We start from the raw sequence: 110,178 nt of genomic DNA on the forward strand, positions 1-110,178 counted from the left end.
TTTTCTATTGGGTTCAGGTCTGGAGACTGGCTAGGCCACTCCAGGACCTTGAGATGCTTCTTACGGAGCAACTCCTTAGTTGCCCTGGCTGTGTGTTTCGGGTCGTTGTCATGCTGGAAGACCCAGCCATGACCCATCTTCAATACTCTTACTGAGGGAAGGAGGTTGTTGGTCAAGATCTCGCGATACATGGCCCCATCCATCCTCCCCTCAATACGGTGCAGTCGTCCTGTCCCCTTTGCAGAAAAGCATCCCCAAAGAATGATGTTTCCACCTTCATGCTTCACGGTTGGGATGGTGTTCTTGGGGTTGTACTCATCCTTCTTCTTCCTCCAAACACGGTGAGTGGAGTTTATACCAAAAAGCTCTATTTTTGTTTCATCAGACCAATTGACCTTCTCCCATTCCTCCTCTGGATCATCCAGATGGTCATTGGCAAACTTCAGACGGGCCTGGACATGCACTGGCTTGAGCAGGGGGACCTTGCGTGCGCTGCAGGATTTTAATCCATGACGGCGTAGTGTGTTACTAATGGTTTTCTTTGAGACTGTGGTCCCAGCTCTCTTCAGGTCATTGACCAGGTCCTGCCGTGTAGTTCTGGGCTGATCCCTCACCTTCTTCATGATCATTGATGCCCCACGAGGTGAGATCTTGCATGGAGCCCCAGACCGAGGGTGATTGACTGTCATCTTGAACTTCTTCCATTTTCTAATAATTGCGCCAACAGTTGTTGCCTTCTCACCAAGCTGCTTGCCTATTGTCCTGTAGCCCATCCCAGCCTTGTGCAGGTCTACAATTTTATCCCTGATGTCCTTACACAGCTCTCTGGTCTTAGCCATTGTGGAGAGGTTGGAGTCTGTTTGATTGAGTGTGTGGACAGGTGTCTTTTATACAGGTAACGAGTTCAAACAGGTGCAGTAAATACAGGTAATGAGTGGAGAACAGGAGGGCTTCTTAAAGAAAAACTAACAGGTCTGTGAGTGCCGGAATTCTTACTGGTTGGTAGGTGATCAAATACTTATGTCATGCAATAAAATGCAAATGAATTACTTAAAAATCATACAAATGTGATTTTCTGGATTTTTGTTTTAGATTCCGTCTCTCACAGTTGAAGTGTACCTATGATAAAAATTACAGACCTCTACATGCTTTGTAAGTAGGAAAACCTGCAAAATCAGCAGTGTATCAAATACTTGTTCTCCCCACTGTATGTAAAACTGTGACTCCCTGTCAAAGTATATGTTATAGAGCACTTGTGTAGCATACTGTGTGCTTTTTCCCTTTGTTCCAATACAAACAGCCTGGCAAGACTGTGAATATGTAAGTTACCATTGTTCTGTGGAGGGAGCATTGACAATAATTATGACAGTGGATACATTTTTAAATGTCAAACTGCAAAACTGCCATGAGTGTGAGACAGACAGCGTGACAATGGCAATCAGTGACATCACTCAAGCAAATCATTGGGCAAACTACACACAAAAGCCTCGATCTCATTCTCTATCGAGCAGGACATTACTGTGCCATTACGTGCTGGGAATTCTGTCACGTACCACTGACCTGACTCCCTCCCAAATATGAGGAAGGGGCTCCAATTTTAATCTATTCTGGCATTTCCCAAAATCCCTCGGCCTAAGATCAGCCCCATTTTTTAGATTCCTTTCACCAGGTTCCAGCTCATATGTTGACACAAAAAGGCTCCAGAACTGCATTTAGACACTTTCTATACCAGAAATGGGTCAGCTGGGCAAAACTAAGAGACGTTTTTTGTTTCCTTAATTAGCTTACTGATAAATGCTGCAGTAAAAACAACAATGTATTTGTGGCTTTCCCTTTTGACTTGTACAATTATACTTTCCTCTCCTGTGCACTGTGTATAGGTCTAAGTATCTACAGTCTACTGTATTTAACAGTTCAAAAGCAGTTCCTGCACGCAGAGCCAAGCATACTGTACTGAACATGACACTTGTTAATTTGTCCTAGCGCAGCTTTTGTGACAGACTCCTAATAGGGAAGCATTTAAATGTTTATCTTCGGGTTAATTATTCATTACTTACTGGTATTTGCATGTAAAAAGCCACCATACTGATGCATAAATATTAAGTAGAAGTGCATGGTGACATTTAAACTAGCTTTTATCTATCCTTTAACAGTACCTTTATAGTGGGCGAGATCAAATAGTCTAGGCTACACACACCCACACACAGCTTACGTTTCTTATTAGCCCAAGCAGTTGTCATTAACCAACTTGATGGATGGCAAATAAAAAAGGTTGAATTCACCCTGTGAAATTAAGGAATTACGTTGTTGCTTAAAAATACTTTTGGCCTCTGATGTACATTACTGCAGTGCTTCTACTTCAGTTTGTTTAAGATGCCGAAGATATGCCCCACTGCGTTGTTGTTGGATATCTTTCAAGTAAATGTTTAAATGAAGCGTCAAAAGGATCATGCCCTAAAATCTGCCCAGATATTTATTTCATTTCCTTCACTGCAGCCTTTTAAGATGTCAAACCTAAGCCAGTTATGTGAAACCTTATTTTAAATCTGTAAATTTGAGCCAGAAGGAAAATAATTTATGTTATTCAGAAGGCTAAACTTGCAATTCTAGCGTTTCCATTCTTCTACAGCAACTGGAGAGAGAAATATTGGATCTCCATATCTCACTGTTGATAAAGTATGTTTGCTGTACCTTAATCATGCTTTGTACTTCTGTGACAGATTCATATACAAGATTCAACGATATGTCTCTGGAGGTTTGGCCAGAAACTGAGTCTGAGCGACAATGACTTAACCCTTTAACTGTGGAATGGGGGACTGGACAGTGAGAAACATCACCTTGGGCAAATCTGAACAGGCTCACTATTCCCAATATAGTGCACTATTTTTAGCCAGTTTTTTGGGCAGAGGTACTGCACTACATACGGAATAGTGTTCCATTTCGGACACATCCCTGGGCAAAAACAAAGAGCCAATGGAACCCAATCGATCTTCTCGAAACGATGGATGTCTGTAAACCTTTGTTAAATCTCTTAAACTGAACCCAAAAGTGCAAGTTGCTACCATTGTCTGTCCCATCTCATGTCTGTGTCAACCCCGTCAGTAGTGCTTCTCCTGCAGGTAGTCTTTCATCTTGTTGGGCAAAGGCAAGTTCTGAATCAGGTCAATCCTGGTGTACTGTCTGATCACGAACCGACATAGGTACTGCAGGGAGCGCACTTGCATAAACCGAGACACGGGATTGGTCAGCCTGACGGGGTAGGTGGCGGACCCTGGTAAGCGAGATCTAGAATAACAGAAGGCTCCGTTCTCCGAATCTTTGATGGAGTATTCAATCAGGTCCACGATGGACGTGTGTCCCTCCACGTCGGGCTGCTCGTAGAAGCTGAAGCGTCCGTTGGAGTGTTCGATGCGGGTGTGGAGGGTCTTGGTCTGGGAGCGGAAACTAAGGCTGAGGAGGTACCTATCGTCCGAGCTGTCCCTGACCAGGAATGAACCGTCGGGCAGGTTGACCAGCTTCTCCTCAGCCTCCCAGCGTGTGATGGGCCCCCAGTACCAACCCTGCCTGGCTAGCTTCTTCAGCTCCTCAGTCAGGCTGGTCACCACCATGGGCCCGCTGCTCTGGACTGAGTCATACACCCGGCTCACGCCCGGAGCAGAGTTAGGGTCAAAGTTCAAGTGGTGCCTCACCCGCTCCGCCACGTGGATGTCCACCCCACTGAACCCGGAGCAAGTCCTGGGGATCTCGTTGCTGGATAGCAGGGGCAGGAGGGGAGAGAGGGGGGGGGGAGGGGGGTGTTGTTGGGCATCGACCCTGTCCCTGGAGCTCTGGAGCATCACCCCATTAGAGCCGATGAGGAGGCCATTCACAGACTCCATGAAGAGGTCCGCCGACAGGTTCAGGTTCATACTCACCAGATCCTGGTCTTCCTGACTCTGGTGGTCAGCGTGGAGGTGGAGAGAGCTACTGTCCGCCTCAGTCACCACCTCCATGGGCAAGGACCCCTCTAGGCAGAAGGAGTGGGAGACAGAGTGGGACCCCTCTGGGTACATTCCCTCCTCTAAAGGCATGGTGTACTGGATGTAGTCCTGCGGCGTGAGGCCCAGGACTACAGGCACGTGTTCGTCAATGTTCAGGTGCAGCTGGTCTCCATTCTGGGGCTGCTGGAGGTTCTTCAGGGACTCGGCCTGCTCCTGGAGGTTCTTCACGGCCTGCTCATGGAAGATGCCCTCCATCTGGAAACCCTGGTGGTGGAAATCCTTCCGCACGCCATTCAGGTTTGGGCTGGGGCTCGGGGAGTGGACCATGGCTTTAGCTTTCACCTCCATCTTGATGCAGGCCTCGTCTGAGTTTACAGGCCGCAGGGGCCAGGGAGAAGGGCTGTAATGGTGGCTGCGGAGGGATGCCGATCGTAACGGCCGCTGGGCCTTGACCTCGTTGAAGCTGATGGGCACAGAGGAGGAGGAAAAGGTATCGTCGTCATCAGCTGACCCCATGGCTGTGGAGCCCCCTTTGACTTTGGCCTTCTGCTTGGCCGACAGCCTCCTCTTCAGAGAACCCATCAGGCTCTCGCTCTTAGAACGGCCCTTGTTGTGTCCCGCCTTATCCTCTTCTTCCACTCCTCCACCACCACCTCCCAGGTCGCAGCCCGCCAGGTCTTTGTTGTAGCAGCCCCCGAAAAGAGCGTCCTCCTTGGAGAAGTCGGCCGCTAGCGAGGGCTGCTGGAGCATGACAAAATCCCCCCCTCCTTCTTCCTTGCCTTTGTTGATGTTGAGGGACTTGCGGATGGTCTTAAGGCTGATTTTCTTCATTCTGAACGGCCCTCCTTGGCAGGGGAGGGGCGTGGGGCATGAGACTTGGACGGGATGGCTGCTCTCCTCCTGGGGTCCTGATGAAGGTGCTGCTATCCACAGAGTCCTCCCATCAGGCTGGAGACAGCTGGTCATATACACTGCACAGCACTCATCCCCTGGGAGGAAACACACATTTAAAAAAAACATTACTGAACAGTTCAACACTTATTTTTTCACAATCTGTTTTTAATAAATAGTCCGTTAGGTACGAGTTTACCTTATCAAATAACTGTGTTTCTATCATTCTTGGATGGGACATTAGGACTACATCTCCTGTACCTAGATTGCATTGGTAAACAATATGCTAATTTGATGCGATGCAGATAATCCTTGTACAACATATGCATGCCTCTACAGACGTTTCAAGACACCCCGATTTACTGATAAGCTTATTCTTATTATTAGAAATGGCAAACAAATCAACTGTACAAAGTGATTACCATTGTATGACTAGAATTGGTGACTCAGTTGGACTAATGTTCCAACAGTTTTCCCTTGCTGTAGAAATAATGTTGAATATGATAGCAATATTATTTGTATTTAAAAATAGACCTACATTTCAATTGAAATACATTCATTTGTACGTAAAACAATGTCTCATAATTGCACCAAACATTAGTGTCTTTAGCAGTAACTTTTTCAGAAAAGTATTTACATCACGTGTAGTGTTCAAACTATTATTGGCAGATTATTATGAGCAGACTGTTAAAAAATGAAATGGTGTTAAGCAAGCTAGAATATTAACAGAACTGATGTTCATAGCTAGTTAGCTAATTTATAGGCCCTTGTCATTGGAAGAAAAAAAACTAGCCAATTGATTACTAAGTTTCTAGCTAACCTTAAAATGTCATGTTTTGACAATAAATATTTGTCATCCGAACAACCACACCTGATAAATCATACGTATTTTCATTGCTAATGACCACTTTGCCAAGTTGGTTGTCTTGCTAAACTGCATGGTCTTGTCTTGCCAGCTGCCAAATTACGAATGCTAGCCAGTTAGTTAACTAGCTAGCTAACTCGTTAGCTACAAAGCTAATAGACCTGGCCAGCTGGGCCTACACTACAGTCTTTGGTTTTGCTGGCCATCTAACGTTAGATTGCTCTTTTTCCATGTTAAGAAAGTAACTATACCGGTCTAATTAATCATAGATCTCCCAAATACTATGACAGTTTCACATTGACAGCTAAATATCAATGTAGTAATGGGTAGTCGAAAATGTTACTGTGTTGACACAGAAACTGAATGTAGATAGCTGTCTGGTCAACTAAGTTAGCTAGCTGGCTAACCTAGCCAGCTAGCTAACTTGGCTGCCTAGATACATGCATTAGCTATTTGAGTCAACGAAACAATCTGTAATATTGTATAGTTGGGTACTTACTTCGTTAGATTGCCATCTGCATTCGTGGTAATGTACACTTTAATTGGGTTTTACCGAAATTTGAAAATTTTAGAAGACAGAACTGAGCTAGCTAGCTAGCTACTTAGCTTAGCCAGTCGGCAAGCTAGCTTAGCAGTCAAAAGCATCTCGTGGAAGGAGCTACCGTATCTAGCTAGCTAGCAAAACAAAATAAAAGTGCGTTGCAATGGTTCCCCCTTTTATCTACGGCTGTTTATATGCTGCATCGTAATTTTTCAACAACAATCTATTTATTTCATTTTTTTCTAATACTTTGTGACGGACTCTTCCTCTCTCCCTTGCCTTTGTTGCTTGTTGAATTGTGGGAGAGCAGGCTGAGAAATACAACGAATCACATCCAAGTTTGAATCCATTCTAAAATTCCCTCAGGACATAGCTGTTGGAGAAATCGTCACAGAATGGTGTGTGTCTGTAATAAAAAAATTATGTCATTCTGTAGGCTTACAGACCAATGAATACAGAATAATGCCGAGATAATGTTATAATGAATGTTATAATTAATTCATTCACTATCTTGGTTAAGCTTTTGGTTGCATCTCTCTCAAGTATCAAGTTCTGTATCTTCTGCATACTTTATCATCTGCCTGGTGGTAGTTTTATTAATTATATATTTTAATTGATAACTGCTGCAGAATTTAGAAGCACTCATAACTTGACCCCATAGTTGTCCGGGGGGCACATTTTGAATAACAGACACTCACAAAGAAGAACTTGGGCAAGTAACCCAATATTGCTAATGCAGTTACCATCTTTTTACAGAGAAATCAGAATCTCAGACAATGTGCAGCCAGCCACCTTTAGCAAGTATCTCATCAATATTCAGAGCAGTGTAAGGCTTGGAAATGGAAATTGAGAGAATGTGAATAAAATATGAATGCTCTTTAGGACAGAAAGGAGGGAAGAAAATTATGTTTTGAGCACAGTGTTATTTTTGGACAGCGTGAAATCAAACAGTAAACTTTAGAAATACACAGTTGTTTTAGGCACAAAGTTGCCCCTTTCACACACACACAATGACATCACTGTCCTCTGAGGGGAGCAGAGGCTCTAGGCTCAGCTTGGCGCGCCATATGAACTCAGCAGTCAAGCTTTCACTGAATTCAGTTTGTGTTTGTACACAGGGGTTGGACATTATTTTTCTGGAGGTGTTGTTCAATATTTAAACTGAAAGGCATCATCCAAGTTTGGTGGACTTTTCGAAAGTACTGTAGTGCATTAATGTGAACTCTCTCTCACACGCGCACACACACACACATCCTTGTTTTACTATCCTTGTGGGGACCAAACAATTTATTCCCATTCAAAATCCTATTTTCCCTAAAGTTAACCCTAACCCTTAACCTTAACCCTAACCTTATCCCCATACCCCTAAGTCCTAACTCTAAACCTAACCCCTAACCCTCAAATCAAATCAAATTGTATTTATCAACTGGCAAGTGTCTTCACTGACATTTTCAACCTGTCCCTGACTGAGTCTGCAATACCAACATGTTTCAAGCAGACAACCATAGTCCCTGTGCCCAAGAACACTAAGGTAACCTGCCTAAATGACCACCGACCCGTAGCACTCACGTCTGTAGCCATGAAGTGCTTTGAAAGGCTGGTCATGGCTCACATCAACACCGTTTTCCCAGAAATCCTAGACCCACTCCAATTTGCATACCGCCCCAATAGATCCATAGATGATGCAATCTCTATTGCACTCCACACTGCCCTTTCCCACCTGGACAAAAGGAACACCTATGTGAGAATGCTATTCAATGACTACAGCTCAGCGTTTACATTTTAGTCATTTATCAGACGCTCTTATCCAGAGAGACTTACAGTTAGTGAGTTCATACATTTTTCATACTGGCCCCCCGTGGGAATCGAACCCACAACCCTGGCGTTGCAAGCACCATGCTCTACCAACTGAGCTACAAGAGGCCCTCAAAGCTCATCACTGGGACTAACACCTCCCTCTGCAACTGGATCCTGTACTTCCTGACAGGCCGCCCCCAGGTGGTAAGGGTAGGTAACAACACATCTGCCACGCTGATCCTCAACACAGGGGCCCCTCGGGGGTACATGCTCAGTCCCCTTCTGTGCTCCCTGTTCACCCATGACTGCATGGCCAGACACGACTCCAACACCATCATTAAGTTTGCTGACAACACAACAGTGGTAGGCCTGATCACCGACAACGATGAGACAGCCTATGGGGAGGAGGTCAGAGACCTGGCAGTGTGGTCCCAGGACAACATTTACATTTTCGTCATTTAGCAGACGCTCTTATGCAGAGCGACTTACAAATTGGTGCATTCACCTTATGATAGCCAGTGGGACAACCACTTTACAATATTTTTTAAATTCTTTTTTTATATATATTTTTTGGGGTGGAGTAAGGGGGGTAGAAGGATTACTTTATCCTATCCCAGGTATTTCTTAAAGAGGTGGGGTTTCAAGTGTCTCCGGAAGGTGGTGAGTGACTCCGCTGTCCTGGCGTCGTGAGGGAGCATGTTCCACCATTGGGGTGCCAGAGCAGCGAACAGTTTTGACTGGGCTGAGCGGGAACTGTGCTTCCGCAGAGGTAGGGGGGCCAGCAGGCCAGAGGTGGATGAACGCAACGCCCTCGTTTGGGTGTAGGGACTGATCAGAGCCTGAAGGTACGGAGGTGCCGTTCCCCTCACAGCTCCGTAGGCAAGCACGATGGTCTTGTAGCGATGCGAGCTTCAACTGGAAGCCAGTGGAGTGTGCGGAGGAGCGGGGTGACGTGAGAGAACTTGGGAAGGTGGAACACCAGACGGTGGACTACAGGGAAAGAAAGAGGACTGAGCACGCCCCCATTCTCATCGACGGGCTGTAGTGGAGCAGTTTGAGAGCTTCAAGTTCCTTGGTGTCCACATCGCCAACAAACTATCATGGTCCAAACACACTAATACAGTCGTGAAGAGGGCACGACAAAGCCTATTCCCCCTCAGGAGACTGAAAATATTTGGCATGGGTCCTCAGATCCTCAAAAAGTTCTACAGCTGCACCATCAGGAGCATCCTGACTGGTTACATCACTGCCTGGTACGGCAACTGCTTGGCCTCCGACCGCAAGGCACTATAGAGGGTAGTGCGTATGGCCCAGTATATCACTGGGGCCAAGCTTCCTGCCATCCAGGACCTCTATACCAGGCGGTGTCAGAGGAAGGCCCTAAAAATTGTCAAATACTCCAGCCACCCTAGTCATAGACTGTTCTCTCTGCTACCGCACAGCAAGCGGTACCGGAGCGCCAAGTCTAGGTCCAAAAGGCTTCTTAACAGCTTCTACCCCCAAGCCATAAGACTCCTGAACAGCTAATCAAATGGCTACCTGGACTATTTGCACCCCCCCCTCTCTTTTACGCTGCTGCTACTCTCTGTTTATTATCTATGCATAGTCACTTTAACTCTACCTACATGTACACTGCCTAGAAGGTCAGCATCCCGGAGTCACCTCTTCACTGTTGACGTTGAGACTGTTTGCGGGTACTTTTTAATGAAGCTGCCAGTTGAGGACCTGTGATGCGCCTGTTTCTCAAACTAGACACGAATGTATTTGTCCTCTTGCTCAGTTGTGCACCGGAGTCTCCCACTCCTCTTTCTATTCTGGTTAGAGCCAGTTTGCGCTGTTCTGTGAAGGGAGTAGTAGACAGCGTTGTACGAGATCTTCAGTTTCTTGGCAATTTCTCGCCTTAATTTCTCAGAACAAGAATAGACTGACGAGTTTCTGAAGAAAGTTATTTGTTTCTGGCCATTTTGAGCCTGTAATCGAACCCACAATTGCTGATGCTCCGGATACTCAAGTAGTCTCAAGAAGTCCAGTTTTATTGCTTCTTTAATCAGCACAACAGTTTTCAGCTGTGCTAACATACTTGCAAAAGGGTTTTCTAATGATCAATTAGCCTTTTAAAATGATAAACTTGGATTAGCAAACACAATGTGCCATTGGAACCCAGGACTGATGGTTGCTGATAATGGGCCTCTGTACGCCTATGTAGATATTCCATTAAAAATCAGCCGTTTCAGCTACAATAGCCATTTATAACATTAACAATGTCTACACTGTATTTCTGATCAATTTGATGTTATTTTAATGGACAAAAAAATTGCTTTTCTTTCGAAAGCAAGGACATTTCTAAGTGACCCCAAACTTTTGAACGGTAGTGTACATATTACCTCAATTACCTCGACTAACCTGAGCCCCCGCACATTGACTCTGTACCGGTACCCCCAGTATATAGCCTCGCTACAGTTAGTTTATTGCTGCTCTTTAATTATTTGTAATTTTTTTACTTATCAATTTTTTACTCAACACTTATTTTTCTTAAAACTGCATTGTTGATTAAGGGCTTGTAAGTAAGCATTTCACTGTAAGGTCAATACCTGTTGTATTCGGCGCATGTGACAAATAACAATCAAATTGTATTTATCACATGCAGTGAATACAACTGGTGTAGACTTTAAAGTGAAATGCTTGATTACGATCCTTTCCCAATGATGCAGAGAAAAAAAAAATCATTTTTTTAGTAACTAACACAAGAGGAATAAAAGAAAATACACAAGAAGAGTACCAGTACCAGATCAATGTGCAGAGGTACGAGGTACATTATATATACAAAAGTATGTGGACATCCCTTCAAATGAGTGGATTCGGCTATTTCAGCCACACCCGTTGCTGACAGGTATATAGTATCGAGCACGCAGCTATGCAATCTCCATACACCAACATTAGCAGTAGGATGGCCTTACTGAAGAGCTCAGTGACTTTCAACATGGCACCTTTCCAACAAGTCAGTTCGTCAAATTCCTGCCCTGCTAGAGCTGCCCCGGTCAACTGTAAGTGCTGTTATTGTGAAGTGGAAACGTCTAGGAGCAACAACGGCTAAGCCGCGAAGTGGTAGGCCACATAAGCTCACAGAACGGGACCGGCGAGTGCTGAAGCGCGTAGCGCGTAAAAACTGGAGTGGTGTAAAGCTTGCCGCCAATGGACTCTGGGGCAGTGGAAACGCCTTCTCTGGAGTGATGAATCACGCTTCACCATCTGGCAGTCCGGCGGACGAATCTGGGTTTGCGGGATGCCAGGAGAATACCTGCCCGAATGCATAGTGCCAACTATAAAGTTTGGTGGAGGAGGAATAATGGTCTGGGGCTGTTTTTATTGTTCTGGCTAGGCCCCTTAGTTCCAGTGAAGGAAAATCTTAACGCTACAGCATACAATGACATTCTAGACGACTCTGTGCTTCCAACTTTGTGGCAACAGTTTGGGAAAGGCCCTTTCCTGTTTCAGCATGACAATGCGCCCGCCCACAAAGCGAGGTCCATACAGAAATGGTTTGTCGAGATCAGTGTGGAAGAACTTGACTGGCCTGCACAGAGCCCTGACCTCAACCCCATCGACACCTTTGGGATGAATTGGAACGCCGACTGAGAGCCAGGCCTAATCACCCAACATCAGTGCCCGACCTCACTAATGCTCTTGTGGCTGAATGGAAGCAAGTCCCGCAGCAATGTTCTAACATCTAGTGGAAAGCCTTCCCAGAAGAGTGGAGGCTGTTATAGCAGCAAAGGGAGGAATGCCCATGATTCTGGAATGAGACGTTCGACGAGCAGGTGTCCACATACCTTTGGTCATGTAGTGTATTTACATGAAGGCAAGTGACTAGGCATACGGATAGATAGGGATGGCAGGTAGCCTAGTGGTTAAGAGCATTGGGCCTGTAACTGAAATATTGTTGGTTTGAATCCCCAAGCTGACTAGGTGAAAATTCTGTCAATGTGCTCTTGAGCAAGGCACTTAACCCTAATTGCTCCTGTAAGTCGCTCTGGATAAGAGCGTTGAGTAAAAATGTAATAAGAGTAAAATAAAGAACAGTGTTTGAATGTGTGAGGGATTTGTGTGCGTAGGGTCAGTGCAGATAGTTTGGGTACCATTAATTGGCTGTCTAGCTATTTAGCAGTCTTATGGCTTGGGGGTAGAAGCCGATGCGCCGGTACTGTTTACCGGATGGCAGCAGAGTGAACAGTCTATGGCCCTAATTGTAACCATAAACGTAAGCCTAAAATAGTATATTTCCTTGTGGGGACTGGCGAAATGTCCCCACAAGGACGGTAAAACCAAAATCACACACACACACACACTGGGGAAAATAAAGCATTGAAAATGTCATATTATATATTTTTTTGTTAGGGTTGACTGTTCGGTTCTATTGCCTGTTGCGTTCACCTCTACCATTCTGTTTGGTCTTTTCAGGCTCTCAGAAGGCACATCATAAGCCCATTCAAATGCCAAGTCCTAAAGGATGTTACAACTTGTCATAATAATTTCCATGCCAATATTATGATTCAATTTTCTCTTACCCGCCAAACTGAATATTGCTTTTCCTTAAAGCATTGTTACTTGGCAAATTATGCTAGTAAGAGCATCCTAATTTGTATTCTGAAAAACACATAATATTGGACTGTCCAATTTTTCCAAACTGTGTTTCTGAGTTACTTTGTATCGGAGGTACCAGCTAAAATTTGAACACTGAAATGATTAATTGGTGGCCTAATTAGTGTCAGTATTGTTTTAAAGTGGCTCTAATTGTGTTTACTGCTGCTGGCCTAATTTGGACCATACACTGTGTGTTAAATTGTGTTTTTTTCAGCACTGTTAAACTGTCAAGCTCATAGAAGGCATGCCATGGCAGACCTGCTTAGGGGGCTGCTGTGTGCAGACAGGCCCTATGCAAACACATTAATTATTGAACCTTATTAGGGCTGATCAAACTGCCTAAGCTTTATATGGGCAGAGAGGGAGGTGGTGTGTGTGTGTGTCTGTGTCTGTCTGTGTGTGTGTGTGTGTGTGTGTGTGTGTGTGTGTGTGGGTGTGTGTGTGTGTGGTAGGAAGGGGAGAGTTTATGCGGTTTCATAGAGAGCAAACACCAAGGACACTGGCAGTAGCAGACGAGAGTGCAATGTTTTTACAAGCCAAATTAGACCTGACAAACAAAGTTTTTCTCTAGTGATGGGCTATTTACTTCATGGCAGAATAAGTAAACATGTTGCTATGAGTGTTCAATTTATTCCAGAGAAATCAATCATTTTTTATAAATGATTTATGTTATAACTGGGTCAAAAGGTAGTCTTTTGTATCAAATAAATTCTGAAGATATCAATAAATAATGTTACCACTATCATAATTTGATGAGAAATTAAATATCAACAAGATTATTGGCTTAATAGCACTGCAGGGTACCAGGTAAAGGGGCGTAGGGATCATTTTCATGTCTACTACAAACGATACAAGATCAATATTTCAGAAGGGTTTGAATTTATTTATAGGCACAAGAAGTGAAAAAGAAAATCAAGTCGAAACATTCGACAACCAGGGAAACCTGTCTTTTAATGAGATACCTCTACACAGGGGGAACATTCTTCTTCCTTTTCTCCTCTTAATTCCAAAATGTATCAGCCATAAATTATTTGCTCAATATGTCTGCGGCATCCTTCAGCTTGACTCAGTCCTTCGATTTGACTGCTCCACCGAGGGGGTTTGTTGGAGGTCCCAAGGTGCCCACCTTCATATCCTTGACACTTTGCAGCAGAGCGGAAGACGGGTACAGCAGGAATGTCAAGCAGTGACAGAGCCGCTGGGACTACTTGGGTTTTTGTTTCAGAAATTACTGAGGAATAACACAGGGGTTTGACCGTGCGCAATGCCCTCTCTCTCTCTCTCTCTCTCTCTCTCTCTCTCTCTCTCTCTCTGTCTCTCTCTCTCTCTCTCTCTCTCTCTCTCTCTCTCTCTCTCTCTCTCTCTCTCTCTCTCTCTCTCTCTCTCTCTCTCTCTCTCTCTCTCTCTCTCTCTCTCTCTCTCTCTCTCTCTCTCTCTCTCTCTCTCTCTCTCTCTCTCTCTCTCTCTCTCTCTCTCTCTCTCTCTCTCTCTCTCTCTCTCTCTCTCTCTCTCTCTCTCTCTCTCTCTCTCTCTCGGCAGCTAGTGACATTTATGGAATGGATTATGTTTACCTTTTTAGGCTTACCCTCTTGGTCTTGGTCTATAGAACCGTTTATGTTTTTCTAGCCGATGAGAGCAGTTCTGCTGGTTGTTTAGGATTCAGAGGGTGATCCTGGGCTAAATCAGTCCTTCAAGTCGCCCCAGCTCTCCTCCGGGAGAAGGTGTAAGAGGTCTTGGTGGATTGTGCATTAATTACACTTTCAACAGCTGTATCCACACTGCATGTAATGAGTCAGCTATAGTAAGACAGGGGTGAATGTAAATATGGTCAGTGAAGAAAAAGGGGAGGGAAATATCATACATGTTTCCTTATAAGCTTGTAACACTAGTCAGAGTGAGATATCTCTTGAACCATGACTTTCACAGCATATTATGAATTCTAGACATAACACTTGGTTTCCTATTGCCATATGTTTAATTACAATTATGATATTCAGATTAATGTGCTGAATTAATACAGGCCCAAGCATTAAACAATTGGCCTTCATTCTCAAAACAGAATATTTTCCCAACATTATACTATATTGGCTTTAGCATGTGTACAGTATGTGTAGGCCTACGTGTTACTGTATGTGTTTATACTATTTGAATATCCCCAAGAGTTTGTGTACATAGCTCTATCAGCAAGACAATATTGTAACCACCAACAAGTCAACATGACTATAGCTGGAGGCTATAACTTGTGCAAAGCAAACACATCAAAGCTAGCACATTTGGTTCCTTTGAAGTTGTGGGAATGTACGTTTTTGGTTTCTCATTGGTTCTGGGAACGAAGCCATAAGTGTCCTGACCGGTAAAACGGAATGTTTTTTAAACGTTCGGAGAACGGAAGTGAACATTTAGCCTGTTCTGGGAACAAACATTTTTAGGTTGCAGTGAGGTTATGAGAATGTTTTACTATAGTTCCCAGAATGTTTTCCTGGGAGGTTTTATTAACGTTCTGAGAACGGAAATAATTATTTGAAGGTAATTAAATAACATTCTGAGACCATCCTCTAAATGTTGTGAATGTATTCACTAAGTTGATGGGTTATATTTAGGGTAATGTTTTACAGCTTTGTCATTCTATTTTGTATATTAAAATCATCATATTGTATTATTTTATATATTTTACATGTTATGAAAATTCCATGAAATACTTGAATATTTCCCACATTTCAGTAGTTTACTGTAATATACCCTTCCTTTGCAACCCTATACACTACACTTCGATGAGCCTACACTTCAAAAGCAGGTCTGCTCAGTGCTACATGTGAACACAAAACAAACATGTCTACCTTTTCATCACACAGACTGTCAACTGTCAACTGCTGGAGGGGGTTCTAGAGCTGCTGCAGTATCTCTTGTTGTTGGATTCTGAAGAGTGTAGCCTATACATTAGAGGCAACCATATGTTTCTTAGAGCTTGGTGAGATCGTGGTTGTCCTATGGTTATTTTGCAAACAACCTTCCAACAATATTCTGGAAATGGTGCAGGATAGTTGCTTGGCTTTGAAACATTCTCAGCACATTTAAGCAACTTTTATTTTCATGGTATTTCATTACTTTAAATGAATTCTTCCTAAAAGTTCAAACATGTTTACATTTAATTTAAATTTTGGTAATGTTCTAAGAATGTTCTCCAACTGGTTTGGCATTGGGAACGTTCTCAAATAGTTCAGAGAACATTAAGAAAACTATCCTTTATCTTGTTAAGTGTGTTCCGGTATGTTGGCCACACCTGATCTTAATGAGTGCTTGTTTCCTTTGAATAGACTAAAATGAACAGCTTTGTATGAGTTAAAAAAAATCATGGCATGCTAGCTTCATCCTGGTGGCGCAGTGGACTAATTCCATGGATAAATAACAGAAGATCATAAGTTTGAATCTCACTGACGCCATGCCACAATAAAAAGGAAATGTGTTTCCTTGATTAATGCCTAAGCAAATTAATTTCCATGTGTCTTATCTGTGCTTGGAGTTAAAAACAGTTAACCCAAACTAAGCTAGCAGTGTTAAAAGTCTTATTGAAACATGTTCTCAGAACATTATTTAATTACCTTCAAATAACCTATCATTTCCATTCTCAGAACGTTAATAAAACCTCCCAGTAAAACTTTTAGGGAACACATTAAAACGTTCTCAGAACCTCCCTGCAACCAAAAATGTAAGTTCCCAGAACATTTAAAAACCTTTCCATTTTACCGGCCAGGAAATGTATGGCTTTCTTCCCAGAACCAATGGGAAGCCAAAAATGTACGTTCCCACAACTTCCAAGAAACCAAATGTGCTAGCTGGGTCCGTTCCCATAACAAATGTGAAACCAAAAACTATGTTCCCAAAACTTCCAAGGAACCAAATGTGTTAGCTCGGAAGATTCAAATTACACATTTACTCTGAGGGATGACCTGATATGGACCAATGCTGATACCAACCATGCCACAGTAATTGTACGGTAGCCTAAATGCGAAGGAAATATACCTGCAATGGGGTAATGTAAAAAGTACAGTAAAAAGTCAGACCGACAACCATTGGAAAACTGAACACACAAATCACTGTACATGTCTCAATCTGTTAAGAGCCAAATGCGACTGATTGTACATCGGGCTGTGGGGGAATGAGTCAGCAGACTTTAACATTAAGAACCAAAAGGGGGGTGATCACAACCACGATGAGACACAGCGAGAGACAGGGCAGATGACTCACACAACAGCACTGTTCTCATTTATTTGAAGTGAAGTTTTGCTCCCTGCACTACTGATGTGAATGACTGATCTAAGAGACACACAGACAGGCTGCAAAACAGGGGAATGTGCGCAAGGTGAAACACCAGCCTCAGTCATCACAGACCACACACAGTCTGGCTATTTTACATCCAGATAAAGGGAAACCCCTCTCTTCTGGGTGAAGAAACTCTCCCTCAAAATGCTTTCACCATCATGTCTTTTGAAATCTGTCAGGGCTGATGTTGTTGGACATCAGTTAAGTGTAAACATTTTGTATGTTTGATGCTACTGCAGCATCTACTCTCAACAGTCTCTGTGCTGATGGGTTGGATGTTTTCTTTCAACAATTTGACATGGACTGAAGAGACTGTTGAGAGTGTCTAGGTTTCAAGGATCCCCAGTAGAATGTGGATTGTTAGAACGGTTTTTCACAACAACAACTATTATATAGCGAAGGCTTGGAAAACAAAATTGGAGAGACTTCAGCCAAGTCAAAAAGAGAAAGTAGGGCCTAGATCTTCTGTTCTGTGTAAGAAGATCACATAAAAACTCAAATGCACTTTCAAAACCACTCAGAACCATGCAGGTTTCTCAAGTACTGTGTGATTATATTATTATCACATCAAATGATCATTATGCTAAGTTTTTAATTATCACCCTCCCAATTGATCAAATATCTGCATCATCTCTCAAGTGTGAGATCTCAAGCAATTGGATTAGTACAGACAGCACAGCTAAGAAATTAGTTCTACACTTGTTTGGAGAGGCAGCGCACATCCACTTTGATTCTTTGGCAAACGGATTATGTTTGATATGAGATTAATTGAATGACAAGATAATTTGGGCGGTCTTAAAACTTCACTCAATGTGCCATAAATGAAAAAGTGTTTCTATGATTTTTAAATGCTGCTTTAAATATTGACCATTAAATATTGACCAAATATTGGTCAGAGGACTATCTTTACATTTCAAGACTGTGTTTACATTTCTAAAGCCCATGAGAGTAAAGGTATGACCCTCATTAAGATGTCAAAGGAGTATTGATGAAATTGACATTTATATTTTGACCAGTGTAGAAATACTGCTCATTAACCATTTTACCAGAAAGGATGAGATGTGGACAGCTTAATTTTTTTAAAGTTATGAAAGAATAACAATTCCTAACGCCAATGATGATATGCTTACATGCATGATATGCCTACACCGCCATATGAAGCCTAAAACCTAGGCTATAGGTCTATAATTGAACAGACCTGCAATGCCAGCATTAAATTGAAGTGTGAATACATAACCTAGATCATAACCTAATCAATACACCATTTCCTTTGGGATTCCCAAAATATCCGATTTTGCTGTGTATGCAAACACTACATCAGGTTGGTCATGGAGAATGTGCACACACACATTGACAAGCTATAAGATCCCCTCAATCATTCCAGACTGGAGATTTATAATTGACCCAGGGGTGGACTTAGTGATTTGGAAGCCCCAGGCAGAGGCTAGTATGAGCCCCCCCTCAACATTTTGTGTGGTATTTATAGTAAAGACATGTAATTTAACTGTAAAAATGTATTACCTTTTAATGTGCCATTAATGTTCCATGAACACAACCATTCATGATGTTTTAATCTGATTGTCAAACAAATCAATTCAAAAAGTAGGTTACCTTCGCACGTTCATCCAAAATAATTCCAGAATCCGAACAGTGCACTGTGCACTGCCAACTTTCCTTCAATTCGCAAGCCCCTCCAGAGGTTGAAAAGGTTTGGCATGGGCCCTCAAATCCTCAAAAAGTTATAGAGCTGCACCATTGAGAGCATCTTGACTGGCTGCGTCACTGCTTGGTAAGGCAACAGCACCGCCCTCTACCGCATGGGGGCCGAGCTCCCTGCCATCCAGGACCTCTATATCAGGTGGTGTGAAAGGAAGGCCGGAAAATTGTTAAAGACTCCAGCTGGCAGTAGGACCGCAGGAACCTACCCACATCCTGATTTACCCGTTCCACCTGCCCATTTCACTCGGGGTGGAACCCAGAGGTCAGGCTGACCGAGACCCCCAGACGTTCCATGAACACCTTCCAAACCTTGGACGTGAACTGGGGACCTCGGTCGGACACTATATCCTCTGGTACCCCATAGTGCTGGAAGACGTGAGTAATCAGGGCCTCCGCAGTTTGCAGAGCCGTGGGGAGACCGGGCAGAGGAAGGAGGCGGCAGGACTTGGAAAAGCGGTCCACAACGACCAGGATGGTGGTGTTACTTTAGGATAGGGGAAGATCAGTCAAAAAATCAACACTTAGTCGTTGTGGAACTGGTAAAGGTTGTAACTTACCCGCTGGGAGGTGCCTAGGTGCCTTACTCTGGGCGCACACCGAGCAGGAGGAGACGTACACCCTCACATCCTTAGCCAAGGTAGGCCACCAGTACTTTACGGTCAGGCAGCGCACTGTACGTCCGATACCTGGGTAACCAGAGGAGGGTGATGTGTGTGCCCAGTAGATCAGACAACAATCACAGATAAGAACAGGCACGTACCGCAGCCCAGCTGGACACTGAGGTGGAGATGGATCTGTGCGTAATGCCTGCTCTATATCCGTGTCCATCGCCCATACTACCGACGCCACAATGCAGGAGGCCGGGAGTATGGGGGTGTTGACTCTGGGCCTCTTCTCTGTGTCATACAGCCGGGACAGTGCATCTGCCTTCACGTTCTTCGTACCCGGAATGTATGACAGTGTAAAATCAAACCGGGTGAAGAATAGGGCCCACCTGGCCTGGCGAGGATTCAGCATCCTCACTGCCCGGATGTACTCCAGGTTACGGTGGTCCGTCCAGATGAGGAAAGGCTGTTTCGCCCCTTCGAGCCAATGCCTCCAAATGGTCAAAGCTCGGACAACAGCCAACAGCTCCCGATCACCAACGTCGTAGTTCTGCTCTGCCGGGCTGAGATTCTTAGAGAAGAAGGCACAGGAGCGGAGCTTGGGTGGCGTGCCCGAGCGTTGAGATAGGACAGCGCCTATCCCTACCTCGGACGCATCCACCTCCACTACGAACGGTAGTGATGGATCGGGATGGGCCAGTACCGGGGCTGAGGTGAACAGACCCCGCAGTTTGCTGAAGGCCCGGTCAGGGACAGCCCACCCGGGACAGCCCACCCTTCAACAGGGATGTAATGGGAGCTGCGACCTTGCCAAAGCCCCGGAAAAACCTCCGATAGTAGTTGGCAAAGCCAAGGAAGCGCTGCACCTCCTTAACCGTGGTTGGAGTCGGCCAATTACGCACGGCTGAAATGCGATCTCCCTCCATCTCCACACCTGAGGTGGTAATGCGGTATCCGAGGAAGGAGACGGACTGTTGGAAAAACATACACTTCTCTGCCTTGGCATAAAGGTAATTTTTCAACAGTCGGGCCAGCACTTTGCGAACCAGGGACACATGCTCGGGGCGCACGTAGCGGAATACACCAGGATGTCATTGATGTAGACCACCACACCGCGACCAAGCATGTCCCAAAACACCTTGTTCACAAAGGACTGGAAGACGGATGGAGCATTCATCAAACCGTAGGGCATCACCAGGTATTCATAATGCCCCGTGGTTGTGCTGAATGCTGTCTTCCACTCATCCCCCTCCCGAATACGGACCAGGTTGTATGCACTCCTGAGATCTAATTTGGTGAAGAAGCGCGCCCCATGCATTGCCTCAGTCACTGAAGGAATGAGGGGGAGTGGATAACTAAATCTTATCGTCTCCTTGTTCAGTGATCGATAATCAATGCACGGGCGCAGACCGCCGTCTTTCTTCTTCACAAAGAAGAAACTTGAGGAGGTGGGTGAAGTGGAGGGACGTATATACCCCTGACCCAGGGACTCTGTGACGTATGTTTCCATAGCCTCTGTTTCAGCCTACGACAGGGGGTATACATGACTCCTGGGAGGTACAGCGTTTACCCAAAGGTTTATCGCGCAATCCCCCGCCCGATGAGGTGGTAATTTTGTCGCCTGCCTCTTAGAAAACGCGTGCGCCAGATCATGGTATTCGGGGAGAATGCGCACGGTGGAGGTACCGTCTGGACTTTCCACCGTGGTTGCACCAACGGAAACACCTAGACACCTACCCTGACACTCTCGCGACCACCCTGTGAGAACCCTCTGCGGCCATGAGAAGGTGGGGTTGCTAGCCAAGGGATACCTAATACCACAGGGAAAGCAGGAGACTTAATAATTGAAAAAGTAACCTGCTCACAATGAGTCTCCTGGGTGATCATGGTGACTGGTACAGTAACTTCCTTAACAAACCCGGACCCTAATGGTCGACTATCAAGTGCTCTGATGGGGAGTGGAATGAACAGGGGAACAATTGAAATGCCTTGATGGCTTGAGAATGCCCTGTCCACAAAGTTCCCAGCTGCGCCTGAATCGTCTAGCGCCTTACACTGGGGAACTACCATGTGATCGGGAAAGTAGATAGGTAGGGTACAGTGCGCAGCAGAGGGCTCTGAACGAGTGTGGGTGTTTGATACCTGGGGTGATGTGAGAGTGCCTTGCCTGCCGCCTCCAGACCCAAAAGAGCGTTGACGACTACGTGTGGTGTACTGTCCCTTCGTGCCACCAGAGTGGCACTGTCGCTGTCGTCCTCCACTCTCTTGAACGGCGGCTCCACCCAGCTCCATCAGCTCGGGATCCGAGTCGTTCGGGGTGGAAACGGGCAGACCCCTACCAGGACGTCCTCTGGTTGCCAGCAGGTTGTCCAAACGGATGGCCATGTCCACCAGTTGCGTGAAAGACAACATGGTGTCCCATCAGGCTAGCTCTCGTCGGACATCCTCCCACAGATGGCACCGGAAATGGTCAATCAGGGCCCGCTCGTTCCACCCGGACCCCGCTGCCAGAGAACGAAACTCAAACGCGAAGTCCTGCGCGGTCCTCGTCCCCTGCCTCAGGTGGACCAGCCGCTCGCCTGCCTCTTGACCCTCGGGCGGGTGATCGAAGACCGCTCGAAAGAGGCAAGCGAACTCCCAGTAGTTCTCCAACACGGCTCCTCCTTCGTTCCAAACCGCGTTGGCCCACTCCAGGGCTTTCCCCGAGAGGCAGGAAACGAGGACGGACACCTTCTCCCGCTCCGATGGGGCCGGCCTGATGCTGGAGAAGTCGAGCTCCAGTTGGAGGAGGAATCCTTGGCAGAGCCGTCCCGTCGAATACCTGTGGTCGGGATTTCTGGATCCCTCCAGGTGCTAGGGTGTAGGTGGCTGGATCCGGTTGGCCAGCTGGTCTCGACAGATCGGGTCCTCTCCTCTCCAGGCGTTGGACGACATGAAGAACCCGATCCATCGCTTCCCCCAAGATGGCCAGCATTGTGGAATGCTCCTGGACCCATGCCACGACTCCAGGCATGCACTCCTCTCCCGCTGACTCCATAACGGGTGGGTGAATCTGTGATGAGTGTGATAGAAGGAGTCAGGCGCAGGGTTTATTCTGTCGTACACAATTGCGCTGGATAGCGACACACGAAAACAGGCACAGGGGAAACTATCTACCCTGGCAATACACGGTACGGGATACTCCAACAATATACAGGCACAGGGGAAATATCTACCCCGGCAATACAAAGTGAGAGTAGCTCCACCGAGCTACACTACTCTCACAAATAACAATCACCCACAAGGACAAGGGGAGCAGAGGGAACACTTATACACTGACTAATGAGGGGATAAGAACCAGGTGTGTGTAATTGACAAGACAAGACAAATGGAATGATGATATAAGGAGCGGCAGTGGCTAGTAAGCCGGTGACGACGAACACCGAAGCCTGCCCGAACAAGGAGGGGAGGCAGCCTCGGCGGAAGTCGTGACAGACTGGGAATACAGATATGCATCTGTTGGTCACAGATACCTTTAAAAAAAAGTAGGGGCGTGGATCATAAAATGGATGGAATAAAATTAATTGGATCAGTCAGTATCTGGTGTGACCACCATTTGCCTCATGCAGCGTGACACATCTCCGCCGCATAGAGTTGATCAGGCTGTTGATTGTGGCCTGTCTTACTCCTCTTCAATGGCTGTGCGAAGTTGCTGGATATTGGCGGGAACTAGAACACGCTGTCATACACGTCGATCCAGAGCATCCCAAACATGCTCAATGGGTGACAGTTCTGGTGAGTATGCAGGCCACGGAAGAACTGGGACATTTTCAGCTTCCAAGAATTGTGTACAGATCCTTGCGACATGGAGCTGTGCATTATCATGCTGAAACATGAGGTGATGGCGGCGGATGAATGGCATGACAATGGGCCTCAGGATCTCGTAACGGTATCTCTGTGCATTCCAATTGCCATCGATAAAATGCAATTGTGTTCATTGTCCGTAGCTTATGCTTGCCCATACCCTAACCCCACCGCCACCATGGGACACGTTGTTCACAACGTTGATCAGCAAACCGCTCGCCCATATGACCCTATACATGTGGTCTGCGGTTGTGAGGCCGGTTTGACGTACTGCCAAATTCTCTAAAACGACATTGGAGTTAGTTTATGGTTGAGAAATGAACATTCAATTCTCTGGAAACAGCTCTGTTGGACATTCCTGCAGTCAGCATGCCAAATGCACGCTCCCTAAAAACTTGAGACATCTGTGGCATTGTGTTATGTGACAAAACTGCACATTTTAGAGTGGCCTTTAATTGTCCCCAGCACAAGATGCACCTGTGTAATTATCATGCTGTTTAATCAGCTTCTTTATATGCCACACCTGTCAGGTGGATGGATTATCTTGGCAAAGGAGAAATGCTCACTAACAGGGATGTAAACAAATTTGTGACCAACATTTGAGAGAAATAAGCTTTTTGTGCATATTAAAACAATTCTGGGATCTTTTATTTCAGCTAATGAAACATGGGACCAACACTTTACATGTTGCGCTGACACTCCAACACACATACAGTGGGGGAAAAAAGTATTTAGTCAGCCACCAATTGTGCAAGTTCTCCCACTTAAAAAGATGAGAGAGGCCTGTAATTTTCATCATAGGTACACGTCAACTATGACAGACAAAATGAGAAAAAAAATTCCAGAAAATCACATTGTAGGATTTTTAATGAATTTATTTGCAAATTATGGTGGAAAATAAGTATTTGGTTAATAACAAAAGTTTCTCAATACTTTGTTATATACCCTTTGTTGGCAATGACACAGGTCAAACGTTTTCTGTAAGTCTTCACAAGGTTTTCACACACTGTTGCTGGTATTTTGGCCCATTCCTCCATGCAGATCTCCTCTAGAGCAGTGATGTTTTTGGGCTGTCGCTGGGCAACACGGACTTTCAACTCCCTCCAAAGATTTTCTATGGGGTTGAGATCTGGAGACTGGCTAGGCCACTCCAGGACCTTGAAATGCTTCTTACGAAGCCACTCCTTCGTTGCCCGGGCGGTGTGTTTGGGATCATTGTCATGCTGAAAGACCCAGCCACGTTTCATCTTCAATGCCCTTGCTGATGGAAGGAGGTTTTCACTCAAAATCTCACGATACATGGCCCCATTCATTCTTTCCTTTACACGAATCAGTCGTCCTGGTCCCTTTGCAGAAAAACAGCCCCAAAGCATGATGTTTCCACCCCCATGCTTCACAGTAGGTATGGTGTTCTTTGGATGCAACTCAGCATTCTTTGTCCTCCAAACACGACGAGTTGAGTTTTTACCAAAAAGTTCTATTTTGGTTTCATATGACATTCTCCCAATCCTCTTCTGGATCATCCAAATGCACTCTAGCAAACTTCAGACGGGCCTGGACATGTACTGGCTTAAGCAGGGGGACACGTCTTGCACTGCAGGATTTGAGTCCCTGGCGGCGTAGTGTGTTACTGATGGTAGGCTTTGTTACTTTGGTCCCAGCTCTCTGCAGGTCATTCACTAGGTCCCCCCGTGTGGTTCTGGGATTTTTGCTCACCGTTCTTGTGATCATTTTGACCCCACAGGGTGAGATCTTGCGTGGAGCCCCAGATCGAGGGAGATTATCAGTGGTCTTGTATGTCTTCCATTTCCTAATAATTGCTCCCACAGTTGATTTCTTCAAACCAAGCTGCTTACCTATTGCAGATTCAGTCTTCCCAGCCTGGTGCAGGTCTACAATTTTGTTTCTGGTGTCCTTTGACAGCTCTTTGGTCTTGGCCATAGTGGAGTTTGGAGTGTGACTGTTTGAGGTTGTGGACAGGTGTATTTTATACTGATAACAAGTTCAAACAGGTGCCATTAATACAGGTAACGAGTGGAGGACAGAGGAGCCTCTTAAAGAAGAAGTTACAGGTCTGTGAGAGCCAGAAATCTTGCTTGTTTGTAGGTGACCAAATACTTATTTTCCACCATAATTTGCAAATAAATTCATTAAAAATCCTACAATGTGATTTTCTGGATTTTTTTTTCTCAATTTGTCTGTCATAGTTGATGTGTACCTATGATGAAAATTACAGACCTCTCTCATCTTCTTAAGTGGGAGAACTTGCACAATTGGTGGCTGACTAAATACTTTTTTTCCCCACTGTAACATCCACACACATTTATACTGACTCTACACACACTCACATACAATCATCATTACGCTGCTGCTACTCTGTTTATCATATATCCTGATGACTAGTCACCTTACCCCTATACATAGCTACCTCTATCACTCCAGCATCCCTGCACATTTTAAATATGGTATTGGAACTGACCCTGTATATAGCTTCTTACTTTCTCGTGTTCTTCTTATTTCTTATTTTTATTTATTGGGATTTTGTTCTATCTTATGTAATTTTTTTGTGCTACATTGATATTCATTACTGCATTGTTGGGTTTGGAGCTTGCAAGAAAGGCATTTCACTGTACTTGTGCACGTGACATTAAAACTTGAAACTTGAAGTGGCTGAAACTATCTCACCGGAGAAAGCATCCGAGTGAGAAAAACAGTGCCCCTCTGTCTTACTATATGTAGCCCATGTATCTGATGCTGTCTGGCCAAAAAGAGTATGACATGCCATAATATTTTTGGCCAGACAGCATCCGATACGCGGGCTACATGTATGTCCTTTGCCTATTATCATCAGCAGTCTTTTTACTAAAGAAATGCGTATTGTATCCCCCTAGAGTCTAAGGGCCTGAGGCTGGGTTTGTACTAAGCTAACATATGGAATTGTTTTAAGATGGTCATACCAAGGATCCTATAGCTATTTGATTTTGAATTTTAGGACCCCTGTAGGTATAACAATTATTTGATGAAACATTTTCCTTTTAAATTTTTATTTATTTAACCTTTATTTAACCAGGTAAGCCAGTTGAGAACAAGTTCTCATTTACAACTGCGACCTGGCCAAGATAAAGCAAAACAGTGCGAAAAAACAACAAACACAGAGTTACATATGGAATAAACAAAATGTACAGTCAATAACACAATAGAAAATCTATATACAGTGTGTGCAAATGTAGTAAATTATGGAGGTAAGGCAATAAATAGGACATAGTGCAAAATAATTACAATTTAGTATTAACACTGGAGTGATAGATGTACAGAAGATTATGTGCAAATAGAGATACTGGGGTGCAAATGAGCAAAATATTTTTTTATTTCTTTATTTCACCTTTATTTAACCAGGTAAGCCAGTTGAGAACAGGTTCTCATTTACAACTGCGACCTGGCCAAGATAAAGCAAAGCAGTGCAATAAAAACAACACAGAGTTACATATGGGGTAAAAAACATAAAGTCAAAAATACAACAGAAAATATATATACAGTGTGTGCAAATGTAGCAAGTTATGGAGGTAAGGCAATAAATAGGCTATAGTGCAAAATAATTACAATAGTATTAACACTGGAATGCTAGATGTGCAAGAGATTATGTGCAAATAGAGATACTGGGGTGCAAAAGAGCAAAAGAAATAACAATATAGGGATGAGGTAGTTGGGTGGGCTAATTACAGATGGGCTGTGTACAGATGCAGTGATCGGTAAGCTGCTCTGACAACTGATGCTTAAAGTTAGTGAGGGAGATAAGTGTCTCCAGCTTCAGAGATTTTTGCAGTTCGTTCCAGTCATTTGCAGCAGAGAACTAGAAGGAATGGCGGCCAAAGGAGGTGTTGGCTTTGGGGACAGTGGCGGCTCCTGAAAAAATTCTCAGGAGGGGCAATTTTTCTGATGATTTAGGTGACCTACACACATTTAAAAAAAGATATGTCCAGCAACAACATGAAGACAGGGGCAGCATATAAGTCAATACCAGAAGCATTTATTGACTGATCTCAAAAGTGTTGGCTTACCAGGGTTGGTGGAGCCCTCAGTTTCATCTTTGCCTCGCAAAGCTAACTCAAACACTCCGCAAAACTTCACACACTGGATTAGCCGGCTGAGGATGTGGCGGTTCTTGCTAATGTCGTAGTAAATATATTTGTTATAGTGAATATGGAATATGATATGTTGAGTAAAATGTTGTGCTAAGATCTATTTAGGTCAGGAGCTGGTTATAAGTTCTGTTCCTATCCAATAACAATGGACAAAAGGGTCCTATCTTGTCAGCCTTGTCAGCAGGTGGCCAAGGACAACACCCACGCCATAGGCCTCTCAGTTCTTCCAACTCACGAGTTCTTGCTCTGAGGACACACACACACACACAAACACACACACACACACATCATCACTGTTAAACACACACACACACACACACATCATCACTGTTAAACACACACACACACACACACACACAAAAATCCCCTCTCTTAGGCTGAACATTTGAAGACAGAGAACCCGACTCAGAGCCAATGCAACAGTGACAGTAGCCTGCAGGGGACCTCGCCCAACTCATCAGGACCAATCAGAAGATCAGAACTACTAGATTGAACCTACTTCATTTATTGCATAAAATGTCTGCACACAATGTTTCGGGGCTCTCTTCAGATAATAATAATAATAATAATAATAATAATAATAATAATAATAATATGCCATTTAGCAGACGCTTTTATCCAAAGCGACTTACAGTCATGCGTGCATACATTTTTGTGTATGGGTGGTCCCGGGGATCGAACCCACTACCTTGGCGTTACAAGCACCATGCTCTACCAGCTGAGCTACAGAAAGTGGATACTCATGGATGCGCATTGCAATTGTAAAATGTCAACACAATTGGAGACACCACGTCATTTTTGGAGACATGTTATTGACAGTAAACTATTGTAGATGCGACTGCTAACTAACTAAAACATTTTAGCTGGCTAGCTAATCATCTTAGCTAAATGTGGGGCAAACAATTAAGTTATTTACCGTTAATTTGAGGGATTGGGGTGAAAGAAATCGAGTTACATAGTGATACTTTACGATATACTGTATTGACAATATCGCAATATTTTAGCGCTAGTTGGCTGTACCTGCACCAAAACACCATTATTGTTCCTTCATAGCTTGTTCTCAATCTTTTCACATTGGGAGCCAATTTGTTTTCAGCACTTTTATTTCCATGACTGATCAAAACTCGTTCTCATGGCTTTCTGATCCCTCTGCAACAGACATATGGTGCGCAATAAAATCACAGTATCGAATCGCAATACGTATAGAATCATGAGACTCGCAATGCTGATGCATATATCTTATCGTGAGGTTCCTGGCAATTCCCAGCCCAAGTTCATTTTTAAGAGTTTGACGAACGGGTCCGTGAACGCGATTCCAGATATATTTACCTCTGAATAAACTGCCTTTATTACACCATATCCACATCCAGTAAACTTGTGATTATCAACACTAACCTCATCGTTGTGGCGGCGGACAGCTAGCCTGTATCCCTCGTCATCCAGTTGAGTGAGTGGCAATGTCTTTTTTCGTTCGTACCAATTTTTGGAAAATCCTCGGGTGTAGGACTTTCCGCCTTTAGTAGAAACCTGTTGAATTATTAAATTTGGTCTGGGAGGTCCTAATTGTTTCGTTGCCAATTTATCTTCATTTGTTCGCCGACAAAAAGGAACTTCTTTCAAACAATCCACTCTTTTCTCAGTTACGTTCATGGTTACGTAACGTATGACGAAAGCGCGTAAGTGCAAGCCCACAGACACCCATTGAGATTGTATTGAAGGCTCTGAAATTTGAAAAAAATAGATTTTACATGGGAGTCTATGACAGAAGTTCTGGGCGATTTTCAATCTGACTGAAATCGCCCCAAAAGGGGGTGGAGCCATTTGAAGCACGACTTTAGCCTGATTCGACATTTAGTGGCAGTGTGGCACTGTGGCAGATCAGACGTATAGATTACAACACTGATAACTACTGTTGCCGTGATATAATTGATTAGAAAAAAAATCCCTTCCTTTTCCCGTTTGGCAGTGCGTCGCCCATATCGCCCTATTGAACAGGCCGTCCCTGTTTGGGGATGACCAGTGAGATATACCTGCTGGAACGCAGACTACGGGTGGGGGTTGCTATGGTGACCAATGAGCTAAGATAAGGCGGGGATTTGCCTAGAAGAGATTTATAGATGACCTGGAGCCAGTAGGTTTGGCGACGATTATGTAGTGAGGGCCAGCCAACGAGAGTGTACAGGTCACAATGGTGGGTAGTATATGGGGCTTTGGTGACAAAACGGATGGCACTGTGATAGACTACATCCAATTTGCTGAGTAGAGTGTTGGAAGCTATTTTGTAAATGACATCGCCGAAGTCAAGGATCGGTAGGATAGTCAGTTTTACGAGGGGATGTTTAGCAGCATGAGTGAAGGAGGCTTTGTTGCGAAATAGGAAGCTGATTCTAGATTTAACTTTGGATTGGAGATGCTTCATGTGAGTCTGGAAGGAGAGTTCACGGTCTAACCAGACACCTAGGTATTTGTAGTTGTCCACATATTCTAAGTCAGACCCACGAGAGTAGTGATTCTAGTCAGGCGGGCGGGTGCAAGCAGCGTTCAATTGAAGAGCATGCATTAAGTTTTACTAGCATTTAAGAGCAGTTGGAGGCCACGGAAGGAGTGTTGTATGGCATTGAAGCTCATTTGGAGGTTTGTTAACACAGTGTCCAATGAAGGGCCAGACGTATACAAAATGGTGTCGTCTGCGTAGAGGTGGATCTGAGAGTCACCAGCAGCAAGAGCGACATCATTGATATACACAGAGAATAGAGTCGGCCCGAGAATTGAACCCTGTGGCACCCCCATAGAGACTGCCAGAGGTCCAGACAACAGGCCCTCCGATTTGACACATTGAACTCTATCTGAGAAGTAGTTGGTGAACCAGGCGAGGCAGTCATTTGAGAAACCAAGGCTATTTATTGGGATAGTCTGCCAATAAGAATGCGGTGATTGACAGAGTCAAAGCCTTGGCCAGGTCGATAAAGACGGCTGCACAGTACTGTCTTTTATCGATTGCAGTTATTATATTGTTTAGGACCTTGAGTGTGGCTGAGGTGCACCCATGACTAGCTCGGAAACCAGATTGCATAGTGGAGAAGGTACGGTGGGATTCGAAATGGTCGGTGATCTGTTTGTTAACTTGGCTTTCAAATACTTTCGAAAGGCAGAGCAGGATGGATATAGGTCTGTAACAGTTTGGATCTAGTGTCACCCCTTTTGAAGAGGGGGATGACCACGGCAGCTTTCCAATCTCTGGGGATCTCAGACGATACGAAAGAGAGGTTGAACAGGCTAGTAATAGGGGTTGCGACAATTTCGGCAGCTAATTTTAGAAAGAAAGGGTTCAGATTGTCTAGCCCAGCTGATTTGTAGGGGTCCAGATTTTGCAGCTCTTTCAGGACATCAGCTATCTGAATTTGGGTAAAAGAGAAGCGGGGGGAGGGGGGGGGGGCATGGGCAAGTTGCAGCGGAGGGTGCAAAGCTGGTGGCTGGGGTAGGGGTAGCCAGGTGGAATGCATGGCCAGCCGTAGCAAAATGCTTATTGAAATTCTCGATTATCGTAGATTTATCGGTGGTGACAGTGTTTCCTAGCCTCAGTGCAGTGGGTAGCTGGGAGGAGGTGCTCTTATTCTCCATGGACTTTACAGTGTCCCAAAACTTTTTGGAGTTAGTGCTACAGGATGCAGATTTATGTTTGAGAAAGCTAGCCTTTGCTTTCCTAACTGATTGTGTATATTGGTTCCTGACTTCCCTGAAAAGTTGTATATCGTGGGGCTGTTCGATGCTAATGCAGTACGCCACAGGATGTTTTTGTGCTGGTCAAGGGCAGTGAAGTCTGGGGTGAACCAGGGGCTATATCTGTTCTTAGTTCTGCATTTTTTGAATGGGACATGCTTATTTAAGAGGGAGAGGAAAGCACTTTTTAAAAACATCCAGGCATCCTCTACTGACAGAATGAGGTCAATATCCATCCAGGATACCCGGGCCAGGTCAATTAGAAAGGCCTGCTTGCTGAAGTGTTTTAGGGAGCGTTTGACAGTGATGAGGGGTGGTCGTTTGATCGCGGACCTATTACGGACGCAGACAATGAGGCAGTGATCGCTGAGATCCTGGTTGAAGACAGCGGAGAAGTGTACTTAGAGGGTAAATTAGTCAGGATGATATCTATGAGGGTGCCCATGTTTACGGATTTAGGGTTGTACCTGGTAGGTTCCTTGATAATTTGTGTGAGATTGAGGACATCTAGTTTAGATTGTAGGACGGCCGGGGTGTTAAGCATATACCAGTTTATGTCACCAAGCAGTACGAACTCTGAGGATAGATGGGGGGCAAGCAATTCACATATGGTGTCCAGGGCACAACTGGGGGCTGAGGGGGGTCTGTAGCAAGCGGCAACAGTGAGAGACTTATTTCTGGAAAGGTGGATTTTTAGAAGTAGAAGCTCAAACTGTTTGGGCACAGACCTGTATAGTATGATAGAGCTCTGCAGGCTATCTCTACAGTAGATTGCAACTCTGCCCCCTTTGGCAGTTCTATCTGGATGGAAAATGTTGTCATTCAGGATGGACATTTCTGAATTTTTGGTGGCCTTCCTAAGCCAGGATTCAGACACTGCTAGAACATCAGGGTTGGCAGAGTGTGCTAATGCAGTGAATAACTCAAACTTGGGGAGGAGGCTTCTGATGTTGACATGCAAGAATCCAAGGCTTTTACGGTTACAGAAGTCAACAAATGATAGTGCCTGGGGAGTAGGAGTGATACTGGGGGCTACAGGGCCTGGGTTGACCTCTACATCACCAGAGGAATAGAATAAGGATACGGCTAAAGGCTTTAAGAACTGGTCTTCTAGTGCGTTGGGTACAGAGAATTAAAGGGGCAGATTTCCGGGCGTTGTAGAATAGATTCAGGGCATTATGTACAGACAAGGATATGGAAGGATATGAGTACAGTGGAGGTACACCTAAGTATTGGGTAATGATAAAAGAGGTAGCATCACTGGAGGGACCGATTGAGCCGGTCTCCGCGTGTATGGGGTGTGGGACAAAGGAGCTCTCTGAGGCTGGTTGAGCGGGACTGGAGGTTCTACAGTGAAATAGTACAATAAGAACTAGCCCAAACAGCAATAGGCTAGGCATATTGACATGGGAGAGAGGCATAACACAATCACAGGTGTTATTCGAGAGGGCTAAGACAACAACTGGTAATGGCGACGAAAGTTTGGGCTGAGGCTAAACAGATAAACAGGATAGGGTACCGTGTAAAGGAACAGTCCAGCAGGCATCAGCTGTGTAGCTGAGTGATCATAAGGTCAATTTAATTTGTCTTACTGCTTTTAGCCAATAGAAACATTGAATAACAGATTCATAAATAGAAAAACATATTAGTGTGTAGCCCAAACTGCTCGGACGCTACAGACGTTTTCGTGAGAATAGCCATTTTCAGGATGTCTCCTAGTCTGACAAACACCGCTGTAGCTCGCCCACCTTCCACCTGGATGCGGTGGATTTAGATGCAGCCCATGCAAAAAACAGATATCTCAAGCTTAAACAAACAGATTTGATGGCGATTTTTTTAATTATGTATTTATTATGCCTCGAGCAGAGCATGGGGGGCCCTCAAGCGGATAAATTAGTATTATTATTTTTATTTCTTATTTTATTATGCCCAGCTTGATGATGTGAGGCCTGAGGCAATTGCCTCTTCTGCCTAATGGTAAGGCCACCAGTGAATTGACCTTGACTTGAGAAGCACATGAGAGCTGTTCAAACTTACCTTACCTTTCTTGATAGCTGGTTGGATTTCAAAGATGTGAAGAAGACCTTCAGCTGGTTTGCCCCTTAGGGCCACCTTACGCAACCTGGATGACAGTGGAAGTTAACTTGATAAAAGTGCTTCTTTACTGTTAAAAGTAAAACTAACGCGTTTCGGTCCTTGGCATTCATCAGAGTTTAAATTATAGACTGAAAACATTTAGAGGTTTAATATACATTTCAGATTGGCCCTATATAAACTCTGCAGGGACCAATCATGGGAATACAAAACAGCATGATGTGATTGGTTAAATAAGTAGCAGATTATGACCAAGTGCAGAAATGACAAAGGGCAGAAACATGTTGGTTCCACTGTCCTCCAAGAGTTGCTGAATGACTTTCCTCTTTACTTCGGAGCGAGGTAGCAGCAGTGTTCCCTTCCCTTCGCATGGATTTCAATTTCAAGTGAAGTTGATGTCTAAAAAGAGCACATTGTTATCAGATATGTTTAAGTCGTAGTTAGTGTCATGGTATTTTTATTTTTTCAAACGTCTAAATTAATATTAAAAATGCAAATAACGTGATTGAACTAATATATATATATATATATATATATATATATATATATATATATATATATATATATATATATATATATATATATATATAAATGCTCAGTCGATGTCTGAGGGACAGAAAACGTATGTTGCTAAAAAACTAATTTCATACAACTTGGTTCATTGAACGCACCCCATGTTTCCATACCAGGAAGTATGTGACGTTGGCGCGCTCGTTGAAAACAAACCCGGGGAGACGTAGAACGACGTTAACATTAGTAGACTGACATTTAACAGCTGAAAATAAATATATAGCTACCCTTTGTTGTCACATTTTCTGTTCTTTTTTGTTGTTGCAGCCATCGGTCATGGAGTTATCTCCGCTTATAAAGAAGATCGGTAAGCCAAATAACGTTATTGTACCCAACTAGCTACAAAAGTTGCTCCGTGGTGTCGCTGACATTTTTGTTGTTAACTAAATCTAGCTAGCTAGCTAAAGATGCTTGGCTAGCTAGCTAATTTGCGTTGATGTCATTCTTTTTGATAGTGCTGGATAGTGCTAGCTACACTTACAACAGTCAGTAGTTGTTGCTACTAATGCACATTCATCCAATAATATATAGCTAGCTGCATTTTGTTTTATATTGAGGGGAAATACCTAACTAGATAACGTTAGCTAACCACTAGTTAGCTTAGCCGACTAATGGTCAACTCAACTCCACGATTTAGCTAATTCACCGTGGTCTTGTTTTCAACAGGTCACTCCTTGGCAGAGATCAGAGTCCGAGCATTGAAGAGCATCATCTGTAAGCTAGACCACTCCCTCCTCTCTGTCTCTGACCTGGTCCAGGAGAAGATGCTGTTTGTTTACCTGCTGGAGTGGTTTAACTTCCCCGAGGTGCCAATACAAGAGGAGGTCCTGCAGCTGATCAGGACTCTGTCCAAGGTACCAAAACTAGTCCTCATGACCTAGTCTGATGACTAGCTAGACTAGAGTACATGCTGATGCAATTATGATTGTTTAGCCTTTGACAAGCAACCTGTTGCATTCTTGCATCTTACAAAAATGATTAGAACATGTATATAATGGGCTTAGTGAAATATAGGAGAGTAATGTGATGTTGAATCAATTTAAATTGATGTTACATGTTTTTAAAGCCATACCTGTGGAGTACATGTCTGTATAAACTGTGCTTTTTAGAAACACATGTATTATGTATTTTTGTCTTCATAGCACCCTACTGCAGCCCAGATGCTGAGAGATGTCGGGGCAGTGGAGTTCCTCACCCAGCTCTCCCCCAATGTAGAGGCACGGTTAAGGGCCATCATCGACGGCATCTTTGACCTGCTGTTTCAGCTTCCAGAGCTGCTTCCTGTTTGTCCAACTATCTATTCTAATGAACACCAGTTACTAAACACTGCTACTGCAGGTATGTATCAAAGAGATGGAAGCATATAATTTGAATGAATAGAATGAGTGTCCCCATTCAAGTCAATTATGGCATAATGGGTGGACTGGCAGCCATTTTGAGTGTACCCATGCCTAGGTTGAAGATGACAAAGGTTAAGACAGTGGGATTCTAATATCCCATAACTTTGCAAATATGGGTCCCGCGTTGCTAGTTAGCAATGGTGCTAGTAGTTATCAATGGCACTGGTCCTATGATTTTGTTTATTTTCTAAAGTAGCCGCATGGAAACATTACATTGTCTTAACCTGTATTTTTTTTACCTAGACCCATGCCTGGAAGTAAAAGCAGGAAGTGTACCCTTCAATCTGTGCTGTGATTTGTTTGAGTCTCCCGAGTGGCGCAGTGGTCTAAGGCACTGAATCGCAGTGCTAGCTGTGCCACTAGAGATCCTGGTTCGAATCCAGGCTCTGTCGTAGCCGGCCGCGTCAGGGAGACCCATGGGGCGGCGCACAATTAATAATAATATAATAATATGCCATTTAGCAGACGCTTTTATCCAAAGCGACTTACAGTCATGCGTGCATACATTTTATGTATGGGTGGTCCCGGGGATCGAACCCACTACCTTGGCGTTACAAGCGCTGTGCTCTACCAGCTGAGCTACAGAGGACCACAGGCCCTGTGTCGTCCAGGGTAGGGGAGGGAATTGGCGGCAGGGATGTAGCTCAGTTGGTAGAGCATGGCGTTTGCAACGCCAGGGTTGTGGGTTCGATTCCCACGGGGGGCCAGTATGAAAAATATTAAAAATAATGTATGCACTCACTAACTGTAAGTCGCTCTGGATAAGAGCGTCTGCTAAATGACTAAAATCTAAATGTAAATGAGTCAACTCAACTGACATGACAAAAAACACATTCCATTGCATGAGCCACATCAGTTAGCGTAATTTGAATGAACATTCGACATTACCATGGCAATCCAGCATCAGTTAATAGAACATTGAAAATTATCATGGAAATTATTGTATCACAATACCAGGCACTCATTGGGAGTGTACCCATGAGTTTACCAGTCAGATTGCCAGGTTTAGAGCTTCCAAGCCCATTTTATTTGTTACATTTCTACAGATAGAATATTATATGCAGTGTTTTTAAGTTATGGTTTTATGCTGATATTATGCTGCTGTTGTAGTTCCCCTAGTAGAGGACTCTCCAGCGGTGGGCTATTTCCAGACCAAGAGGCCGAGTCACGTTGATTTTCCACCACAGAGGATAGCAGGTATTTGACCTCATCCATATACAGGGATGCAAACTTGTTGCTTTTCTGCGATATTTGCCATTTAAATCTCAAAATAGGCCATTCATGTGAATCGTGTAGATCTGAATAAAAAAAATTTTTTTGTGGGTCTGTTTCTCATATGGAAATCGTTGACTGAGCACAGAATGCATCCGTACGCGTCCTACAAAAATAATATCCAACAAAGATTTCTGAGCGTGATGTCAGATTGGTCATATCAGAGTGACTTCTTTGTAGGCAGGCTCTGTCATCTCTCCACGCCACAAACTAGGGGACTGTGCGCACTGTGAGTGAAGTGCTGAAATACAGTGGGGCAAAAAAGTATTTAGTCAGCCACCAATTGTGCAAGTTCTCCCACTTAAAAAGATGAGAGAGGCCTGTAATTTTCATCATAGGTACACGTCAACTATGACAGACAAAATGAGGAAAAAAAATCCAGAAAATCACATTGTAGGATTTTTAATGAATTTATTTGCAAATTATGGTGGAAAATAAGTATTTGGTCAATAACAAAAGTTTCTCAATACTTTGTTATATACCCTTTGTTGGCAATGACACAGGTCAAACGTTTTCTGTAAGTCTTCACAAGGTTTTCACACACTGTTGCTGGTATTTTGGCCCATTCCTCCATGCAGATCTCCTCTAGAGCAGTGATGTTTTGGGGCTGTCGCTGGGCAACACAGACTTTCAACTCCCTCCAAAGATTTTCTATGGGGTTGAGATCTGGAGACTGGCTAGGCCATTCCAGGACCTTGAAATGCTTCTTACGAAGCCACTCCTTCATTGCCCGGGCGGTGTGTTTGGGATCATTGTCATGCTGAAAGACCCAGCCACGTTTCATCTTCAATGCCCTTGCTGATGGAAGGAGGTTTTCACTCAAAATCTCACGATACGTGGCCCCATTCATTCTTTCCTTTACACGGATCAGTCGACCTGGTCCCTTTGCAGAAAAACAGCCCCAAAGCATGATGTTTCCACCCCCATGCTTCACAGTAGGTATGGTGTTCTTTGTCCTCCAAACACGACGAGTTGAGTTTTTACCAAAACGTTCTATTTTGGTTTCATCTGACCATATGACATTCTCCCAATCCTCTTCTGGAACATCCAAATGCACTCTAGCAAACTTCAGACGGGCCTGGACATGTACTGGCTTAAGCAGGGGGACACGTCTGGCACAGCAGGATTTGAGTCCCTGGCGGCGTAGTGTGTTACTGATGGTAGGCTTTGTTACTTTGGTCCCAGCTCTCTGCAGGTCATTCACTAGGTCCCCCCGTGGGGTTCTGGGATTTTTTCTCACCGTTCTTGTGATCATTTTGACCCCACGGGGTGAGATCTTGCGTGGAGCCCCAGATCAAGGGAGATTATCAGTGGTCTTGCATGTCTTCCATTTCCTAATAATTGCTCCCACAGTTGATTTCTTCAAACCAAGCTGCTTACCTATTGCAGATTCAGTCTTCCCAGCCTGGTGCAGGTCTACAATTTTGTTTCTGGTGTCCTTTGACAGCTCTTTGGTCTTGGCCATAGTGGAGTTTGGAGTGTGACTGTTTGAGGTTGTGGACAGGTGTCTTTTATACTGATAACAAGTTCAAACAGGTGCCATTAATACAGGTAACGAGTGGAGGACAGAGGAGCCTCTTGAAGAAGAAGTTACAGGTCTGTGAGAGCCAGAAATCTTGCTTGTTTGTAGGTGACCAAATACTTATTTTCCACCATAATTTGCTAATAAATTCATTAAAAATCCTACAATGTGATTTTCTGGATTGTTCTTTCTCAATTTGTCTGTCATAGTTGACGTGTACCTATGATGAAAATTACAGGCCTCTCTCATCTTTTTAAGTGGGAGAACTTGCACAATTGGTGGCTGACTAAATACGTTCTTTCCCCACTGTATATATATTTTTTTGATGTGCACAGGCATAAAAGTTGGTCGGATTTACCAGAAAGTCTACTAAAGTTTGACTTTGCCCTTGTTTCTTAGCTATTTACATCATTTTGTTCACACGCTAGGTTATTTTTCAATGTTAGTTTGTGGGCAGCTGAATATTTGTCTCACCTAAGTGACTCATATTTGAGGGTACATTGTGCCTTATTGCGTATGGAACACTCCAAAAACATTTTATTCATGTACATGAGCACCTAGCAATGTAATAGAGATGTGAGACAGGATTTGTGTGAACAACTTGTCAGATGCAGGTGCATTGAAGACTGATGTATTCCTGTCTGGGGAGACTGAGATTATCATTACGTGTCATGATAAACCTTAAAGCCAGACCAAAGAGCCCAACTCCCCCCTACCCCAGGACATTATTTTCAAATGTATAATTTGTATTTTTTATTCTCTGAAAATAAGCAAATGTTTTACCATTTCACATGGATTTTTCCTGTGTTTCCGTGCAAAAAGAAATCACATTTTTGGGCCCTAACCAGTTTGCATCCCTGCATATACAGTACCAGTCAAAAGTTTGGACACACCTACGCATTCCAGGGTTTTTCTATTTAAAAAACAACAACTATTTTCTACATTGTAGAATAATAGTGAGGACATCAAAACTATGAAATAACACATATGGAATAATGTAGTAACCAAAAAAGTGTTAAACAAATCAAAATATATTTTATATTTGAGATTCTTCAAATAGCCACCCTTTGCCTTGATGACAGCTTTGCACACTCTTGGCATTCTCTCAACCAGCTTCATGAGGTAGTCACCTGGAATGCATTTCAATTAACAGTTGTGACTTGTTAAAAGTTAATTTGTGGAATTTCTTTCCTTCTTAATGCGTTTGAGCCAATCGGTTGTGTTGTGACAAGGTAGGGGGGTATACAGAAGATAGCCCTATTTGGTAAAAGACCAAGTCCATATTTTGGCAAGAACAGCTCAAATAAGCAAAGAGAAACGACAGTCCATCATTACTTTACGACATGAAGGTCAGTCAATACAGAACATTTCAAGAACTTTGAAAGTTTCTTCAAGTGCAGTCGGAAAACCATCAAGCGCTATGATGAAACTGGCTCTCATGAGGACCGCCACAGGAATGAAAGACCCAGAGTTACCTCTGCTGCAGAGGATAAATTCATTTGAGTTACCAGCCTCAGAAATTGCAGCCCAAATAAATGCTTCACAGAGTTCAAGTAACTGACACATCTCAACATCAACTGTTCAGAGGAGGCGTGAATCAGGCCTTCATGGTCGAATTGCTGCAAAGAAACCACTACTAAAGGACACCAATAAGGAGAAGAGACTTTCTTGGGCCAAGAACACCAGCAATGGACATTAGACCTGTGGAAATCTGTCCTTTGGTCTGGAGTCCAATTTGGAGATTTTTGGTTCCAACCGCTGTGTCTTTGTGAGACGCAGAGTAGGTGAACGGATTATCTCTGCATGTGTGGTTCCCATCGTGAAGCATGGAGGAGGAGGTGTGGGGGTGCTTTGCTGATGACACTGTCTGTGATTTATTTAGAATTCAAGGCATACTTAACCAGCATGGCTACCACAGCATTCTGCAGCGATACGCCATCCCATCTGGAGTGCCCTTAGTGGGAATATTTATTTTATTTATTTATTTTTTGTAATTTAGCAGACGCTCTTATCCAGAGCGACTTACATGAGCAATTAGGGTTAAGTGCCTTGCTTAAGGGCACATCAACAGATTTTTCACCTAGTCGGCTCGGGGATTAGAACCAGCGACCTTTCGGTTACTGGCACAACGCTCTTACCCACTAAGCTACCTGCCACCCTAATCATTTGTTTTAAAACAGGACAATGACCCAAAACACACCTCCAGGCTGGGTAAGGGCTATTTGACCAAGAAGGAGAGTGATGGAGTGCTGCATCAGATGATCTGGCCTTCACAATCACCCGACCTCAACCCAATTGAGATGGTTTGGGATGAGTCGGACCGCAGAGTGAAGGAAAAGCAGCCAACAAGTGCTCAGCATATGTGGGAACTCCTTCAAGACTAATAGTAAAACATTCCAGGTGAAGCTGGTTGAGAGCATGCCAAGAGTGTGCAAAGCTGTCATCAAGGCAAAGGGTGGCTACTTTGAAGAATCTAAAATATGATTGTTTAACACTTTTTTTGATCAAATCAAATTTTATTTGCCACATGCGCCGAATACAACAGATGCAGACATTACAGTGAAATGCTTACTTACAAGCCCATAACCAACAATGCAGTTTAAGAATAAAATTAAAATAGCAAATAATTAAAGAGCAGCAGTAAAATAAAATAACAGTAGGGAGGTAATATACGGGGGTACCGGAACAGAGTCAATGTGCGGGGGCACCAGTTAGTCGAGGTAATATGTACTTGTGGGTAGAGTTAAAGTGACTATGAATAAATAATAAACAGAGTAGCAGCAGCGTAAAATAGTTACTACATGATACAATGTAGAAAATAGTAAAAATAAAGAAAAACCCTTGAATGAGTAGGTGTCCAACCGTTTGACTGGTACTGTAAGTAATATGCTTGTATTTTTCACCTGATTGATAGAGAAAATATAAGCTATTACCAATCATGTTATTTGGTGAATAGGATTTGTATAATATAGTGTTTTGAGCTGATTCTCCATGTTTTGATGTCTGTTTGCAGTGAGTAACTATTTTAGATGTCTGAAGTTTTCTACATTTCCATGGTTGGCTTTGACCACAACAGACCAACACATATTGTCATCCAATGAGAGGTAGGTGTCATCAGAACTTTGTTGAACAGACATTTTTCTATTTTCAGAGTGTTAATGTTGTTTTTAAATATAGTTTGTCATTGGAATAAGCTTCATTATCTACTTTGCTTTTTACCAGTTCTCTAAGGAGTAACAACCACAACTTGGTGAGGACCACGTGTGAGCTCCTACGTGACGTCATCATGCAGGACTTCCCGGCTGAGATATTTCTCCAGCGGCCCAGTATCGTGCAGGCAAGATGACTACTATACTTGATACATTTTAATTTGTGGTTAGAAAGAACACTCAGTTCTCCTGTCCTTTTCTAGCATGGCCAAATAGTGCCAACCAGATGACCAGCCACCACCCATGGCCTGGGCCTCCACAGGGTCGATAGGAGCAATTAGATGGATTGAGTCACTGGAATTTAGAGCCATGACATCATTAGCTAGCGACAGAAGGCAGTGAATCTGAACAGGAGACAAATTACAGCTCCAATAACTCAATTCCAGGTTGTCTTTTATTTAGTGTTGTGTTATTTACAGCTCCTATATCACCCTTTCTTTTTCTTCTACTGTATATATGTCATTTAAAATTAGTTTATTCTGTTGTTGCTAGCGATATTCATAAAAACATTGGAAGAAACAAAATGTTAAATCCGTGTATTTTATTTTATATATACACACAAACACACACAGTGCATTCGGAAAGTATTCAGACCCCTTCCATTTTTCCACATTCTATTACATTACAGCCTTGGATTAAATAAAACATTTTCCTCATCAATTTACACACAATACCCCATAATGACAAAGCAAAAACAGGTTTTTAGACATTTTTGCAAATTTATTAAAAACCAGAAATACCTTATAAGTATTCAGACCCTTTGCTATGAGACTTGAAATTGAGCTCAGGTGCATCCTGTTTCCATTGATTGTTTCTACAACTTGATTGGAGTCCACCTGTGGTAAATTCAATTGATTGAACATGATTTGGAAAGGCACACACCTGTCTATATAAGGTCCCACAGTTGACAGTGCGTTGTCAGAGCAAAAACCAAGCCATGATGTGGAAGGAATTGTCCGTAGAGCTCCGAGACAGGATTGTGTTGAGGCACAGATCTGCGGAAGGGTAACAAAAATACTATTTTCAGCATTGAAGGACCCCAAGAACACAGTGGCCTCCATCATTCTTAAATAGAAGAAGTTTGGAACCACCAAGACTCTTCCTAGAGCTTCCCAGCTCTAGGAAGCTGAGCAAACTGAGCAATCTGGGAGAAGGGCCTTTGTCAAGGATGTGACCAAGAACCTGATGGTCACTCTGACAGAGCTGCAGAGTTCCTCTGTGGAGATGTGAGAACCTTCCTGAAGGACAACCATCTCTGCAGCCCTTCACCAATCAGGCCTTTATGGTAAAGTGGCCAGACGGAAGCCACTCATCAGTAAAAGGCACATGACAGCCCTTTTGGAGTTTGCCAAATGGCACCTAAAGGACTCTCAGACCATGAGAAACAAGATTATCTGGTCTTATGAAACCAAGATTGAACTCTTTGGCCTGAATGCCAAGCGTCACGTCTGGAGGAAACCTGGCACCATCCCTACAGTGAAGCATAGTGGTGGCAGCATCATGCTGTGGGGATGTCTTTCAGCGGCAGGGACTGGGACACTAGTCAGGATCGAGGGAAAGATGAACGGAGCAAAGTACAGAGAGATCCTTGATGAAAACCTGCTCCAGAGCGCTCAGGACTTCAGACTGTGCGAAGGTTCACCTTCCAACAGGACAATGACCCTAAGCACACAGCCAAGATAACGCAGTAGTGGCTTCAGGGCAAGTCTCTGAATGTCCTTGAGTGGCCCGGACTTGAACCCGATCGAACATCTCTGGAGAGACCTAAAAATAGCTGTGCAGCGACGCTCCCCATCCAACCTGACAGAGCTTGAGAGGATCTGCTGAGAAGAATGGGAGAAACTCCCCAAATACAGGTGTGCCAAGCTTGTAGCGTCATACCCAAGAAGACTCGAGGCTGTAATCGCTTCAGGTGCTTCAACAAAATACTGAGTAAAGGGTCTGAATACTTATGTAAATGTAATATTTCCATTTTTTATTTTTTATAATTTTGCAAAAAATTATAAAAACCTATTTTTTATTTTTCATTATGGGTTATTGTGTGTAGGTTGATGAGGGGAAAAAAATATTTAATACATTTTAGAATAAGGATGTAAAGCAAAATCTTTTGGAAAAGGTCAAGGGGTCTGAATACTTTCCGAATGCACTGAATATTTTTGCGGACCCCCTGCAGTACCTTCGCGGACACCTAGGGGGTCAACCTTGTTAGTTACTCTGTTTTGACCATGCCCACATAACCTTTTTAATGGAAGTTTGACCATAAAACTGATCCTAATTCTCTGATTTCTCCTTTGTTTCAGAACCTCCTGTCCATCCTGAGGCTGACTCCAGGTGAGAGTGAGGCAGGCTACCTGAGACTGCAGGCAGTGGCCTGTCTACAGCAGCTGTGTGTGGGGCTGAGGAGGAGACTACGTTTCCACAGAGACCCCAGCTTCTACTCCGCAAAGCAAGGTTGGATTACATCTGGATTATTTCATGTTTATTTAATCAGGAAGTCTAAAAGAGTTAAGAATCTCATTTTCAAGGCCGAGATGGCTTTATAGTTATTACGCCTATGCTGACTTACTTTCACTACTTTGCACAGATTTGACTTACCGGCTTTGCATAACATTGTATAAAGTTGCTCTTTTGATTGAAAGACAACGCCTGAGCTTGGTCACATTCATATTAGTCATGCAACTTCCTTATAATTATTTATTAATTATTATGAATTAGTTGAGTATGTGTGATGCAGTTGACATACCAATTATCACTTGGCAGCTAAAATTAATTTCTGCTCAGACATTGTGTCCTGCTGTGTCTGAGTAACTCTCAGATCAGATCTCACTAATGAAGAACTCTCTTGTTATTTTCCATATCTAACTTCATTGCTCAGTCAGACCTAATCCCTTCCTTACGGATCCCATGGAACTTACAGTGAGGAAAAAAGTATTTGATCCCCTGCTGATTTTGTACGTTTGCCCACTGACAAAGACATGATCAGTCTATAATTTTAATGGTAGGTTTATTTGAACAGTGAGAGACAGAATAAAACAAAAAAATCCTGAAAAACGCATGTCAAAAATTTTATAAATTGATTTGCATTTTAATGAGGGAAATAAGTATTTGACCCCCTCTCAATCAGAAAGATATCTGGCTCCCAGGTGTCTTTTTATACAGGAAACCAGCTGAGATTAGGAGCACATTCTTAAAGGGAGTGCTCCTAATCTCAGTTTATTACCTGTATAAAAGACACCTGTCCACAGAAGCAATCAATCAATCAGATTCCAAACTCTCCAACATGGCTAAGACCAAAGAGCTCTCCAAGGATGTCAGGGACAAGATTGTAGACCTACTCAAGGCTGGAATGGGCTACAAAACCATCGCCAAGCAGCTTGGTGAGAAGGTGACAACAGTTGGTGCGTATATTCGCAAATGGAAGAAACACTAAAGAACTGTCATAGTCACCAAGAAAACAATTGGTAACACACTACGCCGTGAAGGACTGAAATTCTGCAGCGCCCGCAAGGTCCCCCTGCTCAAGAAAGCACATATACAGTGAGGGAAAAAAGTATTTGATCCCCTGCTGATTTTGTACGTTTGCCCACTGACAAAGAAATGATCAGTCTATAATTTTAATGGTAGGTTTATTTGAACAGTGAGAGACAGAATAACAACAAAAACATCCAGAAAAACGCATGTCAAAAATGTTATGAATTGATTTGCATTTTAATGAGAGAAATAAGTAATTGACCCCCTCTCAATCAGAAAGATTTATGGCTCCCAGGTGTCTTTTATACAGGTAACGAGCTGAGATTAGGAGCACACTTTTAAAGGGAGTGCTCCTAATCAGCTTGTTACCTGTATAAAAGACACCTGTCCACAGAAGCAATCAATCAATCAGATTTCCAAACTCTCCACCATGGCCAAGACCAAAGAGCTTTCCAAGGATGTCAGGGACAAGATTGTAGACCTACACAAGGCTGGAATGGGCTACAAGACCATTGCCAAGCAGCTTGGTGAGAAGGTGACAACAGTTGGTGCGATTATTTGCAAATGGAAGAAACATAAAAGAACTGTCAATCTCCCTCGGCCTGGGGCTCCATGCAAGATCTCACCTCGTGGAGTTGCAATGATCATGAGAACGGTAAGGAATCAGTCCAGAACTACACGGGAGGATCTTGTCAATGATCTCAAGGCAGCTGGGACCATAGTCACCAAGAAAACAATTGGTAACACACTACGCCGTGAAGGACTGAAATCCTGCAGCGCCTGCAAGGTCCCCCTGCTCAAGAAAGCACATATACAGGCCCGTCTGAAGTTTGCCAATGAACATCTGAATGATTCAGAGGAGAACTGGGTGAAAGTGTTGTGGTCAGATGAGACCAAAATCGAGCTCTTTGGCATCAACTCAACTCGCCCTGTTTGGAGGAGGAGGAATGCTGCCTATGACCCCAAGAACACCATCCCCACCGTCAAACATGGAGGTGGAAACATTATGCTTTGGGAGTGTTTTTCTGCTAAGGGGACAGGACAACTTCACCGCATCAAAGGGACGATGGACGGGGCCATGTACCGTCACATTTTGGGTGAGAACCTCCTTCCCTCAGCCAGGGCATTGAAAATGGGTCTTGGATGGGTATTCCAGCATGACAATGACCCAAAACACACGGCCAAGGCAACAAAGGAGTGGCTCAAGAAGAAGCACATTAAGGTCCTGGAGTGGCCTAGCCAGTCTCCAGACCTTAATCCCATAGAAAATCTGTGGAGGGAGCTGAAGGTTCGAGTTGCCAAATGTCAGCCTCAAAACCTTAATGACTTGGAGAAGATCTGCAAAGAGGAGTGGGACAAAATCACTCCTGAGTTGTGGGCAAACCTGGTGGCCAACTACAAGAAACGTCTGACCTCTGTGATTGCCAACAAGGGTTTTGCCACCAAGTACTAAGTCATGTTTTGCAGAGGGGTCAAATACTTATTTCCCTCATTAAAATGCAAATCAATTTATAACATTTTTGACATGCGTTTTTCTGGATGTTTTTGTTGTTATTCTGTCTCTCACTGTTAAAATAAACCTACCATTAAAATTATAGACTGATCATGTCTTTGTCAGTGGGCAAACGTACAAAATCAGCAGGGGATCAAATACTGTTTTCCCTTACTGTATCTCAAGAGTAGAGGTTTTCTACTCTGGTGTCTCCATCCATATTATTGTACAACAAAGGCAAATTCTAGGCAACTAATGATGATAATTCTCTCTCTTTCCCTCCATCTCTCTTTCTCCTCCGTAGACCCAGTGTCCCAGAACTCGTCACTCTCCTACTCCCAGGAGGTGCGTGGAGGGGGGGCCCAGCGCTCCCTGGCCTCGTCCCCAGGAGGAGAGTGCTTTCCTCGGCCGTCTGTGGTGGGTCGCAACGGCCAAAGACCCAGAGGGGACGGACAAGATGGGGATGCTGCCTCCAACAGGTCTGTGTCTGTTGGTGTGGTTGTCAGTGTTGTTATTTTTTACAATCAGTCCGGACATTTCTAATTGACTCATATATTTTTTACCGCTTGCCTCTCAGCAGCAGTAGCTCTCAGAGAGGTGGAGCTGCAGCTCAGGCCTCCAGGCAGACCGCCCCCTCGCCTGCAGACGCAGCCCTACTAGAGCTGCCTGATCTGGGGGTGGAGGACGTCCTCGAGCTGCAGCTCCAGCAGCTCAGCCTGGCCCAGTTCACTCTGGCCACCATGGAGCATACCATACCGCTGCTCAGAACAGGTAGGAGTGAGAGATTGTTTGCCTGTGAGTGAGTGAGAGATTGTTTGCCTGTGTGTTTGAACATCTCTCTCTCCCCTCCCTCTGTGAAGGTTTTTCAGCCAACATGATTAATTAACAAAAGTGTTATTCTCTCTCCCTCTCCTCCCTCCCTCCCTCCCTCTCTCCTCCCTCCTTCCCTCCCCCCAGATGGCGTGCGTGTGTTCCGGGGTGTGTGTGAGCTGCTTTGTGAGGCGGTGGTCCTGCTGAGAGACTGTGTGTGTGATCTGGTCTGGGACGACACCAGCCTGATGGGGATGGAGCTGGCAAGTCACAACACCCCTCAGTTTTAATATTTGAATATTTACTGATCCACTGACACAGCTAGCAGACATTAGCTAGCAGACATTAGCTAGCAGACGCACAGTGAAGCAAGCAGAGCACACACATACTTATATATTACACATTTGCCACAGTGAGTGTATAATGAACATGATGTCATTCTGCAACATGCATGAAAAGTGACACATTCACTTTTCAGATTTTTCCTCTGCAGTGTGTGTGTGCTGGGAGTTACTGAACAGTAAATAGTTTGAATCCTGTACTGTGCTTTGGGTCACAACATACACACATGCAGATTTGACCATGTAGAGTCATTTGTTATTTTTCTCCTGTTAAAAGAGGGCATGCTTCCCTGTAGGATATGTATGCTCTTGTCAAGCCAAGGCCATCTCCTCAACTCCTCTCCCCCGGGTGGTTTAAAAGGACCCCCCAGCAGCCCAGGGTCCAAGCTGTTTTGTCATCTTTAGCTGGAGACTAGCTTGCTGTGTCACTGTTAGACTTCTTCAGGGCTCTCCTAAGACTGTTTAGTCTGGCCTGGCAGAAAATGGGTTTCTGCTGCCCTCTGCTGGTGTCTGTGCTATTCTTGGCTTGTGTTTTACAGGGAGAGGGTTCATGATTGATAATAATAATAATAATATGCCATTTAGCAGACGCTTTTATCCAAAGCGACTTACAGTCATGCGTGCATACATTTTTGTGTATGGGTGGTCCCGGGGATCGAACCCACTACCTTGGCGTTACAAGCGCCGTGCTCTACCAGCTGAGCTACAGAGGACCACATGATTGATTATGATTGGTGTTTGTGTTGTTTTCAGAGGGAGAAGCTGCAGGGCACCATGGAGACACTGTGTGACATCATGGCCTATCATAAGAGCTGTTCCTCAGACTGTCCTGAGAGTTCATTGGTCCAGCACAGACTCGCCTACGCAGCCACTGCCATCTTCACCATCAGACTGCTGCAGACCATCCTGCCCCTGGAGAAGGTGTTTTTGTTATTTTTTTGTCACTGTACTTGTTGAGCTGCATTATAGACCCTGACAAATAAATGGATGACTAACCCTAACCAAACAGATACGTTTCTCCTCTCCAGGCCAGTGATAATCTCCCAGAGAGTGCTGTGGCAGTCCTCTTGTCTCTGTGTCTGGACCGGCCCTTCAGCCTGGCCTATCCCAGCATGGCGGAGGCTGCGGTGGCCTACCTGGAGCAGGTGGACCCTGAAGGCCATGCCCTCTACAGGAGGACCAGCCGTGCTGCTCTCTGGATGGAGTCCACCTGCATGTTCCTTAAGGAGACGCAGCAACAGGTACTGACATAGGTTGACACTATGGAGATAGAGGAGGCTCGTTTGTAAAGGAGTAGTAGGTGCTCAACCAACGTAATACCAGGTGCAACCAAAAACCATGTTTTTGCTTGAAGATAATGTAGATATTACAAAAAAGACTGAGTACAATGTTAAGGAGTTGTCTCTATTCATCTCTACAGGGAGATAAGAACTGGCTCGAGTTACTGGAGCTGGCAGACCAGGCCATAGATGGCCTTCCATACCACCAACACCTACCCATCATCAAGGAGTGCATCCACATCTGCTCCTACTTGTAAGATATCTATTACTACTAACTCTATTTATGGTAGATTGAGAAGTCACCTCTCTGTAAGATAAATACTGCTCATAACTAATTTGATGAATGTATTCATTGGTTGTATCATCAGGTGGAAGTTTGAGCAGGCCAGTCCTCTGCTTCAGACAGAGAGCCAGAGGGTTCTACTGAAGCTTCTGTCCCATCCCCTCCTCCCTGTCAAGACTGACACCTACACCTGCACTCTCAATGTAGTCAAGGTGAGGTCAACCCATAGAGATCTATACAATATGTACGGTAATCTGGTAATGCTGGCACTTAACAGATGTTTGGTAGGACAACAATATCATAACATTCCTAATGCTTTTAACCTTTCACCTCTTCATGTGAGGTCATCTGGTAAGAATGTTGTTCACCTTTGACCCCTTAGGAGTGTCTGGGGGTTCAGAATGTGGTCAAGCCTGTGTCGTCAGTCTGTAGTGGGGTTCACTTCCTCCTTCACCCCAAAGTCCTCTACGAGATCAGCACATTCGGACTCCAGGACCCAGCTGGGAAGGTAGTGTGTGTGTGTGCGCGCGCATGTGTGTGTTTAGTGACAAATCAATCTGCTTCTCAATAGTTTGTATAAGGTCATATCAAATGTTGACAATGTGTAGATGTTGTTCTAGACATATAGCACTGAACCACTTTTAAAAGGTCATTATTGCAAAACACAATTTCTTCTCAATGGCTAAATGAAGGATAAATAGACAAGAAACAGTTGGGTGGCTCGTGAAAGAGATGTATTGTTATACTGCCTGCTGTGGGTTCAGGAGTTGATGTGTGATCTATAGGTGAACTCTGCTGCCAAGGATATTCTGCTCTTCCTGCTGAAGGGCCAATTAATGATGACAGCATCAACATGGGACAGGTTCAACCAGGCACTTTACCCAGTCATCCCCATATTACAGGTACTGTACCCACACCACACACACTCAATGGCTGGCATACACTGGTTATAAACATTGACAGCTCATGAAGGGAAATAAAATGTGAACCTTTTATGTAGTACTTTGGGGGGGAAAGCGTCTGTTATTTTCTAAACAAGTGCAATCAAAGTCAAATTTCTGCTTCCTCCGAGTACAAGCACCAAATGGAGCTGCTGCCAAGCAATATTTTGTTATCTGCACATTTGCATATTCTGTGATATTGTAACTTTTTTTGCAACAAAAAACAAGCTTTTTATTAAACGTTGGGGTTTGAAGCAACAGAAATCCAGACAATTGAACATGAATATGCATGGGATCTTGACAAGGTCGTCAAGTTTGATTTAATTTGCAGCCATTCGTCTCTGAGCCTGTCACGTCAATAGAAACCAGATGAAATGTTCTCTAATCACAGTGATGCATATTTATTTACTGTTGTGCTCAGCTGGAATTCCCAGACCTTACTGTGTGTGTGTGTGTGTGTGTGTGTGTGTGTGTGTGTGTGTGTGTGTGTGTGTGTGTGTGTGTGTGTGTGTGTGTGTGTGTGTAGAGTTACGCAGGCACAGAGGATGCGCTGGGAAACTGTGTTCTTCTGATAAGTGAAGTGTCAAACGAGGTGAGAGACGGCGTGTTTCCAAACACAGCCAAGTTGAGAGCTGCACTACGACTACTCTTTACTAAGGAGCCGGAGTAAGTGAGTGTGTCTGTGTGGTAGGGGACTGTTTCTGTGTGTTTGTGTGTGTTAGGGCTGCACGATTAATCACATTTTAATCGAAATTGCAATATTTCAATTCGCAATATCCATATTTCAGGCTGCAATATTGTGAAATGCCATTTAGCTGTCTGTAACGCCCATTTTTAAAACTTTTGATTTATTTCTTGAGTTGACGGAGTTCTCTCTCCGTCTCTCCTTTTTTGTCCGCTTCCCAACCCCACACACACCAAGCCCTGACCCCTGTCACTCAAGCATGCAGTTCCTTGTGCTCGAGATTCTCTCTGCATGCATTGACCAAACAACAGCATGCAGTCAACAGATTTTTCCAAACAAGAACAAGACAGCTTTCCACTTTGCATCCTAATATAAATCTGCATTATACTATTATTTTGTGTAACTTAATCTCTGCAAAACGCTAGTTAGTTGATGTGCCCCAAAAAATGTGTGTTAGCCCCCTAATGCTAATTGTTGGCTAACTAACTCCACTGAGATGTAGCACATTTTTGCTCTAATACAGGGCGGTACCAGTGGTGGAGTATATCAGCATTGTTTGTGCAACATCTTGGAAAACACGAAGAATATTCTAAAGTCTTTCTCTGAATGTGCCTATCTATTTCAATCTAATTAGGGTCCCATGGGAAACACTTACCAACACTTTGGTTCCTACTTTGTCACAGCCATCTCCTCCCTTACTTTTTCATTTGTTGTCATGCCAAACAAAACTGCATTCCAAGTGCCCACTGTATTCCAACCATACGTTTAGAATGATCATTCTATTTCTATGATTCCAACAGTTTACCGAAGTGTTTTGATCTTTATCGCAAGTAAAATTGCAATATCTGGTACAAAAAATGCGCAATTTGATTATTTGCCCATATTGTGCAGCCCTAGTGTTTTGGGAATGGGATGATTTGTGTGTGTGTGCGTGCACGCCAGAGAATGTGAGCGGAGTTGAGCTCCATGTCCTTTCCAACCGCTCCACTAAAAACCGCTCTGCATTCACAAAATAAAATAAAAAATGCTGCTCCAAATTCGCTCCGTTCATTAAAATCACAGTTGAACCAAAACCCACCTATTTTTGTGACTACCTGGACCTACCATATGGTTTTTAAATACTGAAACCAAACCATATGATTTGAATGAAAAGTATTTGAATTAACATGAAAAGGTGAACGTAAGAAGCATACATACATTCAAATAGGCTAGATGTCATATTAAACAGCATATAAACACTCTAAATAGGTCAGGAGCCAGACAGGGAGGTTAAGAAGGAACGTAAATACATTATTTAGGCTATATTATTTCAAGGCTATAGCCTACGAAGAGTATGAGACAATAGGCTGGTAAGGACATAAAGCCCTCAGCATTTAAACAACATTTCATTATATTAAATCATTATAGTCTATAAATTGCACATATAGGCTGTGACTTACTTATAATTAAATACAAATTAAATGAAGGATGACTTTTATTAGTGCCTTTTGAATTCATTTTTTGAATTCATTTTGAGAAACACGAGTTTTGGCCAGTCTGTGGCTTCATGCTCATGCAAGAGCAGGCCAGCAGTGGAGAATATCTTCTCCACCCCTGCAGAGCCACTGGGGATGTTAAACACCCTTTTGGCCCCTCTTGCCAGGCTGGGCAGAGATGCAGATTTTTATTTTTTATTTTTCTATAGTTAGGTCTAAAGGTTTTAAGGGAAAATAACCTAATCAAAATGGAAATCTCCTTGAATGTGGGAATATGCCAGACCTATTGGGCCAAAATCAATTATGGCCTATAGATAATATAAAAACATGAACAAAACGTTTAAGAGAGCAGATTTGTAGTTTATAAATACTTTGCTACAATGACACACTTTAGTTATCTGCCTACCTCATTGTTTTCTGTTAGCATGTGCGAATAGTAAGTACACCATCATGCTTTCAGGATACGTGTCTTTTCAGATTCCACAATCATTCTTTAGTTGTGGACACTACATCACCACACTCCCTCTATTGCTCTTAGTCCTCATCTTTGTAAGTCACCTTGATTTTGCACCTGTGTGTTCTATCAGTTTCTTTATGAAAATATTTAGCGAACTCCACGACAGTAGCTAAAGCAAGGGGATGTAGCAGCACACAAGTAGACTACAAATGCATGCTGGGCCTGGCATGCCCTGAGCTCGTGAAGTGAGCGCTTCTGGAGCGAAATAAATTGGAGCTCCTAGCTCTGCTCCGCTCACATACTCTGGTGCACGCGTGTGTGAGAGGAAAAAGGCAAATTTGTCTGAGTGTGTGTCTTTGTACTTTTGAAGCTGTCGACTGAATTTGACATTGACTCTTGAGGGCGTTGTAAAACCAGACAACTGTTTCAGTGTTTAGGTATTCTGCTGTCCAACACTGTGTGTTGATGTTGATGGGCATATTAACGCTGTCACCTGTTATTAGCTGATGGAGTCATCAACTCTGTCTCTGGCTGGGGGCTCTTTGTAATGGTAATGGGAGACAGCTATCTTCTCCACACAGTCCCTGTCTGTCTGTACTGCTGTTGTATGAATATGTACATCTACTCTCTTTCTGTATTGCACTGTGTATTCAGTTATCTCAGAGTGTTGTATGGCAGATGTATTAGTTGTATATGAAAGTCCTGTATCTTTGACTGATTCATAGACACAGACCGAACAAACAGACAGAAAAGACAGAGAGTGATTATTTGAATGCTTGATCAGTGTTTCCCCTCTATGCATTTAGCAGCGGCGCACCACTGATTTTGTTAAAATGTTTGAGTCACTCAGATGGCATACGAACACGGCGTAAGCCATGGCAAAATGTGTAGAATTGCAGAAAACTAGCTTACAAACTGTCAAATGTTCTTTCCACCCCATGGCAAAATATGTAGAAATTAGCTTTGAAACTGCAATTTTTCTCTCAGCCATTTGACAAAATGTGTAGAATTGCAGGAAATTACTTGGCCACCGCTGCTATAAAAAATCCCAGGTAAAACACTTATATACACTACCGGTCAAAAGTTTTAGAACACCTACTCATTCAAGGGTTTTCCTTTATTATTACTATTTCCTACATTGTAGAATACTATGAAATAACACATATGGAATCATGTAGTAACCAAAAAAGTGTTAAACAAATCAAAATATATTTTATATTTGAGATTCTTCAAATAGCCACCCTTTGCCTTGATGACAGCTTTGCACACTCTTGGCATTCTCTCAATCAGCTTCACCTGGAATGCTTTTCCAACAGTCTTGAAGGAGTTCCCACATATGCAGAGCACTTGTTGGCTGCTTTTCCTTCACTGTGGTCTGACTCATCCCAAACCATCTCAATTTGGTTGAGGCTGGGGGATTGTGGAGGCCAGGTCATCTGATGCAGCACTCCATCAATCTCCTTCTTGGTAAAATAGCCCTTACACAGCTTGGAGGTGTGCTGGGTCATTGCCCTGTTGAAAAAAACAAATCATAGTCCCACTAAGCCCAAACCAGATGGGATGGTGTATCACTGCAGAATGCTATGGTAGCCATGCTGGTTAAGTTTGCCTTGAATTCTAAATAAATTACAGACGGGGTCACCAGCAAAGCACCCCCACACCATAACACCACCTCCTCCATGCTTTACGGTGGGAAATACACATGCAGTGATCATCCGTTCACCCACACCGCGTCTCACAAACACACAGCGGTTGGAACTAAAAATCTCAAATTTGGACTCCAGACCAAAGGACACATTTCCACCGGTCTAATGTCCATTGCTCGTGTTTCTTGGCCCAAGCAAGTCTCTTCTTCTTATTGGTGTCCTTTAGTAGTGGTTTCTTTGCAGCAATTCGACCATGAAGGCCTGATTCACACAGTCCCCTCTGAACAGTTGATGTTGAGATGTGTCGGTTACTTGAACTCTGTGAAGCATTGATTTGGGCTGCAATTTCTGAGGCTGTTAACTCTAATTAACTTATCCTCTGCAGCAGAGGTAACTCTGGGTCTTCCTTTCCTGTGGCGGTCCTCATGAGAGCCAGTTTCATCATAGCGCTTGATGGTTTTTGCGACTGCACTTAAAGAAACTTTCAAAGTTCTTGAAATGTTCCGTATTGACTGACCTTCATGTCTTAAAGTAATGATTGACTGTCATTTCTCTTTGCGTATTTGAGCTGTTCTTGCCGTAATATGGACTTGGTCTTTTACCAAATAGAGCTATCTTCTGTATACCCCCCTATCTTGTCACAACACAACTGATAGGCTCAAATGCATTAAGAAGGAAAGAAATTCCACAAATTAACTTTTAACAAGTCACACCTGTTAATTGAAATGCATTCCAGGTGACTACCTCATGAAGCTGGTTGAGAGAATGCCAAGAGTGTGCAAAGCTGTCATCAAAGCAAAGGGTGGCTATTTGAAGAATCTCAAATAGAACATATATTTTGATTTGTTTAACACTTTTTTTGCTTGCTACATGATTCCATATGTGTTATTTCATAGTTTTGATGTCTTCAATATTATTCTACAATGTAGAAAATAGTAAAAATAAAGAATAACCCTTGAATGAGTAGGTCTTCTAAAACTTTTGACCAGTAGTGTATATATCGATTGATTAATAGGTTGATTGATTGATGACCTACAGTCCCATACCTCTGAGTATTTGGTGTGATTGCAGGGTCCGAGCTGCAGCGGTCCAACACCTTCTACCCCACCTGACCAGTGTAGAAGGGGCTACCACAGCCAGACCAGCCCTGGAGGGTCCTGTCCTCTCCTCTCTCCCCTCCCTCTTCTGTCTCACCAACGCACTGGACATCAACCTGGACAGCAGCGACAGGTCCTTCCTCAAGGTATGGCTAGACGGGCAGAGACATACAGACAACGTTTGCCTTCCTCCTGTTCAAGTAAAGAGGTATGGTTATGTGACAGACTATACCCTAATGCCGGGTGTACACTACACGACTTTCAAAATCTTAACATCGCTGAGCCTCTCACATTTTTTTTTATTTTTTTATTTCACCTTTATTTAACCAGGTAAGCCAGTTGAGAACAAGTTCTCATTTACAACTGCGACCTGGCCAAGATAAAGCAAAGCAGTGCGATAAAAACAACACAGAGTTACATATGGGGTAAAAAACATAAAGTCAAAAATACAACAGAAAATATATATACAGTGTGTGCAAATGTAGCAAGTTATGGAGGTAAGGCAATAAATAGGCTATAGTGCAAAATAATTACAATAGTATTAACACTGGAATGCTAGATGTGCAAGAGATTATGTGCAAATAGAGATACTGGGGTGCAAAAGAGCAAAATAAATAACAATATAGGGATGAGGTAGTTGGGTGGGCTAATTTCAGATGGGCTGTGTACAGGTGCCGTGATCGGTAAGGTGCTCTGACAACTGATGCTTAAAGTTAGTGAGGGAGATAAGAGTCTCCAGCTTCAGAGATTTTTGCAATTCGTTCCAGTCGTTGGCAGCAGAGAACTGGAAGGAATGGTGGCCAAAGGAGGTGTTGGCTTTGGGAATGACCAGTGAGATATACCTGCTGGAGCGCAGACTACGGGTGGGTGCTGCTATGGTGACCAATGAGCTAAGATAAGGCGGGGATTTACCTATCAGTGATTTATAGATGGCCTGGAGCCAGTGGGTTTGACGACGAACATGTAGTGAGGACCAGCCAACAAGAGCGTACAGGTCACAGTGGTGGGTAGCGTATGGGGCTTTGGAGACAAAACGGATGGCACTGTGATAGACTACATCCAATTTGCTGAGTAGAGTGTTGGAGGCTATTTTGTAAATGACATCGCCGAAGTCAAGGATCGGTAGGATAGCCAGTTTTACGAGGGCATGTTTGGCAGCATGAGTGAAGGAGGCTTTGTTGCGAAATAGGAAGCCGATTCTAGATTTAAACCACCGTCTTTCCTGTAGTTTCTTTTGTCTTGCCGACGTAGTGGTGCGCAAACTAAACGATCTGACAGACACACTACAACATTATTCACTTAGTCTTAAGGATTCTCCATACCAACACGCTGTCTCACGAAAACAATGTGATTAGATCATGCACGTGCACAGATAGGGCTCTACCTGTACAGAGCACATGCCCTTTTGCCCTTCTAGTCTCCAAAGTGCCCTTTTGGGTGATGGTATCATTTCCCCCAAAATTTTTATTTTATTTTTAAAGACCCCCAAAAAGTGTCATTGTTGTTCGGAACCCACTGCCTGCAAGTCGTCGTCAAGTTCGCCACCACCCACCCCGTCCATTGATTGCGCCTGTTGATCTGCCCTGTACCGAGCTCAAGCGCCCGGTTGTGCCTTTTTCCCAGTCTGCCCTGTACGGAGATTGCACGTGCCCAGTATCCAAACATGTATGGCTTGAGAGATGTGGTCACCGGTCGAGTGTGTGTAGCTAGCTACCTAGTTTAAATATAAACAGTACTGCCACAGCAGCATAACATTTGATTAACACTTGATAACTCTTGATTTAGCCTATATCATCAATATTTTGGTCTGGTTGGCTGATACGCACAGCAGAGAGAGGCAGAAAGATGGAGGAAAATCGCAATCAATAAAAGAAATTGAGCTAGCTAACTAGCAGATTTACATCAATCAACATCAATGATCAGCTGATAGCCCAGCGTCTTTTCTGATGTCTTAAGGCGGCACTGTAACTACACTAAAAGTATGTGGACACCTGCTCGTCAAACATCTCATTCCAAAATCATGGGCATTAATATGGAGTTGGTCCTCCATTTGCTGCTGTAACAGCCTCCACTCTTCTGGGAAGGCTTTCCACTAGATGTTGGAACATTGCTGTGGGGACTTGCTTCCATTCAGCCACAAGAGCATTAGTGAGGTCGGGCACTGATATTGGGCGATTAGGCCTGGCTCGCAGTCGGTGTTCCAATTCATCCCAAAGGTGTTCAATGGGGTTGAGGTCAGGGCTCTGTGCAGGCCAGTCAAGTTCTTCCACACCGATCTAGACAAACCATTTATGTATGGACCTCGCTTTGTGCACAGGGTATTGTTATGCTGAAACAGGAAAGGGCCTTCCCCAAACTGTTACCACAAAGTTGGAAGCACAGAATCGTCTAGAAAGTTATTGCATGCTTTAGCGTTAAGATTTCCCTTCACTGGAACTTAGGGGCCTAGCCCGAACCATGAAAAACAGCCCCATACCATTATTCCTCCTCCACCAAACTTTACAGTTGGCACTATGCATTGGGGCAGGTAGCGTTCTCCTGGCATCCGCCAAACCCAGATCCGTCGGACTGCCAGATGGTGAAGTGTGATTCATCACTCCAGAGAACGCGTTTCCACTGCTCCAGTCCAATGGTGGCGAGCTTTACACCACTCCAGCTGACGCTTGGCATTGTGCATGGTGATCTTAGGCTTGTGTGTGGCTGCTCTGCCATGGAAACCCATTTCATGAAGCTCCCGACTAACAGTTCTTGTGCTGATGTTTCTTCCAGAGGCAGTTTGGAACTCTGTAATGTGTGTTGCAACGGAGGACAGACGATTTTTATGCGCTTCAGCACTCTGCGGTTCCGTTCTGTGAGCTTGTGTGGTCTACCACTTTGCACCTGAGCCGTTGTTACTCCTAGACGTTTCTGCTTCACAATAACAGCACTTACAGTTGACCGGGGCAGCTCTAGCAGGGCAGAAATTTAACGAACTGACTTGTTGGAAAGGTGGTATCCTATGACAGTGCCACGTTGAAAGTCACTGAACTCTTCAGTGAGGCCATTCTACTGCCAATGTTTGTCTATGGAGATTGCGTGGCTGTGTGTTTGATTTTATACACCTGTCAGCAATGGGTGTGGCTGAAATAGCAGAATCTACTCATTTGATGGGGTGTCCACATACTTTCGTATATAGTATAGCTAGTTTACAATTTGTGATGAGTGAGTGTTGTTGTGTGGTGAAGATGTGGCACGTCTCTCTCCAAGAATACGCACTGACCCCATGCACTCATTGTTTCTTTTTGTAAATCGGTTGTAAATGTTGATCAATTCCCCACTGTATATCACATATATATATATATATATATATATATATATATATATATATATATATATATATATATATATATATATATATATATATATATATATATATATATATATATATATATATATATATATATTTAGTCTTGATGTTACCGTTAATCCCCTCAATTCACCAAGTAATCTAGAATGTTTGGTTACGGTCGTTTCTGTTCATTCAGACAATATAGTATTACATTTGTACCGTTCTCATTCTAAAAGTGGAAACGTTGTTTGGAGAGCTAAAAAACGGTTCAACACATGATAAAGATGCTTTGGTTTATTTCATTCTATTTACCAGTTTTGTCAATTTCTTCATTGTCTTTATTTGGAGAGCATGTGTCAGGTTTCTCTGTGTTGCTGTTTCAACATGCATAGATGTACCTGGCCTGTACTCCACATAGGTGTGGCTTCTTGTATATAAGTGCTGTTTGGGTATGTTTCAGCAGGTCACTTTTGGTTAACAATGGGAGGCAGTATCTGAGCCTGCTAGACACCACCTGTGCCTTGTATGTTTAGTACAGGTTTTGCCTGATAAGAGGCTTTTTCTTTTGAATAGAACATTTGAAGTCTAGAACTTTGTAAATACATATAATTGTACATTTATCACCACCATGTCCAGCGCTGTGTAAATAAATTCAACCACCATGTATACCTCTACCTGCCTGCCTTTGTCCTTACGACTGCTACAAGGTCCCTATTTTACATGTTGCATAAATAAATAGGCCTATGCAAAAAAAAAAAAAAAACTTTTTGCTATAGAGGCATTTAGTGTGTCATTAATTTCGAGATGCAAATTATGAAAGTATTTTTATTTTTATTTTTTTTTATGCCCTTTTTTCATTTTGAGCACATGCCCCCTGAAAGGTCTGTGCACGGCCCTGGATTAGATTGTTAACGTAGCTAGAACGAGCTGTGGCTCGAAACAGGCTCATAAACATTTTCAGTCAGTCATTCACGCTTACCATACAGAGTTGAAATATCTAGCCATCATTTTGAGTTAACTAACATTGCTTGTGAACTTCAAAGCTGTAACAATTTGACGCTTTGGTTAAAGGCAAGTCCAAACGCATACTAGTAGTAGTCATCGCTCCTGCTCCAGAGTCTACACATTCTGGGTCATGTGATATAACGTCATCTCACTGGCTTCTTTGGCAAACTGTCATTGGCTATTGCTGATCACCGTTCTCAAAACTTGTCGTTGCAAATCTCACACTACAAGAGCATTGCAGATTTTGTGCCGATAAAATCAAATATGTTGGAAAATATCGGGATGTCTGGGACTGATCAAAGACGGGATCGGTAGCCCTCAGATGGCGTCTCTGACTCGCTCACATTAAACGAGTAGGCAACGACATGGGGATTTTCTTTCCGATCTCAAAAACGTGTCTGGGACAGCTAAATTGGGGCCAAAATCATTTAGTGTACACCCAGGTTAAGTTGTTCTTACTGTTACAGTCGTTTATGTCTTTATAACCGTAGGTGGAGTCTGTGGAGAAGCTGTTCAGCATCTTGACCTCTGACACTGTTGACCTGACCCTCAGGAGGTCAGCAGCAGAACAACTGGCCGTCGTCCTACAGGGTGAAGTAGCGCTTCATATCCTCCACACGATGCTTTTAGGATTATCAAGGGATATGTAGATCAAAAATGTTTTGGGGAAAATGGCATAACACTAGCCATAACTCTAAAAGATCATATGAACATCAAAATGGTTTGGAAAGAACATATTAACTTACAAGAATAACTTTTTGCAGAAGAAAATGTATGAAAATATAAACATTTTGTGCAAATAGTCACACCAAAGAAAAGCTTGGTGTGTTTTTCCAAAGGCATATGCCTCTACCCACCACCATATGTTTAGGATAAATAATAGAAGTAACTTGAGAAAGGAAATGCATGCAAATTCCATGTATTCTTAGGGTCTAGCATTGTTATGCAGCCATTTGTACTATTGATAGGCCTATTGTTAATTTATTACTTTCAATCTATTTTCTCCACAGAAACGGCAATGCACCCAGTGTTGAAGAGTCTTGGTGTAGCAGATAAAGTGATCTGCCTCATCACAGAGAGTGTGAACGACCACATGAAGGTGAAAAGACCTCGCAGATCATCTTGAATATGAATGTGTTTGTCTGTGTTCGCTGTGTTAACACGTGTGTGTGTGTGTGTGTGTTCTTCCTCCAGAGCATGGACTGCCTGTTGGAGCCATGTGTGTGTATCCTGAGAAAGCTGGTGTATGCAGACCCCTCCCTGAGGCACCTTCTGGCTGAGAAGACCCCCCTCCTCATCACTCTGCTCAGGAGTACGTTCACAACACAACTCATTTAGCAACCATCACAGTCCAATGCTATCACACTGCTCTGAGTGATGTTCACACACATCTCATTCACTCGGTCACAGCTGAACTCATTTCGTTAAACAGCTGAGGGATACGTTCACATGACAACTCAGTGAGTAACGTTTGAACAGTTTAACACTGCCCTGGAGCTCAGTTGGTAGAGCATGGCGCTTGCAACGCCAGGGTTGTGGGTCCGATTCCCACGGGGGGGCCAGTATGAAAAACGTATGCACTCACTAACTGTAAGTCACTCTGGATAAGAGCGTCTGCTAAATGACTAAAATGTAAATGTAATTCAATAAATGCATTACGTTGTACAGTTTAGAGGTATGTTCACAGGACCTAGACGTTCACATTGGTAACCACATTCTGTTGCACCACTCAAAAAGGCCTTCACAAGGTTAAACAATCACACAGCTAAACCCTCACTGGAATCAACTTTTTTCGCCCGAGATTTGTTTTTCAAACAGTCACAAAGTTGACTGTACATTCACCACCGCTAATCACTGAATGTTTTCTAATTGTTTGTTTATCCTGTTAGCTTCATTGCTTGTCAAGGAGAACAAAGGGGATGTTAGTGAGGTGGCTGTGTTGATGTGTCTGCTGCTCTTTGATGAGATTGCCACAATAGAAGTGTGGTAAGTGTTCTTCCCTCTCTCATCTCGATATATGGCTTGTTTTTGTCAACTGAATTAATTTGTTTGCTTTGGATTTTAGCACTATTCTACAGAGCAAAGATGTGGTTACGTCATTTTATTGTTTTACCTAATCAGGTCGGACAAATCCAGCTCCGACGTGGCTCTCTCACCATTTTCTCTCCCAGTGTCTGTCATACGAAGGTAATGAAGTAGCCTGACTTGATAATCACCAATATTTACTTTTTCTATTGATGTCAGTCTGTCTATTTACATGTAACACTATTCATATCTAGTAACTTCATCATCTGCTCTCTCCTTCCCTCCTCTCTCTCTCTCTCTCTCTCTCTCTCTCTCTCCCCCTCTATCTCCTTCCTCTCCCTCTCCCTCCCCAGGTACAGCCTACCGTTCCAGGCTGCGTCCCATCACGCGGTGAGCCCCTACTGCTCCGTCCTGCCCCCCTACTCTGACCTCCTCTCCCTGACCCCCGCCAAGGAGACCCTGCAGCTGGCCTGGAACACTGCATGGCATTCTGGGATAGATAACCTCTTGGAGGAACTCCGTGGGATCCGCAGTGATGTCGCCGAGTAAGTGATGTCATCACATGTTGCGCCTTATGTACCTCGGATGTCAAGTTTGTTTTTGTTTACTTTTTTGTTTACCTTCATTTTACCAAGGAAGTTAATTGAGATTGTTTACTATCTACAATGCTTACTAGAACGTTCTGGGGAAGCGTTGCAGACAGTTTGTGTTGGACTGTTAAAGAGCTGAGGCGTCTGTGATTCATCAGTCTTCATCTAGCTGTCATGTAACTTAATGCAGACAACAAATAAGGAAGCCTCACCGTTCCTGTTTTAACTGAACTAATCACACCAGAGATATAAAACGAAACAATGGATCAATTCAGGTGTCACTATCCTGCACTAAGCTATCACTGTCTTAATGCAGACTGGCATCAAAGTAAATTGGAGAGAAAAATATATACCCAGCTCATTAGCATTCTCTAACCAAACAAAATCACATGCTCATCTAAAGTGGAACAACACATGGCACGGACCCAGATTAAGCCTTTGTCCTGAACTAAACAGCAAGGAGTTCACGAGTGTGTGCAACTGCCCCATTGTGTGTATGTTTATTAACATTTTTATTTAGATGAACCTTTGCGTCTTCGTCTGGTTAGAAGATCTTCGGAGTACTACAGTACTTTTTCAATGAAACTTCAAGGTGCTTAGTGTTGTTTAGATACTGTAGTTAGCTTGAATCAGTCAGTCCTGAGGGGGTATCCTACGAAGCCAGCTAGATCTACTCAGTTAGCTTCACATTCCAGCTCAGGCTTTATCCGTACTACGACGGTGGATATTGCTCGTCCGTAACTGCGCGTGCATGTCGCACGTGGCTAGTCGAATGCCGAACTCGTCAATGAGACAATGCTGAAATCAAAATGAAAGAAAAGGTGTCTTGCAAATTCAGTAGGCTGTGGTGTGAAATAGGCTTTTAGAAGTGCTGTCTTTATTTTATTACTTATCGTTAATGCCGTCTTTGGTGTGCTTATCAATGTACAAGCACCTTTTTTCCCCACTCCTATCGATACTTTTGTATGACTTAATAATTTTGACAAAATTAGGACTACATTGCGTGAAGTTTAAAATGCATTCTGTCATTATGGGTAATGTTATATATTTTAACATTACTATATTTTAACACACCAAAAAACTTTTGATGAATAAAATATTTAATCAGTCGTCTTCCTCAAATGAAGGGGATGATGAGGCAATCTTTGCAAGAGGGAGGGAATCTGATTTCATTGGTCCTCAACTCACGGCTGTAATTTCATTCAGGGCAAGTGGAGTTAGCCGTCCCTGGAGCAGGTTAGTTCTGAAGGATTCGTTGCCATAGAAATGTACCTGGCTAAAAGGTGAGCCACTTTTGTATGACCGGTTATCCCGAGTTGAACTCAGAGTTGATCAAAGTTACCTCGCTAACTCCTCAAACCTGCTTCGTAGGATACCCCTCTGGTTCTCAGGTGTAAACCAGGCTGCCACACAGCCTTTTAGTGATGAGTCACGCAGTACTACCCACAATCCCCTGCTGTCCCAGACACAGGAAGTGTGGATTGACAAGACACGTCTGGAAAACGGCTGATCAAAAGTCCCTGGGAACAGAATGAGGTAATCGCTGTGCTGCCTGGGTGATCGGGCTCTTATGTGACACCCCTGTCACCGTAGAAATAGAACTTCTGATTCAACACAGAGTCAGAATCAGAAAGACTCAATTATTACAACTGTATTTTTCCACGCCACATTCTACTCTCCCCTTCGACTCTTTCCCAGGTGGTTTCTTAACGAGAATGTGCTCACTCATTCTCATCACAGCCAAAAATAAAAGGTCAAGATAACATAACTAGGCCCGAGTTTTTCCTGGTCCGGTCACATGGACAAGATTTTTTTGATTGAGTAGTACTATATTGACCCTGAAGGGGAACTTTGATTGTTTGCTGAAAAAATAACAAATACTGTCTTGTTTTCCTCTAGTTTCCACGGTGATCTGAGCCTGTCAGAGTCGCAGGTTCTGTCGCTACGGGCAACACACCTCCCCAGCGGCCTTCAGGACTGCGTCGAGGACATCGTCATGGCAGCAGGCCACGCCTCTGTGACCTCTGCACTCTCCAGGCTCCGCCTCCACCTGCTGATTGACAGGCTGGCCATCACAGGCACTCACACACACAGGTGCAGGGACACACTCCGTTCCCTCACCTGGCAGCCCGCCATAGCAAGGTACACACACACACTAAAAGACCATCTATACTGAACAAAAATATAAATGCAACATGCAATAATTTCAAAGATTTTACTGAGTTAAGGTTCATATAAGGAAATCTGTCAAATAAATACATTCATTAGACCCTCATCTATGGATTTCACATGACTGGGAATACAGATATTAATCTGTTGGTCACAGATAACAAAAAAAATAAGAAACGGGCGTGGATCAGAAAACCAGTCTATATCTGGTGTGACCACAATTTGCCTCATGCAGCGCGAAACATCTCCTTCGCATAGAGTTGATCAGGCTGTTGATTGTGGCCTTTGGAATGTTGTCCCACTCCTCTTCAATGGCTGTGCTAAGTTGCTTGATATTGGTGGGAACTGGAACACGCTGTCGTGCACGTTGATCCAGAGCATCCCAAACATGCTCAATGGGTGACATGTCTGGTGAGTATACAGGCCATGCAATAACTGGGACATTTTCAGCTTCCAGGAATTGTGTACAGATCCTTGCAACATGAGGCCATGCATAATAATGCGTAAACATGAGGTGATGGCGGGGGATGAATGGCACAGCAATGGGCCTCAGGATCTCATCACGGTATCTCTGCATTCAAATTGCCATTGATAAAATGCAATTGTGTTCGTTGTCCGTAGCTTATACCTGCTCATATCCTAACCCCACCGCCACCATGGGGCACTCTGTTCACAACGTTGACATAAGCAAACCGCTCACCCACACGACGCCATACACGTGGTCTGCGAATGTGAGGCTGGTTGAACGTACTGCCAAATTCTCTAAAATGGCGTTGGAGGTGGCATACAGTGCTATGAAAAAGTATTTGCCCCCTTTCTAATATGCAACACGCAATTCCCCTTTGTGAAAAAGTAATTGCCCCCTTACACTCAATAACTGGTTGTGCCACCTTTAGCTGCAATGACTCCAACCAAATGCTTCCTGTAGTTGTTGATCAGTCTCTCACGTCGCTGTGGAGGAATTTTGGCCCACTCTTCCATGCAGAATTGCTTTAACTCAGTGACGTGTGGGTTTTCAAACATGAACTGCTCGTTTCAAGTCCTGCCACAACATCTCAATTGGGATTAGGTCTGGACTTTGACTAGGCCATTACAAAACGTCCAATTTGTTGCTTTTTAGCATTTTTCATGTAGACTTGATTGTGTGTTTTGGATCATTGTCTTGCTGCATGACCCAGCTGCGCTTCAGCTTCAGCTCACAGACAGATGGTCTGACATTCTCCTGTAGAATTCTCTGATACAGAGCAGAATTCATGGTTCCTTCTATTAAGGCAAGTCGTCCAGGTCCTGAGGCAGCAAAGCATCCCCAAACCATCACACCACCACCACCATACTTGACCTTTGGTATGATGTTCTTACTGTGGAATGCAGTGTTTGGTTTTCGCCAGGCATAATTGGACCCATCTCGTCCAAAAAGTTGACTCAAGTTTGCCAAAAAGCACCTGGATGATCATCAAGACTCTTGGAAGAACTTTCTATGGACAGATGATTCAAAAGTATAACTTTTTGGACGAGATGGTTCCAGTAATGCCTGGCGAAAACCAAACTCTGCATTCCACAGTAAGAACATCATACCAAAGGTCAAGCATGGTGGTAGTGGTGTGATGGTTTGGGGATGCTTTGCTGCCTCAGGACCTGGACGACTTGCCTTAATAGAAGGAACCATGAATTCTGCTCTGTATCAGAGAATTCTACAGGAGAATGTCAGACCATCCGTCTGTGAGCTGAAGCTGAAGCGCAGCTGGGTCATGCAGCAAGTCAATGATCCAAAACACACAATCAAGTCTACATGAAAATTGCTAAAAAGCAACAAATTGGAAGTTTTGGAATGGCCTAGTCAAAGTCCAGAACTAATCCCAATTGAGATGTTGTGGCAGGACTTGAAACAAGCAGTTCATGTTTGAAAACCCACACGTCACTGAGTTAAAGCAGTTCTGCATGGAAGAGTGGGCCAAAATTCCTCCACAGCGATGTGAGAGACTGATCAACAACTACAGAAAGCATTTGGTTGGAGTCATTGCAGCTAAAGGTGGCACAACCAGTTATTGAGTGTAAGGGGGCAATTACTTTTTCAAACAGGGGAATTATTGGGTGTTGCATAACTTTGTTTATGAAATAAATATGTAATTGTTGTGTTATTTGTTCACTTATCTTCCCTTTATCTAATATTAGGTTTTGGTTGAAGATCTGATAACATTCAGTATCACAAATATGCAAAAGTAGAGAAAATTAGAAAGGGGGCAAATACTTGTATGGTAGAGAAATGAACATAAAATTCTCTAGCAACAGCTCTGGTGGACATTTCTGCAGTCAGCATGCCAATTACACGCTCCCTTAAAACTTGAGACATCTGTGGCGTTGTGTGACAAAACTGCACATTTTAGTGACCTTTTATTGTTCCCAGCACAAGGTGCACCGGTGTAATGATCATACTGTTTAATCAGCTTCTTGATAGGCCACACCTGTCAGATGGATTGATTATCTTGGCAAAGCAGAAATGCTCACTAACAGGGATGTAAACAAATTTGTGCACAGAATTTGAGAGAAATAAGCTTTTTGTGCATATGGAACATTTCTGGGATCTTTTATTTCAGCTCATCAAACATGGGACCAACAATTTACATGTTGCGTTTGATATTTTTCTTCATTGTAATTTTGCAATAACTTAATCCTTTATTTTGTATTATTCAATGCTGCACTTTCAGCAGCTTTACTGTACTCATCATTTCTACAGGTCAGTTGTATGTCCACCAAAATTCAAGATCTGAACAATAGTCTCCATGATTCTGTCTCCCTGATTCTGTCTCCCTCTCTCTGTCTGTAGGTTTGTGCAGGTGCGTCCAGCGTGTGTGGAGGATGAGTGGTTGCTGATGGACGTTATACTGTTCCTGAGTGCCTACTTCAAACAGAGCCATTTAGAGACCGAGGACACGGACCTACGCTGGATACTGGAGCTACTCCTCAAACAGGTCAGCACTAGGACCAGGAGGTTCCCAGGTTTTCATCTCCATCTTTTACATTGATCTGAACCCAGGATAGGTGAAAGCAGTATGATGAAAGTCTATTGGGAATATGTTCTCAACCTATCTTCCCAGGGTTTGTCCTCTGTGATACAGCTTTAACCTCTAACCTTCATCTAGGCCTTATCCTATGTGTAGTCATAAAGGAGATGAGGGAATAGGGACTATAATAGGAAAACTGGTCTAGTGTATCAACATTACTCAATACATCTGACTTCATCTCCTTCCTTGTATTAACCTACGTTGGGAACCATTAGATTGGGCACTCCCCCTCTTCTCCCCTAAAACAGTAGGGTGTGTGGGTGGGTGGGTGCGTGCTTGCATGTGTGTGTGCCAGGAATCCAGTTAAGCTTTCCTGTCCTCCCCACACACAGAGAGGTATAGTTATCAAGGTAGAGCCTGTATAAATCACACACTGTCAAATGACAGAAAGGCATTAATATCACATTACAACCCCAAAATAGAGTACCAGGACCCACAACAGAGATTATTTCCACAGCTGTTAAGAAACTCGCAGCTCTTTCTTAGCTACAGGAGCTACATTAGATCTAATCAGTAAAAAACCATTAACATTTAAGATGAATATATTGAAACCATAATATCAACTGTTTATATTATATAAAATCAAATGTATTTATAAAGCCCTTTTTACATCAGCAGATGTCACAAAGTGCTTATACAGAAACCCAGCCTAAAACCCCAAACAGCAAGCAATGCAGATGTAGAAGCACGGTGGCTAGGAAAAACTCCCTAGAAAGGCAGAAACCTAGAGAGGAACCAGGCTCTGGGGGGTGGCCAGTCCTCTTCTGGCTGTGCCGGGTGGAGATTATAAGAGTACATGGCTATTAAGGCCAGATTGTTTTCAAGATGTTCAAACGTTCATAGATGACCAGCAGGGTCAAATAATAATCACAGTTGTTGTAGATGGTGCAGCAGGTCAGCACCTCAGGAATAAATGTCAGTTGGCTTTTCATAGCCGAGCATTCAGAGGTCGAGACAGCAGGTGTGGTAGAGAGAGAGGGAGGGAGGAAGAGAGAGAGTTGAAAACAGCAAGTCCGGGACAAGGTAGCACGTCCGGTGAACAGGTCAGGGTTCCATAGCCGCAGGCAGAACAATTGAAACTGGAGCAGCAGCATGACCAGGTGGACTGGGGGACAGCAAGGAGTCATCAGGCCACGTAGTCCTGAGGCATGGTCCTAGGGCTCAGGTCCTCTGGGAGGGGAGGGAAAGAGGGAGAGAGAGAGAATTAGAGGGAGCATACTTAAATTTGCACAGGACACTAGATAAGACAGGAGAATTACACCAGATACAGTGGGGAAAAAAAGTATTTAGTCAGCCACTATTTGTGCAAGTTCTCCCACTTAAAAAGATGAGAGAGGCCTGTAATTTTCATCATAGGTACACGTCAACTATGAAAGACAAATTGAGGAAAAAAAATCCAGAAAATCACATTGTAGGATTTTTTATGAATTTATTTGCAAATTATGGTGGAAAATAAGTATTTGGTCACCTACAAACAAGCAAGATTTCTGGCTCTCACAGACCTGTAACTTCTTCTTTAAGAGGCTCCTCTGTCCTCCACTCGTTACCTGTATTAATGGCATCTGTTTGAACTTGTTATCAGTATAAAAGACACCTGTCCACAACCTCAAACAGTCACACTCCAAACTCCACTATGGCCAAGACCAAAGAGCTGACAAAGGACACCAGAAACAAAATTGTAGACCTGCACCAGGCTGGGAAGACTGAATCTGCAATAGGTAAGCAGCTTGGTTTGAAGAAATCAACTGTGGGAGCAATTATTAGGAAATGGAACACATACAAGACCACTGATAATCTCCCTCGATCTGGGGCTCCACGCAAGATCTCACCCCGTAGGGTCAAAATGATCACAAGAACGGTGAGCAAAAATCCCAGAACCACACGGGGGGACCTAGTGAATGACCTGCAGAGAGCTGGGACCAAAGTAACAAAGCCTACCATCAGTAACACACTACGCCGCAGGGACTCAAATCCTGCAGTGCAAGACGTGTCCGCCTGCTTAAGCCAGTACATGTCCAGGCCTGTCTGAAGTTTGCTAGAGTGCATTTGGATGATCCAGAAGAGGATTGGGAGAATGTCATATGGTCAGATGAAACCAAAATATAACTTTTTGGTAAAAACTCAACTCGTCGTGTTTGGAGGACAAAGAATGCTGAGTTGCATCCAAAGAACACCATACCTACTGTGAAGTATGGGGGTGGAAACATCATGCTTTGGGGCTGTTTTTCTGCAAAGGGACCAGGACGACTGATCCGTGTAAAGGAACGAATGAATGGGGCCATGTATCGTGAGATTTTGAGTGAAAACCTCCTTCCATCAGCAAGGGCATTGAAGATGAAACGTGGCTGGGTCTTTCAGCATGACAATGATCCCAAACACACCGCCCGGGCAATGAAGGAGTGGCTTCGTAAGAAGCATTTCAAGGTCCTGGAGTGGCCTAGCCAGTCTCCTGATCTCAACCCCATAGAAAATCTTTGGAGGGAGTTGAAAGTCTGTGTTGCCCAGCGACAGCCCCAAAACATCACTGCTCTAGAGGAGATCTGCATGGAGGAATGGGCCAAAATACCAGCAACAGTGTGTGAAAACCTTGTGAAGACTTACAGAAAACTTTTGACCTGTGTCATTGCCAACAAAGGGTATATAACAAAGTATTGAGAAACTTTTGTTATTGACCAAATACTTATTTTCCACCATAATTTGCAAATAAATTCATTAAAAATCCTACAATGTGATTTTCTGGATTTTTTTTTCTCATTTTGTCTGTCATAGTTGACGTGTACCTATGATGAAAATTACAGGCCTCTCTCATCTTTTTAAGTGGGAGAACTTGCACAATTGGTGGCTGACTAAATACTTTTTTTCCCCACTGTATAACAGACTGACCTTAGCCCCCTGGCACATAGCCTCCAGTATGCTGCAATAGTCTGAGATGGGGGGTCGGGGTACACTGTGACAGGGCCAACCAGGCACCCCTGGACAGGGCCAACCAGGCACCCCTGGACAGGGCCAACCAGGCACCCCTGGACAGGGCCAACCAGGCACCCCTGGACAGGGCCAACCAGGCACCCCTGGACAGGGCCAACCAGGCACCCCTGGACAGGGCCAACCAGGCACCCCTGGACATGGCCAACCAGGCACCCCTGGACAGGGCCAACCAGGCACCCCTGGACATGGCCAACCAGGCAGGATATAACCCCACCCACTTTGCCAAAGCACAGCCCCCACACCACTAGAGGGATATCAACAGACCACCAACTTACTACCCTGAGACAAGGCTGAGTATAGCCCATGAAGATCTCCTCCACCTCATGAGCCCGAGAACCAGTCTTCAGTAAGTCAGTAACCTCAGCAGTGGAGCTTGCTTGTATAAGCCTATGTATGGCTGTGCAATGGCATAGCCTTGTTTTGTTAATTTAGCAGACAAGACGCTCTTATTTCCCGAGCCCTTATCACAATCAAGACACACCTATTTTATAGCAAAACACAAATAACAGAATAATATAACAGAATAAAATATAACAGAATATTTTTCCAAATGAATAAAGTTGGCAGTGCGAAGTGGTGCGCATCTGGAACAGTTATTCTCAAAGAGTGATAGTTACAAACCAAAATCTGTCTCTTCGATATAGGCCTAAAGACATTGGATTTAGTTTAATTTGCCTGTTCTTTGGCATTTTCTGAATGGATTAACAATTCCACATTGAACACTGCATGGTGATGAATTACAGCCACGACATATGTTTGGTAAGTAAGGCTTAATGATTCTGATGAAAATACACTCTTTGTCTTTATCAAACTAATGTTTTTGCATATTTTCAGTGTGGAACCTGTCTATGTTTAGGGGGGTTATAGCCTAGGATAACAATTCTAAATGGCACTAGCAGGTCACAAAGTAGCCTATGCAAAAATAGATGGGACGCAATTATTCCAGAACTGCAGCTCGTTGTTGGAACACATATTTCCCTACTTCAATCAACCAGTCCATTTATATTTTGATATAACTGTTGTCATTTGGCAAGGAATGTAGCTCGTGTATCCCATCAGCTAGAGGCATTTTTTATGATTTTATAGGCATTTATTTCAGTAGGCCTAATGGGAGCTTGTGTGGAAACGCAGCATGTGTGTGTAGAGGGAGCTGTCGGAATGCAATTGAGTGAGTGAGACACGGAGGGGAAAGGGAATTTAGGGAGAAGAACTGTGTGATGCTTGCCTTGGTAAATGTGTTTTGTTGTGTCCCGCAAATGCACATGTACTAATAGAACACTAGAGTCAAAGCAAATAAACATTGCCTTCAAGCCCCAAAGCACATTTCACCAAATAGTTTTACAGTGTATATATACAGTACCAGTCAAAAGTTTGGACACACCTACTCATTCAAAGGTTTTTCTTTATTTTTACTATTTTTTATATTGTAGAATAATAGTGAAGACATCAACACTATGAAATAACACATATGGAATCATGTAGTAACCAAAAAAGTGGTTTGCCACCCTTTGCCTTGATGACAGCTTTGCACACTCTTGGCATTCTCTCAACCAGCTTCATGAGGTAGTCACCTGAAATGCATTTAAATTAACAGGTGTGCCTTCTTAAAAGTTAATTTGTGGATTTTCTTTCCTCAATGCATTTGAGCCGATCAGTTGTGTTGTGATAAGGTAGGGTTGGTATACAGAAAATAGCCCTATTTGGTAAAAGACCAAGTCCATATTATGGCAAGAACAGCTCAAATAAGCAAAGAGAAATGACAGTCCATCATTACTTTACGACATGAAGGTCAGTCAATATGGAACATTTCAAGAACTTTTAAAGTTTCTTCAAGTGCAGTCGCAAAAACCATCAAGCGCTATGATGAAACTGGATCTCATGAGGACCGCCACAGGAATGGAAGACCCAGAGTTCCCTCTGATGCAGAGGATAAATTCATTAGAGTTACCAGCCTCAGAAATTGCAGCCCAAATAAATGCTTCACAGAGTTCAAGTCACAGACACATCTCAACATCAACTGTTCAGAGGAGAGGGATTATCATTTGTTTTTCAACAGGACAATGATCCAACACACCTCCAGGCTGTGTAAGGGCTATTTTACCAAGAAGGAGAGTGATGGAGTGCTGCATCAGATGACCTGGTTTCCACAATCCCCCGACCTCAACTCAATTGAGATGGTTTGGGATGAGTTGGACCGCAGAGTGAAGGAAAAGCAGCCAACAAGTGCTCAGAATATGTGGGAACACCTCCAAGACTGTTGGAAAAACATTTCAGGTGAAACTGGTTGAGAGAATGCCAAGAGTGTGCAAAGCTGTCATCAAGGCAAAGGGTGGCTATTTGAAGAATCTCAAATATAAAATATATTTTGATTTGTTTAACACTTTTTTTGATTACTACATGATTCCATATGTGTTATTTCATAGTTTTGATGTCTTCACAATTATTCTACAATGTTAAAATAAAGACAAACCCTTGAATGAGTAGGTGTATCCAAACGTTTGACTGGTAGTGTGTATATATTCAGTTGAAGTTTACATACACTTAGGTTGGAGTCATTAAAACATGTTTTTCAACCACTCCACAAATTTCTTGTTAACAAACTATAGTTTTGGCAAGTGGGTTAGGACATCTACTTTGTGCATGTCACAAGTAATTTTATCAATTGTTTACAGACAGATTATTTCACTTATGATTTACTGTATCACAATTCCAGTGGGTCAGAAGTTTACATACACTAAGTTGACTGTGTCTTTAAACAGCTTGGGCAATTCCAGAAAATGTTGTCATGGCTTTAGAAGCTTCTGATAGGCTAATTGACATAATTTGAGTCAATTGGAGGTATACTTGTGGATGTATTTCAAGGCCTACCTTCAAACTCAGTGTCTCTTTGCTTGACATCATGGGAAAATCAATTGAAATCAGCCAAGAACTCAGAAAAAAAATTCTGGTTCATCCTTGGGAGCAATTTCCAAACGCCTGAAGGTACCACGTTCATCTGTACAAACAATAGTACGCAAGTATAAGCACCATGGGACCACGCAGCCGTCATACCGCTCAGGAAGGAGACGTGTTCTGTCTCCTAGAGATGAACGTACTTTGGTGCGAAATGTGCAAATCAATCCCAGAACAACAGCAAAGGACCTTGTGAAGATGCTGGAGGAAACCGGTACAAAAGTATCTATATCCACAGTAAAACGAGTCCAATATCGACATAGCCTGAAAGGCCAATCAGCAAGGAAGACTACGGTTTGCAACTGCACATTGGGACAAAGATCATACTTTTTGGAGAAATGTCCTCTGGTCTGAAGAAACAAAAATAGAACTGTTTGGCCATAATGACCATCGTTATGTTTGGAGGAAAAGGGGGGATGCTTGCAAGTCGAAGAACACCATCCCAACGTGAAGCACGGGGTGGCAGCATCATGCTGTGGGGATGCTTTGCTGCAGGAGGGACTGGTGCACTTCACAAAATAGATGGCATCATGAGGAAGGAAGATTATGTGGATATATTGAAGCAACATCTCAAGACATCAGTCAGGAAGTTAAAGCTTGGTCGCAAATGGGTCTTCCAAATGGACAATGACCCCAAGCATACTTCCAAAGTTGTGGCAAAATGGTTTAAGGACAACAAAGTCAAGGTATTGGAGTGGCCATCACAAAGCCCTGACCTCAATCCTATAGAAAATTTGTGGGCAGAACTGAAAAAGTGTGTGCGAGCAAGGAGGCCTACAAACCTGACTCAGTTACACCAGCTCTGTCAGGAGGAATGGTTCAAAATTCACCCAACTTATTGTGGGAAGCTTGTGGAAGGCTACCCGAAACGTTTGACCCAAGTTAAACAATTTAAAGGCAATGCTACCAAATACTAATTCAGTGTATGTAAACTTCTGACCCACTGGGAATGTGATGAAATAAATAAAAGCTAAAATAAATCATTCTCTGTACTATTATTCTGATATTTCACATTCTTAAAATAAAGTGGTGATCCTAACTGACCTAAGACGGGTAATTTTTACTAGGATTAAATATCAGGAATTGTGAAAAACTGAGTTTAAATGTACAGTGGGGAAAAAAAGTATTTAGTCAGCCACCAATTGTGCAAGTTCTCCCACTTAAAAAGATGAGAGATGCCTGTAATTTTCATCATAGGTACACGTCAACTATGACAGACAAATTGAGGGAAAAAAATCCAGAAAATCACATCGTAGGATTTTTTATGAATTTATTTGCAAATTATGGTGGAAAATAAGTATTTGGTCACCTACAAACAAGCAAGATTTCTGGCTCTCACAGACCTGTAACTTCTTCTTTAAGAGGCTCCTCTGTCCTCCACTCGTTACCTGTATTAATGGCACCTGTTTGAACTTGTTATCAGTATAAAAGACACCTGTCCACAACCTCAAACAGTCACACTCCAAACTCCACTATGGCCAAGACCAAAGAGCTGTCAAAGGACACCAGAAACAAAATTGTAGACCTGCACCAGGCTGGGAAGACTGAATCTGCAATAGGTAAGCAGCTTGGTTTGAAGAAATCAACTGTGGGAGCAATTATTAGGAAATGGAAGACATACAAGACCACTGATAATCTCCCTCGATCTGGGGCTCCACGCAAGATCTCACCCCGTGGGGTCAAAATGATCACAAGAACGGTGAGCAAAAATCCCAGAACCACACGGGGGGACCTAGTGAATGACCTGCAGAGAGCTGGGACCAAAGTAACAAAGCCTACCATCAGTAACACACTACGCCGCCAGGGACTCAAATCCTGCAGTGCAAGACGTGTCCCCCTGCTTAAGCCAGTACATGTCCAGGCCTGTCTGAAGTGCATTTGGATGATCCAGAAGAGGATTGGGAGAATGTCATATGGTCAGATGAAACCAAAATATAACTTTTTGGTAAAAACTCAACTCGTCATGTTTGGAGGACAAAGAATGCTGAGTTGCATCCAAAGAACACCATACCTACTGTGAAGCATTGGGGTGGAAACATCATGCTTTGGGGCTGTTTTTCTGCAAAGGGACCAGGACGACTGATCCGTGTAAAGGAAAGAATGAATGGGGCCATGTATCGTGAAATTTTGAGTGAAAACCTCCTTCCATCAGCAAGGGCATTGAAGATGAAATGTGGCTGAGTCTTTCAGCATGACAATGATCCCAAACACACCGCCCGGGCAACGAAGGAGTGGCTTCATAAGAAGCATTTCAAGGTCCTGGAGTGGCCTAGCCAGTCTCCAGATCTCAACCCCATAGAAAATCTTTGGAGGGAGTTGAAAGTCCGTGTTGCCCAGCGACAGCCTCAAAACATCACTGCTCTAGAGGAGATCTGCATGGAGGAATGGGCCAAAATACCAGAAACAGTGTGTGAAAACCTTGTGAAGACTTACAGAAAACGTTTGACCTGTGTCATTGCCAACAAAGGGTATATAACAAAGTATTGAGAAACTTTTGTTATTGACCAAATACTTATTTTCCACCATCATTTGCAAATAAATTCATTAAAAATCCTACAATGTGATTTTCTGGATTATTTTTTCTCATTTTGCCTGTCATAGTTGACGTGTACCTATGATGAAAATTACAGGCCTCTCTCATCTTTTTAAGTGGGAGAACTTGCACAATTGGTGGCTGACTAAATACTTTTTTCCCCCACTGTATTTGGCTAAGGTGTATGTAAACTTCTGACTTCAATTGTATATTTTCTTGTTAAAGATGGAGTTTTGACGTCAGTTCGAGTTCTCATGCCAATCCCTAGTTCATCAGTGTGTGTAAACATTAAGACTTCCCTTGGCTGCTGAAGAAGGCTGGAATAGAATGGAGAATGGCTTGCGGGGTTGTGTGTGTGTGTTTTTGTGAACGCAGTGTGTGTGTGGTGTCCTGTCTCTGGTGAATCTGAATAACCTTGAATTACTTGAGTTTCTCTGCAACCGCTGTATACCTGCAATAACCCTGCACCTATTACGATAAAACTCAATGAGAAAAGGATACATATTCATTCTGAATACATTATTTATACTGAACCAAAATATAGCAACATTCAACAATTTTAATGAGTTACAGTTCATATAAGGAAATCAGTCAATTTAAATAAATAAATTACGCCCTAATCTATGGATTTCACATGATTGGGCGGGGGTGCAGCCATGGGTGGGCCTGGGAGGGCATAGGCCCACCCACTTGGGAGCCAGGCCCAGCCAATCGGAATGAGTTTTTCCCAACAAAAGGGCTTTATTACAGACAGAAATACTACTCAGTTTCATCAGCTGTCTGGGTGGCTGGTCTCATACGATCCCGCAGGTGACGAAGCCAGATGTGGAGGTCCTAGGCTGGTGTGGTTACATGTGGTCTGCGGTTGTGAGGCCGGTTGGACGTACTGCCAAATTCTTTAAAATGACGTTGGAGGGGGCTTATGGTAGAGAAATGAACCTTCAATTATCTGGCAACAGCTATGTTGGACATTCCTGCAGTCAGCATGCCAATTGCACGCTCCTTAAAATCTTGAGACATCTGTGGCATTGTGTTGTGTGACAAAACTGCACATTTTAGTGGTCTCCAGCACAAGGTGCACCTGTGTAATGATAATGTTGTTTAATCAGCTTCTTGATATGCCACACCTGTCAGGTGGATGGATTATCTTGGCAAAGGAGAAATGCTCACTAACAGGGATATAAACAAATTTGTGCACAACATTTGAAAGAAATAAGCTTTTTGTGCATTTGGAACATTCCTGGGATCCTTTATTTCAGCTCATTAAACATGGGACCAACACTTTAAATGTTGCGTTTATATTTTTGTTCAGTGCAGTTTAGATTGTAGTTAGTAGTGTCGTACATAATGAGTGAGGGGTTGGATACAAGTTGAGCTGATGTCAATGATCTTTTCTTAGATGAAGTAGTGAGACACACAGTTCAACCTGCAGCATTAGTTGTGTGTGTATGTACAGTGAGGGGAAAAAAGTATTTGATCCCCTGCTGATTTTGTACGTTTGCCCACTGACAAAGAAATGATCAGTCTATAATTTTAATGGTAGGTTTATTTGAACAGTGAGAGACAGAATAACAAAAAAATCCAGAAAAACGCATGTCAAATATGTTATAAATTGATTTGCATTTTAATGAGGGAAATAAGTATTTGACCCCCTCTCAATCAGAAAGATGTCTGGCTCCCAGGTGTCTTTTATACAGGTAACGAGCTGAGATTAGGAGCACACTCTTAAAGGGAGTGCTCCTAATCTCAGCTTGTTACCTGTATAAAAGACACCTGTCCACAAAAGCAATCAATCAATCAGATTCCAAACTCTCCACCATGGCCAAGACCAAAGAGCTCTCCAAGGATGTCAGGGACAAGATTGTAGACCTACACAAGGCTGGAATGGGCTACAAGACCATCGCCAAGCAGCTTGGTAAGAAGGTGACAACAGTTGGTGCGATTATTCGCAAATGGAAGAAATACAAAATAACTGTCAATTTCCCTCGGCCTGGGGCTCCATGCAAGATCTCACCTCGTGGAGTTGCAATGATCATGAGAACGGTGAGGAATCAGCCCAGAACTACATGGGAGGATCTTGTCAATGATATCAAGGCAGCTGGGACCATAGTCACCAAGAAAACAATTGGTAACACACTACGCCGTGAAGGACTTAAATCCTGCAGCGCCCGCAAGGTCCCCCTGCTCAAGAAAGCACATATACAGGCCCATCTGAAGTTTGCCAATCAACATCTGAATGATTCAGAGGAGAACTGGGTGAAAGTGTTGTGGTCAGATGAGACCAAAATTGAGCCATGTACCGTCAAATCTTCCCTCAGCCAGGGCATTGAAAATGGGTCGTGGATGGGTATTCCAGCATGACAATGACCCAAAACACATGGCCAAGGCATCAAAGGAGTGGCTCAAGAAGAAGCACATTAAGGTCCTGGAGTGACCTAGCCAGTCTCCAGACATTAATCCCATAGAAAATCTGTGGAGGGAGCTGAAGGTTCGAGTTGCCAAACGTCAGCCTCGAAACCTTTAATGACTTGGAGAAGATCTGCAAAGAGGAGTGGAACAAAATCCCTCCTGAGATGTGTGCAAACCTGGTGGCCAACTACAAGAAACGTCTGACCTCTGTGATTGCCAACAAGGGTCTTGCCACCAAGTACTAAGTCATGTTTTGCAGAAGGGTCAAATACTTATTTCCCTCATTAAAATGCAAATCAATTTATAACATTTTTGACATGCGTTTTTCTGGATGTTTTTGTTGTTATTTTGTCTCTCACTGTTCAAATAAACCTACCATTAAAATTATAGACTGATCATGTGTTTGTCAGTGGGCAAAAGTACAAAATCAGCAGGGGATCCAATACATTTTTCCCTCACTGTATGTGTTGTTCCATACAGGAGACCAACTCACTGCTGGACCTGCTGCTCGGCGAGGAGTTGCAGACACACACTCCGACACACCCTGCGAGTCAGGGAGAGACAGAGGAACTGAGGGCCCAGATCAACCAGAGACTACAGAGAGAACTGACTGGGTTCATGAACACTTTACTGCACCGCCTCAAACACACCACCGACAGGTACGGTAAAAAAACACACACACACACACACACACTCCCCCTCTCTCTCTTTTTCTCTCTAACTGATAAGGCTACCACCTCCAATTGCCAGCCTCTGTACCTCTGGTGTTTATTTGTGAGAGTATGGAGTCATTTGTATGCAAAGCCTGTTCCGTATCGCTGAAGAAAACTGCCTGTAGGCATTCTCTACTTATCATACACACACACGCCGAAATACACCTACAACACGAAGACAAACAGGGTAGACATCTCCCCCACAGTCATTCATTTTTAGTGTTTCTGACTGAACAAACTGCGTTTGTCATGACTGCTGCTTTAACTGTTGTATAGAAATAGCTCATCCTAGCGTGGTGAGCTATACTGATAAATGATTACACAAGTGTGTTTTATCACATTGCTGTTAAACTACTGTATTCTTCTCATCTTCCTCAGTCAGAAGTGCTTAGGGCCATGGAAGCAGCACCAATGACATTTCACCACTAGCTAGCGAGCTTCCCCTGACAGTAGAATTAAAAAGTCTCTTCATAAAACATGAATTAAAGAATTATAATTTTTGCCTTTTGGTGTGTGTGTGAATGTGCACATGTGGTATTATTCACACTGCCTGTGGGGCTTGATTAATGTTTAATACCATGAAATTATAGAAGAGGCTGAACAAAGCTTATGACTACAGTGGGATGCATTTTTTATGTTCTGTGTGGTGATATTCATATCCGTATCCATGAGGCTAAGAACATGTTACTCTCAGTAATAGAAGGAGCTTAACGTTTTCCTTGATGTTAGTCTGATTATAGATGGCAATATTTGTCTCTGCCCACCTTCCCCTATCACACACTCTTCCTCCCCTTCACTTTCACTCCTCTCTCTCTCCTTCCCTCTTTCTTTGTCTGTTTTCCCCTCTTTACTCCTCTTTTTCCTCCTTCCTCTCCCTCCCGGCATCTCCTCTCCCTCCCTGCATCTCCTCTCCCTCCCTGCATCTCCTCTCCCTCCCTGCATCTCCTCTCCCTCCCTGCATCTCCTCTCCCACCCGGCATCTCCTCTCCCTCCCGGCATCTCCTCTCCCTCCCGGCATCTCCTCTCCCACCCGGCATCTCCTCTCCCTCCCGGCATCTCCTCTCCCTCCCGGCATCTCCTCTCCCTCCCGGCATCTCCTATCCCACCCGGCATCTCCTCTCCCTCCCTGCATCTCCTCTCCCTCCCGGCATCTCCTCCCCCTCCCGGCATCTCCTCTCCCTCCCGGCATCTCCTCTCCCTCCCTGCATCTCCTCTCCCTCCCTGCATCTCCTCTCCCTCCCTGCATCTCCTCCCCCTCCCTGCATCTGCTCTCCCTCCCGGCATCTCCTCCCCCTCCCGGCATCTCCTCTCTCTCTCCCCCACCAGGTTTTGCTTGGCGTTGGCGGGGCCCTTCGAGAGCCAGCTGGCAGTGCGGTTGCTCCAGTGCCTGCGGGTGTCAGATGCCCCACGGTTCTACGGCCTCCCCAGTCTGGAGAGGAATCTTCTGGGCATGGTCAGCCTCACGGCCCAGCCCGGCTGGAGCTCACACTGTCCCACCATGGAGCCCCAGTCTCTCTGCACCAAGTACCTCAGCGGACTACTGGAGGTGTGTGTTGGGTGCGGGAGTGGAGGGGGTGTGTGATGTGCTCCCCAAAGCTTCTCTCCTTGCCGCTTGGGCCAGAAGGAGTCTGCGGCCCCCACACATTTGTCAAAGTGAAAATTACCTGTGAAATTAGTTATTTGTAGTGAAATATCAGCCCTCTAGAAATTGAGGAAGACAATACCTTTGGAATTAATTAAATCCAACCACAATCTGCTGCTGAACATGAATAAATATACAGACTACAACGCAGTAAATTGTTGATAAATCATCCCAGCTGGTTCCATCTGGTTCTACCCATAGCCAAGAACAGCAGAGCACTGTCCTGTTCAGATAAGCAAAGTAGTGCTCAGTGTAGCGTAGTTCAGCATTAGAACACACAGCACAGCACAACCTAGTTTGGCATTGCCTGGGACAGTCTGAAAAAACAGCACAGCTCACAACAGTATACGCCTAGCATGGTCCAGTACAACCTAACCTAGCACAGATGATTCCAAGCTTTTGCCTCTCACCCCCTGTCTCCTCCACCCCTCACCTGTGTTTCCCTCACCCTTGACTCCCCCATCCCTCACCCCATGTCTCTCCCAGTACTCTATGGCTCTTAGGATGATCTTCATCTGGCCTTGGCCTCTCTCACTCCCCTCTCTGTTTGCAGGCTAATCAAAGCTAAGGTCCCAGCTGCATTTAAGACTCATTTAGATGCTCTGAATAAAACATTTTAATTAATGAACAGACTGTTGAGTGCATCACTGGCCTCAGTGCCCTGTTTCCTTCTAGTCCCGAGCAGGGTTTGGGTCATGAGTAAAAATTTGAATTGGAATATCTGTTTACTTCCTGATTTGACTTAATTAGTAATACTGTTGAGATATTGTTGTCCTTCCCCTAGCATCGGCTCTGAATGGGTTTCGTATTGGGCAGGGCTCTACAGTGCGACCATTTTAGCCGCGTATGTGCCTAAATATTTTGCTGTGCAACCTGGAATTCTTATTTAGGAGCACTGTGCTCCTAAATTTCGATGTGTGTGCCTAGATTTTTTAACTTAGGCACACACGTGCCCCTTTTTAAAAAAGCTCAGCGTAGAACCCTGTTGGGAATTATTAGTTATAATGTTGAACCTTGTGTCATCTTCCAGGTGATCTCGTCATTCTACGTGGAGTGGGGGGGTAATTCCATGTCCTTCATGGGGAAAGGAGTCACCAAGAACGCTGTCATCTGTCTGCTTCACATGTCCCACGAGATGATGGCCCAGAGCAAGGACAAGGTCAGCAACCCAGCCAGAACTGCACTGATTGCATTTCTACACTAAAGATTAAACAAGATTTTTCATTGTGAAATGTATACTGAACAGAAATATGAACGCAACATGCAACATTTTCAAAGTTTTACTGAGTTACAGTTCATGGAAGGAAATCAGTCAATTGAAATAATTTCATTAGGCCCTAATTTATGGATTTGACATGACTGGGCAATGGGCGCAGCCATGGATCATAGGCCCACCCACTTGGGAGCCAGGCTCACCCACTGGGGAGGCAGGCCCAGCTAATCAGAATTAGTTTTTCCTCACAAATGGGCTTTATTAGACAGAAATACTCCTCAGCCGATCCCGCAGGTGAAGAAGCCAGATGTGGAGGTCCTGGGCTGGCGTGGTTACACGTGGTCTGCGGTTGTGAGGCCGGTTGGACGTACTGCCAAATTCTCTAAAACATCGTTGGAGGCGACTTATGATAGAGAAATTAACATTCAATTCTCTGGCAAAAGCTCTGTTGGACATTCCTACAAGGTGCACCTGTGTAATGATCATACTGTTTAATCAGCTTCTTGATATGCCACACCTTGGCAAAGCAGAAATTATCACTAACAGGGATGTAAACAAATTTGTGCACAAAATTTGAGAGAAATAAGCTTTTTGTGCATGTGGAAAATCTCTGGGATCTTTTATTTCAGCTCATGAAACATGTTGTGTTTATATTTGCGTTCAGTATAGTAGTAGACAGATGAGTGAATGTGTTAATGTGTGCTTCCTGCATGGAAATGTTTCTCCTTTTGTTTGTGCATCAGTCTGGATATCTGTTTTTGTGTTTATCTATTTCAGGACTTCATTTCCCAGTGGTCTTTGGGTCAGGAGGCGGGGTCTGATGACCCCAGTGGGTCACAGATGGGTCTGGCCTGGCTCATACCACTGTGGGTGGACAGAGACCCGGAGGTAACACACTCAATGACTGTCAGCTTGTATGAGAACAAGCAAGAAAAAGAGAATGGAGAGTAAGAAGTACAAGTTATTATTGAATGGAAACAGTTTGACAAATACCGTCTGGAATTGTGGAGAGACATTCAGGCAAAAGTTCGTATTGCTTCTCTCTGCTCCAAAGTTTCTGTTATTACACCAGTGCTTCTTCCTAGACTTTCTGAGGGACACTGTGAACTCCTATGCTTGAGTTCACAAGCGCTGACGATGAAAAGCAAAGGGCAGTTTCTTCTCTTTCTTTCTCTCTATCTGTAAGTTCTCTCTATAAGTAAATGTGAAAAACTCCCTTGACAAGGAGGATCTTTTTCTGTGGATCACAGCAAATGCCAGAGTTACGGTGCAAATAACCAAGACATTTCTGGAACAGTGTCTCTGTGACTTTGGGGACACCAGGGGTGTCAGACAGGTACCTTTTTAAAAAAAATCTATCTGCTGTTGTATTCACACCCAAACTCTTGGCTCTCTCTGTCTTTTTCTCTCTGTCTTTTTCTCTCTGGCATTCTCTCTCTCTCTCTCTCTCTCTCTCTCTCTCTCTCTCTCTCTCTCTCTCTCTCTCTCTCTCTCTCTCTCTCTCTCTCTCTCTCTCTCTCTCTCTCTCTCTCTCTCTCTCTCTCTCTCTCTCTCTCTCTCTCTCTCTCTCTCTCTCTCTCTCTCTCTCTCTCTCTCTCTCTCTCTCTCTCTCTCTCACCACTATTTTAACCCTCCCCTCCTCCTCTCTCATACCCCTCTACCACCTGCTGCCCTCTCTCCCACTTTCCTTCCATCCCCTTTCCAGGTGAGGTTTGCCAGCCTGGGTGTGGGCTCTGCCCTGTCCTCTGTGCCCAGTGGATGCCAGTCTCTGAGTAGCAGCTGTCAGAATATCAGTGGAGGTCTGTGGGGAACCCTGCTCAACATCCTCCTGGACCAGCAGGAGAGCACCATGGTCCGCAGAGAGGTACTGGACACCTACATCTGTTCGCTAACCACTAAGCCATAGAGAGTTTGGGCATTGTGGTTTAAAGCAGAATGCATTATAATACTCTTAGCATGCCACGGCAGCCATGTTGGCACCTTCTGGACATATTGACCAATAACAGTTTCAGACAATGCATTTGTAAAACAGACATAGGAAAACTTTACTCCATCAACAAGTTTAAAGAAAAGTCCTTGCAGTACCGTCTAAGTGCATCTAGATGGCAGTGTTGTTGATGTTCTAGTCTCATCCTCTGTGTGTTTCTCAAGGCAGCGTTTATCCTCCAGAACCTACTGGTGATGCCCATGCCTGCCACAGCTGACCAGGTCACAGACTCTACCTGGCAGGTCAGTGGCACTTGGTTATGTTTTGTTGCGGTATGTTGTCTTAGTTATCCTGGTATTGACATACTGTAGGTTAATTACATAGTAAATACCATGTTTTCATCTCTCACTCTCTCCTCCCTCTCGCCATAGAGTCCGTGTGTCCATGATGAGTCTTCAGGTGTATGTCTGGTGGGTCTCCCAGCCCTACAGGCCCTGCTCTACCACTGTCAGTTCTTCCAGCACACTGCATTGATGGCTACATCCTGCTACAGAGGCAGGTACACCTTCGACCTGCAGCCCTCAGCCAGGGACCCCGGCCCACAGGACAGCACCACTGAAGGTACTGGGACTGCACCTGTCCATACTTCTGTCAGTCTGTCTAGCCATGAGGTTTTTCAATCAGTGATGGTTCTATGTGATGATGCCCTCCCTGTCTGTGTGTTTAGATGCAGATGACTCCCTGAGGTTGTGGAGACCTCCTAACCCTGTCCCAGTGATTCCTAGCAGGGCCTCTGGCTCCCTGTCCACCTCCAGCACTCTGGTGAGTAGAATACTGCAGGTCTGGTGGCTCAAGACCCATTCATAGACTGTATTCCTCTTAGGTTGCAGCTTAAGACTGGGTCCACTTGACCACTAGAAACAATTGTTGTGATGTAATCAGATTCTCATATTGAAGTGTTTGTGATGAATGTTTTTGTCTTCAACAGATCATACCTGGAGGCTCAGGGCTGCAATCCGCTGTACCCACCTCCCTCAACGCTACTGCGCAAGATACACCCGCTAGCAGACTGATGGCTCAAGGTGTGTGTGTGTGTCTTTGTGTATATATAGTGTAGCTAAATGTGAACAGGTTTTATATACAGATCTCAGGTAGCACCTAACCAATTAAGAGTCAGAGTTAAGGGAACCATCTCAATCACAGTTCTTCATATCAAGACCAACCATGACAGTACATTTATATATAAAAACTATGCCTCTACACACACAGATTTATGGTATGGTACATGCTTCGACCCCTATCTGTCCTGTCCATCTTTGCTCCTCTTTCCTGTGTTGTAGGTCAGTGACACAGACAACAATGTTAATATCTGCTCCCCTATTTTACTCTGTAGGTCAGAGTGACACAGACACCAGTGACTCTGTCCTCTCCCAGGACTCCAGACTGGGTGACCCCGCTCCTGACCCCACCTGTGTCATTGTGACCCCTGACCTTTTATCAGCGCTCTGCGGCCTCCTGGCCAACCTGTTAGCCGTGCTACCAGAGTTCACCCTCTCAGCCCTCACGCACAGCCAGCTCCTCCAATCACTGGCCAGGTCAGAGGTCAAATACACACTATCGCATTAGTCACACTATCCCGATTACTAGCCAAATCAAATACAATCTTTGGAGCATTGGGCATCCACAAAACTATATACAGAGCTGAAATTGTCCTGTCTGAAGGGATGGATTTAAACCCTGTTTCTGTTTCCTTTGTTTTTTAGTTTGGTGGACGCAGCAGCCATAGAGAGATGTCTGTGTGAGCTGAAGACTAACACACTACCAGGAGACCAGGAGGACATTAAACGGCAGGTAACTGGGGTTACATCATTTAGTACCAATGAATGCTTCAACGTAAGACTCACATTATCACACCTCTCCACAGCATGTTGTTGTAGTGTTACCAACACGGGTTGTGTAGGAGGGTTGGGGCCTATGAGAATCCTATACCCTGTGGTTGAGATGGTGGCAGATTGGAGAGTGATAAGAAGGGGGTGATTTCATGCTTTCACTTGGTTGGAAATATGTTGTTTCTACCCACTGATTGCTTTAATCTTTGCTCTACACTGCCTCAAGATGTGTGTCTGTGTCTCTCGTCCCCCAGGTCCTGACCCTGCTCCAGTTCCTGTCCAGCTTCTCTAAGTTCCTTAAGTCATGTTTCATTCTGAGCTCAGATCTGATTGGTCAGATGGACTTCCTGAAACCGCTACTGGCCAATCTCTTCACTGTCCTCACACTCGATACCAAGGACTTAGGTAAGAATCTCACTTTTGGGAAAGGTATGATTCTCAACAGACCTAACCATAGACAACATATGTGTACTGTCGCCATTGACTGGACATCATGGTTACCATTCTTATGGCAGGCAGCCTTACATGGCATTAAATGTCAGGCCACCTTCCAGCTGAATGTATCATAATGAAGTGGTGTTCTGTCAGAAGCTGAAGTCATAATTAAAAGTGTATTAAGATCCCCAATGGAAGCTCATAATGATCTATTCACACCTTTGTTGGTGTCTTGTTTAATGAAGGCCTCTTCAGCTTCTCAGCTCGATCTCCTGTGTGTGTGTGTGTGTGTGTGTGTGTGTGTGTGTGTGTGTGTGTGTTCGTTCTCTGGACCTCTCCTCAGACGGTGGTACCCGTGGTGTGATGTGTGTTTGCTGGACAGACGTGTTGATGCTTCTGGCTACTGTGGTGAGGAGGGATGGCTCTGCAGCGTACCCATCTGTCTCTGCTGCACTGGGGAGACGCTGGAACACATTCACAGGTATACACACACAGCTACTAATGGTGTGTCTACGTGTGTGTGTTGGACATATGCTAGGAACTCAGGGAGCATTCAGTACGTCCATCGTTCCTCCTCATCTTCCTCTGTGTCTAATGGGGCTGCAGGGAAATCTGATGATCCCTGTGAAAGATTAATGCTGAGCTGTGTGTGTGTGTGTATTTGTGATTGATTACATTGTGTGTTATGTAGGCAGAAATGCCTGAGGCGTGAATGAGTCACGCTGTCTGTGTAAAGGGATTTCAGGATTTGGTTTTACTGGGCTGCAGGATGTTGATTAATTCCTACAAAAGTAAAACATCCACTAACCCATTTCCTCTGTCTCATGGTATCTTACTGTGTGTCTCTGGGTGTGTGTGTGCTCATCCAATGTGTGTGTTAATCTGCGTCTGTATCTGTGCCTACCTCCAGCCACGTTGTCAGTGTGTGTGGACCAGTCGTTCAGTGACCCTCCCCTCCATGCGGCGGCACTACAGTTCCTGTGTGTCATCCTATCTGAGGAGGCTAAGAGACGACCCTTAGAGGTCACCACCCTGAACCCGGACCTCCATCTGACCCCTCTGTCTGAGGCCCTGAACGGCGCCTCCGGTGGACAGCTCTGTGAACTATTGCTGGAGGTAACAGAACCTGACTTGCACGTGCGCAGGCACACACACACACACACACACTTTGATTGGTCTAGAGCAGGGGTAGGCAACCCTGCTTCTGGAGTGCTGCAGGCACTTCATGTTTTTGATTTAACTGACCTGGATCACCAGGTGTGTTGAATTTAGGCAATCACTGAACTGATCAATTAGCTCAGTTGGTCAGGTGTGGTGCCTAGTTGGAGCAAAGTCCTGCAGTACCTGCTGCACTCCAGGAACAGGGTTCCCTACCCCTGGTCTAGAGCACTGGGATATTAGATGGATGAACATTTTGTCAATACTCTGTGAAAGTGTAGGTCACGTTTTGCATCACCTGTTGCATTGTCTTGTGTTGTCAGAGTTTTGAGAAGCGTGCGTTCCAGGACCCAGTGAAGAAGAAGACAGCTAAAGCCCTCATGGCTTTACTGGCCTGCAGTCCCACTGGTCAGAACCATGCTGCTAAAGGTACTGGAACACACTGGTCAGAACCATGCTGCTAAAGGTACTGGAACACACTGGTCAGAACCACACTGCTAAAGGTACTGGAACACACTGGTCATAACCACACTGCTAAAGGTACTGGAACACACTGGTCAGAACCATGCTGCTAAAGGTACTGGAACACACTGGTCAGAACCACACTGCTAAAGGTACTGGAACACACTGGTCATAACCACACTGCTAAAGGTACTGGAACACACTGGTCAGAACCACTCTGCTAAAGGTACTGGAACACACTGGTCAGAACCAAGCTGCTAAAGGTACTGGAACACACTGGTCAGAACCAAGCTGCTAAAGGTACTGGAACACACTGGTCAGAACCACTCTGCTAAAGGTACTGGAACACACTGGTCAGAACCAAGCTGCTAAAGGTACTGTAACACACTGGTCAGAACCACGCTGCTAAAGGTACTGGAACACACTGGTCAGAACCAAGCTGCTAAAGGTACTGGAACACACTGGTCAGAACCAAGCTGCTAAAGGTACTGGAACACACTGGTCAGAACCAAGCTGCTAAAGGTACTGGAACACACTGCCCAGTAGAGCTCATTAACAGTAGGATGGGAATAATACTCTAGCCTCTGCCAAGAGGTCTGTACTTATATGCAACAAGAGGCAGTGAACAAACAAGCCCTGGTCTGGCTGCTATACCCTAGGAGTTATTGTTATTATGATTGACCGCTCTCTCTCACTGTCTCGGTGTCTGTGTGTAGCTGGTTTGATAGACAGCTGTGTGGAGCAGATGAAACTGATGCACAACCACCTCCACATGGAGTCAGTCAGACCTGGCAGAGGAAGGAGGAAGGTGAGCCTTTACACACTAAACAACACCATAACATACACACTAAACAACACCATAACAACATGCTTTCATTGTCTCAGCCTTCAGATGATGTGTGCTGTGTTGTTGTAGGCCAGCGGTTCCCAAACTTGTTCCTCGGGTCCCCAAGGGGTGCACGTTTTGCTTTTTGCTCTAACACTCCTAACACTCATATCACTACACAGCTGATTCATATAATCCACGCTTGATGATGAGTAGATTTTTGAATCAGCTGTGTAGTGCTAGGGCAAAAACTCACAAAACGTGCACCAAGTTTGGGAAACCCTGGTGTAGGCTATTGGGTGATCTTGTCTTGACTGAAAATGTGTCAAATATGGGTACGGTGCTATCTGTTATTGGTTAGAGTGGATCATCAAACAAGGTCTAATGTGAGTCTTCTCCCCCACCAGGAGGAGAGCTATATGAAAGAACTTAAGATGTCTCTGGAAATTCTCAGGAACTGTCTTTACCACAACACACAATCCAAAGTGAGAACCCTGCCTTTTTAATCCGCTCCTGATAGGTTTTTAATGAAAGCCATTCTACTGGTGCTGACTGTGTCTGGAATGAGATTTGGCCCTAACGATTATGACTCTGTTGAGGTCTGAGTGTTTTTATGCTGTTAAACGTCAATGTAGAATGATTGGCTATATTGGCGGCTCTAAATTTCAAAGACCGTAATTGCAGCATCCACTCAGCAGTAGTTACATTTGCATTGATATTGGGATGGGAAAGGCCCTTAATGTATTTGTGGACTCTATACTTTACATCCTTGTGTGTTTGTATGTGCTTGGTTAGCAGAATGTGTTGACAATCACTTTACTTATGAGTGTGTCGTACTGTCAATCAGCAAAGATGATTCAATCGGGTGGATTTGTGTGTGTTTCTCCTCAGGCTGTGGCCACTGACTGTCGATTGGCTGCTGTGCTGCACGCCCTTTGGCCTTGGTTCTTATTGGATGATGCCGCTATGGAGGCGGTCCTGGAACTGCTGTGTGTCTACACAGCCAACTGTACCACAGGTTTGTGTGTGTGTGTGTTGTTCAGTGCCTGGCCCGTGCCTGCCATTTCACCAGTCTGTGGTCAGTGATCTGACTGAGTCATACACTCTCACACACACTGAGACCCATTGTCTCTCCACACACTTTGTCCCACTGTATAAGCCTAGCGCCGGCCAATAGTACTGCCACGAGCCTGCCAGCCACAATGGGAACACTCAGTGTGCTAGAGCAGGCTGCCTCGCTGCATTAAATCATTACTGTGGGTACAGTATTCTAGGCTGTGGACCAGTGGGGTATTCACAGGGGAATCACAATGCATCACTATGTCTCCTGAGGCATTGATATTCCAGTATGTGTGAAAGAGAAACAGAGGTGTGCTGTGAAACACAGGCTACACAAGTTACAGCAATACGGAGGAGAAAGAAGATAAGTTAGTGGTATTTTGTTTAGCTTTGATAAACGGCTACTACGGTTTCCTTTCATGTTCTCTAAATATGGGTGTTTGTAGAGCGACAGTTAGATTTAGAAGCTAGGGGGTTAATATGGGTGTTTGTAGAGCGACAGTTAGATTTAGAAGCTAGGGGGTTAATATGGGTGTTTGTAGAGCGGCAGTTAGATTTAGAAGCTAGGGGGTTAATATGGGTGTTTGTAGAGCGACAGTTAGATTTAGAAGCTAGGGGGTTGATATGGGTGTTTGTAGAGCGACAGTTAGATTTAGAAGCTAGGGGGTTAATATGGGTGTTTGTAGAGCGACAGTTAGATTTAGAAGCTAGGGGGTTAATATGGGTGTTTGTAGAGCGACAGTTAGATTTAGAAGCTAGGGGGTTAATATGGGTGTTTGTAGAGCGACAGTTAGATTTAGAAGCTAGGGGGTTGATATGGGTGTTTGTAGAGCGACAGTTAGATTTAGAAGCTAGGGGGTTAATATGGGTGTTTGTAGAGCGACAGTTAGATTTAGAAGCTAGGGGGTTAATATGGGTGTTTGTAGAGCGACAGTTAGATTTAGAAGCTAGGGGGTTAATATGGGTGTTTGTAGAGCCCTAGACACTGCGTCTCTGAGGTCATGGAAAGTGAACCTTTGAGCAGAGAGACAGAATGCTGTTTGTTTTGTACCTGTGGTTGTCTCTGAGATGCAACCTTTGAAATGTGTGTGTGTGTGTTTTGCTCTATGGCCACGCTTATGCTCCCGCTGTGAAGCAATACCAATCAGTCATGTTGAGCCCAGCGTTTCCTAAAGGTTAGCCTAACAACAGGTGTGTGTTCAGACTGCATGACGCCAGCCTTTAAATTAGACCTACAATACAAGCTTTCACAGACTACAAAACAATCTCTACACAATATTCTCACTTTAGGGAAGCCTGATGAAGAACATTTTGAGTAGTGAATGCTACAATATTTTTTAGAAAATATACTCAGCAAAAATATAAACGCAACGTGACAATTTCAAAGATTTTACTGAGTTACAGTTCATATAAGGAAATCAGTCTATTTAAATAAATAAAATAGGCACTAATCTATGAATTTCACATGACTGGGCAAGGGCGCAGCCATGAGTTGGCCTGGGAGGGCATAGGGCCCACCCACTGGGGAGCCAGGCCCAGCCAATCAGAATTAGTTTTTCCCCACAAAAGAGCTTTATTAGAGACAGAAATACGCCTCAGCACCCCCTCAGACGATCCCGCAGGTGAAGAAGCCGGATGTGAAGGTCCTGGGTTGGCGTGGTTACACAGGGTCTGCGGTTGTGAGGCCGGTTGGACGTACTGCCAAATTCTCTAAAACTATATAGGTGGCACCTTATGGTAGCTAAATTAACATTAAATTCTCTGGCAACAGCTCTGGTGGACATTCCTGCAGTCAGCATGCCAATTGCGCGCTCCATCAAAACTTGAGACATCTGTGGTATTGTGTTGTGTGACAGAACTACACATTTTAGAGTGGCCTTTTTATTGTCCCCAGGAAAAGGTGCACCTGTGTAATAACCATGCTGTTTAATCAGCTTATTGATATGCCACACCTGTCAGGTGGATGGATTATTTTGGCAAAGGAGAAATGCTCACTAACAATCAAATGTATTTATAAAGCCCTTTTTACATCAGCAGATGTCACAAAGTTCTAATACAGAAACCCAGCCTAAAACCCCAAACAGCAAGCAATGCTGGTCCTCCGGGAGGAGGGAGAGAATTATATTTAGCATACTTAAGTTCACACTGGACACCAGATAAGACAGGAGAATTTCACCAGATAGGACAGACTGACCCTAGCATCCACCGGCACATAGACAATTGCAGCATAGATACTGGAGGCTGAGACAGGGAGGGTCGGGGGACACTGTGACCCCACCCACTTTGCCAAAGCACAGTCCCCACACCCCTAGAGAGATATCAAAAGACCAACTTACTACCCTGAGACAAGGCTGAGTATAGCCCACGAAGATCTCCTCCGCCGCACAAGCCCGAGGGGGCACAAGAACGGACAGGAAGATCACATCAGTGACTCAACCCACTCAAGTCGAGTATAGCGCAAAAAAGCCTGGCACGATGTGAAGCACCCCTGCTAGGGACGGCATGGAAGAACACTAGTAGGCCAGTGACCCAGCCTCCGTAATAGGGTCAGAGGCAGAGAATCCCAGTGGAGAGAGGGGAGCATGCCAGGCAGAGACTGCAAGGCCGGTTCGTCACTCAAGTGCCTTGCCATTCGCCTTAGCACCCCTGGGCCAGACTACACTCAATCATAGGACCTACTGAGGAGATGATTCTTCAGTAAAGACTTAAAAGTCTCTCACATGGATAGACAGACCATTCCATAAAAATGTTGCTCTATAGGAGAAAGCCCTGCCTCCAGCTGTTTGCTTAGAGATTCTAGGGACAATAAGGAGGCCTGCATTATTTGACCGTAGCGTAAGTGTAGGTACTATATGTACGGCAGGACCAAATCGGAGAGATGAGTAGGAGCAAGTCCATGTAATGCTTTGTAGGTTAGCAGTAAAACCTTAATCAGCCCTAGTCTTAACAGGATGTCAGTGTAGAGAGTCTAGCACTGGAGTAATATGATTAAATCTTTTGGTTCTATTGAATTTTCTAGCAGAGGTATTTAGCACTATACTGAAGTTTATTTAGTGCTATATCTGAGTAGACGGCGAGTAGAGCATTGCAGTAGACTAATCTAGAAATGACAAGCATGGATTCGTTTTACTGCATCATTTTTGGACAAAACATTTCTAATTTCTTTTGCAATGTTACGAAGATGGAAAAAAGCTGCCCTTAAAGTATTCTTCATATGTTCGTCAAAAGAAAGATCAGGGTCTAGAGTAACGCCGAGGTCCTTCAGTTTTATTTGAGACGACTGTACAACCATCAAGACTAATTGTCAGATCAAACAGCAGATCTCTTTGTTTCTTGGGACCTAGAACTAGCACCTCTGTTTTGTCCGAGTTTAAAATAAAAAAATTGGCCGCCATCCACTTCCTTATGTCTGAAACACAGGCTTCCATGTTTTATCGAAATGTACAGCTGTGTGTCGTCTGCATAGCAGTGAAAGTTGACATTGTGTTTCCGAATGACATCATCAAGAGGTAGAATATTTAGTGAAAACAATAGTGGTCCTAAAACGGAACCTTGAGGAACACGACACTTACAATTGAGGACAAACCATCCACAGAGATGAACTGATATATTTCCGACAGATAATATCTAAACCAGGCAAGAACTTGTCCATGTAGACCAATTAGGGTTTCCAATCTCTCCAAAAGAATGTGGTGAGTGATGGTGTCAAAAGCGGTACTAAGGTCTAGGAGCACGAGGACAGATGCAGAGCCTTGTTCTGACTCCATTAAAAGGTAATTTACCACCTTCACGAGAACAGTCTCAGTGCTATGATGGGGTCTAAAACCAAACTGGAGTGTTTCATATACATTATTTGTCTTCTGGAAGGCAGTGAGTTGCTGCGCAACAGCTTTTTCCAAAAATGTTGAGAGGAATGGGAGATTCGATATAGGCCGATGTAGTTTTTTGGGGAGGTCACGGTTTTGCTTTTTTAGGAGATGCTTTATTACTGCCACTTTTAGTGAGTTTGGTACAGATGCGGAAGATAGGGATCTGTTTATTATGTTCAACATAGGAGGGCCAAGCACAGGTAGTAGCTCTTTCAGTTGGAATAGGGTTGAGTAGGCAGCTGGAAGGTTTAGAGGCCATGACTATGTTCTTAAATGTGTAGAGAGAAACAGGATTAAAAAACGTAAGTGTCTCCGTTGATCTTAGGTCCTGGCAGTTCTGTGCAGACTCAGGACAACTGAGTTTTGGTGAAATACGCAGATACAAAGAGGAGTCCGTAATTTGCTTTCTAATGATCATTATCTTTTTGTCGAAGTTCATGAATTCATCACTGCTGAAGTGAAGGCCATCCTCTCTTGGGGAATGCTGCTTTTTAGTTAGCTTTGCGACAGTATCAAAAATACATTTTGGATTGTTTTTATTCTCCTCAATCAGGTTGGACAAGTACGTTGATCGAGCAGCAGTGAGGGCTCTTTGATATTGCACAGTACTGTCTTTCCAAGCTAGTTGGAAGACTTCCATTTTGGTGGAGTGCCATTTCCGTTCCAATTTTCTGGAAGCTTGCTTCAGGGCGCAGGTATTTTCTGTATACTAGGGAGCTAATTTCTTGTGATAAATGTTTTTTGTTTTTAGAGGTGTGACTGCATCTAGTGTATTACGCAAGGTTCAATTTAGATCCTCAGTTAGGTGGTTAACTGATTTTTGTACTCTGACGTCCTTGGGTTGGTGGAGGGAGTCTGGAAAGGCATTTTGGAATCTTTGGGTTGTCCGAGAATTTATAGCACGGCTTTCGATAATCTTGGTTGGGGTCTGAGCAGATTATTTGTTGCGATTGCAAACGTAATAAGATGGTGGTCCGATAGTCCAGTATTATGAGGAAAAACATTTAGATCCACAATATTTATTCCACGGGACAAAATTAGATCCAGGGTATGACTGTGGCAATGCGTAAGCACATGTTGGACAAAACCCACTGAGTCGATGATGGCTCCAATAGCCATTTGGAGTGGGTCTGTGGACTTTTCCATGTGAATATTATCTGCCATGACAACAAGGTCCGATAGGAATTCAGGGAACTCGGTGAGGAATGCTGTGTATGGTCCAGGAGGCCTGTAAACACTAGCTATAAAAAGTGATTGAGTAGGCTGCATAGATTTCATGACTAGAAGCTCAAAAGACGGAAACGCAGTCTTTTTTAAAATTATTATTGACATTTGCTGTCGTAAATGTTAGCAACACCTCCGCCTTTGCAGGATGCGCGAGGGATATGGTCAGTAGTGTAACCCGGAAGAGAGGCCTCATTTAACACAGAAAATTCATCAGGCTTGAGCCATGTTTCAGTCAGGCCAATCACATCAAGGTTATGATCAGTGGTTAGTTCATTGACTGTGACTGCCTTGGAAGTGAGGGATCTAACATTAAGTAGTACTATTTTGAGATGTGAGATATTATCACAGTCTCTTTCGATAATGACAGGAATGGAGGAGGTCCATTCCTGTCATGTAAAGAAAACAAAATCTGAGAGATACGTTTTTTGTCCATATGGAACATTTCTGGGATCTTTTATTTCAGCTCATGAAACATGGGATCAACACTTTACATGTTGATTTATATTTTTGTTCAGTATAAATTATTAGTCTGTTCTAAAAACATGTATTTTTCACTTTCAGACTAGGCTGTAGATAAACAATACAAGGTTTCACAGACTCAAACGATTTTATACGCAATGTACTCAGTTTAGCGAAGCCTGATGAAGATTTAAAGTTGTGAATGCTACACAATTTATGTGAAATGTTATTATTTTGTCAAAAATACATGCATTTTCCTCGATCTGGATACTCCAACTAGGCTGTAGATATAGGCCTATACAACCCCTATAACCCATCGTCAGGCAACCAGCCCTACTCCTCGTGAGACTCTACTCTGACCAACACACCTTGTTAATACAGAACAAATACTACAGGATCTATCAGGCTTAACATCACAACCTCTACTCACCTATCATATCCTGCCTCTACACCTGTCTGTCAGTGTCAACAGTACTCTTACTTTTCTTGCTTTGTTACTTTTCTCCTCTCTCCTTCCCTTCCTCTTCTCTCTCCCCAGCCTGTAGCTCTCTGTGTTGTGGTGTGGCCCCTGGTTTGGCCTCTGGCCCCCGAGGGCCTCCAGGTGGCTCCCTGATGCACTGCGTCATGAAGCTGGCCTCTGGGATTGCCCCCGACAACAGCCCTGTCCAGCAGCTGGCCTTCTCCCTGCTGGCCAACCTGGCAATCAACAAGGACTGTAAAGGAGTCCTGCAGAAGGTAATGTACTACATTATTACCCCTATTACATTACCCTTACCACATTATCACCAAACCTGGCCACCAACAAGGACTGTAAGGGAGTCCTGCGGAAGGTAATGTACTACATTATTACCACTATTACATTACTACATTACCCTAACCACATTATCACCAAACCTGGCCCTGCAGAAGGTAATGTGATTGGAGATGGTGTCAATGTGACTACTGGTTTAAAAAGTGTCTTCACTGTAAATACTGCAAGTTGAGTCACTTGTTTTCAAAATCTTTTTAAGCTTTAACAAAGCTCCTCTCGATTTCACGTGTCTTTCTCAGTTTCAATCAAAACCTGGCTGAATCTCATTTCTCTCTCTCCCTCCAGAGTAACTTCCTGCAGCCGTTCCTGTCCCTGCCTGTCCCTAAGCCAGGCAGTAAGACGGGTCCCGGTGCCGGGGGGCTGGTGGGCTTGTGGCTGAGGCTACTCCTGAGTGTCTCCTTCGGGGAGGACGGCCAGCTGAGTGTCCTGAGGCTGACAGGAGCCCTGGACCTCCTCGCTGACCTGGCCGCTACGCAGCCCCAACGCCACCGTCACCATGGCAATGGGAGCAGGCCCATCACCATGGCGGACAACGCCCTCCTCATCCTCCACAATGTCTGTTTCAGCTCCACCAACAAACCCAAAGTACTGGCCCACGGTAGGGATGGAACTCAGGGTATACTCATGGATGTTTTTATCAGAGAGAGAGTGAGAGAGACAGGGAGAGATGTTGAGAAATGGTTTCTGTGTTTTAAATTGCACTATTCCTACCCTTGCATCACGTTTAAGGTTTACACAAAATGTAATCCGATGACATCTTAGGGGGGCTTCTTTGAATTCATATTTGTAGTTTCCAGTGGAAAGCTTTGGCTTCCTGTATGCATGTGTGAATGTAAAAGGTGGGTGTTTGATATGAAATGAAAGCTGTTACATCCTCTCTTTTGATACTTTGGCCTAAACACTGTGCTGAACTGAAAAGGAAACGATATCGGCATGTGTGAACAGAAGTAGTCTTTGTTACAACATCACACCCTGTCAAACCTGCTAATCTTTTCTAATGATGTGTCATTTTATGAATGGGAAATGAATAATACTTTATGTCCAACATTATTATATGTCTCAATTTCAATTGAATCCTCCAGAAACAACAGAACAAACCCAAATATACTAATAGAAAAAATATATATTTGTCCAGATAAGGCCATGAGGGTGCTGGTGTCCTGTCTGGAGTGTAAAGAGACTGAGGTCCGCTCTATAGGAGCCTCGGCCCTATGGGCCCTGCTCCACAACTACCAGAAGGTACACAAACATCCTTTTTAGAATCATAAGAGCTCATTATATGAAGTACAGCTGTCTCTAACCTGCCGTTGTGATTCCTCATCTAAGGCCAAGACCACTTTGAAGTGTCCCTCTGTCAGACTCAGGGTGGATGAAGCCTATAAAGCTGCTAAGAAAGGTATGCTTTCCACCTTTAGTCCAGACTCTGAATGTGCTGAAAATGTTAGTGTCACAGTCCTGTTGTTATTGTGCTCTATTGCCTCAATTCTTATGTGTGTGCCTATCTTTTATTGTCAGATGCAGAGAAAAAGCCTGACACCATGAACACCTACCTGTTGAAGTGCCTTGAGAACTTAACTCAGCTGCTGAATACCTGACTGACATATTGATGCCATCTAACAGAATGTAGACACCCTGAAACCTTATTTATATTTGAAGTGAATATATGAGTGCAAACTCGATACGGTAGATGTCTTTTTTTAATGTCCCTACATCTTTTCTATGATTTGTGTGATGTTTTTGTATGTTTTGTACATATTTTGGGGATTGAATCATACATTAAAGTAAATAATGATGGATGAAAAAGTCTGGCTCACTTTTATGTTTTACAACACAAGATACTATCATGATTCAGAATGACATATTCTGAACCTGATACCTTCCCTGAACCTATAAGACAACTCCAACATATACAGTGCATTTGGAAAGTATTCAGACCCCTTGACTTTTTCCACATTTTGTTATGTTACAGCCTTATTCTAAAATGGATTAAATCGTTTTTTCCATCAATCTACACACAATACCGCATAATGACAAAGCAAAATCATGTTTTTATACATTTTTTGCAAATTGTATTAAAAATAAAATACTGATATCACATTTACATAAGTATTCAGACCCTATACTCAGTACTTTGTTGAAGCCTCGAGTCTTCTTGGGTATAACGCTACACACTTGGCACACCTGTATTTGGGGAGTTTCTCCCATTCTTCTCTGCAGATCCTCTCAAGCGCTGTCAGGTTGGATGGATCTCTCTGTATTTTGCTCCGTTCATCTTTCCCTCGATCCTGACTAGTCTCCCAGTCCCTGCCACTGAAAAACATCCCCACAGCATGATGCTGCCTTGGTTTTTGCTCTGTCATGCACTGTCAACTGTGGGACTTTATATAGACAGGTGTGTGCCTTTCCTAATCATGTCCAATCAATTGAATTTACCAAAGGGGGACTCCAATCAAATTGTAGAAACATCTCAAGGATGATCAATGGAAACAGGATGCACCGGAGCTCAATTTCGAGTCTCATAGCAAAGGGTCTGATTACTTATAAAAATGTCTAATTACCTATTTTTGCTTTGTCATTATGGGGTATTGTGTGTAGATTGATATTTCATCCATTTTAGAATAAGGCTGTAATGTAACAAAATGTGGAGAAGGGGTCTGAATACTTTCCGAATGTACTGTAGCCTTGAATAAGTACAATGATACCATTTCCTCTATATGAGGCCTGTGTAGGAAAGGCTGTCATTTTCAGAGAGCGCAACAATGGTGGAACTGTGGCTGGAAACAGGAAATATCACCTCTGGTCTTGTAAACACCAATACCACCTTTCAGTCAAACACACAGCTAGCCAGAGCTACTGCAGTACTACACACAGAAAGTAGTGCTTCACACAATAATTCCCAGTAGCTAAATAGATCTTTATAATTACTAGTCAGTAGTTTACAATAAATCACTGCAACACACATCACCTCTCTGTAGTAGCCTAATAGCATAAGCTAGCAGGACTAAGCTTTCCACCCACCACTAACCCTGCATATAAAGTGTCCCTCAATGTAGAATGAGCTAACAATGGGTTAGCATGGAGTGTCCCCCCCCCCCCCCCCATGGGAATAGGGTGCCATTTGGGACAAAGTATTTTTCTGTAGAGCGAGAGACAGCTAGTAGGAAGTGCAGCCCTGTTGCCTCTGCTCTCCACTCATCTCATCAATGCAGCTTTCATTCTGCCTCAGAGGGCCAAGATGGAGGCTGTACAAAAGGACCACTGGTACTTCATGGTACTCCTCATCTTTCTCTCCAGTCTCAAAGGTATGGTTATGGCACTTTTTGTTATTTTAATGAGTAATGTTGATATATAAATATACATGTTTTGTATACTTGTACATTATGGATTATAAAGCAGAGTACTTGAAAGTTGTTGGTTTAGCTTGGTAGGCTATTTGTTGTCTTGCATTTGGTAAAAATTTAAGTTTACTGCTAAGTCTCAACATGAAACATTATTACTGAAATATTCACCCCAATGGGTTTTAGTATTTATTTAGTTGCTTGAAGATTGCATACCATGAGCTGTTAGGATTAAAACTACAAAGGCTGATTCTGTTTGACTTCTCATTGCCCTTAATCTCTATGCACGTCTCCATAACAATCAGACTGCGTTCAGACATTCTCTCTTCAACTCTTAATTAGGAGACTACAGTAACACCAACCATCTCATCAGCTTCTCAAACGTCCCTTTACTCTTACACACCCAGGACAGAGTCCATGTTAATGAGTTAGTCTTTAGACGGCCAGTGGGCAACGCTCCCTTATTACCGTTACATTTTAGTCATTTAGCAGACGTTCTTATCCAGAGCCACTTACAGTTAGTGAGTGCATACATTTTTCATACTCTTACCTTAATGGGACAAACCTGTCAGACTAGCTATCTCTCCAAGGGATTTTTTTTGTCTAGATCGAGGTCTGATTGAAGACTGACCTGTTTGATCATCAGCTATTGCCATTTCTGTTGATTTGTGTGGGCTAATATTATCCTAATTAGTGATAACCAGGGGAGAGACTCAAAAGAGGGAAATGTATGTGATGTCTGCTTCATCTTGAGCAGCTGACTACGTGATGAGGGTTCTTCTTACATGCTTTTCATTCTGCTCTATGCAGCATTTCCATGTCAATTCCAGTGATTAATTATTTTTACATTATAGTCATTTAGCAGACGCTCTTATCCAGAGCAACTTATAGTTAGTGAGTGCATACATTTTTCATACTGGCCCGCCGTGGGAAACGAACCCACAACCCTAAACCCTGGCGTTGCAAGTGACATGCTCTAGCAACTGAGCTACACAGGACCCAAATAATCTGATTACCAAAAAAAAAAATTAACTGGAGATAACCTTAGGTCAGAATTATTTTCTTGGAATGACTCATATTCCTGATGAACTGACCAGGTAAAATTAGATAATGTAACACTGTACACGTATGAAAACATGCACTCTGCCATGTCCAGTTTCTGTGCAGCAGAGAAATGGTGTTACCACGGTGAAGCTGGAGGAGGGGATGGTTCTAGGGTGTGTGTGTCCATGGGAAGGGAACCTCAGCATGGTCTCCTGGACCAAACTGATCCGGTTTGAGAAGGCCCCTGTAGCCGTGTACCACCCTGAGTACGGAGTGTCCATCTCCCAGTCCTACCAGACCAGGATCCAATTCCTGAAGACCACACCCATGGACGGCAGTATCACCATCAGTATGGTCACCCAGGAGGATGCAGGGCTCTACCACTGCTCTGTTCAAACCTTTCCTAAAGGATCCTGGGCTAGAGACATAAGGGTGGAGGTGGAGGACACAGTGACTCTAGAGGAGGGTGATGCAGGTAGTGAAGCAGGTACAGTCTAGGACTTCTTGTATATTTTCATTTAGAATATGCTGTTTACACTTGAAATAATCGCGTTTGACTAGCTAGTACCAAATGCTTTGACTCATAATCGTGATTGTTTTAATCAATCCCAGAATGTTATTACTATGCCCGTGCGACTCTCATCGATGTCTATTTATTAGTTTTATGTAATAAATCCTTTTGACAGTAACCTTCCAAATGGTAATTCATTCATAAACCTTTTTTTCCCCATATGTACTTGGAAACTAAGTGTTTATTTCTTAGGCTTCAGGAATGTGACTGAAAAAGTGTCCCAGCTCTTGGAATTTTTTTTACAAAATTAACTGATTGAATGTATAAGGGGGATATTGGCGAACAAATGCCGTGGTCAAGGCTACGACGGCGCCGGTGCAATGAGTGGAGCTTACTCAGGTGTTCAAATCAGACCGAGAGCCTGTTTCTTATGTAGGCCTAGTTCTTTGAGTTTTAGTTTAGAAAACGATCTCTCCGCAGAAGCGGCAGTTACAGGGATGGTAAAAACGGCTTGATTGCCATAGCAACATCAGGGAACATGGGCAGAAGGGAAGAGTGCTTCAAACACAGCAGTTCTGCAACATCTTTCATTGAGCCTAAAATTCTCCTTAATTGCCGGCCTCAATACGTTATGGAAAGAATGTAACTGTTTATAAAGCTCTGGTGACAGGTTGTCTGGACACTGAACAGCCAATACATTGGTAGATGAAAAATAATAATAACTGTTTGCGATTTAAGTTCATAATGGTGAACCGGCGTTTGAGTTGTGTGGTTGCGAAATCAACAGCCCCTTATCTCTGGTATATCTTAGCATGCATCATTTAACACTAAGTTTAAATTGTGTGCAGTTCAATGGACATATAATGCACAATGTCTCAGGACTGTCGGTTGGCAATACTCAGTATAGAAAACAGTCGGGCCGCAACCTGGACCTACAGGCCGTGGTGAAAACATTTGCACACAGGAGACAAGGGGAGTCTCAAATTTGATTTAGGACTAATTTAATATACCTTGAATATTGCACCCCATTTGTGTAGGCTATTAGCCAGAGTTCAACAATAGGTGGGTGAACTTATCCTCAAGCAAACTACTTTTTTCCTCACTGTTAGGCTATTTGATGTGTAATTTTTATAAAAAGTTTATAAATAACACCTAAATCGCAGCTAAAGACGGTATATATAGCTATACAATAGTACACTGCATAATGAAACAATTCCTAGTAAACTAGTGTTTTTAGCAGGGATAGACTATTATCTTTCTATCCAAGCTGGGAGAGAGCGCGAGGATGGCTCATGTCATGCAGGTCCCGGTAGCCAATGCAGGACTGCTGTATATTCAAAAAAATAAAAACATCGGTAGCTGGTTAGTATTCCGTTGTATCGAAAATTAATTTGACTATCTGCACTGTTTGAATTTCCAACTTTAATTACTGAAAAGGTAATTACATTGTCAGCAGTCTAAAAATGGCAGCATTGCGAGGCAATGTACATCACCGGGGCCAAGCTTCCTGCCATCCAGGACCTCTATACCAGGCGGTGTCAGCCATTAGACTCCTGAACATCTAATCAAATGGCTACTCAGACTATTTGCATTGCCCCCCCCCCCCCCCCCCACTCTACCTACATGTACATATTACCTCAATTACCTCGACTAACCGGTGCCCCCGCACATTGACTCGGTACCGGTACCCCCTGTATACAGCCTCGCTATTGTTATTTTTACTGCTGCTCATTATTTATGTGTTACTTTTATTTCGTATTATTTTATATTGTATTTTTTAGTGATTTATTTTGGTATTCTTTCTTAAAACTGCATTGTTGGTTAAGGGCTTGTAAGTAAGCATTTCACTGTAAGGTCTACACCTGTTGTATTCGGCGCATGTGACAAATAAAATTTGATTTGATTTGTACTGGTGTGGCTGAAATAGCCAAATCCACAAATTTGAATTGGTGTCCACATACTTTTGTATATACTGTATAGTGTATTGTCTCAGCATTTTCTGCCTTTGTTTTGTAATTTCACTGGATCACAGATGAAGGAGAAACTGACATCCACACCAGAGAACCTGAGCCTGAGGTGATCGAAGCGGACACTGAACTCATCGCAGAGAGGAGCGACAACCTGACTATGAGCTGCAACCACGAACACAACGGGACCGTGTATGAGGTCACTGTCGAGAAGCTAGGCCATGGTAGCGCCAGTGGCGTGGGCATCATGGCGGTGTGTCGGCTGGAGAATGGAGGTCTGTTTAGAGTAGACTACACCCACAGGGGGATAGTGAACTGTTCAGATAGACTGGACACCAGTCTGCAGCTCAATAACGTGGGCGAGGAAGACGGAGGGTTGTATAGATGCCTCTTCAATACGGACGCTGGGGTACAGACCACCACTGTGCTGCTGACTGTACTTAGCCCAGGTGAGAGGTCAGAGTTAAAACATTATCAGACTAATTGTAACCAGCCAAGGTCATTTCAGACATTGAACTTAATTACTAATACAGTGAAAACATGTATTTAGTTGCACAGTAACATTGAGACCTTGAAAGCCTGGGTAGAACAGTCCCCCTGTGAAAGCAACCTCATATTTCCATGACGATGATCTACACTGAACAAAAATACAAATGCAACATGTAAAGTGCTGGTCCAATGTTTTGTGAGCTGAAATAAAAGGTACCTGAACATTTCCATATGTACAAAAATATTATTTCTCTAAAATGTTGTGCACAAATTTGTTTATATCCCTGTTAGTAAGCATTTTAAACTTTGTCAAGATAATCCATCCAACTGACAGGTGTGGCATATCAAGAAGCTGATTAAATACCATAATCATTACACAGGTGCACCTTGTGCTGGGGACAAAAGGCCACTCTGAAATTTGCATTTTCTTGTTGTTGTTGTACTTTACACCCTTTTTCTCCACAATGTTGATCTTGTCTCATTGCTGCAACTCCCCAACAAGATCCTGAGGCCCATTTGTGAGGAGCATTTAAAAAAAAATAAGTATCTGTGACCAACAGATGCATATCTGTATTCCCAGTCATGTGAAATCCATAGATTAGGGCCTAATGAATTTATTTCAATTGACTGATTTCCTCAAATGAACTGTAACTCAGTAAAATCTTTGAAATTGTTGCATGTTGCATTTATATTTTTGTTTAGTATAGATCAAGATGCAACATAGAGACAAGGTATTAATTAGGCTGTGTATACACATGCAGCTCTGCTTACAATGACTTCATACACACAGTGAGTCACATAGTGACACAGGATGTGGTGAAGGCTGTTGGCGGTTTGGTACAGGTGCAAAACGGAATTACTCATATTTCGTAGGTGAGTGGTGTGTTTGGGGAGAGAGGGAGGTGTTTTAAACAAGTGTTTAGCAAACCTTTTTGTACCGTGACCGACCTAAAGAGTTTGGAGTTATCTTGTAACACACCAAGTTGACAAAAATAACGTTTCTACCCAGTCTTTAAGACACAACGGGTAAAGGAATTACACACGGCCCACCAGTCAGTCAGGACCTACCATTTTGGAAACACAGGTTAACATACAACCATCTAACGTGCTCTTTCCTCCCTCCTTCTCTCTTTTCTCCCTCCATTTCAGTTGAATTCAGCCTGTCTGAGTATCTAATCTACATCTACATTGGAGGGGGAGTGTCAGGACTCCTACTGCTGCTCTCTGTCATTGTAATACTGGTCGTGTGGCAAAGGTACAGTAAGCGTCGACTTTCTACACTCTTTCATCATGCAGAGACAATTTACAGTTATATTTACTCTAGTCTTAGCCTAGGTAAACTTAAAAAATATTCAGTGGACACATAGATTCATACTTTATTTGCAGAAGGCCCCTTTGTACCTATTGCCCCTTTACACTGTCAAGCTTTATTTGGATGTGATCTGTATGTGATACATGTAAAAGTTCCACATATTCTTACTAGTAAATACCTCTCACAGACCATGCATTAGTCATCCCAGTTAGAGGTAAATAGGCTACTGGAGATAGGTACTCATTTGTTAGAGAATAAACTTGTTGCTGTGAAATTCCAATTTCCCCCAACCTTCCTTCCCTCCCTCCATCCCTCTCCTGCACCATATGTCTGAAAGGCGGCCCACCGCTCACACTGAGTTTTAGTCGGAGAGTGTACTTTCATTTTGCTTTTTTAGCGAGGAGTGTAGGTCCTGTACTTCCAGTAGAGTGTGCCCTTTAGGAGTGTGTGTGTGTGTGTGTGTGTGTGTGTGTGTGTGGGTGTGGGTGGGGGGGGGGGGGTTAACTAATACATCCTGGCTCCTCAGAGTTCACTCATACAAATGCACAGTCCCTCAATCTTACCTTGAATTAAAACGCCTCCACATAAATACAGTAGTATGCTTCTAGACTAAAATAACCAGCTATCCTACCCATCTCTCTGACTGTCTGTCTCTCTGACTCTATCTGTATCTCTGTCTGTCTGTCTCTCTGACCCTCTATCTGTTTCTCTGTCTCTCTGACTCTCTCTGTCTCTCTGTCTGTCTGTCTCTCTGACCCTCTATCTGTTTCTCTGTCTGTCTGTCTCTCTGACCCTCTATCTGTTTCTCTGTCTGTCTGTCTCTCTGACCCTCTATCTGTTTCTCTGTCTGTCTGTCTCTCTGACCCTCTATCTGTTTCTCTGTCTGTCTGTCTCTCTGACCCTCTATCTGTTTGTCTGTCTGTCTGTCTCTCTGACCCTCTATCTGTTTCTCTGTCTCTCTGACTCTCTCTGTCTCTCTGTTTCTCTGTCTCTCTGACTCTCTCTGTCTCTCTGTCTGTCTGTCTCTCTGACTCTCTCTGTCTCTCTGTCTGTCTGTCTCTCTGACTCTCTCTGTCTCTATGTCTGTCTGTCTCTCTGACTCTCTATCTCTTCAGAAAGAAGAAGAGAAGAGAGGAGTACAGAATCAAACTGCATCCAGCTGCGAGACGGGTAAAAATATAACATTATCTCTTGTCATTTCCTAATCATGTGGATGCTAATAAAATAGCACAATATCTTGTTTCCATGTATCAGTAAGTGCTTTTCCATTAATGTGGCACTTCTCTAACATAATTTTAATATAGCTCCTAATGTCTAATGTCTTTGTAGTCCTGCAACAACTATGAGAACGTTCCTGTGTATGACAGGATGAGGAATGGGACCAATCAGAGAGGAGATAGCCCAGTGTATGCCAACATACACACCATACGTCCACACACTAAAAGGAAGAGATAGGGAGCGGTACTGTGTTACAGACCCGTCTGACCTCTATCATGCTGTAACAGTGGCACAGCAACAGTCTCCCCATTTGAACATTCATGGATTTGATATTCAACCTCTTATAGTGGTCAAAGACTGTAGGCCATAATCATTCATATAACTGCAAAGTAGGCCGGTAAACTATGTATCAGTCTGATTTACACTTTGTTTGCCCTCAATCTATGCATCTCTGTGTAATCCCTTGAAACATTGAAGGTTTGTTTAGATATACATTTGCCACTAACAACATGTAATACATTTTGTATAATATATTGTTGAAGGCTTTACATGCAGAAGTAATATAACTACCCTAACAAACTGTAATTCAAAGCTTTCTAATCACCGTCCCAGCCCCATTCAAATCCTTAGTTGTCCCTAACTCAATTGTGTGGCAATGAACAAACCAATCATGCTGTACCATCCCCTGGGAATGCTGTATTTTCCTGTTGTAGTTATGCAGATTGGGTCCTGTAGGTTCTTATGGAATGCTGTAATGTTATATTATCATGGAATTGCACTAATGTTAATTCACAAAATGATGATAGTCAATTGAAACATACTGTACTATTGTATTTTTTTTTATATCTAAGCCATAGATCAAATATTTTTTCTCTTTCTAGCTGTAGAATCTAGATGAATGCTGTGATTAGAAATTATTCTGACACTGTTGGACAAACATGCAATTCTATTCCCAGCTGAGAGTAAAATGGAGGTCTTGGGAATGAAAGATGTCTTGGGCTCTCAGCAAGAAGAGGAGGACGCAAAAAATGAAAGAATAATGGACAATTTACATTCGGAATACAGGGTTTTAGTCTTGTTCATTTATTAAGCCTACTTGTCTGCGTCGGTACAATAGGTGCTGATACTGTGTTTCTCTGTGACTTTAATGACCCCATTTGGACTAAATAAAACCTACTCTACTGTGACATGATTTGGTCTCTTCTGGGAGTGTTTGGCCGGGATTCAATCAAAGGTGTGTTGTAGACAAGGGCATTGCACTTTACTTTTAAAGGTCATTTACGCATGTGCCGACATCCGCAACACTTGCCGTGAATGCGATCTCCGCGAATGTCCGGAACATTAACTTTTAAAGCAAATTGCAATGTGCTTCTCTACAATGCGCTTTGATTGAATCCCTGCCATAGCAACTGCATTTAGCCCTGTTGCATGTTGGGTAAATCTGCACAGAAATGTATTGTCATAAAAATAAAAAATAAAAACATCTTTATACATTGCCAGCATGTACATTCAATTTATTATCTTTCGTCATCAAAAAAACATTACATATATACATTTAGCGAGTGAACAATGTAATCCTACACACAATGTATTAAAAGTGCTATTAACAAATATTACGACAAAGTAACAAAACACAAAAGCAAGTAGTGTGTGACTGTTTAGACACAAACATCAAACTAACATTGAGGTGGTAGGAATATTACCATTTTGTAATGTAGTGTAATGTACAGTGGTGTAAAGTACTTAAGTAAAAACACTTTAAAGTACTACTTAAGTCGTTTTTTGGGGGTAACTGTACTTTACTTTACTATTTATATTTTTGACAACTTTTACTTTTACTTCACTACATTCCTTAAGAAAATAATGTACTTTTTACTCCATACATGTTCCCTGACACCTAAAAGTACTTGTTACATTTTGAATGCTTAGCAGGGCAGGAAAATTGTCAAATTCACACACTTATCAAGAGAACATCCCTGGTCATCCCTACTGCCTCTGATCTGGCAGACTCACTAAACACACATGCTTCGTTTGTAAATGATGTCTGAGTGTTGGAGTGTGCCCCTGGCTATCCATATACAGTGAGGGAAAAAAGTAATTGATCCCCTGCTGATTTTGTACGTTTGTCCACTGACAAAGAAATGATCAGTCTATAATTTTAATGGTAGGTTTATTTGAACAGTGAGAGACAGAATAACAACAAAACAAAAAAATATTCGCAAATGGAAGAAACACAAAAGAACTGTCAATCTCCATCAAGGGCTTCATGCAAGATCTCACCTCGTGGAGTTGCAATGATCATGAGAACGGTGAGGAATCAGCCCAGAACTACACGGGAGGATCTTGTCAATGATCTCAAGGCAGCTGGGACCATAGTCACCAAGAAAACAATTGGTAACACACTACGCTGTGAAGGACTCAAATCCTGCAGCGCCCGCAAGGTCCCCCTGCTCAAGAAAGCACATATACAGGCCCCTCTGAAGTTTGCCAATGAACATCTGAATGATTCAGAGGAGAACTGGGTGAAAGTGTTGTGGTCAGATGAGACCAAAATGGAGCTCTTTGGCATCAACTCAACTCGCTGTGTTTGGAGGATGAGGAATGCTGCCTATGACCCCAAGAACACCATCCCCACTGTCAAACATGGAGGTGGAAACATTATGCTTTGGGGGTGTTTTTCTGCTAAGGGGACAGGACAACTTCACCGCATCAAAGGGACAATGGACGGCGCCATGTACCGTCAAATCTTGGGTGAGAACCTCCTTCCCTCAGCCAGGGCATTGAAAATGGGTCGTGGATGGGTATTCCAGCATGACAATGACCCAAAATACACGGCCAAGACAACAAAGGAGTGGCTCAAGAAGAGGCACATTAAGGTCCTTGAGTGGCCTAGCCAGTCTCCAGACCTTAATCCCATAGAAAATCTGTGGAGGGAGCTGAAGGTTCGAGTTGCCAAACGTCAGGCTCGAAACCTTAATGACTTGGAGAAGATCTGCAAAGAGGAGTGGGACAAAATCCCTCCTGAGATGTGTGCAAACCTGGTGGCCAACTGTAAGAAATGTCTGACCTCTGTGATTGCCAACAAGGGTTTTGCCACCATGTACTAAGTCATGTTTTGCAGAGGGGTCAAATACTTATTTCCCTCATTAAAATGCAAATAAAAAATCAGATCAAATATGTTTTCCCTCACTGTACTCAAAAAACAAGAAAATGGTGCTGTCTGGTTTGCTTAATATAAGGAATTTGAAATTATTTATACTTTTACTTTTGATACTAATGTATATTTTAGACATTACATTTACTTTTGATACTTAAGTATATTTAAAACCAAATACTTTTGGACTTTTACTCAAGTAGCATTTTACTGGGTGACTTTCATTTTTACTTGAGTAATTTTCTATTAAGGTATCTTTACTTTAACTCAAGTATTACAATGGCCACTTTTCCCACCACTGGTAATGTAGTACCATTGAAGACAGAAAATCTCTACTGTGTATTTCTATATTATATTCAAACAAGATGTGACTGACATAAACAGTGTGAGAAATAAATGTAAAGTGGAAAACAGCAAATGATGAATGTCACATAACTACCTGGTACTAATTTGTCTCATTACCACCGTTGTATAAATACTCCAAACAAACTAGAACTACTTTCTCTCCCTACCACATTTGTATAAATACTCATAGCAAACAAAATGGAACTACTTTCTCCCTTTACAGTTGTGTAAAATAGTCGAGATGGATTAATTACCTTAAACACAAGTGTACAGTAATGAGTTTCACACAGTTATCATTGTATCTGATAGATACTGAGAACCTTTTGTAGAAGGGCACTTTCATGTTAAGGTTAAATTGATTCACGTATAATATACAGTAATTAAATAAACAGCTAATTGTGTGCAACTGTGAGATCTAAATATATGATATTTTTTATACTGTGCCCCGGATGTTTCTGGGATTCCATATAAACATATCTACCTCTATGAAAATAAATAATCAAACTTTGACAAAATAATTCACACAACAAAGGAAGTAGCTCAATAGGATAACAGTGTTTCGACTGATTTGCTCATCTGTATACCTCAATAAACTGATTGTCTTTTCTTGTGAACATTGACTTCTTACAATCTGTGAATTTGTGGACACTACCATTTCTCAGATAATGACAGATGACAAGTATTTTTATATTTTTATGGACAAGATTATTTTCAGAATGTCTTGCACCAAAGAGGAGCTTAGGGCGTAGATGTACTAGAACTCATCCCTAACAATAACAGACACGGACCCAGGCCAGAGATGAAGCCTGTGGGTGTCTGGTGCAGTAGTGTCACACTGCAGTCTGCATGCGTCACAAGGCACTTCATACTGGGGCTGGAGGACAGGGCGAGAGGTCTGGGAAACATCAGTAGTCAGACCAAGCGTGGTCACAGTCTGAGGGCT

At 43.5% G+C, this 110,178-nt stretch overlaps 3 protein-coding genes across 3 annotated transcripts; 2 read left to right on the forward strand and 1 right to left on the reverse strand.

Annotated features, from left to right (window-relative positions):
* Positions 1 to 2,450: 2,450 nt before the first annotated feature.
* LOC311108995 (suppressor of cytokine signaling 6-like) lies at positions 2,451 to 6,599 on the reverse strand. The gene is made up of 2 exons (XM_084151777.1): positions 6,236 to 6,599; positions 2,451 to 4,969 (listed from the first exon to the last, which is right to left on the reverse strand). Exon 2 carries the CDS (start codon positions 4,944 to 4,946, stop codon positions 3,099 to 3,101), a length of 1,848 nt encoding a protein of 615 aa, XP_084007903.1. The 5' UTR covers positions 4,947 to 4,969; positions 6,236 to 6,599; the 3' UTR covers positions 2,451 to 3,098.
* A 27,314-nt stretch (positions 6,600 to 33,913) lies between these two features.
* Positions 33,914 to 97,655, forward strand: rttn (rotatin). The gene is made up of 49 exons (XM_084152018.1): positions 33,914 to 34,035; positions 34,395 to 34,582; positions 34,871 to 35,066; positions 36,239 to 36,325; positions 40,936 to 41,026; positions 41,145 to 41,259; positions 43,432 to 43,582; positions 46,399 to 46,573; positions 46,672 to 46,865; positions 47,052 to 47,167; positions 47,999 to 48,166; positions 48,274 to 48,486; positions 48,666 to 48,778; positions 48,894 to 49,020; positions 49,191 to 49,316; positions 49,594 to 49,710; positions 50,276 to 50,415; positions 55,084 to 55,255; positions 59,934 to 60,033; positions 60,453 to 60,541; positions 60,637 to 60,754; positions 61,332 to 61,428; positions 61,564 to 61,629; positions 61,821 to 62,012; positions 63,957 to 64,199; positions 67,051 to 67,195; positions 78,648 to 78,826; positions 80,207 to 80,426; positions 81,553 to 81,681; positions 82,513 to 82,623; positions 83,441 to 83,599; positions 83,887 to 83,964; positions 84,094 to 84,283; positions 84,390 to 84,484; positions 84,651 to 84,744; positions 85,056 to 85,257; positions 85,426 to 85,513; positions 85,806 to 85,956; positions 86,330 to 86,467; positions 86,897 to 87,102; positions 87,468 to 87,573; positions 88,323 to 88,414; positions 88,840 to 88,917; positions 89,324 to 89,450; positions 95,585 to 95,781; positions 96,143 to 96,455; positions 96,993 to 97,096; positions 97,184 to 97,253; positions 97,373 to 97,655. The coding sequence occupies exons 1-49, from the start codon at positions 34,005 to 34,007 to the stop codon at positions 97,450 to 97,452; spliced, it is 6,777 nt and encodes a 2,258-aa protein (XP_084008144.1). The 5' UTR covers positions 33,914 to 34,004; the 3' UTR covers positions 97,453 to 97,655.
* A 1,413-nt stretch (positions 97,656 to 99,068) lies between these two features.
* Positions 99,069 to 106,921, forward strand: cd226 (CD226 molecule). Its single transcript, XM_084151977.1, has 6 exons — positions 99,069 to 99,159; positions 100,352 to 100,726; positions 102,783 to 103,166; positions 104,356 to 104,461; positions 105,634 to 105,688; positions 105,848 to 106,921. The coding sequence occupies exons 1-6, from the start codon at positions 99,093 to 99,095 to the stop codon at positions 105,971 to 105,973; spliced, it is 1,113 nt and encodes a 370-aa protein (XP_084008103.1). The 5' UTR covers positions 99,069 to 99,092; the 3' UTR covers positions 105,974 to 106,921.
* Positions 106,922 to 110,178: the final 3,257 nt, after the last annotated feature.

Source organism: Coregonus lavaretus (genome assembly GCF_964263955.1).
Source record: "Coregonus lavaretus genome assembly, chromosome: 34".
NCBI lineage: Eukaryota > Metazoa > Chordata > Actinopteri > Salmoniformes > Salmonidae > Coregonus > Coregonus lavaretus.

Bases quoted from the DNA above. Each gene is read 5' to 3' on its own strand.
- LOC311108995 (XM_084151777.1), bottom strand. From the start codon at position 4,946: ATGACCAGCTGTCTCCAGCCTGATGGGAGGACTCTGTGGATAGCAGCA.
- rttn (XM_084152018.1), top strand. From the start codon at position 34,005: ATGGAGTTATCTCCGCTTATAAAGAAGATCG. The intron at 46,574-46,671 runs GTCTGTGTCTGT...CTTGCCTCTCAG, and splicing joins GGGGATGCTGCCTCCAACAG to CAGCAGTAGCTCTCAGAGAG. The intron at 83,600-83,886 runs GTACTGGACACC...GTGTTTCTCAAG, and splicing joins GCACCATGGTCCGCAGAGAG to GCAGCGTTTATCCTCCAGAA.
- cd226 (XM_084151977.1), top strand. From the start codon at position 99,093: ATGGAGGCTGTACAAAAGGACCACTGGTACTTCATGGTACTCCTCATC. The intron at 100,727-102,782 runs GTACAGTCTAGG...ACTGGATCACAG, and splicing joins TGATGCAGGTAGTGAAGCAG to ATGAAGGAGAAACTGACATC. The intron at 105,689-105,847 runs GTAAAAATATAA...ATGTCTTTGTAG, and splicing joins TGCATCCAGCTGCGAGACGG to TCCTGCAACAACTATGAGAA.